This window comes from Apium graveolens, chromosome 6 (assembly GCF_009905375.1).
Source record: "Apium graveolens cultivar Ventura chromosome 6, ASM990537v1, whole genome shotgun sequence".
NCBI lineage: Eukaryota > Viridiplantae > Streptophyta > Magnoliopsida > Apiales > Apiaceae > Apium > Apium graveolens.
Genome location: NC_133652.1, coordinates 268,077,567 through 268,221,745, shown reverse-complemented (window position 1 = coordinate 268,221,745; position 144,179 = coordinate 268,077,567). Strand labels below are relative to the sequence as shown.

Sequence of the window (144,179 nt, the reverse complement as noted above, 5' to 3'; positions counted from 1 at the left end):
TTTATCATTCGGGGAAAGCCAATGTGGTGGCTGATGCCCTTAGTAAAAAGGAGAGACTCAAGATGATAATGTCTTTGGGAGAGTTTATAAGAGATTTTGAGAAAATGGAAATAGAAGTGAAGGTATCCGGAGCCGGTACCGAAAAGCTGTTTGAGATTGCAATACAGCCCGAATTATTGGAAAAGAACATATTGTGCCAGAAAAAGAGATGAATGAAGGCAGAGAGCCAACAAATAGATAAGAGATTAATACCGAGAAAGATGATAAGGGAATAATGAGGTATTCCTACAGAATTTGGGTTCCAAATGTTCAAGAGCTTAAAGATGAGATCTTAGATGAAAGCTAGTTTGAGGAATAAGATTTAGAGCAAATCCTGAACGTGATAGTCAAGGAGGTCGCCATCAAGATAGAAGGAACTCATAACATAATTAAGTGGAAAATGAGGATTTAAAATATGTAGGATGACCCCGATTATGGGGAGGAGGAAGGAATGTTCAGACTAAGGAAACAAAAGTCAAGTAAGGAAAGGAGACCTGAGACGGTACTCCTATATGATAATTTATGGACCTTTCTAGACAGAACTTAGACTATTATCCCCAACCACCACCTTGAGGAAACAATGCGGTGAGAAAATTCTTTCAGGACCTTTAAGTCGCTAAGCTCTCAGAGTTCCAAGGAACAAGCTGACCCAGTCGAGGCAAGAGCCTGGCTAAAGGAAATATAGGAATCATTTGAGATTCTAAATGATTGACGAATCACAAAAGACTGTTTTTGTCACTTACCCTCCCAAGAGAGAAGCCACCCGCTGGTGAAAGGCCAAGGAAGGCACAGAGCAAGAGATTATAATAAACTGATTTAAGTTCAGTCAACTGTTTTCAGGAAAGTACTTCCCAAGGTTATGGAGATAGTGTAAAAGCTTTAGAGCCAGAATAAAGGCAGACGAGTATGATGAATTATGAATCTAAGTTGTAAAAGTTGTCAAGATTCGTTCTGAGGACACGAATCCAGAATGACGGGATGTTTGAAATCAATGTTTATGTTATGTTGGTTCATTAAATAATGATAAGAGAAAGGAAAATAAAAAGAAACTAAAGTGGAAAGGAATATAAAGGCAATAGAGTTTGAAAAATGATAAGGGAGTTGGGCATGAGGAAACCCTAAAGACTCGTAGCAATAGAAATAGAAAAGTATGTAATCGTCAGGATGAGGGTGATTCACCATGAGTTAAAATTGATGGTTGAAGGCATAAGAGATACATATATTGTACCCCCTTTAAGTTGGGAGAATTCGAGGAAACCTTGAGATAGTTCGAAGGATAAACAATGAGACGCGGATAGACTGAGGAGACAAGAAAGTAAGAAATTAGGAAAATTAGATGAAGTAAGTGACCTTCAAGAATGTGAAGTGTAAGACAGGGGGCATGATACCCAGAAAGGGAGACACCGGGTATGAAAGACATCCCAACATTGAGATGACTGTTGAGATAAACAACAAAAGTAAATAAGGATTTATTAAGAAGAAGTTCACGTTGAACACGACCAATATCTTCCAGGACATCCCTGTTGTCATTACCAAACTAGGAAAGAAAAGCGGGTAACCATTGTTATCTTTTGAAGGCCATATGTGTTGACCTCAGTTTGAATAAGGATGCTATTGTGAAATTGGTATAGACTATCTGGGTGGGAATGATTGAATAAGATAATCTATCAAGGATATATGACTTGATTTATCCATGGAAGGATGCAAGTACCTTTTTAAAGATGGAATTAAGGATATAACTTTGATAACTTGAGATGAACACTAGGGGAATGCATAAAGGTTGGCATTTCACCCTTAATAGGGACAGTATGAGTTTTGATAGTATGGAATGAAGGATTAAGGCAACAACAATCTTTAAAGATCAGTGGAGAAAGTTTTCAGAACTCTATAGACAATGATTCTAGTATTAGTAATGGTATCTTGATATGCCCTATACCTAGGGTGTACATGATGAAGGATTTAAGGATAAGCTTAGAGGTTTTACAAGGAGAAAGGTAATATTCAAAGTTCTCAAGAATAGAAATTTTGAGAAAAAAAAATATGACGCAATAATAATAATGTCAGGTGGGCACGTGTTAAACCATAAGAAGTATAGATTGAACCAATGAAGGTTAGAATTATTAAAGCAAGAAGGGCCCAAGATAAAAGACGTCCTAAGTACGATCGAGAGTCAGCTATGATAATGTTTATATTTAAAGACTAAGGCAGTGACTTATGGAAAAATGGTGATTTTTTTTTACCACAAGGACTTAAGAAAAGCATTTTCACATAAGCAGTAATTTGAAATGAGGTAGAAAATTTAGTGAAGGTGGTTAAAATGACATTGATTGTAAGGAAATATTACTATCAGGAAAGGCCAAAGAGGTGGCCGACACTTTAAGTGTAAGAAGACAATTATCGGCGCTCGTGCCAGAGGAATACAGTGATAATGGTTAAAGCCGTGAAGATTGTATTATGGTTTGAAAGATTGACATTCCTTCTGATGATTGTGCGATACTCAACCATGATAGTAGTTTAGTAAAGATTTAATTTATGAAATCGCCGTGAGCGGGCTATCTATCTTATAAGGTCATATCTTGAGATAAGCCAGGACCATGTTACGAAAGGACTAAATGAACCTTTGAGCTTCATGTCTCCTAATAAAGACATATGGTTAATAATGGTATTAACCTGCTATCGTTGCTTTTATTGAAACTCTTCTGCAATTTTATCTACTTCATGTCATATGTACGCCAAGTTCAGGAGTATTCTTCATGAATCATGGAATGGTGATTATGTTGCCTCCTTAGAAGAATTCGATACGACATGTATGGACTCCGTATGGTTAGCTATTAAGATTTCATAGAAAATGAATGACTACAGTAGGTCAGTGGTGGACCATAGTATTGCAACAATGATTCTGCGAGTAATGAGCCGATTACAGCCGTGAGAGTTGTATTGGAATGGATGTTGAGATTGAGTACCCCTAATGGGGTCGTGTTGATATATAAGTTATTATTGATATACTACCTAGTGGAGTATTTACATATTATATTTTTATTCCCTCTTATGAATAGAGAGTCGTATTACTATAGGAGGAAGGTTGTAGTGCAAGCATAGAATTCTAGTAACAATGATGTCTAAAATGAAATCCTTTATTCGAGTTTCGATGTCGAGGAAGTTTCAAAAGTGAGTGTTTATGAGCTCGAGCAAGAGCATGGATCCCTGGAATGATGGATGGAATAGTAAATATTCTGGCACGTGAAATGCGATGCTATAATACTTGATGTTGATATATATATACACATATGTTTTGTTCTCCTATGACAAACCTCTATAGTTCAGAGGTAGATTCCAAGCCAGATATTTGTTGCAGTATTTTTTCATATACAATTCTCTTCAATTCATTCTTTTCTCTCCTTTTCATTTTGTATAAGCTGAGAAGAACAACCCTTCCAGAAGGGGAGGTATTGCCGAATGTCAATCTATCTGTGTGATAGAAGCCTAGTAGGATACCACATGTTGTTTAATTGCTTGTCAAGTACTAAAGGTTGGCCACCTTCTGTACTAACTATGCAATAGAACAAGTGTTCATGATCATAGTGATCTCTCAATAAAATCTTTTACTTCTATACGATAGATCAAGCTTTCGAAGATGGAAGCAGCTAAAGGAAGTAGTATCAGTGCAGTGGTATTCCGAATCTAACGCGTTCATGATACTATGGTTGACGCGGTTATTAAAAGGTTATAGAATACTAACGAGCAAAAGTGTAACCAGTATAGTATTATGTACGGAAGATAGTAATGACTACGAACAAGAAAAGAAGGAGTATTGAGAAGCAAAAGCTATAGTGCTAGAAGCTATTATGAGAGTCTGTGTAATAGACTTGAAAGAATTTGGAATGATCATTTATCGCGGATTGAGTTTTCTTACGATAATAGATCATATGTCATTATCGAGATGTCACCTTATGAGATCCTTGAGGGAAGACAATGTCGATCTCCCTTATGTTAGGATGAAGTTGTAGAGCGCAAGATGCTTGGACCCGCAGTAGTCCAAAGGACCAAGGATATAATAGATCTAATCAGAGGACGGCTGGTAGTAGCCCAAGATGGACATAAGAAGTATGTTGATTTGACATGAAAGGACAAAGAATAGGAAGTAGGGGACCTTTTGCTATTATAGGTATTCCCTTGGAAAGGATGGATGAGGTTCGGAAAGAAAGGAAAGCTAAGCCCACGAATTGTTGGACCCTTGGATATATTAAGACGTATTGGGAAGTTAGCATATGAGCTATCCCTACCCCCGAACATGTAGCAAGTTCATAACGTGTTCCACGTATCAATGTTAAGGAAGAATAATTCGGATGTTAGACAAATAGGGGCATATGAGCACATAGGCATGTAACCAGACGTAACTTATATGGAGCAACCAGAAAGGGTTATAGATCGAAAAGGAACAAGTGCTTAGGAGAAGGGTTATCAAACTAGACAGAGTTTGGTGGTAGAACCACAATGTGGGAAAATTTACTTGAGACTTAGAAAGTGCAATGCTAAGAGAGCATCCCTATTCATTTTCTATCTGATTCCGGGACGGAATCCTTTTAAGGAGGGGAGACTGTAATATCCCCAATTTTTGGAAAAAAAATTTTGAACACGGATGAATAGTAACTTTTGCTGATGATGTTGATTAAGGGAAATTATCAAAACACGCTATATAGGAGTACTGTTATGGAAATTCTAAGATCGTATTAGTACTCCATAAAGTAAATAAGTGTATGTAAAGATCGTCAGAATCCAAATTCGAACACTTTGATTTTTTGCAAAAATCCACCAGATACTGAAATAATTGGGTATAAGGTAACATGATTAAAAGGATTTAAATTCAAGGATTATAAGAGAGGATAATAAAAGGAATATAAATTATTAAGAAGGGTTAAGGGGAACCAAACTAATAAGATCCCGGGTATGATCTCTCAAACGATAAACGAGAACGAAAGTTAAGCGAACCGTAAAACAAATAAGCGACCAAGAGACAAGCTTGTACAAGAAGCCAAGGATTGTTACATCATCAAACCACGAGGAAGAGACATGTGGCAAATGGATGACATAGACATGGTGATATAAGCATGACAAATAGAGGGATTGTTGGTTGATTACAAGCCACACAAATTTTACCATGGTTAAAAGGTAATTAAACAAAACAAAAGGAAACAACCAAGCAAAACAAATCAAAAACACAAAACACAAATTAGAAGTTGACTTTTGCTTTCCAAGAACAAAAGCTCTCGGCCAAAACCAGAGCAGCAAATTCAAACTACCATATCGCCTTCAATACTCACTCAAATAGTATGTTCTATAGCTCTTTGGAAAGGTATTGAGATGGCCTACAACTCTTGTTCACAAGTCTGGTCCAAATAAGCATGGTAAGACCCTCATTTTGACAGTTCTTTCAATCTGACTTTTAGAAACTTCAAAACCTAACTTTGTGTTCTTGATTTCTTTGGAAAGATCAAGCTTGTAGGAGGCTCCCTAAGACTTCCTAGCTACTCTAATCACTCCAAGGAAGGTATAACACCTCCAAACCCTAGCTTTACTTTGAGTATTACGATGGTTTTGATGGTTATAGTAAATGAGAAGCATGATGCTTGTGTGTTTAGAGTTTGGATTGGATTTGTAGTGATTTGTATGTTGAAATCTTGTTTATAGTTAATGAAACTTAAGTATAGCTAGTAGTTCATGTGTGGGGTTGTATAAATTGGAAAATCTTGAGGTTTGGGGACTGATATAGTAAGGTTTGGATGAGGGTCGGTTGTATTGTTGGTTGTGAGTTGAATGGTGGTTGTTTGGAGTAGTTTAAAACTTGGTAATCGCGTAAACATAGTCGCGTAATGTCCAATTTCATACAACTGCTTGTTCTTAGTGTTCGGGACAGAGAGCTAACTATTGAATCTGTGACTTTGCCATGTTTAGTTAGATTATGTCGTAAGCTTCATTTTGATATGTGGTTCGCTTAAATCCGATGTACGGTTTAGGAGAAACGACCGTTTTAAGTAACGGCGTTTCGCGAACGAACCATTACCCCTCGTCTTACTTTGAAACCTTGGTTAAGGCCCTTAAATGACTAATTGGAGTATGAAACAATTATGTAAAGTGGACTGGGCAGTTGGTAGGGTATTCGCGAAAGCGTCGCCTTAAAATTCGTAACGGTTAATTTATTAAAAATGGTGGAGCCGAGGGTACTCGAACGAATTATGTGATTTGTTAAACGTAGAAATGACCATAAGCAAACATTAGGGTTCAATTGGTTAAAGTCTAGTTTCTTAAGCGACCGTGGTTTAATTCCGGCTTATGTTGTTGTTCATAGGTTACCGGACCCACTCTAAGCTTAAGTCTACCCCCGGAGCACTCAGGCAAGTTTTCTACCCGTTATACTGTTGTTGTGATGTAAATATATGTATATGCATTATCTTGTAATAAGTGCATGATTATTATTATCAAATTTTCCGATACATTGGAGCATGATGATATGGTATATATGCATGTCTGTTTCATAATCTTGATATCTAATTGTTGATTCAAATGCTTATAAGTTGCATAATACCTATGCTAGAGATAAGCAGTAGTTGCGTATACCCTTAGTATAGGGGACCCAAAGGTGAACATTTTCTAAACCGGGAGTCGATGTTCCCGAGTATAATATATATATATATATATATATTTATATATATATATAGATATAGTTTTCAAAACTATTAATCGAATAAGGTTTATTCGATAACTTTATTTTATTTAATGAATATTATTTTGAATATTCATTCGAGGACTTATGACTCTGCTTATTTTATTAAATGAATATTATTTTGAATATTCATTCGAGGACTTATGACTCCGCTTCTTTTATTAAATAATATTCTTTATTTTATTAAAGAATAATGTTTCGATAATCAAACTTATTTTCGATTATTCAAATAAAGATCGTACTTTCGTATAAGTATATCTTTGGTTATTTATTATTCATTTCAAGTATAAGTTTTAAAAATTCTACTTCAATTATTTTTATAAGGATTATCCTTGTGGGAATATTATTTAAATAATAATATTCAGATATTTTCTAATATATCGGGACTGATTTATTTTATTAAATCAGCATTACTCCAAACATTCTTAAAAATATTTTCGAGTCTTCAAAATGATTTTAAAAGTTAGAGCGGATCCCAAAACTCGTTTTCAATTTTAAGATCTTCCTTTCGAAGGGGATTTAAATACTCGCTCAAAAATCTGAGGGATCCGGCTCCGTGATGTATTCTTATATTCGCAAAAAGGTTGCTGTTTTGGTAAAAGAGTTTTAGATTACTTACCCAACACTCGGGAAGTAAAATTCTTGGAATAAGTTAATCCATTAACAGGCATCGCATGGGAAATATCGGTGAGTTTTTCTTTCTAACTAGATGCGACTTCTTGGTGGAGTCGTATCAACAAGTTCCTACTTAGGGAAAGGGGAGACGAGCAGTACGTTTCAGAGTCATGGATTTCATCTGAACTAGGAGTGGCGTAAGTGGTTGAGTGGCGCCGGCCCAGCCTTATTATATTGGCCCAAATGGCCTGGAAGTTCCGCTAAGACGGTCCATTCCTTAGGAGTCCATTGTTCGGTTAACAAGTAAATCCGACAGGTTCTCCTCTACATGTAGAAAATGGTGGGGTTGTACTACTGCGACTGATCATCATAAGTGGTCTTCCTAGTGCGGCAAACTCCCGTAATGAGTTCATCATCCAGTTTGGATATTTCTGCAACACTACCCGGAGCATTCGATCGAAAGGCTACGGATGGGTGATTGCTGAGGCATTGACAAGGTTAAACGGTTATAATGATGTTTCCCTCAAATGAAGTATCTCGTAACTTCATTTCTTTTAAACAACATTTCAAGGATTGAATCTATTCAAGTCTTATCTTGTAGTCTCATCTATGTGATGAACTTTCAAAACTGTTTATACCTTGAACAGTGGTGGTTCAAGTAGTATTCGGAAAAGATATAAGTATATTGGAGTATCTTGTAACTTCATCTTTTCAACTTATATCCAGTTAATGATTATCTTATGAATGACAAAGATTTTAAGAAAAACGTTGAGACAAGGTTAGATATATGAGATCACCTTGCAACGATATTTTTATACAATTATAAACTGGAACTCTGTGTATATTATACATGTCAGAGGATTTCAAAGATTGTGAAAAGTATATATGTATATATATACTGAATATTTTGCGACTTGGTCGCGTTAAGATATCAACTTGGTTTATTTCTTCTTGACCAAGACTTTCATGAGTACTATGAGAATGCTCATATATTGTTAATTATTATACATATTATTTCGGTGGGCTTGTTGCTCACCCTTGCTTTCTTCTTTTATCACACAACAATAGATAGAAAAGATGAACAGGACCAAGCTTCCAATTCGCAAGCGGTTAGGAAACGTTCCGCAGTTTTCTGGAAGCGTTGATGCCGCCGTAGCTGAGGTAGGAACTACCAATAGGCTAGGCTTTCAACTATTGATGAACCAGACTTATGTATATTATGAATTGTAATAATGGCAAAGAATATGTAAATTATTCAGAAACCCTTTTGAGGTGAAATGGTTTATAATTGTGGAATAAAATGACTTGTGTTATTTTTGGGTATTCATTTCTGAGACTATAACTTGTGGTGTGTGTGTATATTGTGGGGTCACAGTACGCAGTAGTTGGTTGATTATTAAGATTAAGTATTATTAAGGGAAATGGAACTCGTGACAACCCGGATCCCTGACCCCGGACTTGGGGGTGTTACAATCCTTTGTCCATTTTCTTTGTTGAGGTAGATTAGCTCTGGATGAAGAGGCCTCATTGTTGTCTTGATGTGTGATTGAGTTTTGATTGTTTGAAACTATTCTAACTTTCAGCCCTTTGTGATAACCCGACGGATGGTGAATTTTGAGTACCGACGGATGAGGCTGGTTGTCTCTCGATGGATGATGCGGATTGTCTACCGACGGATGTTGCATGTTAACAGCTTTATTGAAGGTAGATATTCTTACACAATCCTTAATAGTAGTTTCTTGATCACTGTCATCATCACTGTCATCACTGACCATCTCCACATTGTCAAACTTGAGGTTATCATGGTAATCTCCATCTTGTAGTTCTTCAATCTTTTTATCATCAAACACAACATGTATTGATTCCACAATAATGTTGGTTCTCAGATTGTAGATTCTGTATGCTTTACCAACAGCATATCCAACAAAAATTCCTACATCTGCTTTAGCATCAAACTTCCCATTCTGATCAGTTTGGTCTCTTAAGATATAACATTTGCAGCCAAAGATATGAAGAAAATTTAGAGTTGGCTTCTTGTTCTTGAACAATTGATAGGGAGTCATGCATTTTGCTTGATTAATCAGAGAAATATTCTGAGTGTGGCATGCAGTATTTACAGCTTCAGCCCAGAAATATGTTGGTAACTTAAATTCTTCAAGCATTGTCCTTGCAGCTTCACTAAGTGATCTGTTCTTCCTTTCTACTACTCCATTTTTTTTTGGAGTTCTTGCTGCTGAAAACTCATGCATAATCCCATTTTCTTCACAGAATGCTCTCATAGTAAAATTCTTGAACTCAGTTCCATTGTCACTCCTGATTCTTCTAACTTTGAAATCAGGATGATTATTGACTTGCCTTATGTGATTGATAATGATTTCACAAGCCTCATCTTTAGACTTTAGGAAATATGTCCAAGAGAACTTTGAGAAATCATCAACAATAACTAGGCAAAATCTTTTCCTTAAAATTAACAATACATTGACTGGTCCAAACAAATCCATGTGTAGCAGTTGCAAAGGTTCTTCAATTAATGAATCAAGCTTCTTCCTGAATAATGTTTTGATCTGCTTTCCTTTTTGACATGCATCACACAATCCATCCTTAAAACTCCTCTTGAGGAATGCCTCTAACCAGTTCTTTCTTTACTAGTTCATTCATGGTCTTGAAGTTTAAATGGGATAGTTTCTTGTGCCATAACCAACTTTCATCCTAACTTACTTTGCTGAGAAGACAAGTAACAGATTCTGCATTTGATGAGTTGAAGTCAGCTAGGTGCACATTTCTTTTTCTCATACCAGTGAGAACCTCTTTGTTGCTCCTCTTGTTAGTCACAACACAGGCTTTTGAATTGAAGGTTACTGAATTGCCTTTATCACAAAGCTGGCTGATACTCAACAAATTATGCTTGAGACCATCCACTAAGGCAACCTCCTCAATGATGACATTGTCTTTTGAAATTAAGCCATATCCCACAGTATAACCCTTGTTGTCATCTGCAAAAGTAATTCTTGGGCCAGCTCTCTCCTTGAACTCTGTGAGCAGGGTAGAATCACCAGTCATGTGTCTTGAACAACCACTATCCAAGTACCAACGATTCTTTTTGTTTCCCTGCACACATCAAAATCAAATCAAGTTGATTTTGGTACCCAAGTTTCCTTGGGTCCTGTCTTGTTAGCTTTCTTTTTTTGTTTCTTAGGTTTGATCTCATTTGACTTGGGGATATCAGATTCATCCTTAGTCATTTGAGTTGAACCTTTGAAACCATTCATTACAGCAGAATTATTATGCATATTTTGATTAACAGGGAATGGCATGCTATTAGTGAACATGTTATTCCAGTAAGGCATGCTAAATGGAATTTGTGGCATACTAAATACAACATAATAAGGATTAGGTGCAAATGGCATATTAGAAAACTGTGCATTCATATTCTGTGTAGACATAGCATTCATAGGCATAGAAGGCATGGCATTCATGTTGGGAAAGTGAGGTGGCACAGATATGGAAGTAGGCATGGCATATTTGCAATTAACAGACAAATGATTTACACTACCACACTTGACACAGATTTTTCTAGAAGCGTATTAATCAGGTGTGTAGTTATTGTGTTTGTTAATCCTTACTTTACCATTTCTATTATTTTTCCTTTTAGCCTCTATTTTAACCTCAATATTTTCAAGTTTGTCACTCAATTGCTTGACAGTCATATGACCAACATTAGCCTTCTTCTTCACTTGACTAGATTCTCCTGGAACAAAATTCTTGGAAACTGATCCATATTTCTCATTTAACTTGACAAGCTTGGCTTTACTTACAGGCTTGCTCACAATCGACGGATGAGGATTTATGTCACTCGACGGATAACCCTTTTTGTTATCCGACGGATGACCCTCATCATCCGTTGAGTGTACATCTGTTAGCAATCCTTCAACTAAATTGGATTCCAGCTTCTCCTTATCCTTCTTCCAGGCTGCATCACAAAAGGACTCAATACCTTGAACTTTGGTGATTTGAGCATGACCATCTCTAGATATTTTCCATGCCTTAATCACTTCTTGTTCTCGTTCAAGCTGCTTCTCCAAAATCTCTTATTTCTTCAAGGACTCGGTTAATTTCTCCTTAGCAATCATACACTCAATTCTTAATTTTTCAAAATCAATGAATTGAGACTCTAGCACATTATTCCTCTCACTTAAAAACAGATTATTTTCATTAATTTTAGCATTTTCCTTAGTAAGAGACTTAAGTGTAACACGCAAATGATATAATTCTGTAGACATGTCATTTATTACATCATTACACTCAGCTTTAGATAAGTGTGCAAGGTTAATGGTGATTACCTGATTGCTTGAAGAACTTGTCTCTGTTTCATCAGACTTGGCCATTAGGGCTAGATTGACATAGCTGACATCCTCATCCTCATCCAGACCATCAGTTGCCCAGTCATTCTCTTGTGTAATGAAAGCCCTTTCCTTTTGTTTGAGCAACTCAAAGTATTTATGTTTATAATCAACAGGCTCAAACTTCTTTTTGTTGGAATCTGACTTTCTACACTCACTGGCAAAGTGCCCTGCTAAGCCATATTTGAAACATTTAAATTTTGATTTATCCACCATGTTTCTATTTGGCTTAGCTGCTCCAAAGTTCTTCTTGAACTTGAGCTTGGCAAATCTTCTGGAAAGAAATGCTAGATGTTCATCAATATCTTCCATGTCATCTTGGCTCAAAGAATCTTCATTTTCTGCTACCAGCCCCTTCCCCTTATTTTCATAGACCTTTAAAGTTGATTCAACAGCTTTCATCTTCATCTCCTTCTCTTTCTCTAACTCAGTAACTAGTGCAATGGATCCTCCTTTCTTCTTTCCTCTCTCCATCCTCTCATCTTGCTCTATTTCAAGCTCATAAGTTTTCAGGATGTCATACAATCTCTCCAAAGTAAACTCCTTGTAATCTTGAGAGTTTCTCAATGAGACTGTCATAGGTTTCCATTCCTTTGGAAGAGATCTAAGGAATTTAAGATTGGAGTCTTTTGTTTGATAGACCCCTCCATGCAACTTCAGAGCATTTAGTAGTTTTTGAAACCTACTAAAAATGTAACACCCCCAGATCCGGGGTCGGGGATCCGGGTCGTCACGGTCTTTCTTTCCACAATATCACTTCACTTAATTAATAATAAATAACCTTATGCTGTGACCCCACACTAACACACACCATAACCCGTTATAGTCTCAGAGATGAAATTGAAATAATTACAAGTCTTTGAATCCACAATTTAAAAGTTATTACAACCCAAAATGATTACTTGATAATTTACAGTTAATTGCCATTATCTGCCACAAGTTATAATTATACATAATTTGATTCTCAAAAGTAGAGTGCCTGGTCTACCAATAGATCTACCTTTGCAGCTATAGCAGCTACAACATCATCGGGAAGACGCGGGACGCTTCCCACGCGCTTGCGCTGGGTCTGCTGGAGTCTGGCCATCTTTCCTAACTGTTGTTGTGTGATGAAGAAATAAAGCAAGAGTGAGCCTTACAGCTCGCAAGATAATATATAGTGATAACAATAATATAAGTATCTAAATGGATACTTACTAGAATCTTTTATCATGTGTAAGATAATTACTTACTAGATATAAGTAAAAACAAGGGATGAAGTTACCAGATACTTCACTACACCTATATCATTTATAAAGCTACTTGAACTACCACTGTTCAAAGTATAATGAGCTTTCAACAATTCATCACATAGATGAGACTACAAGACAAGATTTGAATAGATTAAATCTTTGAAATATTATTAAAGGAAATGAAGTTATGATATACTTCATTAAGTTCTGATATATATATATATATATATCCACATATACATCTTCTTTATACATTTCCTGAAAACCTCTGTCATGTAAAGTATGAACAGAGTTTGAAACATCCAATGAATTTTAGAAAGGAAAAGAATTTTGGCATAAACCAGGTATCTTGCTGATCAGGCAAAGATACCAATAAGTAACCTTTTCTACTAGTAGATGGACGAATTCCCCACTGGTCATCACCCTGGTCGCAATAGGACCTTATGCTGGACTACCACTCAGCCACTTATGCATTTGATTGACTCCCACTGAGCCACTTACACTATCATGGACGCCCACTGAGCCCATGTTGCTTATGCCGACTCAATAGATGGACTTACTTCCCGAATGTTGGGTAAGTAATCAATTCATTTACCAAAACTGCAACCTTGTTGCGAATATAAAATACACCATAGAGCCGGATCCCTCAGGTTTTGAGCGAGTATTTAAATCCCCTTTTTAAAAGAAAGATCTTAAATATAAAAATGAGTTTTGGGATCCGCTCTAACTTTTAAAAATCATTTTGAAGACTCGAAAACACTTTAAAGAGTGTTTGGAGTAATGCTGATTTAATGAAGTAAATCAGTCCCAATATATTTAGAAAATGTCTGAATATTATTATTTAAATAATATTCTCATAAAGATAATCCTTATAAAAATAATCGAAGTAGAAGTATTAAAACTTATACTTGAAATGGATATTAAATAACCAAAGATATACTTATATAAAAGTACTATCTTTATTTGAATAATCGAAAATAAGTTTGATTATTGACACCTTATTCTTTAATGAAATAAAGAATATACTTCAGTAATAAGCGGAGTCATAATACCTCGAATGAATATTATACATAATATTCATAAAATAAAGGAGTCATACATCCTCGAATGAATATCCAAGTAATATTCAATAATAATATAAAGTTATCGAATAACCCTTATTCGATTAATAGTTTTGAAAACTATAACCATATATATATATATAAATATATATATATATACATATATACAAAATCTACTCGGGATCCTCGACTCCCGGTTTTAGAAAATATTTTCACCTTTTGGGTCCCTATAATAAGGGTATATGCAAATTACCGCTATCCTCTAGCATAGGTATTATCAACTGAACCAATCAGATATATATGGCAAGAATACGAAACAGGCATGCATATGCACCATATAACATGCTACAATATATCGCAAGAATTTGCTATAACAAATATGCATTTAACGCAAGATCATGCATATACACAAATACATCACAACAACAGTTATAACGGGTAGAAAACTTGCCTGAGCGATTGGGGGTTACAAATGGCTCGGGACGAGTCTGGTAACCTATAAGCAACAAGTAAGTTGGAATTAAACCAAAGTCACTTGTAAATCTATACTTTAACTAACTTAGACTCTAACGCTTGTTTTGCGCTTACTGATTCTCTTAAGTCACTCGGGTACCGTTGGCTCCACCATTTTTAATAATTTAACCTTTACGAGTTTTAAGGCGATTCCTTCGCGAGTTTCTTACCAACTGCCTAACACACTTACCATAAATGTTTCATACATTAATTTACCCTTTTTGGTCTTTAACCTATGTTTCAAAATAAGGCGAGGGGAAAAGTTTCGTTCGCGAAACGCCGTTAGTTGAAACGGTCGTTTCTCCTAAACCGTGCATCGGAATCGAACGAACTACATATAAAAACGAAGCTCGTAACACGAGCTATCTAGACATGGCAATGGTCATAATCTAGCAGGGGGTTCTCGGGTCCTAATGTTATGCACAAGAACAGTCTAAAGAAAATCGGACGTTACGACGGCTATGTTTACGCGATTTCCCAAATTTAAACCAATTCAAGCAACCACAATTTCAACCACAAATCATTCATACAACCAAAATCCATCCATACCATACTACAACAGCCCCAACAATTCAATATTTCCAATTCATACTTATTTCTCAATTATGAACTAAGAGTTTACTTAAGTTCATTAACTAATAACCAAGATTTCCAACTCCAAAAATATCACAAAATCAACCAATCTCTAAATAGACAATAATCATGCCTCTCACCAACTAAATTACTCATAACAAGCTCTAAACATGATTACACACCCATTACACTAACCCATCATCTAAACATTAGGAAATCTAAACAACAAAACTTAAAACTAAGACCATGAAGAGTTATACCTTCCTTGAAGCTTTTAATCCATGAAAGGTCCTTGGAATGCCCATGGAAGCCTTAATCTAACCTCCTACAAGCTTGTTCTTTCAAAGAAATCAAGAACACAAAAATTAATTTCAAGAAAGTACTATTCACCATCTTCTTGAATGATTTATAGGAAATGCTAGGAAAGGATTTTGAAGCTAAGATTTCTAGGAAGTATGTAACTTAACTAGGAGAAGCTAGGATAATTACCTTGTAAAATAGCAAGTGGAGGAGCTTGGACTTCCCAATTCTTAAGAAAGAAGCCGAGAGCTTCATGAAGAAATTGAGGGTTTGGTGTTTTGTGATTTGTTTTGCTTGGTTGCTAGGTTTTTTGTTTTGTTTTAGGTCAATTACCCATTTACCCTTGATTTTGTGTGGTTAATATTCCACCACATTTCCTTCCCTCTTATGTCATGCTTGCATCACTTTGTGATGTCATCACCCCTCCTTTGTCCTCTTTCTATTGGTTGGATGACACCATCCTCTCTAATCCCTTTGATTAACTTCCTAATTGTTTGCCTAATGACCGCTGATCTGTTATACGGTTCGCTTAACTTTCGTTTTCATTTATCGTTTGAGGGATCATACCCGGGATCTTATTACTTAGGTTCCCTTAACCTTTCTCAATATATTGTATTCCTTTTATGATCCTCTCTTATAATCCTTTAATTTAAATCCTTTTTATCCTGTTACCTTATACTCAATTCTTTCCGTATCTAGTGGATTTCCGGGAAAATCAAAGTGTTCGGAAATTGGATTCTGACGATCTTTACATACACTTATATACCACATAGAGTACTAATAATATCCCAGAAGATCAATAACAGAACCCCTACATAGTGTAGCATGAAAAGTTTTCTCATTCAGCATAATCTGCAAAATCACTATTCATAAGGTTTTCAAAGATTTTCCAAAAATTGGGGTTATTACAGTCTCCTCTCCTTAAAAGGATTCCGTCCCGGAATCAGATAGAAAATGAATAGGGATACTTTCTTAACATTGCACTTTCTAACTCTCGAGTAAATTTTCCCACATTGTGGTTCTTCCATCAACTCTGACTAGTTTGATAACCCTTCCCCTAAGCACTTGTTCCTTTTCACTCTATAACCCTTCCTGGTTGATCCATATAGGTTACGTCGGGTTACATGTCTATGCGCTCATATGCCCCTATTTGTCTGGCATCCGAATTACATTTCCTTAACATTGATACGTGAAACACGTTATGACTTGCTACATGTTCGGGGGTAAGGCTAGCTCATATGCTAACCTCCCAATACTTCTTAATATATCCAAGGGTCCGACACATTGTGGACTTAGCTTTCCTTTCTTTCCGAATCTCATCAATCCTTTCCGAGGGAATACCTATAACAGCACTAGGTCCCCTACTTCCTATTCCTTGTCCTTTCGTGTCAAATCAATATATGTATCATGTCCATCTTGGGTTACTACCAGCCGTCCTCTGATTAGATTTATCATATCCTTGGTCCTTTGGACTACTGCGGGTCCGAGCATCTTGCGCTCTACAACTTCATCCTAACATAGGAGAGATCGACATTGTCTTCCCTCAAGGATCTCATAAGGCGATATCTCAATACTGACATATGATCTATTGTCGTAAGAAAACTCAATCCGCGTTAAGTGATCATTCCAAATTCTTTCAAGTCTATTGCACAGATTCTCATCGTAGCTTCTAGAATTATAGCTTTTGCTTCTTAATACCCACTCTTTTCCAGTTCGTAATCGCTATCACCTTCCGTTCCTAATATTATACTGGTTATACTTTTGCTCGTTAGCGTTCTATAACCTTTTAATAACCTCGTCAACCTTAGTATCACGAATGTGTTTCCATTCTGAATACCACCATAACTTTACTACTCCTTTCTCAGCTGTTTCCATTTTCCAAGGTTTGATCAATCATATAGAAGTAAATGAATTTGTTGAGAGATCACTATGATCATTAACACTTGTTACATTGCATAGTTAGTACAAAAGGTGGTCAGCCTTTAGTACTTGACAAGCAATTAAACAATAGCTGGTATCCTACTCGGCTTCTATCACACAGATAGATAGTCATTCGGCAATACCTCCCCTTCTGGAAGGGTTGTTCTTCTCAGTTATATGAAATGAAAAGAAGAGAAAAGAACGAACTGAAGAGAATTGTATATAGGAAAAAAAATATTGCCATAAAGTATCTGGCTTGGAACCTACCTCTGAATTATAGAGGTTTGTCATAGGAGAACAAAACATATATGTATTTATATCAACATCAAGTATTATAGCATCGTATTTCACATGCCTAAATATTTATTATTCCACCCATCATTCTACGGACCCATGCTCTTCCTCGAGCTTATATTCAATCACCTATGAAACTCCCTCGACATCGAAAATCGAATCTGGAATCTCATTTTAAACATCATCGTCACTAGAATTCTATGCTTGCACCGCAACCTTCCTCGTATAATAATACGACTCTCTATTGATAAGAAAAAAAATAAATATTCAATAGGTAGATACTCTACTTAATTAGTCTTATCAATGATAACTTATACACTACCACGACCCGATTAGTGGTACTCAATCTCAACACCCATTCCAATACAACTCTCACGGTTGTAATCAGCTCATTACTCGCAGAATCATTGCTGCCTTACTATGGTCCACCACTGACCCACTATAGTCATTCATTTTCCATGAAGTCTTAATAGCTAACCATACAGAGTCCATACATCTCGTATCAAATCCTTCTAAGGAGGTAACATAATCACCATTCATGATTCATGAATAACACTCCTGATCCTGACATACATACATGACATGAAGCAGATAAAATTGCAGAAGAGTTTCAATCAAAGCAACGATAGCAGGTTAATACCATTCTTAATCATATGCCTTCAATAGAAGTCTTAACTCCAAGGTTCGTTTAGTCCTTTTTGAAATATGGTCCTGGATTATTCTCAAGATAGGACCTTCTAAGATAGATAGCCCGTTCATGGCGATTACACGAATTAAACCTTTACCAACTACTATTACGGTTGCGTATTGCACAGTCATCAGAAGGAATGTCAATCTTCCGAACCATAATACAACCTTCATAGCTTTAACCATCATCACTGTATTCCTTTGGCACAAGCGCCTATAATTATCCTCTTACCTTTAAAGTGTCGGCCACCTCTTTGGCATTTCCTGATAGTAAAATTTCCTTACAGTCAATGTCATTTTAACCACCTCCAAATAAATTTTCTACCTCATTTCAATCACAGCTTATGTGAAGATGTTTTCCTTAAAATCTGATGAGTAAATAAAAAAAATCACCATTTTTCCATAAGTTATTGCCTCAATCCTTAGAGGTTAATCACTGTCACGACTGACTCTCAATCATACTTAGAACATCTTTTCTCTTAGGTCCTAATTGCCCTGAACAATTTCAACCTTTACTGGTTCGATCCATACTTTCTCGTGGTTTAACACGTGCCTCACTTGGCATCAATATAATTACGTCATATTTCCTTTATCAACATTGCTATTCTTGAGAATTTTGAATATTACCTTTCTCCTTGTAAAACCTCTAGGGTTATCCTTGAATCGTTCCTCCTGTATTCCTTAGATACAGGGCATATCAAAATACCATTTACTAATACCAGAATCATTGTCTATATACTTCTGAAAAATTTCTCCACTGATCCTTAAAGGTTATTATTACCCTAATCCTTTCCAAATCATACTGTCTAAACTCATACTGTCCCTATTAAGGGTGAAATGCCAACCTTTATGCATTCCCCTAGGATTCATTTTAAGTTACCGATGTTCTATCCTTAATTCCACCTTTAAAAGGTACCTGCATCCTTCCATGGATAAATCAAGTCATATATCCCTGATAAGGGTGTCTTATTCAATCATTCCCACCTCGATAGTATATGCCTAATTTCACAATAACATTTCTATTCAAAATGAGGTTAATCAATATAGCCTCCAAAAGATAACAACGGTTATCCGCTTGTCTTGCCTAATTTGGTAACGATAACAAGGATGTTCTGGAAGATATTGGTCGTGTTTAACGTGAACTTCTTCTTAATAATTCCTTATTTACTTTTGTTGTTTATCTCAACAGTCACCTCAATGTTGGGATATCTCTCATACCTGGCGTCTCCCTTTCTGGGTATTGAGCCACCGGTCTTACATTTCACATTCTTGAAGGTCACTTCCTTCATCCAATTTTCCTACTTTCTTACTTTCTTGTCTCCTCAGTCTATCCGCGTCTCATTATTTATCCTTCGAACTATCTCAAGGTTTCCTCGAATCCTCCCAACTTACAGGGGATAAAATATATGTATCTCTTATTCCTTCAATCATCAACTTTAACTCATGGTGAATCACCCTCATCCTGACGATTACATACTTTTCTATTTCTATTGCTACGAGTCTTTAGGGTTTCCTCATACCCAACTCCCTTATCATTCCTCAAACTCTATTGCCTTTATATTCCTTTCCACTTCAGTTTCTTCTTATTCTCCTTTCTCTTATCATTATTTCATTAACCCACTAATCATTGACTTCAAACATCACATCGTTCTGGGATTATTGTCATCAGAATGAATCATGACAACTTTTACAACTTAGGTTCATATTTCATCATACTCGTCCGCCTTTATTCTGGCTCTAAAGCTTTTACACTCTCTCCATAACCTTGGAAATTACTTTCCCCAAAACAATTGACTGAACTTTAATCAGTTTATTATAATCTCTTGCTCCGTGCCTTCCTTGGCCTTTCACCAGCGGTTGGCCTCTCTCTTAGGAAGGTAAGTGACAAAAACAGTCTTTTGCACTTCGCCAATCATTTAGAATCTCAAATGATTCCTATATTTCCTTTAGCCAGGCTCTTGCCTCGATGGGGTCAACTTGTTCCTTGGAACTGTGAGAGCTTAGCCACTTAAAGGTCCTGAAATAATTTCCCACCGCATTGTTTCCTCAGGGTGGTGGTTGGGGATAATAGTCTAAGTTCTGTCTAAACAGGTCCATAAATTATCGTATAGGAGTACCATCTCGAGTCTCCTTTCCTTACTCGACTTTCTGTTTCCTTAGTATGAAATGTTTCAACCTTCTCCCATAATCGGGGTTATCTTATACATTAAAAACCTTGTTTTCCACTTTATTATGTTATGGGTTCCTTCTATCTTGATGGCGTCCTCCCTAACTATCACATTCAGGGTTTTCCCTAAATCTTATTCCTTGAACTATGACTTTCATCTAAGATCTCATCTTTAAGCTCTTGAACATTTGGAACCCAAATTCTATAGGAATACCTCATTATTCCCTTATCATCTTTCTCGGTATTAATCTCATATCTATTTGTTGGCTCTCTGCCTTCATTCATCACTTCTTTTTCTGGCACAATATGTTCTTTTCCAATAATTCGGTCTGTATTGCAATCTCAAACAGCTTTTCGGTACCGGCTCCGGTTACCTTCATATCTATTTCCATTTTCTCAAAATCTCTTATAAACTCTCCCAAAGACATTATCATCTTGAGTCTCTCCTTTTTACTAAGGGTATCAGCCACCGCATTGGCTTTCCCCGAATGATAAAGAATCTCCCACTCATCATTCTTGATTAGCTCTAACCGCCTCCTGCGGCGTATGTTGAGCTCTTTCTGCGTGAAATGTACTAGAGCTCCTATGGTTTGTGAATCTCGCACTTCTCTCCATACAAGTAGTGCCTCAAATCTTTAGGGCAAAACTATTGCCATGAGCCCAAGCTCATGGGTGGGGATATCGAATTTTATATTCCCTTAATTGTCTTGACGCGTACGCGATTACCTTGCTGTGCTGTATAAAAGCACCCTAATTCCTTATGCGAAGCGTCACTACAAATCACAAAATCTCCTTTTTCCATTCGGCCACGCCAACATAGGGGCCGTCACCAACCTTTACTTCAGTTCTTAAAAGCTGTTCTCGCATTTCTCTGTCTATTCGAACTTCTCAGTCTTATGAGTAAGCCGCGTTAAAGGGGCTACTATCTTTACAAACTTGAACGAACCTCCGATAGTGACCGACCAATCCTACCTCTGGTAGTCGACCTAACCATGGTAATCAATTCATCAGTGGTCCTTTATTCATTCTTATCAGGATCCTCCATGGGATCCTCCTCAACAACTATCCCTTCAAGGACAACATCCTCAACCGCTACATCCTCAATATCAACATCATTCGGTCCTGCATTAGGACACGCTATCGGATCCATAATCCGATCTCCAATTAGTAATAAAACATCATCGCGCTGTTGCTCCTCAACCTCAGGGTTCGGAGTCCCGCTACCATCTACAATAACGAACTACGCTTCTATCAAGATAATTATAAGGGTTCCCATAAGGGTTTTAACTGTCAGTACTACGTTAGGTAGTCCGACTATGAACTTGGCAAGAGTTCTTATTATCTTAGTGAACTTATTATCTTAACGTCACATCATCTCTGAGGTTTATAACGCTTAGCTCTGATACCATTTCTGTAACACCCCCAGATCCGGGGTTGGGGATCCGGGTCGTCACGGTCTTTCTTTCCACAATATCACTTCACTTAATTAATAATAAATAACCTTATGTTGTGACCCCACACTAACACACACCACAACCCATTATAGTCTCAGAGATGAAATTGAAATAATTACAAGTCTTTGAATCCACAATTTAAAAGTTATTACAACCCAAAATGATTACTTGATAATTTACAGTTAATTGCCATTATCTGCCACAAGTTATAATTATACATAATTTGATTCTCAAAAGTAGAGTGTCTGGTCTACCAATAGATCTACCTCTGCAGCTATAGCAGCTACAACATCATCGGGAAGACGCGGGACGCTTCCCACGTGCTTGCGCTGGGTCTGCTGGAGTCTGGCCATCTTTCCTAACTGTTGTTGTGTGATGAAGAAATAAAGCAAGAGTGAGCCTTACAGCTCGCAAGATAATATATAGTGATAACAATAATATAAGTATCTAAATGGATACTTACTAGAATCTTTTATCATGTGTAAGATAATTACTTACTAGATATAAGTAAAAATAAGGGATGAAGTTACCAGATACTTCACTACACCTATATCATTTATAAAGCTACTTGAACTACCACTGTTCAAAGTATAATGAGCTTTCAACAGTTCATCACATAGATGAGACTACAAGACAAGATTTGAATAGATTAAATCTTTGAAATATTATTAAAGGAAATGAAGTTATGATATACTTCATTAAGTTCTGATATATATATATATCCAAATATACATCTTCTTTATACATTTCCTGAAAACCCCTGTCATGTAAAGTATGAACAGAGTTTGAAACATTCAATGAATTTTAGAAAGGAAAAGAATTTTGGCATAAACCAGGTATCTTGCTGATCAGGCAAAGATACCAATAAGTAACCTTTTCTACTAGTAGATGGACGAATTCCCCACTGGTCATCACCCTGGTCGCAATAGGACCTTATGCTGGACTGCCACTCAGCCACTTATGCATTTGATGGACTTCCACTGAGCCACTTACACTATCATGGACGCCCACTGAGCCCATGTTGCTTATGCCGACTCAATAGATGGACTTACTTCCCGAACGTTGGGTAAGTAATCAATTCATTTACCAAAACTGCAACCTTGTTGCGAATATAAAATACACCATAGAGCCGGATCCCTCAGGTTTTGAGCGAGTATTTAAATCCCCTTTTTAAAAGGAAGATTTTAAATATAAAAATGAGTTTTGGGATCCGCTCTAACTTTTAAAAATCATTTTGAAGACTCGAAAACACTTTAAAGAGTGTTTGGAGTAATGCTAATTTAATGAAGTAAATCAGTCCCAATATATTTAGAAAATGTCTGAATATTATTATTTAAATAATATTCTCATAAAGATAATCCTTATAAAAATAATCGAAGTAGAAGTATTAAAACTTATACTTGAAATGGATATTAAATAACCAAAGATATACTTATATAAAAGTACTATCTTTATTTGAATAATCGAAAATAAGTTTGATTATTGACACCTTATTCTTTAATGAAATAAAGAATATACTTCAGTAATAAGCGGAGTCATAATACCTCGAATGAATATTATACATAATATTCATAAAATAAAGGAGTCATACATCCTCGAATGAATATCCAAGTAATATTCAATAATAATATAAAGTTATCGAATAACCCTTATTCGATTAATAGTTTTGAAAACTATAACCATATATATATATAAATATATATATATATATGTATACATATATACAAAATCTACTCGGGATCCTCGACTCCCGGTTTTAGAAAATATTTTCACCTTTTGGGTCCCTATAATAAGGGTATATGCAAATTACCGCTATCCTCTAGCATAGGTATTATCAACTGAACCAATCAGATATATATGGCAAGAATATGAAACAGGCATGCATATGCACCATATAACATGCTACAATATATCGCAAGAATTTGCTATAACAAATATGCATTTAACGCAAGATCATGCATATACACAAATACATCACAACAACAGTTATAACGGGTAGAAAACTTGCCTGAGCGACTGGGGGTTACAAATGGCTCGGGACGAGTCTGGTAACCTATAAGCAACAAGTAAGTTGGAATTAAACCAAAGTCACTTATAAATCTATACTTTAACTAACTTAGACTCTAACGCTTGTTTTGCGCTTACTGATTCTCTTAAGTCACTCGGGTACCCTCGGCTCCACCATTTTTAATAATTTAACCTTTACGAGTTTTAAGGCGATTCCTTCGCGAGTGTCTTACCAACTTCCTTACACACTTACCATAAATGTTTCATACATTAATTAACCGTTTTTGGTCTTTAACCTATGTTTCAAAATAAGGCGAGGGGAAAAGTTTCGTTCGCGAAACGCCGTTACTTGAAACGGTCGTTTCTCCTAAACCGTGCATCGGAATCAAACGAACTACATATAAAAACGAAGCTCGTAACACGAGCTATCTAGAAATGGCAATGGTCATAATCTAGCAGGGGGTTCTCGGGTCCTAATGTTATGCACAAAAACAGTCTAAAGAAAATCGGACGTTACGACGGCTATGTTTACGCGATTTCCCAAATTTAAACCAATTCAAGCAACCACAATTTCAACTACAAATCATTCATACAACCAACATCCATCCATACCATACTACAACAGCCCCAACAATTCAATATTTCCAATTCATACTTATTTCTCAATTATGAACTAAGAGTTTACTTAAGTTCATTAACTAATAACCAAGATTTCCAACTCCAAAAATATCACAAAATCAACCAATCTTTAAACACACAATAATCATGCCTCTCACCAACTAAATTACTCATAACAAGCTCTAAACATGATTACACACCCATTACACTAACCCATCATCTAAACATTAGGAAATCTAAACAACAAAACTTAAAACTAAGACCATGATGAGTTATACCTTCCTTGAAGCTTTTAATCCATAAAAGGTCCTTGGAATGCCCATGGAAGCCTTAATCTAACCTCCTACAAGCTTGTTCTTTCAAAGAAATCAAGAACACAAAAATTAATTTCAAGAAAGTACTATTCACCATCTTCTTGAATGATTTATAGGAAATGCTAGGAAAGGATTTTGAAGCTAAGATTTCTAGGAAGTATGTAACTTAACTAGGAGAAGCTAGGATAATTACCTTGTAAAATAGCAAGTGGAGGAGCTTGGACTTCCCAATTCTTAAGAAAGAAGCCGAGAGCTTCATGAAGAAATGGAGGGTTTGGTGTTTTGTGATTTGTTTTGCTTGGTTGCTAGGTTTTTTGTTTTGTTTTAGGTCAATTACCCATTTACCCTTGATTTTGTGTGGTTAATATTCCACCACATTTCCTTCCCTCTTATGTCATGCTTGCATCACTTTGTGATGTCATCACCCCTCCTTTGTCCTCTTTCTATTGGTTGGATGACACCATCCTCTCTAATCCCTTTGATTAACTTCCTAATTGTTTGTCTAATGACCGCTGATCTGTTATACGGTTCGTTTAACTTTCGTTTTCGTTTATCGTTTGAGGGATCATACCCGGGATCTTATTACTTAGGTTCCCTTAACCTTTCTCAATATATTGTATTCCTTTTATGAACCTCTCTTATAATCCTTTAATTTAAATCCTTTTTATCCTGTTACCTAATACTCAATTCTTTCCGTATCTAGTGGATTTCCGGGAAAATCAAAGTGTTCGGAAATTGGATTCTGACGATCTTTACATACACTTATATACCACATAGAGTACTAATAATATCCCAGAAGATCAATAACAGAACCCCTACATAGTGTGGCATGAAAAGTTTTATCATTCAGCATAATCTGCAAAATCACTATTCATAAGGGTTTCAAAGATTTTCCAAAAATTGGGGTTATTACAGTCTCCTCTCCTTAAAAGGATTCCGCCCCGGAAACAGATAGAAAATGAATAGGGATACTTTCTTAACATTGCACTTTCTAACTCTCGAGTAAATTTTCCCACATTGTGGTTCTTCCATCAACTCTGACTTGTTTGATAACCCTTCCCCTAAGCACTTGTTCCTTTTCACTCTATAACCCTTCCTGGTTGCTCCATATAGGTTACGTCGGGTTGCATGTCTATGCGCTCATATGCCCCTATTTGTCTGGCATCCGAATTATATTTCCTTAACATTGATACGTGAAACACGTTATGACTTGCTACATGTTCGGGGGTAAGGCTAGCTCATATGCTAACCTCCCAATACTTCTTAATATATCCAAGGGTCCGACACATTGTGGACTTAGCTTTCCTTTCTTTTCGAATCTCATCAATCCTTTCCGAGGGAATACCTATAACAGCACTAGGTCCCCTACTTCCTATTCCTTGTCCTTTCGTGTCAAATCAACATATGTATCATGTCCATCTTGGGCTACTACCAGCCGTCCTCTGATTAGATTTATCATATCCTTGGTCCTTTGGACTACTGCGGGTCCGAGCATCTTGCGCTCTACAACTTCATCATAACATAAGAGAGATCGACATTATCTTCCCTCAAGGATCTCATAAGGCGATATCTCAATACTGACATATGATCTATTGTCGTAAGAAAACTCAATCCGCGTTAAGTGATCATTCCAAATTCTTTCAAGTCTATTGCATAAATTCTCATCGTAGCTTCTAGAATTATAGCTTTTGCTTCTTAATACCCACTCTTTTCCAGTTCGTAATCGCTATCACCTTCCGTTCCTAATATTATACTGGTTATACTTTTGCTCGTTAGCGTTCTATAACCTTTTAATAACCTCGTCAACCTTAGTATCATGAATGTGTTTCCATTCCGAATACCACCATAACTTTACTACTCCTTTCTCAGCTGTTTCCATTTTCCAAGGTTTGATCAATCATATAGAAGTAAATGAATTTGTTGAGAGATCACTATGATCATGAACACTTGTTACATTGCATAGTTAGTACAGAAGGTGGCCAGCCTTTAGTACTTGACAAGCAATTAAACAATAGCCGGTATCCTACTCGGCTTCTATCACACAGATAGATAGTCATTCGGCAATACCTCCCCTCCAGGAAGGGTTGTTCTTCTCAGTTATATGAAATGAAAAGAAGAGAAAAGAACGAACTGAAGAGAATTGTATATATAAAAAAAAATATTGCCATAAAGTATCTGGCTTGGAACCTACCTCTGAATTATAGAGGTTTGTCATAGGATAACAAAACATATATGTATTTATATCAACATCAAGTATTATAGCATCGTATTTCACATGCCTAAATATTTATTATTCCACCCATCATTCTACGGACCCATGCTCTTCCTCGAGCTTATATTCAATCACCTATGAAACTCCCTCGACATCGAAAATCGAATCTGGAATCTCATTTTAAACATCATCGTCACTAGAATTCTATGCTTGCACCGCAACCTTCCTCGTATAATAATACGACTCTCTATTGATAAGAAAAAAAAATATTCAATAGGTAGATACTCTACTTAATTAGTCTTATCAATGATAACTTATACACTACCACGACCCGATTAGTGATACTAAATCTCAACACCCATTCCAATACAACTCTCACGGTTGTAATCAGCTCATTACTCGCAGAATCATTGTTGCCTTACTATGGTCCACCACTGACCCACTGTAGTCATTCATTTTCCATGAAGTCTTAATAGCTAACCATACAGAGTCCATACATCTCGTATCAAATCCTTCTAAGGAGGTAACATAATCACCATTCTTGATTCATGAAGAACACTCCTGATCCTGACATACATACATGACATGAAGCAGATAAAATTGCAGAAGAGTTTCAATCAAAGCAACGATAGCAGGTTAATACCATTCTTAATCATATGCCTTCAATAGAAGTCTTAACTCCAAGGTTCGTTTAGTCCTTTTTGAAATATGGTCCTGGATTATTCTCAAGATAGGACCTTCTAAGATAGATAGCCCGTTCATGGCGATTACATGAATTAAACCTTTACCAACTACTATTACGGTTGGGTATTGCACAGTCATCAGAAGGAATGTCAATCTTCCGAACCATAATACAATCTTCATAGCTTTAACCATCATCACTGTATTCCTTTGGCACAAGCACCTATAATTATCCTCTTACCTTTAAAGTGTCGGCCACCTCTTTGGCCTTTCCTGATAGTAAAATTTCCTTACAATCAATGTCATTTTAACCACCTCCAAATAAATTTTCTACCTCATTTCAATCACAGCTTATGTGAAGATGTTTTCCTTAAAATCTGATGAGTATATAAAAAAAAATCACCATTTTTCCATAAGTTATTGCCTCAATCCTTAGAGGTTAATCACTGTCACGACTGACTCTCAACCATACTTAGAACATCTTTTCTCTTAGGTCCTAATTGCCCTGAACAATTTCGACCTTTACTGGTTCGATCCATACTTTCTCGTGGTTTAACACGTGCCTCACTTGGCATCAATATAATTACGTCATATTTCCTTTATCAACATTTCTATTCTTGAGAATTTTGAATATTACCTTTCTCCTTGTAAAACCTCTAGGGTTATCCTTGAATCGTTCCTCCTGTATTCCTTAGATACAGGGCATATCAAAATACCATTTACTAATACCAGAATCATTGTCTATATACTTCTGAAAAATTTCTCCACTGATCCTTAAAGGTTATTATTACCCTAATCCTTTCCAAATTATACTGTCTAAACTCATACTGTCCCTATTAAGGGTGAAATGCCAACCTTTATGCATTCCCCTAGGATTCATTTTAAGTTACCGATGTTCTATCCTTAATTCCACCTTTAAAAGGTACCTGCATCCTTCCATGGATAAATCAAGTCATATATCCCTGATAAGGGTGTCTTATTCAATCATTCCCACCTCGATAGTATATGCCTAATTTCACAATAACATTTGTATTCAAAATGAGGTCAATCAATATAGCCTCCAAAAGATAACAACGGTTATCCGCTTGTCTTGCCTAATTTGGTAACGATAACAAGGATGTTCTGGAAGATATTGGTCGTGTTCAACGTGGACTTCTTCTTAATAATTCCTTATTTACTTTTGTTGTTTATCTCAACAGTCACCTCAATATTGGGATATCTCTCATACCTGGCGTCTCCCTTTCTGGGTATTGAGCCACCGGTCTTACATTTCACATTCTTGAAGGTCAATTCCTTCATCCAATTTTCCTACTTTCTTACTTTCTTGTCTCCTCAGTCTATCCGCGTCTCATTATTTATCCTTCGAACTATCTCAAGGTTTCCTCGAATCCTCCCAACTTATAGGGGATAAAATATATGTATCTCTTATTCCTTCAATCATCAACTTTAACTCATGGTGAATCACCCTCATCCTGACGATTACATACTTTTCTATTTCTATTGCTACGAGTCTTTAGGGTTTCCTCATACCCAACTCCCTTATCATTCCTCAAACTCTATTGCCTTTATATTCCTTTCCACTTCAGTTTCTTCTTATTTTCCTTTCTCTTATCATTATTTCATTAACCCACTAATCATTGACTTCAAACATCACATCGTTCTGGGATTATTGTCATCAGAACGAATCTTGACAACTTTTACAACTTAGCTTCATATTTCATCATACTCGTCCGCCTTTATTCTGGCTCTAAAGCTTTTACACTCTCTCCATAACCTTGGAAATTACTTTCCCCAAAACAATTGACTGAACTTTAATCAGTTTATTATAATCTCTTGCTCCGTGCCTTCCTTGGCCTTTCACCAGCGGTTGGCCTCTCTCTTAGGAAGGTAAGTGACAAAAACAGTCTTTTGCACTTCGTCAATCATTTAGAATCTCAAATGATTCCTATATTTCCTTTAGCCAGGCTCTTGCCTCGATGGGGTCAACTTGTTCCTTGGAACTGTGAGAGCTTAGCGACTTAAAGGTGCTGAAATAATTTCCCACCGCATTGTTTCCTCAGGGTGGTGGTTGGGGATAATAGTCTAAGTTCTGTCTAGACAGGTCCATAAATTGTCGTATAGGAGTACCATCTCGAGTCTCCTTTCCTTACTCGACTTTCTGTTTCCTTAGTATGAAATGTTTCAACCTTCTCCCATAATCGGGGTTATCTTATACATTAAAAACCTTGTTTTCCACTTTATTATGTTATGGGTTCCTTCTATCTTGATGGCGTCCTCCCTGACTATCACATTCAGGGTTTGCCCTAAATCTTATTCCTTGAACTATGACTTTCATCTAAGATCTCATCTTTACGCTCTTGAACATTTGGAACCCAAATTCTATAGGAATACCTCATTATTCCCTTATCATCTTTCTCGGTATTAATCTCATATCTATTTGTTGGCTCCCTGCCTTCATTCATCACTTCTTTTTCTGGCACAATATGTTCTTTTCCAATAATTCGGTCTGTATTGCAATCTCAAACAGCTTTTCGGTACCGGCTCCGATTACCTTCATATCTATTTCCATTTTCTCAAAATCTCTTATAAACTCTCCCAAAGACATTATCATCTTGAGTCTCTCCTTTTTACTAAGGGTATCAGCCACCGCATTGGCTTTCCCCGAATGATAAAGAATCTCCCACTCATCATTCTTGATTAGCTCTAACCGCCTCCTGCGGCGTATGTTGAGCTCTTTCTGCGTGAAATGTACTAGAGCTCCTATGGTTTGTGAATCTCGCACTTCTCTCCATACAAGTAGTGCCTCAAATCTTTAGGGCAAAACTATTGCCATGAGCCCAAGCTCATGGGTGGGGATATCGAATTTTATATTCCCTTAATTGTCTTGACGCGTACGCGATTACCTTGATGTGCTGTATAAGAAGCACCCTAATTCCTTATGCGAAGCGTCACTACAAATCACAAAATCTCCTTTTTCCATTCGGCCACGCCAACATAGGGGCCGTCACCAACCTTTGCTTCAGTTCTTAAAAGCTGTTCTCGCATTTCTCTGTCTATTCGAACTTCTCAGTCTTATGAGTAAGCTGCGTTAAAGGGGCTACTATCTTTACAAACTTGAACAAACCTCCGGTAGTGACCGACCAATCCTACCTCTGGTAGTCGACCTAACCATGGTCATCAATTCATCAGTGGTCCTTTATTCATTCTTATCAGGATCCTCCATGGGATCCTCCTCAACAACTATCCCTTCTAGGACAACATCCTCAACCGCTACATCCTCAATATCAACATCATCCGGTCCTGCATTAGGACACGCTATCGGATCCATAATCCGATCTCCAATTAGTAATAAAACATCATCGCGCTGTTGCTCCTCAACCTCAGGGTTCGGAGTCCCGCTACCATCTAGGATAACGAACTACGCTTCTATCAAGATAATTATAAGGGTTCCCATAAGGGTTTTAACTGTCAGTACTACGTTAGGTAGTCCGACTATGAACTTGGCAAGAGTTCTTATTATCTTAGTGAACTTATTATCTTAACGTCACATCATCTCTGAGGTTTATAATGCTTAGCTCTGATACCATTTCTGTAACACCCCCAGATCCGGGGTCGGGGATCCGGGTCGTCACGGTCTTTCTTTCCACAATATCACTTCACTTAATTAATAATAAATAACCTTATGCTGTGACCCCACACTAACACACACCACAACCCGTTATAGTCTCAGAGATGAAATTGAAATAATTACAAGTCTTTGAATCCACAATTTAAAAGTTATTACAACCCAAAATGATTACTTGATAATTTACAGTTAATTGCCATTATCTGCCACAAGTTATAATTATACATAATTTGATTCTCAAAAGTAGAGTGCCTGGTCTACCAATAGATCTACCTCTGCAGCTATAGCAGTTACAACATCATCGGGAAGACGCGGGACGCTTCCCACGCACTTGCGCTGGGTCTGCTGGAGTCTGACCATCTTTCCTAACTGTTGTTGTGTGATGAAGAAATAAAGCAAGAGTGAGCCTTACAGCTCGCAAGATAATATATAGTGATAACAATAATATAAGTATCTAAATGGATACTTACTAGAATCTTTTATCATGTGTAAGATAATTACTTACTAGATATAAGTAAAAACAAGGGATGAAGTTATCAGATACTTCACTACACCTATATCATTTATAAAGCTACTTGAACTACCACTGTTCAAAGTATAATGAGCTTTCAACAGTTCATCACATAGATGAGACTACAAGACAAGATTTGAATAGATTAAATCTTTGAAATATTATTAAAGAAAATGAAGTTATGATATACTTCATTAAGTTCTGATATATATATATATATATATCCACATATACAACTTCTTTATACATTTCCTGAAAACCTCTGTCATGTAAAGTATGAACAGAGTTTGAAACATCCAATGAATTTTAGAAAGGAAAAGAATTTTGGCATAAACCAGGTATCTTGCTGATCATGCAAAGATACCAATAAGTAACCTTTTCTACTAGTAGATGGACTAATTCCCCACTGGTCATCACCCTGGTCGCAATAGGACCTTATGCTGGACTGCCACTCAGCCACTTATGCATTTGATGGACTCCCACTGAGCCACTTACACTATCATGGACGCCCACTGAGCCCATGTTGCTTATGCCGACTCAATAGATGGACTTACTTCCCGAACGTTGGGTAAGTAATCAATTCATTTACCAAAACTGCAACCTTGTTGCGAATATAAAATACACCATAGAGCCGGATCCCTCAGGTTTTGAGCGAGTATTTAAATCCCCTTTTTAAAAGGAAGATCTTAAATATAAAAATGAGTTTTGGGATCCGCTCTGACTTTTAAAAATCATTTTGAAGACTCGAAAACACTTTAAAGAGTGTTTGGAGTAATGCTGATTTAATGAAGTAAATCAGTCCCAATATATTTAGAAAATGTCTGAATATTATTATTTAAATAATATTCTCATAAAGATAATCCTTATAAAAATAATCGAAGTAGAAGTATTAAAACTTATACTTGAAATGGATATTAAATAACCAAAGATATACTTATATAAAAGTACTATCTTTATTTGAATAATCGAAAATAAGTTTGATTATTGACACCTTATTCTTTAATGAAATAAAGAATATACTTCAGTAATAAGCGGAGTCATAATACCTCGAATGAATATTATACATAATATTCATAAAATAAAGGAGTCATACATCCTCGAATGAATATCCAAGTAATATTCAATAATAATATAAAGTTATCGAATAACCCTTATTCGATTAATAGTTTTGAAAACTATAACCATATATATATATAAATATATATATATACATATATACAAAATCTACTCGGGATCCTCGACTCCCGGTTTTAGAAAATATTTTCACCTTTTGGGTCCCTATAATAAGGGTATATGCAAATTACCGCTATCCTCTAGCATAGGTATTATCAACTGAACCAATCAGATATATATGGCAAGAATACGAAACAGGCATGCATATGCACCATATAACATTCTACAATATATCGCAAGAATTTGCTATAACAAATATGCATTTAACGCAAGATCATGCATATACACAAATACATCACAACAACAGTTATAACGGGTAGAAAACTTGCCTGAGCGACTGGGGGTTACAAATGGCTCGGGACGAGTCTGGTAACCTATAAGCAACAAGTAAGTTGGAATTAAACCAAAGTCACTTGTAAATCTATACTTTAACTAACTTAGACTCTAACGCTTGTTTTGCGCTTACTTATTCTCTTAAGTCACTCGGGTACCCTCGGCTCCACCATTTTTAATAATTTAACCTTTACGAGTTTTAAGGCGATTCCTTCGCGAGTGTCTTAACAACTGCCTAACACACTTACCATAAATGTTTCATACATTAATTAACCCTTTTTGGTCTTTAACCTATGTTTCAAAATAAGGCGAGGGGAAAAGTTTCGTTCGCAAAACGCCGTTACTTTAAACGGTCGTTTCTCCTAAACCGTGCATCGGAATCGAATGAACTACATATCAAAACGAAGCTCGTAACACGAGCTATCTAGACATGGCAATGGTCATAATCTAGCAGGGGGTTCTTGGGTCCTAATGTTATGCACAAAAACAGTCTAAAGAAAATCGGACGTTACGACGACTATGTTTACGCGATTTCCCAAATTTAAACCAATTCAAACAACCACAATTTCAACCACAAATCATTCATACAACCAACATCCATCCATACCATACTAAAACAGCCCCAACAATTCAATATTTCCAATTCATACTTATTTCTCAATTATGAACTAAGAGTTTACTTAAGTTCATTAACTAATAACCAAGATTCCAACTCCAAAAATATCACAAAATCAACCAATCTCTAAACACACAATAATCATGCCTCTCACCAACTAAATTACTCATAACAAGCTCTAAACATGATTACACACCCATTACACTAACCCATCATCTAAACATTAGAAAATCTAAACAACAAAACTTAAAACTAAGACCATGAAGAGTTATACCTTCCTTGAAGCTTTTAATCCATGAAAGGTCCTTGGAATGCCCATGGAAGCCTTAATCTAACCTCCTACAAGCTTGTTCTATCAAAGAAATCAAGAACACAAAAATTAATTTCAAGAAAGTACTATTCACCATCTTCTTGAATGATTTATAGGAAATGCTAGGAAAGGATTTTGAAGCTAAGATTTCTAGGAAGTATGCAACTTAACTAGGAGAAGATAGGATAATTACCTTGTAAAATAGCAAGTGGAGGAGCTTGGACTTCCCAATTCTTAAGAAAGAAGCCGAGAGCTTCATGAAGAAATGGAGGGTTTGGTGTTTTGTGATTTGTTTTGCTTGGTTGCTAGGTTTTTTGTTTTGTTTTAGGTCAATTACCCATTTACCCTTAATTTTGTGTGGTTAATATTCCACCACATTTCCTTCCCTCTTATGTCATGCTTGCATCACCTTGTGATGTCATCACCCCCTCCTTTGTCCTCTTTCTATTGGTTGGATGACACCATCCTCTCTAATCCCTTTGATTAACTTCCTAATTGTTTGCCTAATGACCGCTGATCTGTTATACGGTTCGCTTAACTATCGTTTTCGTTTATCGTTTGAGGGATCATACCCGGGATCTTATTACTTAGGTTCCCTTAACCTTTCTCAATATATTGTATTCCTTTTATGATCCTCTCTTATAATCCTTTAATTTAAATCCTTTTTATCCTGTTACCTTATACTCAATTCTTTCCGTATCTAGTGGATTTCCGGGAAAATCAAAGTGTTCGGAAATTGGATTCTGACGATCTTTACATACACTTATATACCACATAGAGTACTAATAATATCCCAGAAGATCAATAACAGAACCCTTACATAGTGTGGCATGAAAAGTTTTCTCATTCAGCATAATCTGTAAAATCACTATTCATAAGGGTATCAAAGATTTTCCAAAATTTGGGGTTATTACAAAAAATGTCAGTGAGAGACTCACTTTCTTCACTATGAAAATGCTCATATTGCTTAATAAGTAGCTGCATCTTGTTTTCCCTTACTTGCTCAGTGCCATCACAGATAATCTGTATAGTATCCCAAACTTTCTTGGCAGTTTTGCAATTGATGATGTTGTCAAACATGTCACCATCAACTCCATTGAACAGAATATTCATGGCCTTCTTATCGTTCCTGACTTGTTCAATATCAGGATCAGACCATTCATGCCTTGGCTTGGGGACAGATGGCTCATTTCCAGTTGCTGGTCTCATTGGTACATGAGGGCCTCATTCTATGCAATCTACATAGGCCTCATCTTGAGAAAGTAAATGAAGATGCATTTTTACCTTTCAGTGATGGTAATTATCTTTATCCAGAAAAGGAATCTTGACTCCAACATCCTTCTTGTTCATCTTGTTGTTTTGTTGTGATCTTTAAACTCTTTGTTTATCAAGAGCTTGCTCTGATACCAATTGTTAGTCCCTAACAATACAACAAGAATTACAGAAGGGGGGTCGAATGGAATTCTTGAAACTTTTTCACAAATAAAGGTGTTCTAACTTAAATATATATATATCAGTGTGAACTGATTTGCAGAGTGCGGAATAATAACTTGAAATGAATCAAAACACAAGTAATTAAACACATAAGTCTTTAAAAACTTTCTAGTGGATTTGAATGTATCCACCATTGATATATAATATATCAAGAGAACTCTGTGTATCAGTTAGCTCACAGCTGCTTACAAATTTTAACAACTAAGATTGCAGAGAAATGCTAAGAATACAGCTTACAAATAAATGTTTATCTATTTATTGCTTAGTTTCTTTTTTATTTGCTACTTCTTGGTTTATATAACACCAAGATTACAAAGTAATAAGATAAGATAGTAAGACAAAAACTATCTAGTCTAATACTATGCTGCTTCATTACTCTTTTGCAGCATCTTCGAATATCTTTATAATAGCATGGAAATGGCAATGCTTCTTTGTTCTCTAAAACCCAGTTGAATAGGCTTCCACATTCCATTTGCATACATTCGACGCATGTGATTGTGTTATCACTGTAATATCTGGGATATACTGTGTAATTATTTTTTCTAATTAAATAATTATTATGTGTGTTCAGTATCTATTCTGTGAATTAACTGTTAAGTGTTATTTGTATTTGAATATTCAAAAATAGTATTAATTGAGTATTTCAATTTTTATATGTCCAAAATAAAATATAGATAATTGTCATATCTTCCTCACTATTTTTATGTTGATTTATGAATTTATATGAATCATATGAAATTTATAAAATCTTTTTCCGAGTATTTAAAATCTATTTTATAAAAACGGGAACCAACCGACGTCAACCGTTGTTACGTTTTTGGAACCCGAAACTCTTCCGAGAACTCCTTCCTAACCTAATTGTAATATTCTGAGCATTTTCCATGTTTCGACTTTTTCGATCCGGCGTACGGTTTGTCCTGCGCGGGTCCCGGCGCAATATTTTCGATACAGTATTCATTTCGGTAAATCAATAAAAATACGTATTTTCGATAAACGGGAGCTTTTTATTAAACTATCACAATTATCACTTCGTAATACGTGTAACCAGGCGCTGAGACCAAGACCGCAGTACAAATTGTACTGATTTGGATAATTATCCCGAAAACCGATATCGTTTGGATCAGTTTTTACAAATAAACGTACCGTTTTATATCCGGAATGATCCAACGGGATACTAATTTTCCGTAAATATAAATAGCCTTTTACCGTATTTTATTTCGTATCAAAATCATTTGCAGACAGATAAATTTATAATTTTACAGAGAAAAATCCTATATTCATAAACTGTTTCAAGAATCAAACCAAATTTTGAAGGTGTTATTGATCTTTGTTTGAAAAGCTCGAGTACTGGATTTGAAGTTCTTGAGAAGCTCTATCAGAATCTGTAATCCATACACCTGCAGAATCAAAGGTTTAATTTCTAAAAATTTATTTATTTTCGAATTATTTTTATGAAAAATATGAATTTTTGTTCGGATGATTGTTTGTATGATTTGATGATTGCATGTTGTAGAGCTTGTTTTCCTGATGATTTTGGTATATTATACGTCTGATTTGGAGTTCAATAACATGTTCAAATTTGAGTTTGATTTTCGAATTTTAAAATTAGGGTTTATAACCCGTATGAATGTTTTCAATTAAAATTTGGGGGTTTTTGATTCAGGGGTTATTAGCTGTTGATTTATAGTGGGTTGTGTTCTTTATGAAAATTTGCAATCGATTGATATATAGCTCGTTAACAGAGGATGCTTGAATCGAAGGGAGTTGTGTTTTAAAGATTTACGATGTTCGCCGGAAACCGGCGATGTTCTTGGCCAATTTCCGGCCAGAACAAGGATGATTAGAATGTTTTGATTGCATGAACAAGTTCCTGGTGTTGCGTAGTGTTGATCTGGAGGTGTTGGTGGGGTGAGGACGCCGGGATCGTCTTCTCCGATCACCCCCGATTTTCCGGCGACTGGAACTGCAAAATTGCAGTTTAGTCCCTGTAGTTTTGAAGATGGTGAAGATTAGTCCCTGTAGTTTGCAAAGTTTTCAGAAATAGGATTCCTGTTTATAAAATGTTTAAAAATCATATTTCCTATTTATTTTTATTATAAAAATTCATTTTTAATTTCTGAAAATTCTAAAAAATTAGTATTTTAATTCCAAAAATTATTTTTAATTCAAAAATTAATCTGAATTAATTAGTTAATTAATTTCAGTTAATTTTTAATTGATTAATTGGTCAATTAATTCGAAAATTAATTGATTAATTGATTTAATTAATTATTAATTGAATTTAATTAATTATTTAATTAGATTTAATTATTTAAAAATGATTTAAAAATTCCGAAAAATAGTTTCGAGCTATAAAATATTATTCTAAATTATTTCCAAGGCTCGATAATTATTATAAAATTGTTTCGGAGCCAGAATTGGCCAGCTGAACCCTGTTTATTAACCTGAAATTGATCCAACGACCCGTTTTAATTCCGAAAAATGTTTTAAAAATCATTTTAAATACCCAAAAGCCTATTTATAACCCGAGACTTCTTTATAAATGATTTGTCATTGATTATGTGATGTATTATGTGTTATATGTGACTTGTTGATTGACTATCGGTCTATACATTCGGTGTTTACTTGATTATTGCATAACTTTCAATCCGTTAATCGGATTTGGGTAAAATGAAGGGTAGATAGAATTATGTGTTGAATAGAATCCTATGAGTTGATGATTGATAGATGCTTATAATATGTGAGCAGAAGAGGCAAGACATAGGAAAGGGAAACAGGTAGTTGAGGAGTAAAACGATTGTGATTGGAAGCGAGTGCCGGATAGTAAGCTAATACCAGGCAAGTGTTCTGAACTCTCTCGAGATATTGTAGTACTTGATAGTCTTGTTGACATTGCAAGTGCTTTGAAGCACAGAAACCTAAACCCTGATTTCAGTTATTGTTCTTGAGCCATGAACCATATTCTTTCTAAGCCATTGATTATTTTATACCCAAACCCGAACCACAAATCTACGATACTACTCCACAAATACATACAAACTAAATACCAAACACTGAACTGAATTATTATATACTCAACTCATGGTATCTTACGCTTTGAAAGACCAAATTCTTGAAACCCTGAAACATTGATTCCTTTGTTATCCAATTCTTTCATTACCCAACATCCAAGCCTTGAAAGTACCTTGTTGATCTACACAAGGGTTGAAACCCTTTCATTGTTAAACACTCACTGTTGTTAATGATTCTGAGTATTGTTTATTATTGTTTAATTTTGTTATTATGTTAGAATTGGATTGTTTTTATAAAATTGTGGACCAGATTCGTGGTCAGACCAGGCCAATGTGTGCCTTGGATCCAGTAGTTAGAGCAATGCTGTGTGCTTTGCTCGGGGTTAGTACGTGATTGATCAGCAGCCTAACCTTGGTTTTAAAATAAAAATATAGTATCCAATTCTAAATCATAATTCATCATTCACTTGATATCATAACCTGTTAGGTCACACACACTGTAGAGGGGGTGAATACAGTGTAAAATACAATCAAATCGAACTTTATATCTTAAGTAACAGAAAACAAACTTTATTGAAACAATAAACTCTGTTACAGTATGGAACTGTTACCTCTCAATGATGAACAAATATCACGAGAGCTGTTAAGGTTACAATGAATAATCTTCTCGAATATGATAACACTTATAGTGTAAACCCTATGTCTGTGTTTTTATATTACACAGTTACAAGATAATCGCTAATTGATATGGAATATAATTCTACTTCCTAAAATATATCAATCAGATATCTTTTCTTCCAAGTATTCCATTCTTCACGGAACTCCTTCTTCATGCATATCTCTTATTATGTTTATCTCGATCTTCTTTCCTTTAATCAGTTACTATCCTTATCTGATTATCCTTCAGCACTTAAATTCTGATATCCAACTTCTGATGATTATCTCCTGATAATATAAGTACTGATATCCTTAAGTCCTGACTTCCAGTATAAGTACTGATTCCCAGTTAAGTACTGATTTGTCCTGTTAAGTAAGATTTGAAAACTAAACATAAAGCATATTAGCCATGACATTATCAAATATATCTAACAATCTCCCCCAACTTGTAAATTAGCATAATATACAAGTTTAACAGATATTTGATGATGTCAAAAACATTAAGTACAAATGCATGAGAATTAGACTAGATAACTACAACTTACAGTCCTTAAAGCTTTACCAATATTTAACTTATGATAACAACTTCAGTCTGTACAAATATCAGAATTTAAGCAGTTGTAGATCTTCGACTTGGCTTCATCTTCTGATCTCTCTGATGTCAGGAGTTGTTCTGAGATAGTTCTTCAACAAACATCTCTCAGCATATCTAAGTTCATCAATTATTCTCCTTTTGGCATCTTTAAGCTCTGCAGTATCTTCACCAATTTGAAAGATTGCAGCCCTGAGATCATTAATCTTTGCTTTTCTTATATCCTGATCCAGTCTGATCAAATATGCTTTAACAGACTCAAGATTGAATTCCACATCCCTGTAACCTAGAAAGGTAGTTATAATTTTAGCAGTGTTGGGCTTTATTTCAACTATATCATCCTTGTGATCTCTGTACTTTGGAACATATGTGCTGTCAGACTTAATAGAATAAAGCCTTTTCTGTCTCTGAATCTGATCCTTCAAATAGTTTGCAGCAGTTCCTGTCAATCTGTCATCCACTTGAAGTAAGAATAGTACATGTTCCAGTTCTTCAAAATACTTCAATGGAATGGCATTTTGTCTTATATGATAAACCCTACCATCTATCATGAAGTACAACAAGATGTATTCTTTCAAGTAGGTATGGTAAACCATTTGTACAGATTCCAGTTGATTCAATCTCTCAGGAGTTGCTCTAATACCTGGTTCACTCAAGGAAGTTGGATCATTGGTAGTGTTATGTATTCTTCTTTCATCAGCACTTCCCAATCCAGTTTTATCTCTTGCTTCCTTTCCAGTAACTACTCTAGCTTCAAAACCACTTGCAGTAGTCTTCAAAGGTTGAGTCTGTTTTGCTTTAGTGAATCCTGGTAAGAGTGTCTTTGGTCTAACTTCTGATATCAAGTTAACTTGAGCTGTGTCAGAGGTTACTTGCTTCTTTGAAATATCAGAACTTACTTTATCTTGACTCTGAACAACTTGAGCCATATCAGAGGTTGTTTTAAGAACTTTTCTTGAAGTCAGAGCAAGATCATCCTTTTCATCAGTAATTTCTTCATCCTCCAGAGGCACATAAACCTTGATAGGTTCACCAACCTTTTCTTTACCCTTGGATCTTGGATCTATCTGCGGTTGTGATTTAGCCAATGTTGCTTCAGCATTTATCCTTTCTTTTATCACAATGCCTTTGAGTTTTGGAAGTGGCTTTTTACCAGAAGCTTCAGATTTAGATGTGACTTTCTCTGATTTAAGTCTGGCTTCTTCCTCCATTAAACTCTCCAAGTCCATTCCTGGATTTTCCTGAAGAAATAACTGTCTTGAAATTTCCTCATCAAGATCTAAAAGTTCATCAGAACTTATCCTTTTACCAGTAGCAGAACTTATTATTTTCCCAGTATCAGAACTTGTCATGTGACTTGTGATTTCAGCTTTTCTTGATGTGAATCCTCTACCTTGACTATGACCTCTACCCATTCCAGAGCGTCCTTGATCATCCTTTTCATTATCCTTCCCTTTCAGTGTCTTGTCAGTCTTGCATTTGGACTTAATTACTTTCTCCCCCTTTTTGGCATCAGCAGGTAATAGGAGAGAGACAAGCAATTCCACTGAGGATTAGATTTGAGTAAGTTGAGATTGTTGAGAAGCTTGATTTGTCAAAATATCATTAATCTGAGCTTGTTGTTTTTCTTGAGTCTTCTCAATATCAGCAATCCTGTCAAAGGTAGGTTGGAAGAACCTTTTCTTGTCAAGTTTCCAAACTTCTCCTTGCTTAATAAATTCTTCCTGAATCTTGTGTAGCTCTGCATGAGTAGTTGAATGAAGACCTTGTAGATGTTTAGTACTCAATGCAGTGACTCGAAGCTGGGTTTTGAAATCATCAGAATTTAACATTTCATCAGCTTTAGTCAAGTGCTCAGCAAGATGCATTGTATTTGGAACACAGGAAATTGAGTTCCATTCCTTAGTCCACTCCTGTCCTGCAGGAGTTTCACTCCAAGGCACTGGTGCTTCTCTGGTAACAAACTTCTTAACCAGTTCAGACTTAAGAATAGTCTGTTGAGGAGCATGTCCTGAAGGACATGCTTCATCAGCATCTGCAGTTGGAGCAGCATCACCAGTATCTCCAGCATTTGCAGCATCAGAACTTACAGAATCAGTATCCTCTAATAAAACAACAGTGTGAGTAGAAATGGAGGCTTCAGCATCCTCTAATTGCTGATCTGGTTCTAAGTTCTGATCAACAGCCATATCCTGATGCTCACCTAAAGTCTGATCATCAGCATCTTGATGCAGAGAAGGTGTTGTAGATAACTCTGGAGTTTGAACAGCATCAGTAATAGGTGTTGTTGAAGGATTAGTTGTTGTTGGAGCTTCTAAGAGAATTACTTCAGGCACAACCAAGTTTTGAACATCAATATCAGCACTTGTGTCTGGATCAACAGGAGATACAGAGGATGTGTTGACCTTTTCAGAAACAGCTTCCTTAGATGGAGTTGATGGAGAAGAAGTGACTTTTGCAAATTCCTTTTCTTATGAGATCAGAGATTCCTGATCCCCTTCCTTAGCTGTTTCCTCTTCATCATCTGAAACTGGCCTATTTGCCCTCTGTTTCTTGTATCTCTTTGTAGATTTGGATTCCTTGGGAGTTTCAGGAACTGTCATTCTTCTAAGCCTCTTGAGAAGCCTAGATCCCCCAATTCCAGAATCCTTCTGAGAAGTCTCTTTCTCAGCTTCACTTACAACAGGTTCTGAAGAAGGAACCTGTTCCTCAGTATCAGATTCATCTCTCAAAGCAATCCTTCTTCTCTTTTGAGGTGTTTGAGGAACAGTCTTTGTCCTCTTAGGTTTGGAGGATGAAGGCTTCATAGTAGGTGCTGATGATGAGGGTTGAGCAGTCTGTGAAGTGGAGAGATATGATTTGATATATTTCCTGAGGGTTGGTTGAGTAGAATGAGTGGTAGGTGCTGATTGTTGTGGTGTTTGGGTGGTTGTTATTGGTTGAACATCAGAATAAACAGATCTATAAGTATTAGGATCAGCATTGACTAAGATCAGTTTTACAGACTGAGGAATCTGTAAAGGTCTAACCACTGATTTATTAGTGTCAGCATTTACCAGGTCATTAAAGTAGCGTTTTGCAACCTTAAAAGGTGGAGTTGAGGAACTGACTAATTGAGGTTCATCAGTACAAAAAGTATATATAAGTTGACAGAATCTAGCAAAGTACACAACATTCCTATCCTCTGTCATCCTATCTCCTATAAAACCAATTATACCAGTTGCAAAATCAAAATGAGTTTGGTTTATAATAGCATACCCGATGTGCTGACTCAAAATTGGGATATCATCAAAATTCGAACATTTGTTCCCAAAAGCTTTAGTGATGCAGTCAAAGAAGAAGCTCCATTCTCTTCTGATATGAGCCCGTTTCAACTGCCCAAGTTTTGCCAAACTCTTTTCATACCCCAAATTGGCCATCAACTCCTGAAGAGCAGATTCCTCTGGAATTGAAAAAGTACATCCTTCTGGGAGATGTAGAGCCTTGCGTATTGTAGCAGGAGTGACTGTATATGAAGAATCACCCACTTCGAAAACAATACTAGGAGTGCCATGAGTACCACCATTATCAAAGTGCCCAGTCCGCCAAAATGTCAGAACTTGTTGACTCGAAAAGACTGAAGGTTGGGTCAATGCATACCCAATTTCACTATGTGCAAGAAGATCTTGCACAAAATGCAATTCAGATGGAGCTTCAGCATGATCAAGAATTGCAGCATAGTTGTTTGGAACAAACTTAGCTCCATCAATGATTAAATCCTTAGGTGCCATGTGAAAAGTTGAGATTGAAGAGTGCCTGTTAGGTGTTTGATAAAATGTCTGTATGAAAAACCAACGTGAGAAGAAGAGAGAGAGAGAGAGAGTAAAAGCAAGTAGAGAGAAAAAGTATGAAAGGAAATAAAAGATTAAAAAATCCACTCTCTGTCGTACTTATACTCTGAAAAAAAATGTTACTGTTGGACACCTCTCAGACATGCAGTAATAACGGATAGTTACTGGGCGCGAGAAAACAGTAATCATTACCTGCCCACTGGCCTTTTTTCAAGGAAAAAACCGTTCCACTTACCCAGATATTCCATTAATCAAGGTGAAACAGTTTTAATTCAAAATTGAAACCGTTCCCACTGATTTAATTATTTTTCACTGCATCATTAATATTCTGAAAATAAATCAAGTGAAAATGACCAAGATAAATCAGATGAGTAAGTACTGATAAAGGAAAATCAGAACTTAAATTAAAACAAAATTTATATGGTCATCAGAATATGAATCTTTATCAGGATTTATCAATGCATTAAAAAATAACTTAGAGACAAAATCTTGAAACAAAAAAAAATTCATTAATATATCAAGTGAATACATTCATGAAATTGAAATTACATCAGTACTTGTACAAGATTTCCCTAAGCTGCTAAACCTAACATCAACAGCCTTTGTCCTAGCTCAAGAAGCAGGGCAAGGCTGATGATGACGAAAAACAGGAAGAAGAAAATAAATCATTTCTTCTTCCTACTCTCGACAAACAGAATGGCGAGTCGAATGATTCGCTCTTGCTGGCGGAGAGCTTCCAGCCTTTCCTCCTCCAATCGCTCCAGATGGCGATGGTAGTCCATATAAAAGAACAGGAGGTGGGTGAGTACCTCCTGTGGGACAGAGTCCCATATCTCATCAGGAATGGCAGTGACGTGCCATTCCTGCTGCTAATCGGCACAGCTTAGCTCCATATTGAAAGTTTCGTAGTTCAAAACAATGTTGTATCTGACCATGGTGTTTTTGAAAGAAAAAGTATGAAGGTAAGGTGATGTTGAGAGAAAAGATTTGATGGGAAGGCTGATGTGAAGTGGTTACTTATATAGGCAAGAGAATGCCAGGAGACGCAAAGGAATTTAATGTTGACAGGTAGAATGAATTCTACCTCGTCTCCCCAGACTTAGAAAAAGAAAAACATTCATTGGAAAGAGAAAACATGTTTTAATGCGCATAAGAAGCAAGTAAAAGTTGACTGTTCAAGTACGAATACCATTAACCCTAACCATAGTGACTATTAATCTTCCACTTCAACATATTCTAGTTTGAACCGAGACTGTTATCAAATTTTATCCATAGATAAGTCAAGTAAAGAATTAGACTTTAATATCAGAACTTAGACTTATATCAGAACTTAACAGTCATCAGAACATAATTTCTTAACTCGAAAAAGGAATGCCTATCTGAGTAAGTCCTCATACAAGTTTTGAGTTATATTCTTCAGAACTTAATCAGCAGAACATGCAATCAGAACTTATCCTCAGAGTTTGTGCAAAGTGACACAATGACTGTTTATCTAAAACAACATAGACCACCACAGTAATTTTCATCATTCATATGGAGTGAGTAGTGTGTGCATTAAGCTAAATGTCAGACAAAGAGTAAAGTCTAATTCACTTCAGTATATCTTAGAAATAAGGCATAACTAAAACTTTGCTAAAGAGCTGTCATTATTCTGTAACCTACTGTTGAATGAGTTAATGCTTGAGTCTACCTCAACTATTGTGTGCTAATTTTATGCATCTTTTTGAATTCCATTTTACAGTGGCTTCTCAGTGTAAGTGAGTCACGACTGCTGATCAGAATTTATGCTATTATCAGAGTATTTCTCCAGTAATCATAGAGTGTGAAAAGTCACCAAGAAAATATTTTGCTTTTCTAATGCATATTTACTTAATACCAGCAATGCACTTGGGTCGTCCCTTCCACATTTTTACTCTAGATCTCAAAGGATTACCTGATTTTATTCTTTGATCCTTTTGCTTCTTTTTTTAGATAGGAGAGGTTTATCAGCACTTAGTGCATTCAGCAGATTTACTAGTATCAGAACTTAACAGATGAGTAGCATTATTCTAATTTGTGACTTAGTAATAAGATAAACAAAGTAAACTCAACTTAGCTCTATTATCAGAATTTGCTTGTGTCAATAGATTTCCACAGAAATAATTACTTCTTACATGGGATCATTTGATTATTGAAGACTACTAGGTCAGCATCTAGCACAGTTATCCTCATAGGATTGAATAGTTACTTTAACAGACATATCACTTATAAGAGTTTAGAAACATATATCAGACAACAGTCAGTACTTAAACACATTTATCAATTAGTCACAGAATACACAAAGAGATTAAATTCTGTAGATACTGATCATAAAGTCTGATAAAATAGAACAAGACTAGGCAGATTTAGAGAAAGAACATGAAACCATTCCAAGTTCATTTACCAATCTTGTAAAAGTGGCTTCACACAATGGATTTGTGAAGATATCTGCTAGTTGTTGATCTGTTGGAACAAAGTGCAATTCCATTGTACATTCATCCACATGTTCCCTTATGAAGTGGTACCTGATGCTGATGTGCTTTGTCATAGAGTGTTGAACTGGATTACCTATCATAGCAATAGCACTTTGATTATCACAGTAAATAGGGATTTTGAAATATGTAAACCCATAATCCAGTAACTGATTCTTCATCCAAAGAATCTGTGCACAACAGCTTCCTGCAGCAATGTACTCTGCTTCTGCAGTTGATGTGGAAATTGACTTTTGTTTCTTGCTGAACCAAGAAACCAATCTGCCTCCAAGAAATTGGCAGCTTCCACTTGTGCTTTTCCTGTCAATTTTGCAACCTGCAAAATCTGCATCTGAGTAACCTATTAGTTTAAAATCTGATTCTCTAGGATACCACAATCCCAGATCAGCTGTTCCTTTAAGATACTTGAAAATTCTTTTCACAGCTGTTAAGTGAGGTTCTCTTGGATCTGCTTGAAATCTTGCACAAACACAGGTAGCATACATGATATTAGGTCTACTAGCAGTTAGATAGAGTAGAGAGCCAATCATACCTCTGTAATCAGTAATATCTACTGATTTACCAGTATCCTTATCCAGTTTTGTTGGAGTGGCCATGGGAGTGGATGCACTTGAACAGTCTTGCATTCCAAATTTCTTCAGCAAGTTTTTGGTGTACTTAGTTTGACAAATAAAAGTGCCTTCTTCATTCTGCTTGACTTGAAGGCCCAGAAAATAGCTAAGTTCCCCCATCATACTCATCTGATACCTTGATTGCATCAGTTTGGCAAACTTCTTACAAAGTTTGTCATTTGTAGACCCAAAAATGATATCATCAATATAAATCTGGACCAGAAATAAGTCCTTTCCATGGTTGAGGTAGAACAGTGTTTTGTCTATTGTTCCTCTGTTGAATCCACTTTCCAGAAGAAACTGAGCTAAAGTCTCATACCATGCTCTAGGAGCTTGCTTAAGTCCATAAAGTGCTTTATCAAGCCTGTAGACATAATCTGGATGTTTGGAGTCTACAAAGCCTGGAGGTTGTTCAACATATACTTCCTCCTTCAATTCTCCATTGAGAAAAGCACTTTTTACATCCATTTGAAAGACAGTAAACTTTTTGTGAGCAGCATAAGCCAAAAATATCCTTATGGCTTATAACCTAGCAACTGGTGCAAATGTTTCATCATAATCAATTCCCTCCTGTTGAGAATATCCTTTTGCAATCAGCCTTGCCTTATTCCTTGTAATTATGCCATCACTGTCAGTTTTGTTTCTGAATACCCACTTTGTACCAACAACAGATCTATTCTTTGGTCTTAGCACTAGGGTCCAGACTTTGTTTCTTTCAAATTCATTTAACTCTTCCTGCATTGCTTGCACCCAATCAGCATCTTGAAGAGCTTCTTCCACTTTTTTTGGCTCATTCTGAGAGAGAAAAGAATTGTAAAGACATTCGTTTGAAGTACCTGTTCTAGTTCTGACACCTGCATCAGGATTTCCAATTATCAAATCAGGTGTATGTGATTTTGTCCACTTCCTTGCAGATGGAAGGTTTTCTCTAGAACTAGATGCTCCCCCATGTTCCATGTTGTCTTCATTTTCATTTTCTGATGCTCCCCCTGAAACTATGCTCTCTGAGTTGGATTCTTCAGAATTTAGATTTTCAGCACTATCAGAACTTGGCTTATCAGAACTTGACGAATCAGAACTTGAAGAGCCAGATGTATGTTCTGATGTTTCTTGAGATGTGGTAAGATCTTGAGTATGCTCCCCCTGCATAGGTGCATCTTCCTTTGGCGTAGTCACCACAGTTTCAATAACATCATACTTTAATCCATCAGAGCTTACAGTATCAGGACTTAGACTGTCAGGATTTTCAGTATCAGAATTTCAGTCTTCATTTTCAAATCTCAGCTGATCATGATCAATAAAATCTTCAAGACCCGTAATCTTCTTGTCATCAAAGGAGACATTGATAGATTCAATGACCACTTTTGTTCTCAAATTATAGACTCTGAAGGCTTTTGTGGAAAGTGGATATCCAACAAAGATTCCTTCATCAGCTTTTAGATCAAACTTGGATAGCTGTTCAGGATGAGTCTTGAGAACAAAACACTTGCATCCAAATACATGAAAGTACTTCAGATTTGGCTTCTTTTTCTTCACCATCTCATATGGTGTTTTTCCATGCTTGTTAATGAGTGTTGCATTTTGAGTAAAACAAGCAGTCTGCACAGCTTCAGCCCAGAAATAGGTTGGAAGCTTTGCTTCTTCAAGCATTATACGTGCAGCTTCAATGAGAGTTCTATTCTTCCTTTCAACAACTCCATTTTGCTGTGGAGTTCCAGGGGCAGAAAATTCCTGCTTAATTCCATGGTTTTTGCAGAACTCTTCCATTATTAAATTCTTGAACTCAGTGCCATTATCACTCCTTAAGGTTTTCACAGAATCTTTGACCAATTTATCCAGATGTTTAACATGATCAATCAAGATAGATACAGTTTCACTTTTTGTGTGCAAGAAATACACCCATGTATATCTGGTGAACTCATCCACTATGACCAATGCATATTTCTTCTTTGCAATTGACATGACATTTACTGGACCAAATAGATCAACATGTAGTAGATGATAAGGCTCAAGAATTGATGATTCAGTTTTGCTCTTGAATGAAGATTTTCTTTGTTTGGCCTTCTGACAAGAATCACAAAGACCATCAGGAGCAAATACTGACTTTGGCAGTCCTCTCACAAGATCTTTCTTGACCAGTTCATTTATATTGTTGAAATTTAAATGAGAGAGTTTCTTCAATTCCAGCTTTCTTCAATTGATGCTCTACTCATCAGACAGATTGCAGAACCATCAGTACTTGTTGAAAGCTTAGCTTCATAAATGTTGCCACGCCTGTATCCTTTCAGAACAACTTTGCCTTTAGATTTACTCACAATTTCACAGTGTTCTTCAAAGAAATCAACATGATAACCTCTGTCACAGATTTGACTTATACTCAGCAGATTGTGTTTAAGTCCTGAGACCAGAGCTACTTCTTTAATGATGACATTCCCAAGATTGATATTACCATATCCCAATGTTTTTCCAATGTTGCCATCTCCATAAGAAACACTTGGGTCGGCTTTCTCCACAAAGTCTGATAGCAGGGCCTTATTTCCAGTCATATGTCCTGAACATCCACTGTCCAGAACTAGGATATTTTTCCTGTTGCCCTGCAATCACAAAGACCACTAATGATTAGTTTTAAGGACCCAGACTTGCTTGAATCCCTTGGCCTTATTAAGTTTGTTAATATTTGCAGCGGATTTAGCATCAGAGTTTATGTTAACATTTTTCTTATCAGAACTTATACTGTCAGACTTTGAATCAGAATTTACACTAGAAGGAACAATGGAAACTTTCTTCAAAGAAGGTTTTAATTGATAATAATCATAGTACAAACTATGATATTCCTTACAAGTATAAATGGAATGCCATAAACTACCACAATGAAAACAAGGATTTTGTGGTTTATATCTAACAGACTGACTCTTAACTCCTGATTTTGAAGGTAAGGAGTTAATGTTCTTATTCTTCCTGCAAAAAGAAGCCAGATGGTTAGAACTTCCACAGTTATGACATGTTTTCCGAGGAGCATCAGGAACAGGTTTATAATCATTGCTTTTATTCACACCTTCCTTTCCATTCCTATTTTTCCTAGGTGATTTTACCTTGTTTACATTCTTAACATCTTTCAGCTTATGCTTAAGCTGCTTCTTAGTCATTAAGCCTATGTTTACTTCAGCTGTCTTTTCCTGTTTTAGTTTGTCAGAAGTTAATCCCTCTCTAACTTCTAATTTATCATTATCAGACTTTACAGTTACAAACTTAACAGGTTTTAACTTTGGCTTTTGCTTAACAACAGGCTTAATTTCTACAGTTCCTTTATCATTCTTATCCTCTCCATAACCTAAGCCCTCTTTCCAATTTTCACTACTTAGCAAATTTTGAGTTGTTCTGCCAAAGTTAGTCCAAGTCCTGATAATCTCTCTTTCCTTTTCTAACTCAGTTTTTAGAGATTCATTCATTTTTAGCACTTCATCCCTAACATAAAAAGCATCATCTCTATCCTTCTGAGTTTGATGGAACATAACTAACTCTTTTTCTAAGAAATCATTTCTTTTCTTAAAAGCAAGATTTTCAGAAGTTAATCTTTCACATGTTAAAGTTTGATCTCTATAACTAACAAACATGGTTTTAAGATATCTTCTCAACTCATTAATATCATCAGTATGAAAAGCATAAGTAGTCTGAGGTACCTTTGTTTCAGCAGCTTCAAAACTTCTCTCAGCACTTTCTTTATCAGCATTTGCCATCAAAGCATAGTTCTCCTCACTTTCAGAGTCTGAGGTGTCTGTCCAGCTTTTCTTCTTTGTGACCAGAGCCCTGCCTTTGTCACCCTTCACTTTCTTGCAATCAAGAGATATGTGGCCTTTCTCACCACAGTTATAGCATTTGACATTGGTATAATCTCCTCTATCGGACTTTCCACCTCTGCCCTCAGATCTTCTAAAATTCTTTTTATCTGAACTTGTGCCTTTCTTGGAAAACTTCTTTCCCTTCCTGAACTTCCTGTATGCAATCTTTGTGATCCCTTTCACCATAAGAGCACACAGCTTCATCATCTCCTCATCAGTATCAGTCTCAGGCAAGCTTTCAGAATCTGAGTCATCATCACTTTCAGAACTTGATGACTCAGTATTAGACTTTGTGAAAAGAGCTTTACCCTTGTCTTTCCTTGAGGTAGCTACCTTGGGGGATTCTTCTTCAGCCTTAAGAGCAACTGTCCTTGACTTTCCTCCTTTCCTCTTGCTTCTTTGTTCCATCTCAAGTTCATGAGTCTTGAGCATTCCATAAATTTCATCAAGAGTTGTTTCATCAAGATTGTAGTTGTCTTTTATTGTTGTTGCCTTCAAAACCCAGCATTCAGGAAGAGCTAACAGGAATTTAAGGTTTGAATCTTCAAGATCATACTCCTTATCAACCAATGACAAATCATTCAAGAGTTTGACAAATCTATCATATAAATCAGTCAATGACTCATTAGCCTTTGAGTCAAAGTGTTCATACTCTTGAGTGAGTATTGTCTTCTTGTTCTTCTTAATTGTATCGGTTCCCTGACACCTTGTTTCCAGAGCATCCCATATCTCCTTAGCAGTCTTGCAGTTAATTACCCTGTTTGACATTATATTATCAATGGCACTATGCAGTAAGTGTCGTACCTTAGCATCCTTAGCAATTGATGCGATATCTTCAGCAGTATAATCACTCTTTTCCTTTGGTACAGTCTTTGCTGCCTCACCTGCAACTGCAACTGCGAGCTTGGTTGGTTTGTGAGGCCCTTCCTTGATTCTATCAAGATATTCTGGATCTGTAGCTTCCAGAAACATGGTCATTCTCACCTTCCATATGGCATATTCAGATGGTCTCAGTATGGGAACTCTGATGGTTTCATACTGACTTTGGATTTGTGTCTTTGGAGGTTCTTCATATTTGGTAGGCTTAGTTGGAGTTTCTGTGTCAGACATGATTGTGTTTGGATCTTTAACTGTATGTGTGTTAACAGATATGCTCTGATACCACTTGTTAGGTCACACACACTGTAGAGGGGGTGAATACAGTGTAAAATACAATCAAATCGAACTTTATATCTTAAGTAACAGAAAACAAACTTTATTGAAACAATAAACTCTGTTACAGTATGGAACTGTTACCTCTCAGTGATGAACAAATATCATGAGAGCTGCTAAGGTTACAATGAATAATCTTCTCGAATATGATAACACTTATAGTGTAAACCCTATGTCTGTGTTTATATATTACACAGTTACAAGATAATCGCTAATTGATATGGAATATAATTCTGCTTCCTAAAATATATCAATCAGATATCTTTTCTTCCAAGTATTCCATTCTTCACGAAACTCCTTCTTCATGCATATCTCTTCTTATGTTTATCTCGATCTTCTTTCCTTTAATCAGCTACTATCCTTATCTGATTGTCCTTCAGCACTTAAGTTCTGATATCCAACTTCTGATGATTATCTCCTGATAATATAAGTACTAATATCCTTAAGTCCTGACTTCCAGTATAAGTACTGATTCCCAGTTAAGTACTGATTTGTCCTGTTAAGTAAGATCTGAAAATTAAACATAAATCATATTAGCCATGAAATTATCAAATATATCTAACATAACCATATTCACTTGATGATCATTATTCTCAGTTTTGTCATTGTGACTTGCTGAGCTAGTTAGCTCATTTGTGCGATGTTGTTTATACTCTTTCCAGTTAAAAAGGAACCAGTTGGTAGCAAGGATCCCCAGTCCAGTGCGAGAGCTAGGGATTAAGGCTGTTGACGCTGAGCTAGTAGGCTTCTTTTGGAATAATGTAAATTTGTAAAAGTTTGTAATATGTTTAATACTCAGTTTGAGTTTGAATGGTTGGGATTTAATCGGTATGTACTATATTAGTGTGTTTGGCTTGTGTGCATACTTTAACCTGTTGCGATCCGTGGTAGTTGGTAAGTAGGGTCACTGCATATTATTATTATTATCTTTATTATTGTTATAAGCAGGTTGTAAATAGTATGTGTGGACCCCAAACTTCTGACCCGGGTTTGGAGGGCGCCACAGTCACTATCAACAGATATTTGAATTCTTTATCCGTCGGGTTCATGATCATCCGTCGGGTTGCCTAGTTGATCATCCGTCGAGTGGCAATGTTGTTTATCCGCCGGGTAGCTATCTGGCACTTGACTTTATTTCATTTATGCAGAATTACAAGACATCATCTATGTACAATTAATCAACCTATTCTGCATATCTAGTTACAGTTAACATGACTTGAGTACTACTTACAGAATCTAAACAATGTGTATGCAGAAATGTGCTACACACTTATTGTTACACAAGCTACTCACTCGATGGATAGTAAATTATCATCCGTCGGGACTATATAGAGTCATCCGTCGGGACTACAATCCTTATCCGTTGAGTGCTACATTTTTCACTTAGTAAAATCTACTAAGGTATTTTGTTAATGAAATCATCAAGTTCACAATATATTCACAACAGATTTGAATAGGAAAAACAACCTTAGTGAGGTTCCTCTAGTCTACTTACCAATCATGGAGGGGCCTCAGGTAAGTGAGGTAAATACTTCTGTCCCTATTACTTCTCTACCACCAGTTTCTTTGCAGATAACTATGGCTATGGCATCTGTGACAGTGACCAAACAGGTGTCTACCCAAGCCATAAAATCAAGAATTTCCAAATCCAAGTCTCAAAGACCCCACTCTAGTTCCTCTCAAAAGGGTCTAGTTTCAAAAACTACCAAAACCAAATAGGGGAGTGTGAAGGGAAGTGAGCCTGGTTAGGGACAGGGTGAACATAAAAGAAACCCTAAGAATAAGGATGGAGAGGTGTGTGTAACTCAATCTAGCCACACTACAATTTCCCAACAAACTATGGTGCTTGATAAGGATTTAAGCTCATTACTAATTTCATCCTCCCAAAAGGATGTCACTATTGAAACAAGCTCTCAACCAAGAGCACAGACCAAGAGGATTATGGACACAGACTCACCCCAAACTTACACAAGAAAGAAAAATCTAAAACACTTGGGGGTACACATGGTGCACACACTGTGCAAACTGCAGTCAAAGACTCAGTTACAGTACCTTCTTAAAGTCAGGTTGATGTGGCTCCTGTAAATGTGGAGTCACAGCCAAAATCTTTAATAATAGAAGCACCTCACACACAAAACTCACCCACAAACTCTTTGGATGTGGATATGATTCACACATCAATTCCTGATTCTTCATCTTTAACTCTCATGGAGAAGCCAAAATCTACAACAAGTGAGCATCATCGTTTAGATGATTTGTTGGCTCACTTTCCATTTTTTTCTGATTCTACTGAGAAATCTGTGCAAAATCTCAAATCAATTACCACAGATTCTACAGTAGCTTCCACTCCAAACTCTGTCATTTCTACTATCTCGACGGATGTTGTTCATCCGTTGACTAGTGATTGTATCTCGACGAATGTGCTTAACAGCAGTCATCCGTTGAAACTCTGAACTACTACTTCGACGGATGTTTCTCATCCGTTGACTATCACTGCACCACTTGAAATCTCAACTAGTGTTACAAGTGCATATGATTTAGTAGTTGTATAATCACTCCAAGGATTGAGGGAAGGGAGTGAACAGAGTGAGAGGCTGAGTTGCTCTCAGGAAAAAGGAGAGGAAAAGAGTGAAACTATGCAAGCTATTTCTTCCATCTTGGCAAAAGTGAGTGAGTAGAGTCCCACCTTAGAAGGTGAAGGTGAGGGTGTGGGGTGGGAAGCCAAGGGGAGCCCTTGATGCAAGAAAATAGAGAAAATGAGAAAAAAGCAGGTTCTGAAGAATGGGAAGAGCCCATTGTAAATGAGTTATGGGATGTCAATGAGGCTGAAAAGAAATAGTTATTTCAGCAAGAATATTAAGCTATCTTTGAATCTGTTTCTTATAAAATTGAGGCATTTACTCACCCTGTTCCATCTTATCAAGTTTTGGATGAACAGGATAATGTGGTTGCTGAGAGAATTCTCAATTTGGTGCATACAATTGCTTCCATGCAAAGAGCCAAGGATACAATCACTGTCATGCCCTCCACAGCTGGTGATGATTTTTAATATCCAACTGGTGTTTCTGAAGATAGTTTTGGGGATTATAGTGAAGATGATGAAGGAAATTTCATGAACATAGGAGGAGAAGCAGGCCCTAGCTCCAGTACAAATACTTCATCATGGATGTTTAGCAAATAATGCAGTGAGCACCACTTCAAATCAATTATCTTCAAACTAATTCATCAGACTCAGACAGCCCTTCAAGCTACCACGGATGCCAACACCAAGAGTCTTCTTCAAGCACACCTTGAGTCTCTTCAAATGCACAAAATCCAATCTCTCAAATAAATTCAAGATGTGTCTGAGATCAAGACAGAGATTGGACAAGTCAAAAAGGACATCACTGAAAGATTGGTGTTTATGCTTCCTGCCACTACAATGTTGGATATCTCAAGGCAACTCAGGAAAAACTCTAATCTCAGCAGCAAGGTGGATTCTTTGGACACCAGGCTCAAGACTCTAGAAACCTCTATTACTCAAATCCAACTCCATCAAGCTCAACAGACTCTGCTTCTTCAAAATTTGGTGGCTGCACAAACCTCAAACTCTGATCAACTTGATGCTAACAAAAAGGGGGATAAAGACTCTATCATTCAAGTTAGCCACGAAGAGTCAGCTAGTGAGGGGGAGAAAGTGCTCAACATAAATGTCAGTAAGGTAATAGTTCCAGCAATCGCCTTCACAAAGCCACCAATGCTTGACAGCATTGATTTAATCAATATAGTAGCAGTTGAATTGGAGTTGAATGAAAAATGGAAGAGTCTTGATGAGAACATCAAGAAGAAATTTGGTCCAATTGAGAATCAAGACAAAGTCTTTTCTCATTTCTCATAATTAAGACCAATTTCAGCCAACGACATGAGCTTAGGGAACATGGAAAGAGGTCAACCCTCAACAATCAAATATCCAAAGGCCAATATGATTTTTCAACCAAAGAGAAATTATCCAAAAGACTCAGACAAAAATCAATTAGACATGGCCTATGAAACTCCCAAGCCTAATGAGAAGAAGCTGCTTGGAAGGTCTATTGCTTTCTTCAAAGATCCCAGAGACTTAGTACTAAAGAAAAGAATTTCTAAGATCTACATGAATGGAAAACTAATCTGTGTGGTGGCTGGACATCCACAGTTTGCAGAGGCTAAGAAAGAAGAAAAAGTGAGGCTCAAAAAACAACAAAAGCAAGTGTTATTCCCTAACAATACAACAAGAATTACAGAAGGGGGGTTGAATGTAATTCTGGCAATTTTTTGAAGATTTTAAAATGGTTCTTACTCGATAATATATAAGTGTTTGATTTGCAGAGTGCGAAATGAATGATTTATATGAATCAAAACACAAAGTAATAAAAACACGGGCTTTTAAAACTTTCTGGTGGATTTCAATGTATCCACCAGAAATATATATATATATATATATATATATATATATATATATATCGAATGAGAACCCTATGAAGCTTGAATAGCTCACAGCTTCTTACAAGTAGAGCAACTAAACTTATAGAGAAATGCTGCATAATACAGCTTGAAATTGTTTCTCTGAAAATGTGTGTGCTTAGTTAGTTGCTTGTTGCTCTACTAGCTACACTTGGTTTATATATCACCAAGTTTACATGACAATAAGACAAGATAATAAAATGAAACATATCTAGTCTAACTTCATGCTGCTTCACTACTCTATTTCTGCATCTTTGAATATCTTCATAATAGCATGAAAATGGTAATGCTTCTTTATTCTCAAATCTCTCCTTAATAGGCTGCCACATTCCTTTCTGCAAACACCCAACGCATGTGAATTTGTTGTCACTGTCAACATATATTTGAATTTGACCATCCGTCGAGTACATGCTTGTCATCCGTCGGGTAGCTTTATTGATCATCCGTCGGGTAGCTTTGTTGATCATCCGTCGGGTAGCTATTTGTCACTTGACTCCATTTCACTTATGCAGAATTATAAGACATCTCATATTTACAATTAATCAACTTATTATGCATATCTACTAGTAGTCAATATGAATCATATGCTTCTACAGAATCTACACAAAGTTGTTTGCAGAAATATGCTACAAATCTTATTTGTTACATAAGCTACTCACCCGGTGGATGTCAAATTGTTATCCGTCGGGACTATATTTAATCATCCATCGGGACTATATTTGATCATCCATCATGTGCTACAAAATACACTAAGTTAAATCTACTAAGGTGTTTTGTTTAACTTATCATCAAGTTCACAACATGTTCCTAACAATCTCCCCCAATTTATGTCTACCGGAATTATAGCCATAAATTAAGAGAAACTTGATGTAAAAAAATATCCAAAAGATACAGAATAAAAATAGTAGATAAAACTGATAGCTGCTACAAAATTTAATGAAAATTGAACAAATCAAATTATGCAAAGAAGTTGCTCACTTTCATTATCAAGGTGCTCCTCTAGTCTGAGCGGATAAGTCTATTTCCTTGATTGTCTGGATTTCCTCCCAAGCCTCCTGTTGTTCTCTTCTATCTAATTTTGGAGTTGTCTGTGGAACTCAAGTTTATCAACTTCTGAGAGATGTAGCATTTCTTTCATTTCCAATAGAGTCTCATTGTTAGAGATACTCAACTGGTCCTCCAATCTGAAGAATCTTCTTACTCCCTTTTCATCCCTGAATTCCATCAGCGAATAGGGCCTCAGATGCACTCTTTTTCCTGTGAAGGGAATTGACAAAGTTTTTGGTAGTGCATCTTTGGCTCTATTACTCTTCTGCTCCTCAATCTTCTTTAGAACTAATCTCCTTGCAGTCACATGGTATCCAAAGTTCTTCTTGAAGGATGAGTAGATCTTTATTAGAACTGATTGGCTTTCTAGAAGAATCATGTAAGGTGGCCATATTATCTCTTTTCCTCACTTATATTTAAACACCAGCCTTTCGGGAAGATGTCTGTGAGCATCAATTCCTCTTACTTCTTCCAATTCATCTAAGTAGAGGTTTATGTCAGAGAACTCCTTGATGTCAAAAATATATAACAAATCTCCCTTGTTGATTGTAGATTGAGTTCTGGTTAGGGTCTTGGATCTGAGAGTTACAGGCTTCACTTTCTTGCTTGCTCTAGTCTTTGTCTTCTTTGGCTTATTGAAGATAGGAAAATTTAGCTCAGGAATTGGCAAACTATCCCAGTCTACTGTACATCCTTAGGAATAATGGGCTCACCATGAATGTTCCTAGTTGGATCCACCACCTTGAATTCTTCAAATACCACTGAGGGTTTTGATGTCTGAGTTGAAGTTGTATACTTTTTAGGAATATAGTCTTCCATTTCCTCATCACTGAAGTTCAATTTTCTTTTGGAGTGGAGCTTGTATCTGAACCTTCTTTTTTGTTGTGGTTCATCTTGCACTTTTTGATCTTGAGGTTCAGCAATTATAGATGGTTGTGCAGAAATCTCAGTTGTGGTCTTTACAGCTTGAAGTTTGGACAAGATAGCAGCTTGTTCCTTCTTTTGCCTGAGTTTCTTAGCATCCAGAGCAGCTTGCTTCATTTCTTGCCTGATTCTTTCCTTCTCTTCCGTTTTAGCTTCCACAAACATAGGGTGTCCAGCCACCACACAAATTTCCTTACCATTTTTATAAATCTTGGCTAATCTTCTTTTGAGGGCTGAATATGCTGGATCTTTGTAAAATGCAATTGACCTAGCCAACAGCTTCTTCTCATCTGGCCTAGGTGTCTCATACACAATATCCATTAGATTTTTGTCTGAAAACCTTGAGTAGTTTCTTTTAGGCTTCATGATGAGATCTTCTTTTAGAGATTTGATGCAAGAAGTTTAGCCTTTTTCCAGATAACTCATACTCATTTCATTCATAGAAATATTCTTGACTTGAGAGTGATGAATGAATGTTTTGTCTGGCTTTTGAATTGGCCCAAATTTTTGTTGAATTTCTGCATCAATTTTTCTCCATTTAGCATCTAGTTCCTTCTCCACAGCTGCAACATCAAGTATCTTAGGAATTGACTTTGACTTAAGCTTAGCAGCTGCTATGTGGATCAGATCAATGTTGTCCAATACTTGTGGTTTTGGCAAAGTAATTTCTGGAACAATTACTTGGTTGATTTGTACATTTATCACTTTCTCCCCCTCACTAGATGGATCTGCTTGACTAACTTGAGATAATGATTTCTCCCCCTTTTTGTTATCATCAAGTAGATTGGAGGAAGAAGATTGTGTAGCCACCAGTTGTTGCAGCAGTTGACTTTGTTGTGCTTGATGTAGATGTATAACTGTATGAGAAACTTCCATTGCAGTCATCCTTTTGTCCAAGGATTCCACCTTTGTGGCAAGATTAGAGTTCTTCCTTAGCTGTCTCTTAATATCAATCATTGTTGCTTCTGGAAGTTTAGCATCCAATCTTTCAGAAATGTCCTTCTTCATTTGATCAACCTCATTTTTGATAGAAGTGACATTCTGACTATGTTGAAAGCCTTGGATTTGTTGTAACTGAAGAGAAGCAAGGTGTGCTTGTAGGAGCTGCTTGGTGCTGGCATTTGATGTTTATTGAAGAGCAGATTGTGTTTTACTGATGAGTTGAATGAGGGTGGTCTTGAAATAATGTTCATCATATTGCTTTGAAAATGCTTAAGCTGGTATACCAGATCTGGAACTAGGGCCTACTTCTCCCCCTATGTCCAATAATCCCTCTTCACTATCATCACCATAGAATTCTTCTGACCCACCAGCCTCATAATCTATGTCATCACCATCTTTAGAAGGCATAGTTGTGATGGCATCCTTTGCTCTTTGCATGGATTGAGTGGTGTGCACCAAATTCAGCATCATTTCTGCATTTTCATTGCCCTGTCCAGCCAAAAGCTGATATGCTGGAACAAGATGAGTAAATGTCTCAGTATCCAAAGAGGTGGAATCTATAACAGCTTGACTATGATGAGATAGTTCCTCTCTGTCTGCTTCATTGACATTCATTGACTCACTAACAATGATGTCCACCCTTATTTCTCTAGTAACTGCATTTCTCTCATGGTCTCTCTATTCTTGCATCAAGGGCTCCCCTTGGCTTCCCAACCTCACACCCTCACCTTCACCACCTAAGGTGGGACTCCTCTCACTCACTTTTGCCAGTCCGGAAGAAATGGACTGCATTTGTTCACTCATATTCTCTCATTTTGCCCGGGAGCAACCCAGCCTCTCACTCAGTTCACTCCCTTCCCTCAGTCCTAAGAGTGATTGCACTACCACTAAGTCTTCTGCACTTGTGAGAATTGAAGAAATTTGAAGTTGTGCAGAGACACCCGACGGATGATGAATATCCATTGGGATAGTAGTATGGCTATCCGATGGATGACTGCTGTTAGGCTTATCCGTCGGGATACAATCACTACTCGACGGATGATGAATATCCATCAGGATAGAAGAAATGATTGAGTTTGGAGTGGAGACTATTGTAGATTTTGTGCAGATTGATGAAAATTTAGGCGCAGATGTCTCAACAGACTCAGAAAGAAATGGCAAGTGAGCCAACAAATCATCTAAAAGATGATGCTCACTTGTTTGGATTTTTGGCTTCTCCAAAAGAGTTAAAGATGGAGAATTTGGAAGTGATGTATTGATCATGTCAACATCCCGTGAGTGTGTGGGTGAGTTTGGTGTTTGAGGTGCTTCTATCACTAGAGATTTTGGTTGTGACTCCATATTTAATGGAGCCACATCAAACGGACTTTGATAGGGTGCAGTGACTGAGTCTATTGCTTTAGTTTGCACTGTGTGCACACCCTGTGTATCCCCAGTTGGTTTAGATTTCTTCTTTCTGGCATAAGTTTGGGGTGAGCTACTGTCCCTTACCCTCTTGGCCTGTGCTCTTGGCTGAGAGCTTTGTTCAATAGTCACATCCTTTTGGGAGGATGCAGCTAGTAATAAGCTTAAGTCCTTTTGAAGCACTGTAGTTTGTTGAGAAGTCGCAGTGTGGCTAGGCTGGGAAACACTCACCTCTCCAACCTTATTCTTAGGGCTTCTTTGATTTTCACCCTGTCCTTCACCTTGCTTACCCTCCTTCACACTCCCATCTTTGGTTTTAGTGGATTTTGCAACTGGTTTCTTTTGAAAGAAACCAGAGGGGGCTTTCTTAGACTTAGATTTTAAAATTTGTGGTTTAGTAGCTTGGGTAGGCATCTGTTGGGTCATTGACATAGATGCCATAGCTACACTAGAAGGCAAAGAAATGTGTGAGGTTGGGAGAGTGGAGACAGTAGAAATTACATCACTTACCTGAAGTCCCTCCATTACTAGAAAAAAGAATAAGGGCACTTCTTTGTGGTGATTTGCTCTATTAAGATCTGCAATAATTTTTCTTTCTTGAACCCAACAATTCAGCTTGTTGGTTGGGTTCTCAATTACAATGTTCTCAATGAGATGGTTAGCAAGCATCATAAAGAATCTAGCATAATAGACATTTTTACCTCTCTTATTGAGTTCTCCTAACTTAAAACCTAACTCAAACAAGACCAAGTCACTGAAATTAAAGTATTTATCAGTAACTAGCATGTTAAGCATGGAAATGTTAACAGAGTCAAATTCACTAATCTTGCCAGAGAATACCTTAGTTATCGCATCACACAAAAAGCTCCATTCCTTTCTAAGACCTGACCTCCTAATTTCACTTAACTTAGAGGTAGTAAGTGCATAGCCCATGGAATTTAGCATGTTAACTATATCTGTGTCTGTGTGTGGAATAATAGCAGTATTATCAGGAATTTTAAAGCATGCCTTGACAATATCACTATTAATGCAAAACTGCTTACCTTTGAGAGTGAAAATGATGGTCTTGTCAGTAGAGTTATACACTGCAGTTGTCCATATCTCCTCCATAACTTCACAATAGATTGTGGGAGATTCCAGCATAGCATAGTTGAGTTTATAACCTCTCACAAAATCCATCATTTTGTGATAATCTCCAAACTGTTGAATCTCCTTGTTCACTAGAGCTGTGAAGTTGTTCTTTTCATAGATATATCCAGTTTGAGACATGATTTTTACTACATGGGCCATTGTTAATGATTTGAAGTATGCAGAGAGAGAATTTACTTTTGAGGAAGAAAGAAGTTAGAGCAATTGATTCTTGAGAATGATAAAAGAGTAAAATAAAAAATGAATTATGCTTTTATACTATCTCAGAAATAAACTGTCAAAAATAATAAAGTAAAATAAAGTGACCAATCTAAATAGCCCAAAATAGCCGTTTTAAAATAGACTGTAAAAATTCTGTCACTTATCGGCCGTGTCATGCTTACAGACTGTAAGTATACTCGATGGATAATGTTCAGAGTTTTAACGGCTAAGATTGAGACTATTCGACGGATGAGGACAAATCAGTTATCCGTCGGGTTATAAAATAATCTAGAAAAATAATTAATTTTTATTAACAAATAATATTCCGACGGATGATCAAACTCAATGGATAATGTACATCCATCGGGATGTAAATTTTGACTTAGCCAAAATTTCATCCAAAGCTGAAAAATCAATTAGTTTTCTGGCTGCATTAAAACTTGCAAAAATATCTGAAATAATTCAAGAAAACTTAAGCATACCTAACTCACTTACCAACCTTGAAAAGGTGGATTTATAAAGTGGCTTGGTAATTATATCTACAAGCTGCTTTTCACTTGGAACAAAATGAAGTTCCACAATAACATTCATCACATGTTCCCTTATGAAGTGGTACTTGATGTCTATGTGCTTTGTTCTTGAATGTTGCACTGGATTTTCAGTGATGGCAATTGCACTTGTGTTATCACAGAAAATGGGAATTCTATCCACTTGTAGTCCATAGTCCAACAATTGATTTTTCATCCACAAGATCTGTGCACAACAACTACCAGCATCAATATATTCAGCTTCAGTTGTAGAAGTAGAAACTGAATTTTGCTTTTTACTGAACTAGTACACAAGCTTGTTCCCTAGAAATTGACAGGTTCCTGTTGTGCTTATTCTGTCTATTTTACAACCTGTATAATCTGCATATGAATAACCAGTTAGATCAAAACCAGAATCTCTATGGTACCAAATGCCAAGTTTTGGTGTTCCCTTGAGATATCTGAAAATTCTCTTAATAGCTACTAAATAAGATTCTTTAGGATCAACCTGAAATCTAGCACAAAGACAGGTAGCAAACATTATATCTGGCCTACTAGCTGTTAAGTACAGAAGTGACCCAACCATGCCCCTATAACTAGCTTGAAATATCCACAGACTTTTCAGTAGTGTTTAATTCAAGCTTGGTTGTAGTGGCCATGGGAGTTTTTGCAGATGTGCAATCCATTAGATCGAACTTCTTTAAAAGATCATGAATGTATTTAGTTTGACTAATGAATATTTCATCACTAACTTGCTTAACTTGTAAACCAAGAAAGTAAGTTAGTTCACCCATCATGCTCATTTCATACTTACTTTGCATCAATTTGGCAAACTTTTTACAAAGTTTTTCATCTATAGAGCCAAATATAATATCATCTACATAAATTTGAACAAGTATACTAGAGCCATTAACATTTCCAAAGAATAAACTTTTATCTATAGTACCTCTTGTGAAGTGATTTTCCAAAAGAAACTTTGATAAAGTGTCATACCAGGCTCTAGGTGCTTGTTTCAGTCCATAAAGTGCCTTCAAAAGATAGTAGACATATTCTGGAAAATTTGGGTCTTCAAAACCAGGAGGCTGACTAACATAGACTTCCTCCTCCAAATCTCCATTCAGAAAAGCACTTTTGACATCGATTTGATAGACCTTGAAATTGGCATGGGCTACATGGGCTAAGAAGATTCTAATGGCTTCAAGTCTTGCAACAGGAGCAAAGGTTTCATCAAAATCTATTCCTTCTTGTTGACAGTAGCCCTTAGCAACCAATCTAGCTTTGTTCCTGATCACTATGCCATTATCATCCATCTTATTTCTGAATACCCACTTGGTGTCAATTGGATTCTTTCCTTTAGGTTTGGGTACCAGCTTCCATACCTTGTTCCTTTTAAATTGATTTAGCTCCTCCTGCATAGCTAAAATCCAATCAGGATCCAACAAAGCTTCTTCTACCTTCTTTGGTTCTTCCTTAGATAGGAAGCTGTTATACAGACATTCTTTTTGAGTTGCTCTTCTTGTTTGAACTCTGGAAGATTCATCACCAATGATGAGCTCAAAAGGGTGATCTTTAGTCCATTTTCTTTGTTGAGGTAGATTAGCTCTAGATGAAGAGGCCTCATTGTTGTCTTGATGTGTGATTGAGTTTGATTATTAGAAACTCCCCCTGAGTTTGTGAATCTTTGATTTGAGAAAGGGGAACTTTTGGTAAGTGATCTATTCTGACTTTCACCTTCTCTTAATGTTCCAACGGATGATGCACTTTGTGTCCCAACGGATGAAGCTGATTGTCTCCCGATGGATAAGGCAGATTGTCTCCCGATGGATGAAGCATTTTGCAACTCGACAGATGTTGAATTATTTGCTTCATTAGTTGTAGATTTTTCTGCATTATCCTTATTTACTGTTTCTTGATCACTTTCATCATCACTGTCGTCACTAACCATCTCCACATTATCAAACTTGAGGCTTTCATGGAAATCTCCATCTTGCAGTCCTTCAATCTTTTTATCATCAAACACAACATGTATTGAATCCATAACAATGTTGGTTCTTCGGTTGTAGACCCTATATGGCTTTTACACAGCATATCCAACAAAAATTCCTTCATCTGCTTTAGCATCAAACTTCCCATGTTGATCAGTTTGATTCCTCAAGATATAACATTTGCAGCCAACGACATGAAGAAAATTTAGAGTTGGTTTCCTATTCTTGAACAATTGGTAGGTTTTCATACACTTTGCTTGATTAACCAAAGAAATATTCTGAGTGTAGCAAGCAGTATTCACAGCTTCAGCCCAAAAATATATTGGTAACTTTGATTCTTCAAGCATTGTTCTTGCAGCTTCAATAAGAGATCAGTTCTTTCTTTCCACTACTCCATTTTTTGTGGCGTTCTTGCTGCAGAAAACTCATGCATAATCCCATTATCTTCACAAAATGATCTCATCACAGAATTCTTGAACTCAGTTCCATTGTCACTCCTGATTCTTCTTACTTTAAAATCAGGATGATTGTTGACTTGCCTTATGTGATTGATGATGATTTCACTAGCTTCATCTTTAGACTTTAGGAAATATGTCTAGGAGAACTTTGAGAAATCATCCACAATTACTAGGCAAAAATTTTTTCTTGAGATGGATAACACATTGACTGGTCCAAATAAATCCATGTGTAACAATTATAAAGGTCCTTCAATTGTTGAATCAAGCTTCTTTCTGAATGATGCTTTGATCTGCTTTCCTTTCTGGCAGGCATCATACAATCCATCCTTAGTAATTTCCACTTGAGGAATAACCCTAACTAGTTCTTTCTTGACAAGCTCATTCATGGTCTTGAAGTTTATATGGGACAGCTTCTTGTGCCATAGCCAACTTTCATTTTGACTTGCTTTACTGAGAAGACAAGTGATAGATACTGCATTAGATGAGTTAAAGTCAGCTAGATACACATTTCCTTTTCTCACTCCATTGAGAACCACTTTGTTGCTCCTTTTGTTTATCACAACACAGGCTTCTGAATTGAAGGTTACTGAATTGCCCTTATCACAAAGCTGGCTGATACTCAACAAATTGTGCTTGAGACCATCCACTAGGGAAACCTCTTCAATGATGACATTGTCTTTTGAAATCAATCCATATCCTATAGTATAACCCTTGCTGTTATCTCCAAAAGTAATACTTGGGTCAGCTCTTTCCTTGAACTTTGTGAGCAGGGAAGAATCTCCAGTCATGTGCCTTGAACAACCACTATCCAGATACCAAAGATTCTTTCTATTTCCCTGCATACATCAAAACTAAATCAAGTTGATTTTGGTACTCAAGTTTTCTTGGGTCCTGCCTTGTTAGCTTTCTTATTTGGTTTCTTAGGTTTAATTTCATTTGACTTGGGAATTTTTGATTCATCCTTAGTCATTTGAGTTGGACCTTTGAAACCAGTCATTAAAACAGAATTATCATGCACATTTTGATTAACAGGAAAAGGCATGTTGTTTGCAAACATGTTATTCCAGTAAGGCATGCTAAATGGCATTTATGGCATACTAAATGCAGCATAATATGGATTAGGTACAAATGGCATATTAGCAAATTGTGCATTCATATTTTGAGTAGACATAGCATTCAAAGGTATGGTAGGCATAGCAGTCATGTTAGGAAAAGAGGGGGGTACAGACATAGGAGTAGGCATAGCAAGTTTGCAATTAACACTACCATACTTAACACAGATTTTTCTTGGTGCATATTTATCAGGTGTGAAGTTGTTATGCTTGTTAATTCCTACTTTCCCATTTCTATTGGTTTTCTTTTTAGTTTCTGTTTTAACCTCAATCTTTTCCAATCTGTCATTCAATTGCTTGATGGACAGATGACCAACATTAACTTTCTTCTCCTTTTTCACTTGACTTAATTCTCCTGGAATAAAGTTCTTGGAAACTGATCCATATTTCTCATTCAACTTGGCAAGCTAAGCTTTTCTCACAAGTTTACTCACAGCCGACGGATGTGGCTCTTTGTCACTCGACGGATAATCCTTTTGATTATCCGACATCATCCGTCGAGTCCACATCTGTCATCAATCCTTCAACCAAGTTGGATTTCAGCTTCTTCTTACTCTTTTACCAGGCTGTATCACAAAAGGACTCAATACCTTGAACTTTAGTGATTTGAGCATGGACATCTCTGGATGATTTCCATGCTTTAATCACTTCCTGTTCTCGTTCAAGCTGCTTCTTTAAAATCTCTTCTTTCTTCAAGGACTCAGTTAGTTCATCCTTAGCAATCTTACATTCAATTCTCAATTTTCAAATTCAATAAATTAAGACTCTAGCACATTATTCCTCTCACTTAAAAATAAATTGTTTTATTTAATTTTAGCATTGTCCTTAGTGAGGGACTTAAGTGTAACACGCAAGTGATAAAATTCTGTGGACATGTCATTTATGGCATCATTACACTCAGCCTTAGATAAATGTGCTAGGTTAGTGGTGATTACCTAATTACTTGAAGAACTTGTTTCTGTTTCATCAGACTTGGCCATTAGGGCTAGATTGATATAGTTTGTTTCTTCATCTTCATCCAAACCATCTGCAGCCCAGTCATTCTCCTGTGTGATGAAAGCCCTTTGCTTTTGCTTGAGCAACTCAAAGTATTTCTATTTATAATCCACAGGCTCAAACTTCTTCTTGCTAGAATCAGACTTTCTACATTCACTTGCAAAATGCCCTACCAAGCCACATTTGAAACATTTGAATTTGGATTTATCCACCATGTTTCTACTTGGCTTAGCTACTCCAAAATTCTTTTTGAATTTGAGCTTGGAAAATCTTCTGGATAGGAATGCTAGATGTTTATCAATATCATCCATGTCATCTTGGCTCAAATGATCTTCATTTTCAGCTACCAGCCCTTTACCCTTGCTTTCACAAACCTTTGATGTAGACTCAACAACTTCTACCTTCGTCTCTTTCTCCTTCTCTAACTCAGCAACTAGTGCTATGGACCCTCCTTTCTTCCTTCATTCTTCATCCTCTCATCTTGCTCTATTTCAAGCTCATAAGTCTTTAGGATGCCATACAGTCTTTCCAAAGTGAACTCTTTGTAATCCTGATAATTTCTCAATGAAACTGTCATTGGCTTCCACTCTTTTGGAAGAGATCTAAGGAACTTGAGGTTAGAGTCTTTTGTTTGATAGACTCTTCCATGAAACTTCAGAGCATTTAGTAGTTTCTGAAATCTACTAAAAATATCAGTGAGAGACTCACTTTCTTTATAGTGGAAATGCTCATATTGCTGAATTAGCAGCTGCATCTTATTCTCCCTTACTTGCTCAGTACCATCACAAATAATCTGGATTGTGTCCCAAACCTCTTTGTCTGTTTTGCAGTTAATGATGTTATCAAACATATCACCATCAACTCCATTGAACAATATATTTATGGCCTTCTTGTCTTTCCTGACTTGCTCAATATCAGGATCTGACCATTCATGCCTAGGCTTGGGAACAGATAGCTCATTGCCTGTTGCAGCTCTCATAGGTATATGAGGACATCTCTCTATGCAATCAACATAGGCCTTATCTTGGGAAAGAAGATGTAGGTGCATTTTCACCTTCCAGTGGTGATAATTATCTTTGTCCATAAATGGAATTTTGCCTCCAACATCCTTCTTGTTCATCTTGATGTTTGTTGTGATCTTTACACTCTTTGTACTTCAAGAGCTTGCTCTGATACCAATTGTTATTCCCTATCAATACAACAAGAATTATAGAAGGAGGGTTAAATGTAAATGGTAATGCTTATTTATTCTCAAATCCCTGCTTAATAGGCTGCCACATTCCTTTTTGCAAACACCCAACGCATGCGACTGTGTTGTCACTGTCAACAGATATTTAAATTTGACCATCCTTCGGGTACATGCTTGTCATCAGTCGGGTAGCTTTGTTGATCATCCGTCGGGTAGCTATTTGTCACTTGACTCCATTTCACTTATGCAGAATTACAAGACATCTCATATTTACAATTAATCAACATATTCTGCATATCTACTAGTAGTCAACATGACTCATATGCTCCTAAAGAATCTATACAAAGTTGTTTGCAAAAATGTGCTACAAATCTTATTTGTTACATAAGCTACTCACCCGGTGGATGTCAAATTGTTATCCGTCGGGACTATATTAAATCATCCGTCGGGACTATATTTGATCATCCGTCGAGTGCTACAAAATACACTAAGTTAAATCTGTTTAACTTATCATCAAGTTCACAACATGTTCCTAACAGCAAGATGCTTTAGAAGTCAAGAACCAAGCTAAGAAGCCTGCAACAAAAGATTCTGCAATGCCTACTATGATAGTTGAGAATCTGATTGGAGGAAAGCAAGAAGAACCAAAGCAGACTAAGAAACCAAGATACAAGTTCAAGCCAAAGAGGAAGTTGGATTTCAATGAAGACAAAGAAGAATACAGGCCAACCCAATCTACCACTTCTAGCCAACCAACCTTACCTACATTAAAGGAAGCTAAATTCAAGGTTAATCCTGACATGAATTTCCATGGTGAGCCCATAATTCCTAAGGATGAACCTATAGATTGGGAAAGTCTACCACTTACTGATCTAAATATTCCAATCCAAGCCAAACCAAGGAAAACAAAGAAGAGAGCAATCAAAAAGGTCAAACATATAAAACTTCAATCCAAAGCCTTATCCAAACCCCAACCAACTGTCAACAAAGGAGATCAACTCTATATTTGTGACATCAAAGAATTTTCAAACATAAATCTTATCTGGATGAGCTAGAAGAAGTTAGAGCCATTGATGCCTACAAGCATCTTCCAGAGAAATTAGTATTTAGGTACAAGGGTAGAAAAGAGCTAACTTGGCCCCTTCACAGAATTCTCAATAAAGGTTTTTCTATTTTGGTGAAGATTTTATCCTCGATCAAGAAGAACTTTGGGTTCAACATTGTTGCCAAGAAAATAGTACTGAATAAAATTGAGGAGATAAGGAATAGCTGGAGAGGACCAAATGCAATCCCAAGAGTCTTAACAATTCCATACACAGGAAGTAGAGTGCATTTGAGACCTTACTAGTTGATGGAGTTCAAAGATGAGAAATGCACCAGAAGATTCTTCAAATTGGAAGATCAGCTAAAAATTTTAAGCAATGAAACTCTCATGGAGATGCAAGGAATGTTGGATCAAACAAATGAGAATGAGTCTGAATTCTACAGGCAACTTCAACACCAGATTGAAGAAAATAATAAGAAGTTGGGAAAGAAGTTCAGACAGTCAAGGAAATAATCTAAATCTGCTCAGCCAAGAGGAGCTACTTGAAAATGGCTTGTGAGATTCTCTGTAAACCTTCCTCTACATTATGTTCAATAAATTGCAGCACTTGTTAATTTATCTACTATATTTTAGTCTTTATTCATAGGGTGTTTTATTATCATCAAGTTTCCAGTAGACATAAATTGGGGGAGATTGTTAGGAATATGTTGTGTACTTGATGATATGTTAAACAAAATACTTAGTAGATTTAATTTAGTGATTTTTTAGCTTTCAACGGATGATCACTTTAACATCCGTTGAAAGGGTAGCTTATGTATTAATAAGTTTAGTAGCACATTTCTGCATATTGTAATACCTTAGTGAACTAGATGTTGTAGATTTTAAGTCATGTTGACTACTAGATTGATATGCAAGATAAGTTGGCTAACTGTAAATATTAGATGCCTTGTAATCTTGTATAAGTGAAATAGAGTTAACTGTTATGAAGATAGTCTTAACGGATGTTCCACAAGGCTTCAACGGATGATCAACTAAAGCTTCAACGGATGTTCCACAAGGCTTCAATGGATGATCAACCAGAGTTTCAATGGATGATCATAGTCTCAACGGATGATCCAATGAAGTTTTAATGGATGAACAAATTCAAAAGAGCAGTTGATAGTGACTTGACAGTCACATGCGTTGATTGTATGTAAATGGAATGTGGCAGCCTATTTACAGGTTTTAGAGAACAAAGAAGCATTTCCATTTTCATGCTAAACTGAAGATATTCAAAGATGCTGGATAGAGAAATGAAGAAGCATGAAATTAGATTAGAAACATTTTGTCTTATTTGTTTGTCTTTTTATCATGTAACTTGGTGATATATAAACCAAGGGTAGCAAATAGAACTTTAAAAAATTCAAGTTAGTAAGCAATTACCAGAGAAATAGATAAAGCTACATATATAAAGAATTTCTATGTTCTTTGTAAGTTCAACTTGTAAAGCAGTTGTGTGCAAATATTGCATCACATAGTTCTCATATTTATATATATCTCTGGTGAAAAAGTTCAATCCACCAGAAAATTTTTAAATACTTGTATTTGATCACTTTGTGTTTTGATTTCTTCAATACTTTCATTCCGCACCATTGCTAAATCAAACACAGTTATATATTCAAGGTAGAACAGTTCTTAAAATTTCAAAAGAAGCCAGAATTATATTCAACCCCCCTTCTCTAATTCATTGTTAGATTGTTTGGGAATAACAATTAGATAAAAATAGTGGAAGATATATTGTAATATATAAGAATTTCAGATAATTAATAATAATAATAATAATTATTATTATTATTATTATTATAATAAGTTTAGAATTATAATTAAAATTATATTTTAGAATCCTATTTGTATTATTATTGGTTAGTCTGCGATATTATATAAACAACACATATACATGGCTAATCATCACATAACCCTAATACAATGTTTGGGAGCCGCGCTAAAAGACGAGAGCAGAAAAGAGAGAGTAGTGGAGCTTGCGTCTTATTCTTTATTCCTCTATTTGTGGTCTGGTACGTATAAATCGGATAGTCATGTTATTATTTAATTCGTTAGATTCCTATTGTCATGAATTAGTTTACACTATCCACATAATTCACCCACCAGTAGCAATAGTTAGTTCTGGCCATGAGTTTTACACAAGGTGGACATGATTGCATATCTTTTAAAAATTGACTATGTGTTACATCATTATTTAATGTACTACATGATTTTTATGTGAATTTAAGAATGTGTATGATGAAATCTTAGTCTAGTTTGTAAATCAGTTTTATAATTTGGTATTATAGCTTATTATTTAGACTATGGTCTTTATATTTATTTAGTATTTTGTTTTAAGTGCATCAGTTAGTGTTATAAATATTGTATAGGTATGTTATGAGTATGTTATGACCAGTAACATAGTCATGAAATCGAAGTCTTCTTGTAATGTTACTATTTTGAATTATTAGTATTTATATTATGATAACTTTTATTATTATATTCAATTTCCTCGTAATATAGTTTAAGTCTGGCTACTGTATTCTTTTACTATATAATTTGTAAAGGTGAATTTAGTTAATAATTAAATATTGATAATATGTGTTGTTTCCTGTAGGTATCATTATTTAATTATGCACAATGATTGATTTGGTTAATAACCTTATTAACATGATCTCTTTCCCGGCATGACAATAAGCTACTACAGTACAAGTGAAATTGGTCAACGGGGTTAGTTAGCTTTAGCTTGGTCATGTAAATACATTAGTATTAAAAGTAAAAGGACCTAGGATCTTAAATCTTATTATATTGATTGTTAGTACATGTTAATAGGTTTGACATGTTACATTAATATTTAATTAAAAAGTGTGCGTTATGTACGTGTGTTTATGCAGAATCCAAAACATTTGATATATTAAAGTGAATGTTTCTGCTTTGATTAATTGTTAGCCATAATTAATAATAATAGTTCAATATTATAATATTATAAAAGGAAATTCAAGAGATATATGGAATTCGTATATGTGATTGTAACATGGTTAGCTAATTTATGCACCGAAGTCGTTGAGATAATTAGTATATTAGTAACAGGATTAGAATTTAAATATTAACTGTTAAATAATGTATGTTAATTATAAATTATAATTTTTGTAATTAGGTCGGGAGCCTAGAGTTTAGAGGATCATTTGTGGATTCCTTTAGTGTTAGAGTTTGTGATATTCGAGGTACGGATTCTGTTACCTTTTTATTCAACCCTCCTCTTCTTAGAAATTTAATATCTCTGCTTTGTTGAATTTTATATTTTATTCGCTCCGTTAAAATTGTTTGGATATTTCGACTTCCGAAAATTGTTTTAAAATTTGATTTGAAAAATTATAAACATCTGTTTATGTGATTTTCAAAATTATTTATGACAACCTCTGCTTTGGAAATCTAAATTATTTGTCTCGGGTGATTTTTAAATTCTGGGAGAAATATTATTTTTCATTTGAACCCTTAGTGTGATTTAGGGTATACCGAGTTAACCAGCTGTAGGGGTACTACAGCCATGTCATTGCGGCACCATGGACATGACACTTCCGTGACAGTGTGATTGGTCACGGCGTATCCTTCTGTTAGCTCTTGGGAGGAGCTTTTGCGCATTTGATATTTGTTCTGGATACGTGGGTGCACCCAGAGTTTGATTTATGATTTGATTTATGGTGACGTTGTATATGTCGTACACGTTAACCATTCTGTTGCACGCATTAGGTACCCTATGATGTGTGTATTTGTATCCGTTCTGATCTCGGTACGAACTATCCTAACCCCTCGTTGTTTCAGCATGCTTGTTTTAAAATTATTGTTTTTATTATAAGCTGTGAAATATTAATTTCTGATTTTCTGTTTTATAAATTGTATTCCAAATCCGTACTGGGTGTTTGGCTCATGCCGTATTCTTTTTCTGGCAGGTGCTTAGAGGGATCTGGGACTTTGTGATGGAGAGCTACCCCATTTATTGATTAGGATTTCGGACTCTGTCATTATCTAGATTAAATTATTTAATTAGAGATTTCTACATTTATATTATTGGTTTAGACAGTTTGGAGATTTAATATTATTTTGGAGATTTTAAACTATTTAATTATTGTTTAGAAATATATTAGTGCTCTGTTTGCAGGCTTATGGATTTTAAGTAATATCTCCTTTTATTATTGAAAAGGGGGTGTTACAGCGATGGCATCAGAGCTTAGGTTTTTTCTTGTAGAAAACCTACTTAGGTTGACCTGTGAGTTTGGGTAGACGATAGGATGGGTGTTCTATTTAATTTCGTTTAATTCTGCTCTTTATAATTTCATTCTGCTTCATCATTTTGAAATCTGTTTGTAACTGCTTCATCATATTTGTTCTCGTAATCTTCATTCGTTCGTTATCTTATATTGTAGATTCCTCATAGACGTGATCCTTTTCATATTGACCTCACTCAGCTTACTGAGATGATAGGGCAAACAGTGGCTCAGGCTGTACAGCAGGCCTTGGCAAACCTAGGAAATCAGAATGGCGAGGGAAATCATAATGGATAGGGAAACCAGAATGGCTAGGGAAATCAAAATGGGCAAGGAAATCAGAATGGCAATGGGAATCACAATCAGAATGGTCAGGGCCATCAGTTGGAGCCGTTTGTATGGTTGGAGAGGTTTGTGAAGCAAAAACCAGAATCTTTTAGTTCAGCACCGACTCCTATTGATGCTGTAAATTGGATTGTTCATCTCGAGAAGATTTTTGATGCACTGGGTTGTGATGAGATTCAGAAGGTCAGGTTAGCTGTGTATAAGTTTGAGGGGGATGCTCAAAGGTGGTGGAGAGTAGTAAAAGCTACTAAAGGGGAGCAGTATGCAGAGGCTTTGGAATGGCAGGGTTTCAAGGAGGTATTCTATGAGCAGTACTTCTCTAATGCTGATAGGAAGGCTTATTTGAGGGAGTTTCATTCTATTGTGCAGCACCATGATGAGAGCATTACTGATTATATGGAGAGATTTATAAGGCTGGCTGGATTTGCTGTGACAGTTGCAAGGACTGCTGCATAATAGGCTGATAAATTTAAATGGGGGTTGAAGTCTTATCTGAGGGGTTTCATAATTTCTTTTAAATTTGATAATATGGTAGAAGTGGCTGATGCAACAAAGGACATTGAGAAGAAGCATATAGATTTCAGGACTTCTAGGTCTAGTAGTGGTAATAAGAGGGCTAGGGATGATCAGGGTTTTGTACAGGGTAGACAGTGGTATGGAGGTCGGAGTGGTCAAAAGGGACAGTGGCGTGGATAGAATCAGAATAGGGGTGGTCAGTCATTCCATGGTCGGAACCAGTATGTTGGTCAGAATCAGAATCAGCAGTTTCAGCGACAGAAGCAGCCTAGGCAGTGGCGGAATCGTCAACAGGGGCAGAGCCGTTACTCAGTATATGGGGGAAACCCCAATATGATTCCAGTCGCTCCTTGTGCTACATGTGGTGGACATCATCTAGTTAGAGCTTGTTACAGAAAAACTGAGGCTTGTTTTTTATGTGGTAGCATGTCCCATAGGGCAAAGGATTGTATAGTTTCACGCAACACTGGTGGAGGAGGAACTGGCGGTGGTAGTGGCAGTCAGCAGATTCCTACAGCCAGAGTATTTGTATTAACCGCAAATCAGGCATCAGCTAATTCAGGTACCGTTTCAGGAACACTTCTTATTGGTAGACGTGATGCTTATGTATTATTTGATACTGGTTCGACCCATTCTGTTGTGTCTTTATCATTTGTTCATCATCTTGGCGTTGCACCTTCATTATTATATCCTCATATGTCTATTGCTACCCCGATGGGGAATTCTGTAATTATATCTGATATATATCCAAAGTGTCCGATAGTTGTTGAAGATAGAAATTATAAGGTTAACTTGCTTCCGATGGAGATGCATGACTTTGACATTATCTTGGGCATGGATTGGTTGAGTGAACATCGTGCCACAATTGATTGTCAAGGAAAGAAGGTAATCTTTGGGGATGCAGATAAACCAGAATTTGTATACCAAGGGTCTCAGCCGAAAGGAGAAGTTAAATTAATTTCTGCTCTAAAGGCGAGTAAATTATTATCTAAGGGTTGTGATGGCTACCTTGCTTTCGTGAAGGATACATCGAAGGATGAACCTCGCATTGAGGATTATCCTGTTGTGAGGGAGTATGAAGATGTGTTCCCTGATGAGCTACCAGGTTTGCCACCACATAGAGAGGTAGAGTTTACTATTGAACTTGTTCCAGGTGCCGAGCCTATTTCTAAGGTGCCTTATCAAATGGCACCACTTGAGTTGCAAGAATTGAAGGAGCAGTTGCAAGAGTTGTTGGATAGAGGATTTATCAGGCCAAGTGTATCTCCGTTGGGCGCTCTCGTGCTGTTTGTGAAGAAGAAGGATGGTTCCATGAGGTTGTGCATTGACTACAGGGAGTTAAATAAGGTGACTATCAGGAACAGGTATCCTTTGCCACGCATTGATGACTTGTTTGATCAGTTACAAGGAGCGAAGTACTTCTAGAAGATAGATTTGAGATCTGGTTACCATCAATTACGAGTTAGGGAGGAAGATATTCTGAAGACTGTATTTCACACTCGTTATGGTCATTATGAGTTTCTCGTGATGTCATTTGGGTTGACGAATTCACCAGCGGTATTTATAGATTTGATGAATCGGGTCTTTCATGATTATCTGGATAAATTTGTGGTGGTTTTCATAGATGATATCTTGATCTACTGTAGGAGCAGAGAGGAGCATGAGGAGCATTTGCGTACTGTACTTGAAATTTTGAGGGAGAAGAAGATGTTTGTGAAATTTTCAAAGTGTGAATTCTGGTTGGAGGAAGTAGCATTTTTGGGGCATATTGTATCTGGTAGAGGCATTGAGTTGGATCCTGCGAAAGTCGAGGCTATTACTAATTGGCCGAGACCAAGCAATGTTACGGAGGTAAGGAGTTCTTGGGTTTGGCAGGTTATTACAGGCGTTTTGTGGAAGGTTTCTCTTTCATAGCTTTGCCATTGACTCAGCTAATGAGGAAGGGAATTAAATTCGAGTGGAATGATGATCGTGAGAAGAGCTTTCAAGAGTTGAAGAAGAGGTTGGTGTCAGCTCCAATACTTGTGTTTCCATTAAGGAGTGGAGGTTTTCAAGTTTATAGTGATGCTTCTAAGAGAGGATTGGGGTGTGTTCTTATGCAACATAGGAAAGTGATTTCTTACGCCTCTAGGCAACTTAAACCTTATGAGGTGAACTATCCTACCCATGACTTGGAGTTAGCGGCTGTGGTATTTGCTTTGAAGATCTGGAGACACTATCTTATGGAGAGACTTGTGACATCTTTACTAATCAAAAGAATCTCAAATACATCTTTACTCAGAAGGAGCTTAACATGAGGCAGCGGAGGTGGCTTGAACTTCTTAAGGATTATGATGCAAATATTCAGTACCATCCGGGGAAGGCGAATGTAGTGGTAGATGCTTTAGTAGGAAGGACTTGGGGAGTGTTGCATCTCTCATTACTCAGCCGCACCTTATTTCAGATTTGGAGCGCTTGGGTGTTGAGTTGTATGTTAGAGGATCAAATGCTAGCATTGCAACTTTGAAAGTGGAACCGAATCTTGTTTCAAAGGTTAAGGAAGCCCAGAAGAATAATATAAGTTTGGAAGCTATTAGATCCGAGGTGGCAAGTGGAAAGCAAACACATTTTCGTGTTGATAATGAGGGTGTGATATGGTTGGGTGGAAAATTGTTTGTTCCTGCAGATCCGATAATTCGCGAGGAAATTTTAAAGGAGGCTCATAGTTCTTCATTCTCTATCCATCCAGGTTCTACCAAGATGTATAGGTATTTGAAGAAGCACTTTTGGTGGAGTAGAATGAAGGGAGATATAGCAAAATTTGTGGGAAAATGTCTTACATGTCAACAAGTGAAGATAGACCATCAGAGGCCTAGTAGACTATTGCAGCAGCTAGATATTCCAGTTTGGAAGTGGGAAAATATTACTATGGATTTTGTGACTCATTTGCTGAGGACTTTCAAGAAGAACGATGTCATATGGGTAGTGGTTGATAGACTTACTAAGTCCGCTCACTTCTTGTCTATTACAGAAACTACTCCTATTCATGAGTTGGCTGAAATTTTTCAGCGAGATATTGTTAGACTTCATGGGGTTCCCATGTCAATAGTTTCTAACAGGGATACGAGATTTACATCGTGTTTTTAGAAGGGATTCCAGCAAGCTTGGGGTACGAGGCTTAATTTTAGTACAGATTATCATCCGCAGACCGATGGACAGTCAAAAAGGACGATCCAGATGTTAGAGGATATGTTGAGGGCTTGTGTTTTGGAGTGGACAGGTGATTGGGATAAATATTTGTATCTAGTAGAGTTTGCGTATAATAATAGTTGGCACGCGAGTATTGGTATGCCACCATTTGAAGCTTTGTATAGTAGGAGGTGTAGGGCACCATCTTGTTGGGATGAGGTTGGTGAGGGAGTCATTGAAGGGCCGGAGTTGGTTAGAATCACTATTGAGAAGGTAGAGAAAGTTAAAGAAATTTTGAAGGAAGCCCGATCACGTCAAAAGAGTTTTGCCGATCAACATAGAAAGTTTAGTGGATTTGAGCCAGGTGATCATGTGTTCCTAAAAGTGTCACCTTGTAAGGGTGTGAAGCGTTTTGGTATAAAGGGGAAGCTTAGTCCGAGATATATTGGAACTTTTGATGTTATGGAGAAAGTAGGGAAAGTATCTTTTAGAGTTGCATTGCCACCACAACTATCTCATGTGCATAATGTGTTTCATGTGTCCATTTTGAGGGGCTATAAATATCATCCATTACACGTAGTTCAGTATCCATTGCATAAGATTAGAGAGGATCTTTCTTGTGAAGAGGAAGCTATAAATATCATCCATTCTGTTTGTGAAAGTTTTGTGGAAAAATCATTCGGAGAGAGAGGCTACTTGGGAGTTAGAAGAATAATTTTGTGGGAAATATCTGCATTTATTCGATTCAGGTAACAATTTTTTAGTTTCCTTAGATTCCGGGGACGGAATCCTTTTTAAGGGGGTATATATATAATATATAAGTATTTCAGATAATTAATAATAATAATAATAATAATAATAATAATAAGTTTAGAATTATAATTAGAATTATATTTTAGAATCCTACTTGTATTATTATTGGTTAGTCTGCGATATTATATAAACAACACATATACATGGCTAATCATCACATAACCCTAATTCAATATTTGGGAGCCGCGCTAAAAAACGAGAGCAGAAAAGAGAGAGTAGTGGAGCGTGCGTCTTATTCTTTATTCCTCTATTTGTGGTCTGGTACGTATAAATCGGATAGTCATGTTATTATTTAATTCGTTAGATTCCTATTGTCATGAATTAGTTTACACTATCCACATAATTCACTCACCAGTAGCAATAGTTAGTTCTGGCCATGAGTTTTACACAAGGTGGACATGATTGCATATCTTTTAAAAATTGACTATGTGTTACATCATTATTTAATGTACTACATGATTTTTATGTGAATTTAAGAATGTGTATGATGAAATCTTAGTCTAGTTTGTAAATCAGTTTTGTAAATTAAATTATTGGAGCATTATTTGTGTTTTGGATCCATTCGTATGTTTCTTATTCATATTTAATAATTAATATTTGATTATTTGTTTTAATAATGTTACCAAGACACTACACTTGAACTTGATTTTATAATTTGGTATTATAGCTTATTATTTAGACTATGGTCTTTATATTTATTTAGTATTTTGTTTTAAGTGCATCAGTTAGTGTGATAAATATTGTATAGGTATGTTATGAGTATGTTATGACCAGTAACATAGTCATGAAACCGAAGTCTTCTTGTAATGTTACTATCTTGAATTATTAGTATTTATATTATGGTAACTTTTATTATTATATTCAATTTCCTCATACTATAGTTTAAGTCTGGCTACTGTATTCTTTTACTATATAATTTGGAAAGGTGAATTTAGTTAATAATTAAATATTGATAATATGTATTGTTGCCTGTAGGTATCATTATTTAATTATGCGCAATGATTGATTTGGTTAATAACCTTATTAACATGATCTCTTTCCCGGCATGACAATAAGCTACTACAGTACACGTGAAATTGGTCAATGGGATTAGTTAGCTTTAGCTTGGTCATGTAAATACTAATGTATTAAAAGTAAAAGGACCTAGGATCTTAAATCTTATTATATTGATTGTTAGTACATATTAATAGGTTTGACATGTTACATTAATATTTAATTAAAAAGAGTGCATCATGTACGTGTGTTTATGCAGAGTCCAAAACATTTGATATATTAAAGTGAATATTTATGCTTTGATTAATTGTTAGCCATAATTAATAATAATAGTTCAATATTATAATATTATAAAAGGAAATTCAAGAGCTATATGGAATTCGTATATGTGATTGTAACATGGTTAGCTAATTTATGTACCGAAGTCGTTGAAATAATTAGTATATTAGTAACATGATTAGAATTTAAATATTAACTGTTAAATAATGTATGTTAATTATAAATTATAATTTTTGTAATTAGGTCGGGAGCCTAGAGTTTAGAGGATCGTTTGTGGATTCCTTTAGTGTTAGAGTTTGCGATATTCGAGGTATGGATTCTGTCCCCTTTTTATTCAGCGCTCCTCTTCTTAGAAATTTAATATCTCTGCTTTGTTGATTTCATATTTTATTCGCTCCGTTAAAATTGTTTGGATATTTTGACTTCCGAAAATTGTTTTAAAATTTGATTTGAAAAATTATAAATATCTGTTATGCGATTTTCAAAATTATTTATGACACCCTCTGCTTTGGAAATCTTAATTATTTGTCTCAGGTGATTTTTAAATTCTGCGAGAAATATTATTTTTCATTTGAACCCTTAGTGTGATTTAGGGTATACCGAGTTAACCAGCTGTAGGGGTACTACAGCCGTGTCATTGCGGCACCAGTGACATGACATTTTCGTAATAGTGTGATTAGTCACGGCGTATCCTTCTGTTAGCTCTTGGGAGGAGCTTTTACGCATTTGATATTTGTTCAGGATACGTGGGTGCACCCAGAGTTTGATTTGTGATTTGATTTATGGTAACGTTGTATATGTCGTACACGTTAACTATTCTGTTGCACGCATTAGGTACCCTATGATGTATGTATTTGTATATGTTCTGATCTCGGTATGAACTATCCTAACCCCTCGTTGTTTCAGCCATGTTTGTTTTAAAATTATTGTTTTTATTATAAGTTGTGAAATATTAATTTCTGATTTTCTGTTTTATAAATTGTATTCCAAATTCGTACTGGGCGTTTGGCTCATGCCTTATTCTTTTTCTGGCAGGAGCTTAGGGGGATATGGGACTGTGTGATGGAGGGCTACCCTATTTATTGATTAGGATTTCGGACTCTGTCATTATCTAGACTAAATTATTTAATTAGAGATTTCTACATTTATATTATTGGTTTAGACAGTTTGGAGATTTAATATTATTTTGGAGATTTTAAACTGTTTAATTATTGTTTAGAAATATATTAGTGCTCTGTTTGCAGGCCTATGGATTTTAAGTAATATGTCCTTTTATTATTGAAAAGGGGGTGTTACATATATATTGTGAATATATATAAATAATCACTTGAACATATTTTAATGATCATCTATAGACTAATTCAATTTATGCACTTTAATATTGTAGATATCAAATGATAAATAACAAAAATAACTTCTCTATGTAATAGTCCTTGAGAAGGACAAACTGATATGAAATAATTTCCTCGACTGACATGGGAACTTGAGGATTGTTCTGAGTTACAAGGATGTCACTCAAACCCCTCCCTTATTTTTTATAGCTAAGAATGATACTTGTGCTGAACAAAATGCTTACATTAAGCAAATTAATTATGCAACTGATGTTTCATGTCTCATGCTTGCAATTATAAGTGCTGAGCTTTAGTAGCAACAAGAGCATTTTGATGCTTATAAAGTTTTATTGAGCACCTTCAAAGGATGTTTGAAGGATAGACTCATCAAGAAATATTTGACAATAATAAGGCACTATAAATTTGCATAAATAGGAGAATGAGATCCGGTTGGACCAAATGGTCTAAAGAAGATAGGTATACGTACCTTGATATTTTGAGTTTCAAGATTGGTCTACAGACATAGCTTGATTTGATCAAACAATCTTTGAACAACTTCTATTCTCAGTTTATTATGGACAAAATGAATGAGATAGATAAAACACCCATTGAATTGTAAGGCATGTTCAGAACTGCTAAAACAACACGATAAAGGCATGAACTTCGTCCATATTGATGGTGTACACATGGAATGAAAATGGGAAATAAAAGTGGACAAGCAAGGTTAAGATTTGATTTTATTCAGTGTCAAACCAGAGTCCAATCCCAAGGGGATTTTAAAGCCTATTAGTGATGTTGCTAAAGAAGACGATTAACACTTATGTGGAAATAACCGGATGATTGGAAGTTAAACTCTCGAGCTTATTTAGAAGATCTAAAAAAGAAGACCAACAATGGTCAAACTTCAGGTATCGAGTTAGAATTTGAGAAAACATTGTTGCTCTAGTTGGATGAACTCGGTACCTAATTTCTCCCATAAGGCGAAGTTGGGAACTTGGTAAATTGTTAATACGTGTTGTTTTTAGCGGATGCATATATCAATTTCTTGTCAGGACAAGAAATTATTTTATTTTAATTAAATAAATAACAGTTGTTTATTCTATTTCAATGATAAGACTTGTAATATTGTAAAATTAGTTAACAATTTATATGCTCTAAGATGACTATGCATGATGGTCATACTAGTTCCATGAGTATTAGATACATGGGTGATTGGCTCTAGTGCAAGTGGGAGATTGTTAGTGTTTGTGCCCTAGAGACAACACTATAATGTTTTAGTTAAAATATTTGGATTATTAATGTTTATGTTCTATCAATTATTCCCTTTATAATTTATTATGTCTTAATTTACCGTGATAAAAATATTAGATTAATAAATATCCTTGGAATATGATATAAATTCTATATCTCTAAGTAAGTGACTTAGAAATGAGATTATGAGAATAGTATCAATATTCCTAAATATCCCTAGTCGAGTATTATTATTAAGGGACAATAATAATGTATTAAGACTAGTATATTTGTTGATTGATGATCACATCTCATTGATCATAGGATAGTGATACTAAAGTAAAAAACACAGGCAGATGTGAAGGTACATGGTGTTGGATAGACCCAATGTGAGATTCTACATGTCTGTTGTGTCATAAGTAATTCTCACTGTGATAATGATGTAATGGTCCTTAGACTTGAAATTATTATATTTTTATGCGAGAATTAATGTACTTTAATTACATTAAAAATTACCTTTGGCCGGTTAATGATAAAAGTGTATTTCGGGTATATTATGAATCGTATGAGAAATATGAATGATTTAGAAAGGATTTAACTTTCCTAATTTTAGGAGTGATATTATTGGTCTCTTGTGTGAGCTAGACTATGAAATGCGTGGTCGCGCTCAAATGTTGATTTGATGTGATAGTCTACTCATTGATCAAGAAAACTTGGATTAAACTATAATGATGATGACACATTACATGCCTCTAGTTTAATATATAATATGTGGTTAAAGGGATTATATTACATTGTACATTATTCACGAAAGGTTTAATCGATCACCGATTAATTTATTATAATTACTTGGGTAGAAATGATGTATTACTAGATGCTGGTAATTGTTTACGATTTTAAATCAAATTTAAAATTCGTTGCCAACGTAATAATAACCTATAGGGTCACACACAAAAAATGCTTGAAGTATTATTTAATTTAAATTGGATTTAATTTAAATTAAAGTAATTCAAATTAATTAAAATATTAATTAAGTTTGACTTAATTAATTAGATAAATAAAGATATTTGAATTTACTAATATTAATTATAAAATTTATTTGTTAAATTATTAATTGAGACTTAATTATAATAAATATAGGAATTTCAAATTAATAATAACTTCTAATTAGTTAAGATTTATAAATTCTTTTTTCTACCCTTTATATAATATCTCTTGTGTGGCTGATTTTGGATGTAAGACTTTTACTAAAACCCTAGCCACCAAGAGAGAGGATAGAGAGAGAGTAAGAAGAGACTATTTTGTGCTTATACATATCCAATCCTTGAGTTCAAATATCTGTGTGGATACCGATAGAGCATAGATCGCGAGAGTGGGATGCATGATGATTGAACAGGTTTTGGATCTTCATTAGACAATAAATTTGTGAAGCTTCTTAAGGTAAACAATCTGATCTAAGAATTAAATATATGTTTTTCGCATGGATCCTGCAGTGGGTTTTGACAAAATCTGATTTTTCACATTTTTAAATTACAGTTTTCGTTACAAAATATAGTGTTACAAGGACTCTATGATGTGCCCTCATGGGATCATGTAGTCATAAGTTGTTGTAATTATATCTTCTGTCCGGCTTACCTGTGAGTTTGTACTTCTACTGGTCCCTTAAAGTCTCTTCGAAATATAAAAAGATTACTACTTACTTGCTAATATGGGTGCGGGACTGATCTCCTGATAATATGGGGACTTCCTGCCCTCGAGGTTATATGGTGGTAGACCACCCCTACTAGTAATATAAGGTCAAGCGTGACACGAGGAGATGACACCCTTCTTAGTAGTATGTGGACAAGGTTCCCCTCTTGTTGAGAGGTGGAAATGACTCATGTCTCGTTGAGAGGTGGACAAGACTTCATTTCTGATGGAGAGGTGGACATGACTTCGGTCTTGTTAAGAGGTGGACAGGGCTTCCTTCCTGTTAAGAGATGGACAAGACTCTATTTCTCAATATATTTACATGTGTCAGCTAGTGAGACCTTGGTCAGCATAGCAGTACACGATTCTGGTCAACTATCTATTTTCACGTGTCAGCTAGTGAGGCATTGGTCAACATATCTTTAAAATTGTATGGAGCCATAAAAATTACAAAAAAATAAAATAAAATAGAGAAAATTAAAAAACCAGAATAAATCGGTGAAGTTGCAAGGCCACTGACCTATGGATGATGTCAAAGTTATCACATTTTTTTAAAATTGGTCACCTAAATACTAAATTTGAGTGTGCCAAAAAAATTATTTACATACGTTTTCCCAAACTGAATATCTGAAATACGTTATCTCAGACTGGATTTTTAACATATTTTTATTTTTATTTTAAACTGAAATACGATTGAAGCTGAAATACGCTTTCTTACATAAGGTATATTTACATAAGAAAATCATGAAATAATTTTTTTGAGGTAACCAGTCTGTGGTAAAAATGATCAATATATAGAAAATAGATATTTTCCTCGCTTAGTTTAAAAAAGTGTTATTTTTATTTATTTTTTTCTATTTTGTTTTCATTGTACTTGTGTCTCCTGTTGCTTAGGTTTTGTATGTTTAGGTTTATGACAGGCTCTCAAACGGATAATTCGGATACAGATCTGTTTTTATCCCTATTCAAAATTGTCGGATTCAGATACGAATAATATCCGTTTTATTTTGAATACGAATAATATCTATTTTTTGTGAATACGAATGTGAATATTTCAAATGGATATCAGATATTTTAGATTTTTTGATAGCACTAACATATTGACAATGATTTTGGAACATTTTTTTACAATTAAACTCAAATATATATATATATATATATGTGTGTGTGTATGTGTGTGTCTGTGTATGTGTGTGTGTGTGTAAAGTATTTTTACAATTATATAAAATTTGTGTAAATGTATTATTTAAGCTAATAAAATAAATTTTAAATTACATATAATTATATATATATATTTAATATTCAAATATTTCGAATAACATTTCATGGGTCCCCTTCCACAACCAAGGTTGACTAGGATTCACTCCTGAGCCAACCAATCAAGACCGTGCATTTCGAATATTAAACGGCTGGGATTAGTTCCTTCCGCAATGATTCATTGCGGAAGTAAACAAAATGACCCTTGTACCCTTTCTTCCGCATTGATTCATTGCGTAAGGTGTTAAATTACCGTTTTATCCTTAGCACTTCCGCAATGATTCATTACGGAAGTCGTGAACAGATAAACCCCTGCTAACCAAATGTTAGCAGTTTTATCGATTAAAAACTGTTCTTGAGCATTTTTTGGGCGATTACGTGCGATCCTAGGGCGATTTCGAGCTTTTCTAAGGCAATTGCAACTGATTCTTTTGTGTTCTTCTTCCTTGATTCAAAGGTTCGTTATTCTTCTTCCATTTTTTTCTCTTGTATACGCACAAACACACACGAGATGTATGTATATATACACACATACGCAGTACACAAACAAGATGTTCTTGATTATACACACATGATAATCTTGATTATTTGTGTTGATTTTTTTCTTTTTAGTCGAATTGTATGATGATTTTGTTCTTTTTTAGTTCGAATTGTAGCATGATTTGATACTTTTTAGATCGAATTATATGTTTTTGATTCTTTCTGATTAATTAGTTCGAATTAGGGTTAGTATTAATTACGAATTTTTAATTTTTATTTCGAATTAATTAATTTTTATATTGAATTATATGTTAAAATTTGGCATAATTAACAATTAGGGTTAGGATTAATTAGGTCATTTTAATTTTTTAATTTGAAATAAATTAGTTAAGGAATGAATTTAGGTTTAATTTTGAGTTGTGAATTTCATTCGAATAATTAGGTTAATTATATACATATTAATTCGAATTATTAGATTAAATTTAGGATTAATGATAGATGATTTGGGATAATTATGGGTGATTAGGCATACTTTTAGTATTTAAATATATGAGTTAGGCATACTTGTTTAATTGGGGCTAATTAGAATGACTAAATATGATTAGAATAATTAATTTGAATTTAAAGTAATAATTTGAAATAAGGATTAGGTCATTTTAATTTTTTAATTTGAAATAAATTAGTTAAGAAATGAATTTAGGTTTAATTTCGAGTTGTGAATTTCATTCGAATAATTAGGTTAATATTTAAAATTAATTATAAATGGTTTGGAATAGTTATGAATAATTATTAGGTTAATTTGAATTAATATTATCAATTAAATATATTTCTTAGTATTTAAATATATATTTGTTTAAATACTTGTTTAATTGGGGCTAATGAAAATGACTAAATATGATTAGAATAATTAATTTGAATTTAAAATAAGGATATATTTAAAGATATCCTTGTTTACACTTATTTAATTGCAAATTACTTGTTTAATTGTTAATTAATTGTTCATAATCTATCCTTGTTTAATTACTTGTTTATTTGCAGTTATTTTTTTAGTTGTTTGTTATTCTGCCCTTATTTGTGCATTATAATATCAAACTGAAATAATTCTTGTTTTGAAAATTGCAGATAAAATTAATATGGAATTTGGGCCTATGGATCGATCATTGTTGACCATGCAGGATGATCACATTAGTACTCTTATATGGCATGGGGGTGAGAGGGAGACGCTCGATGTTAGACAGTTGACTGCTAACATGGGTAACTGGGTATTGGATGAGGAGCAGATACATTTGCTTACAGGCTGGGGTTTCGAGGTGTTTGTTAACCCCTTGGTTGTTCCGCAGAATGATATTCACTTGATCACTGCACTGGTGGAGAGGTGGAGGCCAGAGACTAACTCATTTCACTTCACATTCGGTGAGATGACCATTACACTGGAGGATGTTTACATGATCCTGGGGCTGCCTATTACTGGTCGTGTTGTTACCCATACGGAGCTTGATAATCCGAAACCGTATTGGGAGACCAACTGGGAGGATTTGAGGATGACTAAGAAGGAGCGGGCTGATATGTATGGTCGAGGCGGGGTGACTCTTCACAAGTTACGCACGAGATATGGTTCTAGGCCAGAGGGGGAGCAACGTCCAGAGTTTCTTTAGCAGGATCCTATAGTTTACACACGGGCATATCTTCTGTTTCTGATTGGAGGTATATTATTTTTTACCTCATCTCGGGATGTGGTGCACCCCCGATATCTACAGCTTATACAGGACACTGATCATATTATCGATTATACTTGGGGGGCTTCTCTTCTGAGCTACTTGTATAGATGTTTGTCGAAGGTTGTGCATAAGTCTTCAGGCAGTCTGAACGGGTGTGCTATGTTGCTGATGTTGTGGGCTTGGGAGAGGGTATTTCCTGGCCGTCCGGATATTGCACCGCGTACAAGGTTTGTGTTGCCGAGGGCTACAGCGTGGGCTAGACCGGTAGCTAACAGGAGGAGTAACCCTTACCATCACACAGGAGGTTATCGGGGAGATTTTGATAGCTTTCAGATGAGTTGGTTGACATGGCAGCCATATCGGAGGTTTTATAGGAGGATTGATTATAGTGCCGATGATTATGATACTGACATGATGGATATGTTGCATACGGCACTCGGTCGCATATCGATGATTCATTTTGAGATGGTGGAGTATGTCATGTCGGACAGGGTTCTGAGACAGTTCGGTATGTTGCAGCATATTCATGAGGAGCCGATGGATCACGGTTTTCTACGTGTGGAGAGGTTATCCCGTATGCAACGGGATAACCATACTGTTTTGTTGAGACAGTTTATATTGGAGTGGGATTCTTTTGTTGACACGGGTATGCCTATTGTTACAGAGGGGGCTTATGTACCGATGACAGAGTACATGTACTGGTATAGGAGGGTGAGTAAATTGGAGATAGCACCATTTGTAGCTGAGCATGCCACTAAGATACAGCCTCGTGATTGGTATAACCAGCAGAATATGGTTGATGCGGTATATTTTATAAGTCTTCCTTAATTCTTGCAATTTTACCCCTTAAATTGATTAAATCTTGCATTTTTAGGAATAAAATGCCAAATTATTTCATATTTAGGACTTAAAAAAAAAGAATTAATGCATTTAACCCCTTAAATTGATTAAATCTTGCATTTTTAGGAATAAAATGCCTAATTATTTCATATTTAGGACTTCAAAAAAGAATTAATGCATTTTACCCCTTAAATTGATTAAATCTTGCATTTTTAGGAATAAAATGCCTAATTATTTCATATTTAGGACTTAAAAAAGAATTAATGCATTTTACCCCTTATATTGATTAAATCTTGCATTTTTCGGAATAAAATGCCTAATTATTTCATATTTAGGACTTAAAAAAGAATTAATGTATTTTACCCCTTAAATTGATTAAATCTTGCATTTTTAGGAATAAAATGCCTAATTATTTCATATTTAGAACTTAAAAAAAAAAAGAATTAATACATTTTACCCCTTAAATTGATTAAATCTTGCATTTTTAGAAAAAAATGCCTAATTATTTCATATTTAGGACTTGAAAAAAGAATTAATGCATTTTACTCCTTCAATTGATTGAATCTTGCATTTTTAGGAATAAAATGCCTAATTATTTCATATTTAGGACTTAAAAAAAGAATTAATGCATTTTACCTCTTAAATTGATTAAATCTTGCATTTTTAGGAATAAAATACCTAATTATTTATCATTTTTTTATATTTTAGTTGGAGAGTGCTATGAGGTTGGCTCAGGTGGTACACAGTCATGATGTTGGAGACTGGTTTTATGAGGCGGTTCCTAATTTTTTGACTCGATATGATCGAGTAATGACCGAGTGGAGGGGTCATTTGGTTGATAGACCCTCCTTTAAAAGACCTGATCATGGCACTGTATCTCTTAACGTGCACGCGAGGTAGTATTATTTATTTGTCAGAAATTTCACGATAAACTTGTTTACAATTATTAATGTATTGAAATGTTGTAAATGTTACCGCAGGCTGAGACTAGTGATGCACAGTCTTCCGAGGACCCACTTCATGTCTCCCAGAAACGCTTACGCCAGGTACTCTTTGATAAACTTCTTAAATAATGCATTGATATGGTACTCTCTTCTTAAATAATGCATTGATATGTATTAACATGTTATTGTAGGGTGAGACTGTTGATGTTCATACTACCCATCATGTCGGTAGTACAGCACCTCCTCCCTCCCAGCAGACCCCTCATACATCGGCTCCCCCCACATCTGTTCCACCTCCTACATCCGTTACCCCTCCTACATCCGCTACCCCTCCTACATCTGTTTCACCTCCTACATCCTCTCCCATTTCTACCTCTGTTCCAGTCGGTGTTGAGGTAGTGTATTAATTTGGTTCTTTAAAACTGCATTTGTGCATTGTGTGTATTGTGTGTGATTATTATTTTTTATTATTTTAGGAGGTTGAGACTGGTACTCCTCCGACACAGCTGACCACTCCTGTCACTCATCCTCCCGGCGTTCAGGTACTAATCAGTATATTTAATCACAACCACCAGTAGTTAGTATTTCTTATGTGGGACTAAATTATTTTGCTAATTCATATTTATTGCAGATTGATAGTGCTACACCTGCTTCTGCTACACCATCTCTCCCGATTGCTTTTCATCTTGTTGATATGGAGGTATCATTTATTTCTCGGTGTTGAGTTAAAATTCATCATGTATAACTACTCTTGAATAGTTGCATGATGTTTGTTGATTTAATTGCAGCTTGCTAGTGCTACTCCTGTTACACGAGGATTTGTTGATTTTCGTGGTAATGTTACCAGTGTTCCTGTTCAGTTAGCCTCCATATTCGAGGTACAATTTTAACATATTTAGTTACTCCCATTACATGTGTTCATTCTTTTGACATGTATTTGCAGATAGACAGAAGTGAAGACTTTTATAAAGATAAGGAGAGGCGTGGTGGTGAGGACAGACGGGGTGATTTGACTAGGCCTATGAAGAACTGAAAGATCGACTGGATTTTTACACATTGGTGGGCTGGTGATCTACCATATGTTTTTGAAAGGCACACAGATATTACCATGTTCCTTAGTAAGAAGCAAGTGCACACCCTGGCACCCGGGAATGAATTGGAGGATGATGTTGTCAATGCTTGTATAGAGTTGGTAAGGCTTCGAGAGAGGTATATGTGGTAAAACGGGGATCTATATTCGCCGGCAAAGAGGTTTTTCATTGCTCCTAGTTTCCTCATGTACCAGCCTCGGAGATTAAGCACAAATATGAATGTACTAACATCTAATACCTACCTCTCTTTAATTACAAATGTCTCTTATTTCTTGAATTGTGTTGTTACTGACGTCTATTTTACAGATGGATCCATACAAGATGACAGGAGCGGAGCTTGCTGATCAGATTGACTTCTTTAAGACCTACCATAGGCAATTTCAAGGGGCAGATATCCAGTTATGTGATTATGCTTTATTTCCTACATGCACTGGAGGTCATTGGATCTTGTTTATTGTGGACCTGAACAAGATGAAAGTTCTATTAGTTGATCCACTTCGTGAGGATGGGCCCCTCAGTAATTTCAAGATGCTTTACTCCGTCCAGTATTACTTCATGGTAACCTCTAATCTTTGTATATTTAGACTTATAAAAAGAGTTTATGCTTAATAAAGAGTTATGCAAATAATTCATGTCTTTTAGCCCTTAATTTGATTTATTATTTGCATATTTAGGATAAAATGCTTAATAAAGACTTATAGAAAAGAATTCATGTCTTTTAGCCCTGAATTTGATTTATTATTTGCATATTTAGGATATAATGCATAATAAAGACTTATAAAAAAAATTCATGTCTTTTAGCCCTTAACTTGATTTATTATTTGCATATTTAGGATAAAATGCTTAATAAAGACTTATAGAAAAGAATTCATGTCTTTTAGCCCTGAATTTGATTTATTATTTGCATATTTAGGATATAATGCATTATAAAGACTTATAAAAAGAATTCATGCTTAATTATTTCATATTTGTTACTAATTATTTGAAATTGTAGAAGAAAATCCTCCCGTGCTGGCTAAATTACTTGGACCCCCAGAGATTTACAAAGAAATTCATGAAGATGGCTATAGTTACTGCGGCCGAAGCAAGATACTGGAGTTGACTGCGGCGTCTATGTATGCAGGTATGTGGATGCCATTCTTAATGGGATTAGATTAGAGCACGCTGTCTGGCATCCATATGATGATGTAGAGACATTTCGTTATCGCATTACTTGGGAACTGCGTAGGGGGCGTGCTCGTCATCTTTCAGCATGGGGATTGACCCAAAGAAATTTGGGTTTATGATTTATTTCTTGAATTTATATTAGAAGATTTATTGGACTTGTATTTGTATACTTATGTTGGTTCTTGTGGTAGTTTTTCGATTGTTCATGTTGGTATGAACTTACTTAGAATGGTTAAATTGTTCGTATGGATTTGGTTTGCATTTTTGATTTGGATATGGTTTGGATTTTTTATTTGGTTAGCTTTTGAATGTTAGAATAAATGGTTAGAATGTTTATCATTTTCGATGAGGATTGGTGTTTGATTTGTTGGATTGGTTAATTTGGATTGGTGTTTGATTTGTTGGAATGGTTATGTCTTTTTATTGTTGAGTTTGTAGCATAGAAACAGGGACAGGAAAACTAGAAATTGCAGGAAACTACAGGCTGCAGAAACAGCAAAACCTGCAGTCTGCAGGTTTCAGTACCCTTCCGCAATGAATCATTGTGGAAGCAAGTCCCATCCACAATGAATCATTGTCGGAGCTTGAAACTTCTGCAAAAATTACACTTTGGTCACCCTGTTTCATTTTTTATAATTTGGTCACTGCATATGAATAAATTCGAATTAAATAATAAAAACTCTTACAATTATTGTAAAAAATGCCTGGAACACTAAAAATTTTAAAAAATAATTTCTGTATTTTTTTTACCATTTCTCATTTTTTCCATTTTATTTTGATTTTTTCCTTGAATAATATGTAATAATTCGAATTAAAAATAAAAAAAATAAAAAAAGGACTTTTCTTAAAAATTAATTAAAAATTAGAGGAGAGCCTGAAATTATGAAAAAATAGTGTCACTAATTTTTTTTCACCATTTCCCATTTTTCCCATTTTATTTTGATTTTTCTCCTTCAATAATGTCTAATAATTCGAATTAAAAATAAAGAAAAAATAAAAATAATGGACATTTCCTAAAAATTAATTAAAAATTAGAGGAGAGACTAAAATTATGAAAAAATAGTGTCACTAATTTGTTTTCACCATTTCCCATTTATTTCCATTTTATTTTGTATTTTTTCCTTTAATAATATGTATTAATTCGAATTAAAAATAAAGAAAAAATAAAAATAATGAAAATTTCTTAAAAATTAATTAAAAATTAGAGGAGAAACTGAAATTATCAAAAAATAGTGTCACTAATTTTTTTCACCATTTCTGACTTTTTTCTTTTTTTTTATTTTTTTCCTTTAATATTATGTATTAATTCGAATTAAAAATAAAGAAAAATTAAAAAAAATGGACTTTTTTTAAAAATTAATCAAAAATTAAGGGAGACACTGAAATTATCAAAAAATAGTGTCACTAATTATTTTTCACCATTTCTGACTTTTTTCCATTTAATATTGAATTTTTAAAAAATTTAAAATTGAGTTAATTTCTCAAAAATTCGAAGCTAAGCGAAAACAGGGAAAAACAGGGGAGAAACATGGGACCTTCCGCAATGAATCATTGCGGAAGTAAAACACTTCCGCAATGAATCATTGCTGAAGTGGGCCCTTGGACCAGGTTTTAGCAGTTTACTTTCTGCTGCTCCCCTGTTTTTTTCAGTTTCGAATTTTTTAAAATTTGTACTTACAAAAAAGTAAATAATAGCTCAAATACATACCAAATAATATTTAATTCAAATATTAAATTCTAAATTAAAATTTCTACATTATTTATAAATTGCGAATTAAATCATTTAAAATTTCTATTTGGGTTTTTTATACAACGCCACCTATCATTTCCGCCCATACCACAAAAGCCGCAATAATGGATTTTTTCAGTTGACGTCTCAATACCACTTTTAGACCTTCCTGAATTCTACTTTGTTGTTGACGTCTCAATGCCACTTTTATACCTTGCCGAATCCTTCTTTCGTCCCTTTGTTTGTGACATTGGAGGATTGAATATTGGATCATGTTCATCGTAACTTGGAACTCCTCCTCCATTCTTGAATTATTTTCTTCTTCACGAAACTTTTCAATCACGTAACACTTTCCTTTCTCAATCCAATCCATCAGGTAATTGAAGGAATTTACGGATGAGCGGAAGCGAGATATAACATTTATTCCATAAAAACCGTATACCGCACATATAGAAAAACGTATAAAAAGGAAAAACTGAGGAATCGTAACCATACCTTGTGAATCGAAGCTTTATAAAAATGGAGTGCTAGCAGTTGCTCCTCAGTGTATGAAGCACTCTACCGGTATCAACCAAGAACGATCCTCTTCGATGAACCTTTTTATAAAACCGAGCTTTTATAAAATGCAGTTTTTGGGAGAGAGAGAGAGAGAGGAAGAAGATGGAGGCTAGGGTTTTCACAAAACCAAAATTGTGTAAATAGAATGAGCCATCTCATTCTATTTATAGGGCTCTCCTAGGGTTATAAAATATATCTTTATATATATATATTAACCCCCACATTTTATCTTTATAAATTGCTTTAATAATAATTAAAACTATTTTAATCATTATTTCTTTTTCTAAACTATTTAGAAAATAATTCTCTCTCTCATTATTTCATCAAAGAAAATATTTTTTTATGGTGTGACCCTGTAGGTTCAATATTATTCCGGTAGTAGAAATAAATAATAATAAACTTTTATTAATTATTTATATGAATACTAAAATTCATTAAATATAATTAACTGATTAATTATATTTATTCTACATCGTGAGTGATACTTCTCAACATATCACGACTATCCGGATAATATGAATTCACTGCTTAGAATACCAAGAACCTGTCAGTGACTAGTTACCATACAATGAATTCCTTCTACCCTTATAATATCCCGATTAAATACAAGGCATGGATCTTGTGTCAGGCCTATCAAATTTAATCATAATATTTCTTATTCATAATGCAAAGTTCATATTAATGCAAATTAGAAACTCACTCTGGCCAGAGATTCCAGAACTCGCATACTAAGAATAACATAGGATATTCTCTTCCAATACTGGAAGGGGTAGATCCTCTATTGATGTTAATTATCTCTGTACACAAATCCCTATGCCCAGAATAGACCTAATGGATGTCCTTGAGACAAAGGACCCAAAGCACAGTTCATTATATACAAGATAACTTTAACGATCTCAAGTCTAAGGACACTTGTACAACTATCACTCAGTGAACCACTATTGACACGTGAGTAATCTCCATTAGTTGTTCAACTTATCGAGTCATATTCAGTGAACTTATTCCCTAATAAGCACCTACATACTAGCTATAGTGTCACCACACAAATGCCTATGAGAACAGACATCCTCCTGAAGAGAGCAAGCATAGTATGTACCAATCTTTGCGGATCCACTAACATCCGATTAGTTATCCTATGATCAGGAACTGTTTAAGTCTAGAGTTGTCATCTTCTAGATCTCACTGTTATAATCTCATTATAATTCTAGAAGCTTTACTCTAAACTTTGGAGCATCTTATTTAAAACACTTTAAATAGATAAAGCCCATAATAAAAATATAACAAGTATTTTATTAATTCAAATGAAATCAAATAGGAATACAAGAAAGTTCTTCCTAACTCATCATACATGATTGGATTTAGGACAAACACTTTCAATCTCCCACTTGAACTAAAGCCAATCACCCTGGTATCTAATACCAATCTTCTCTTTATGACGATCAAAGTGAATCTGAGACAATGACTTTGTGAGTGGGTCTGCTACGATGTTATGTGTGTTAACTCTCTCAATCTTGACATCTCCTCTTTCAATGATTTCCCTAATCAAATGAAAGCGTCATAAAATATGTTTGGAATTTTTATGAGACCTAGGTTCTTTGGCTTGTGCTATTGTTGCGTTGTTATCACAATACAACACAATAGACTCCTCAATGCTAGGAACAACTCCCAACTCAGATACAAATTTCCTCATCCAAACGGCTTCTTTTACAGCCTCACTTGCAGCTATATATTCAACTTCCGTTGTGGAGTCGGCCATTGTAAACTGTTTGGAACTCTTCCAACTAATCGCACCACCATTCAGAGTAAACACGTACCCTGACATGGATTTTCTATCATCACTTTCTGATTGAAAACTAGAGTCAGTATAACCCTCTATTTTCAACTCAAATCCACCACCAAAAATAAGAAAAATATCCTTAGTCCTTCGCAAGTACTTAAGGATGTTCTTCACTGCTTTCCAGTGGTCTTCACCTGGATTGGACTGATATCTGCTCGTCACACTGATTGAATAAGCTACATCAGGGCTAGTACATAACATCGCGTACATGATAGATCCTATTGCTGAAGCATAAGGAATCTTACTCATACGCTCTCTTTCCTCAGGTGTCTTAGGAGACATCTTTTAGGAAAGGGACACTCCATGGCTCATCGATATGAGACCTCTTTTGGAGTTTTCCATGCTAAACCTTTTCAGCACTTTTTGGATGTATGTACCCTGGGTAAGACCTATCATTCTTCTAAATCTATCTCTATAGATCTTCATACCGAGAATGTAGGATGCTTCTCCAAAGTCCTTCATAGTGAAGTTCTTCGATAGCCACACTTTGACTGATTGCAGCATCGGTATATCATTTCCTATAAGAAGTATGTCATCCACATACAATACAAGAAATGTTACTGCGCTCCTACGAACCTTCTTGTAGACACATGGTTCATCTATGTTTTTGATAAAACCAAAATCTTTGATTATCTTATCAAAATGGATGTTCCATCTACGAGAAGCTTTCTTTAAACCATATATGGTTCGCAGCAGCTTACACACTAAGTGTTCATTTCTCTTGGAAAGAAAACCCTCTGGTTGTGTCATATACACTTCCTCTTCAAGTTTCCCATTGAGGAAGGCCGTTTTCACGTCCATTTTCCATATCTCATAGTCGTAGTAAGCAGCAATCGCAAGCAAAATCCGAATTGATTTTAACAGGGCTACAGGCGAAAAAGTTTCATCAAAGTCAATCCCTTGCCTTTGTCTGAATCCTTTTGCCACGAGCCTGGCCTTATAGGTCTCCACCTGGCCATCTGCTCCAATCTTTCTTTTGTATACCCATTTGCACTCAATAGGCTTCACACCCTCAGGTGTTTCAACCAAAGTCCATACTTGGTTGGTATACATAGATTCCATTTCGGATTCATGGCACTTTGCCATTTCTCTGAGTCAACACTACTCATAGCCTCATTATAGGTCATAGGGTCATCATCATCAATAATTGACAACTCATTGTCATTCTCAATGACAAGGCCATAATACCTCTCAGGTTGGTGAGACACTCTCCCTGACCTACGAATGGGCTGTTCCACATAAGGTTGTTCAGTCTGAACAGGTGTTTCCACTTGAACCGTAGTAGTTTGTGCTTCTTGAACTTCATCAAGTACAATTTTGCTCCCACTATTTCCTTCAAGGATAAACTGCTTTTCCAAGAAGCTAGCATGTCTGGAGACAAACACCCTATGATCGGTGTAAAAGTAATACCCTAAAGTCTCTTTAGGATATCCCACAAAACTACATTTTACGGATCGAGATTCGAGCTTATCTGGGTCAACTTTCTTGGCATAAGCTGGACATCCCCAAATCTTAACGTGTTTAAGACTCGGTTTCCTTTCTTTCCATATCTCATATGGAGTTTGAGGAACAGATTTGGAAGGCACCTTATTCAGTAAATATGCTGAGGTTTCCAATGCATAACCCCACAGGAATACTGGAAGATTCGCATAGCTCATCATGGACTAAACCATGTCTAACAAAGTTCGATTTCTCCTTTCAGATACCCCATTCAATTGTGGAGTATATGGAGGAGTACACTGGGAGATTATACCATTTTCTTTGAGATAATCTAAAAACTCTCCATTCAACTATTCACCACCTCGATCTGATCGAAGAGTTATAATACTATGTTTGGTTTGTTTCTCCACTTCATGCTTATTTTCTTTGAACTTTTCAAAGGCTTCAGACTTGTGTTTCATCAAATACACATATCCGAATCTAGATCGATCATCTATGAAAGTAATGAAGTATGAAAATCCACCCATGGCTTGCGTATACATTGGTCCACATATATCTGTGTGTACCAATCCTAGCAAATCTGCAGCCCTCTCTCCATGTCCACTAAATGGAGATTTGGTCATTTTACCCAATAGACAAGACTGGCATGTAGGATATGATTCAAAATCAAAGGGGTCAAGTAATCCTTCCTTATGCAATGTCCGCAGTCTATTTTCACTAATATGACCAAGTCTGCAGTGCCACAAAAAGGTGAGATTTTTATCATCCCTTTTTTTATTAGTATGTTCAATTTGTAGTAAATCATGCTCTACGTCACATACATACAGACCATTATATAAAATACCACTTCCATAAAGAACGTTATCTCTAAGAATTGAACATTTATTATTCTGAATAACAAACGAAAATCCAGCCAAGTCTAACATGGGAATAGAAATAATATTCCTCACAATCGAGGTAACAAAATAAAAATTATTTAAAACAATAGTCTTTCCCGTAGGCATATGTAAATAAAATGATCCAACAGCTTCAGCAACAACTCTTGCTCCATTTCCCATCCGTAGAATCACCTCCTCTTCCTCAAGAGTTCTACTTCTCCTTAGTCCCTGCAACGAATTGCAAATGTGAGAACCACAGGCGGTATCTAATACCCAAGTGGAAATTTGATTTAATGACATATTCACTTCAATCATGAACATACCTGAAACAGAAGCGGTAGTCTCATTACCCTTCTTCTTCAATTCTGCAAGGTAAGCCTTGCAGTTCCTCTTCCAGTGCCCCACCTTGTTACAGTGAAAGCAAACAGCTTTGCTCTTGGGGTCTTCATCTTTCGGTGGAACCGGCTTTTTCTCACCTACTTTCTTCTTCTTGGAAGGGTTCTTCTTCCTTTTCTTAGGATTGGAATCTTCACCAATTAGAAGAACAAAGCTCTTCTTAGGGGGAAAATTCGATTCCGCAGTCTTCAACATGTTGTGGAGTTCAGCCAGGCTGACATCCAGCTTATTCATGTGAAAGTTCACAACAAACTGCGAAAACAAACCCAGAAGTGATTGCAAGACCAAGTCTTGGCTCAGCTCCCCATCCATGGCAAAACCAAGTTGTCCAAGACGTTCAATCAAATTGATCATCTTAAGTACATGGTCATTCACAGATGATCCCTCAGACATCCTACAACTGAACAGCTCCTTCGATATCTCATATCGAGCTGTCCTCCCTGCCACATCATACAACTCTTGTAGATGCATAAGGATAGTGTGAGCATCCAAATGCTCATGCTGCTTCTGTAGCTCAATGTTCATGGAAGCTAGCATGATGCATTGAGCAACATTTGCATCATCTATCCACTTACAATAACAACATGTTCATCAATATGTGCATCGTTAGCAGGTTCAGTAGGCTTAGGTGAGTCAAGCACATATTCCAGCTTCTCCACCCTGAGAACAATTCTCAAGTTTCGAAGCCAGTCAGCAAAATTAGGACCAGTCAACTTGTGAGCATCTAGTATACTCTGGAGTGATAGTGTAGAAGACATAACGTATATAGTAAATCTGTAAATGATGAACACATAACAACACTTAGCAAATATTCAATTTAATTTCAAAACACTATATGAATCGGATCTTTATTCATAAGTGGCTCCCACTAGTTAATCTAATTTATACAACCCCCTTAAGTGAAAAATTAAGCATTCATAATGCTAGTGGGAATAGGGATCCTACATTTCATCACACAACCTCGGCTGTAGCACAAAACGTCATGAGATGTTCAATAGGCAGACAACTCTTGTCAATTACATCTTATGTTATTCCCTAATAAAACTTTAGCCTCTTGAATAATTGAGTCACGGCTGTAGCACGACAGACTCAATATTCTAAGTCAAGTTTAACCCAACATTTCGTACAATTGAATCAGTTTCCAACGACCCACGGCTGCAGCACGTAACGACCTTTAAATTCTAATTCAATGTACACATCTCTATGTAATAGACAAGTATTTCTTATTTCAAAATCAAAGCCCTCGGCTGTAGCACGAAACGACAATGATTTAAAAATAAGAACTATTTTCTACCATGTTGGAAGGCTATGACCGACACAAGCTCGGTGTGTCATTGGCCAATTACTACTTGATATTATTTAATTTTAGAGGAATTATATTATGTTACAATCATAATCATATTATAAAGAGATTCTTCCTTTTAAATTAAATATTTCAAATCAATAATCGATAATCAGATGATTCCCAGATCAGGGGGAACATTGTCAAGAGGCGTCACTTAATACCCCTTTCTTACAAATCGAAATCTGTTTTTGACATAATCATCCTTTCTCTCAAAATTGAAAATTCATATTTAATTACATCTTTCATAAACACAAGAATCTCATGATTGTATTCATAATATTATTGTCAAGGCAATAAATGATTCATATTCTAGATTTTCCAGAGCACGCCGTATTTTGATTTAAGTTCACCTAAATCTATTATCGCATGGTAAACATAGGCATATATCTCATATATAAAAATAAACAAACAAGTAAGCATGCAAGCAATATCATGTCACACATTGATATAATGATGTATGGATTTATTATAGCATTTAAAAGCAATTAAAACAATTAAAACATGCTTTAAAACACTTTCGGGAATATAAACAGTTCAAAACTTTTATATAAAAAATATTTGACCACTCCATTAGATCCGTCTCGGAAAAACGAATCCAACAATATACTGCACGCCCAAAACGGAGTTACGAAACTCCCAAAAAATAAATTTAAAATAGACAGATGGGTTGTAACGCATTACAGGAATGCGTTACAAGCCCTGTAACGCATTCCGGTAATGCGTTACAACCCTTTTAAGCCATTAAAGGGTGTAACGCATCTCGAAAATGCGCAACAGGGTGTAACGCATCTCGGAAATGCGCAACAGGGTGTAACGCATTCCGGGAATGCACGACACCCCCCCCCCCCCCCCCGCGTCCGCCTCACGCGCCCAGGCCGGCCGATTACGCGGCTGTTCAGTTTTTTTTTGTTTCTTTCCAGCCGTTGCCTTTTGTTGCTTACAAAAAAGGAGTAACCCCCTTCTTTACGCCCTCATTCAATAACCTTTATTAATATATTATTATTATAATTTTATTATTAATAAATTAATTAACATTTAATTAATAAATTAATAAAAATCAAAATAATATAATTACTTAAATCAGGGAGTAGCAGAAAATTATTAAATCAGCCATGGGTCCTTGTGCAAATTTTAATCATAATTATTCACATGCATAATTATTCCATGAATTTTAATTTAAAACAATTTTAAAAATTCATAACAAATAATCTACACATCACAAAATTATGAAAAAAATACCTAGACGATCTACAACACTTGTAGAACCCAGATCAGTAGTCAAAATCTTATGCAAAAATTATTTCGAATTAATTCATAATTAAATCTAAATAAATTGGCAAAAATCATAACAAATCCATATATGCATTAAAAAATCTGAAATTGTTTATATGAATCTCTATATGCAAAACCTAGCTCTGATGCCATTGAAGGAATTTACGGATGAGCTGAAGCGAGATATAACATTTATTCCGTAAAAACCATATACCGAACATATAGAAAAACGTATAAAAAGGAAAAACTGAGGAATCGTAACCATACCTTGTGAATCGAAGCTTTATAAAAATGGAGTGCTAGCAGTTGCTCCTCAGTGGTGAAGCACTCTACCGGTATCCACCAAAACGATCTTCTTCGATGAACCTTTTTATAAAACCGAGCTTTTATAAAATGGAGTTTTTGGGAGAGAGAGAGAGAGAGGAAGAAGATGGAGGCTAGGGTTTTCACAAAACCAAAATTGTGTAAATAGAATGAGCCATCTCATTCGATTTATAGGGCTCTCCTAGGGTTATAAAATATATCTTTATATATATATATATATATATTAACCCCCATATTTTATCTTTATAAAATGCTTTAATAATAATTAAAACTATTTTAATCATTATTTCTTTTTCTAAACTATTTAGAAAATAATTATCTCTCTCATTATTTCATCAAAGAAAATATTCCTTTATGGTCTGACCCTGTAGGTTCAATATTATTCCGGTAGTAGAAAATAAATAATAATAAACTTTTATTTATTATTTATATGAATACTAAAATTCACTAAATATAATTAACTGATTAATTATATTTATTCTATATCGTGAGTGATGCTTCTCAACATATCGCGACTATCCGGATAATATGAATTCACTGCTTAGAATACCAAGAACCTGTCAGTGACTAGTTACCGTACAATGAGTTCCTTCTACCCTTATAATATCCCGATTAAATACAAGGCATGGATCTTCTGTCAAGCCTATCAAATTTAATCATAAGATTTCTTATTCATAATGCAAAGTTCATATTAATGCAAATTAGAAACTCCTTTCTAATTTCATACACTCTGGCCAGAGATTCCAGAATTCGCATACTAAGAATAACATAGGATATTCTCTTCCTATACTGGAAGGGGTAGATCCTCTATTGACATTAATTATCTCTGTACACAAATCCCTATGCCCAGAATAGACCTAATGGATGTCCTTGAGACAAAGGACCCAAAGCACGGTTCATTATATACAAGATAACTTTAACGATCTCAAGTCTAAGGACACTTGTACAACTATCACTCAGTGAACCACTATTGACACGTGAGTAATCTCCATTAGTTGTTCAACTTATCGAGTCATGTTCAGTGAACTTATTCCCTAATAAGCACCTACATACTAGCTATAGTGTCACCAAACAAATGTCTATGAGAACAGACATCCTCCTGAAGGGAGCAAGCATAGTATGTACCAATCTTTGTGGATCCACTAACATCCGATTAGTTATCCTATGATCAGGAACTGTTTAAGTCTAGAGTTGTCATCTTCTAGATCTCACTATTATAATCTCATTATAATTCTAGAAGCTTTACTCTAAACTATGGAGCATCTTATTTAAAACACTTTAAATATATAAAGCCCATAATAAAAACATAACAAGTCTTTTATAAATTCAAATGAAATCAAATCGGAATACAAGAAAGTTCTTCCTAACTCATCATACATGATTGGATTTAGGACAAACACTTTCAGTAATTGTATCGTGGTTTTGAACAACTTCCAAGAGCACACAAACCTTGGAAAGATTTACACAAAGCACTATATCTTGCCGTTGTTGAATCACCAACATCAACAAGAACGGGAGGATTATAAGGCGAAAAACCATCAATTTTATTTGCGCTCGCCGTCCATCTTGATTTGATAAAAATTGTTGGTATCATAATTTTTTGTTTCTTGTCAAGATAGCGTAGGATATGTTTGCAAAGCATCCCCGAATGTTCAAATTTCTTACATTCACAATCAATATTTCCTTCCAAAGAAACCATTACCCGATACCTTCTTCTAAGATTCTCCGGCACATTATACTTCTCAACTAAATACAACTTCCACATGTAATTGGAACCATCTTTGCAACTATTCACCACATAAGATGTGCTTTTTCTAAGCTCATTTTGAAATTGCCTAAACATTTCTTTTGTGTAAATAGAAGAAGCATGATTTTCCAAGGCGGAATTAAATATCAATCTCCTGAATTAAATATCAATCTCCTTTCCCTATACTCGGTCTCGTAGTCGGCTTTAACCTCATTAAGAATTTTTGTTTCCAAAGCCTTTTGTGAATTCTCAATGAATTCTTTCAACCCGGTTGAAACTTTCACATACTCGTCAAAAAATGAATTCATGGACTCGCTTCTTGAGGTGGTGGTCATACCGGCGGAGAAATGTTGTTTTGTGTAAGCAAGAATCCATTTATCTTTTATGGCATACATATCGTTTAGCCAAACATGATCATCGAGTCCATACTTATCAACCAAAACCTCCCACTTACCAACAAATTCTGTGGGTGACAACGACTTGTACAAACAATCATTAAAATCTCCTTTAAATTCCGGATATTGTGTGTACAAAGTCGACAATTTTTCGGAAAATTTATTACTTATGTGCCACGAACATAATATGTGCTTGGTATCCGGCAAAATCTCGGCAATAGCATTTCCCAATGCTATATCTTGATCCGTAATAATAGTGAGGGGAGGTTTGTTTCTGACGGCTTCCAACCATGTCTTCAAAACCCATTTATATGAAATCTCCGTCTCATCCCGCATGAGTGCAAACCCGAACAAGATATTTTGATAATGGTGATTGACCCCGGTTATTGGTATAAACGGCATACAATACCTATTGGTCCTATATGTGGAGTCATATGAAACAACATCTCCAAAATTCGTGTATGCGTTCAATGATCGATGATCAACCCAAACCAAATCTCTAACTCTATTTTCTTCATCCAAATCAACTCGATAGAAAAAGTTTCCAAAACTTTTTTCTTTCAATTGTCGTAGCAATGCCATCCCACTCTCCGCATCACCGGAATCGCACACCCGTCGTCGAATATCACGAATTACGTTACGAACATCTTGATTAGAAAATCCAAGTTTTTCCACACCACCCCATGTTTCACCAAGAAATCTCATCGCTTTAGCGGTTTCAATGCCCGATTTATCAAATAACTCAAGCAATGCTCGGGTAACCGGATCTATATTTTTGGACCTTTGCATGAATTGTACTTTATCCGAGGTTACCATATCATGATCATGCTCTAATTTAACCAAAGTTACTTCCCATTTATCATTTTTAACTCTATGAGTGACACACATTCGAGCACTACAATTTGTTCTCGGAATTACATCTCTAATCCTTCTTTTTTCCTTTCTTTCATCATCAACATCCAATTTCGTACTAGAACCAAGTCTTCCACCCTTACGACAAATATACAAACGAGAGGAGATACCATTACCCCGTGAATGTCTATGAGTACTCCTAATAATAATCTCAAATCCAACACTTCTACCATAATCTCTATAAAAAAATTTGGCTTCATCCAAAGTGTTAAAAAACATACCAACGCAAGGCACAACACTATTCATATTTGATTTTGAAAACCCGTAAAACCGTAACTTTTTTTATCAAAACTCATATCATCATCTCCATCATCATCATAAACATCATCATCACTTATATTCATTTTCTCTTCTCTACAAAAATCATCATCATTCATTTTTCCTTTTCCCTTACAATCTCCCTCTTCTTTTTTATTAATTTTCTCTTTTTCCATATACTCATTATCATCAACATCCATATTCTTTTTTTCCAAATACTCAATATCATCATCATCCATATCCAATTTTTTCTTACATTTATAATTATCAACATCTATCAATTCATTAACATCATCTACAATAAGCTTACGATAAACCGGATTTTTCCCAACAGGTGTAAAATAATCAAAATCGTCATGCTCACTAGATGAACTTGAATAATTAAATTAATGAGATGCCATTAAAAATAGTAAAGAAAAACTAACCTCTTTTTGGCTCCAAATTGAAAAATGATAGAGAAAAATGGTGAAATTGGGTTTACAAAGCAAAACAATGAAGCTGGTAAGGCAAAATAAATGCACACTTCCGCAATGAATTATTGCGGAAGGTGTATTTAATGCTTCAACCAACCCACGCGCTAAAACGCGCAGAAACTGTCAAAACTTTAATTCCTTCCGCAATGAATCATTGCGAAAGGAACAGCTTACGCTATAGTTTATTGCGGAATCAGTTTGGATAATTGTTTATTTTTTGATATTTTTTTTTGTGAAGACAAAATTAGTAAAAAAAATTAAAATTCATAATAACATTCATGTTACTTGTCAATATTACATAAATTTTTTATATCAAAATTTTAATTTTTTTTAATTATTATTGTATATTTTGCCTTTTTTGATGAAAAAAAATACATTAAATATTTTAAAAAAATTGTCTAAACATATAATACCTAATTTTAATTTATTTTTTATAATATATAGGTATGTGAAAAAATAATTAAATATTATTTTGTTGAGAAAATATATTAAGCACTTGATAAGTATGAATGGAGTATAATATCTATAAGTAAGTTATATCATTTCATTTGAAATTTCTAATATTGAATGTTTAATGTTATCTTCAACACTTAAATCTTCATTAATAAAATTTAAAAAAGAGATTTATATTGAATTAAACATTAAATAAAATTTAAAATAAAAAAAAGAACCACTTCCCGTACTTACCATCATATTAGTTCGAGGGACGTATTGTTTTAAATTATAAATATATTTAAATCAGAAACACATTTAAAGCACATATTATTTAAATAAAAAATTAAAAAAGAAAAAATAAAATGCTTCCGCATTGTATCAATGCGGATGTCTTCCGCAATGTATCATAACGGATGTCTTCCGCATTGATACATAGCGTATGTCTTCCGCATTGTTTTATTGCTGACGCCTTTAACGACTGTGATTTGTTGGCTCCACGCCGTGGCTGTGGAATTTTTCCCACATTTCATATTCAAATATTTGGAATTCAGAACTTTTTCAAAAGAATACAGATAATATCAATTTCTTGCGAATACGGACTTTTTGACAGACCTAGTTTATAGTGTTGGACCTGCTAAATTTATGACAAGTGTATTTGGTTAAATGTAGCCTGTTTATTCGAGGGTAAGCGTGTCTATTTAATTAGTCTGTTCAAGCAGTACTACTATTAAATTGATTGAGGATTAAGCCGCTGATTGAACTGATTAATCACCGATTTTAAAAGAGGTACCGACTACAGTGCGTACATACGAGCCCCTGAAACAAAGATTGAGGAATTTGATGCAAAGACCTTTAATTCAATCATTGGCACTTGGCCATACTGTTTTACTCTTGATTCAAAGTAGAAGTGCAATTGTAAGAAATCAGGACCCTGATTACATGAAACTTGGTGCGAGTACAATAGAAAACTTTTTGCTTTCACAATAATGCAACCAGATAAATTTTCAAATCACAGATGGGTTAAAAGAAAAAAAAAACGTAAAAGTAAAAACAATAATGAACATGACTTGACATTTTCGAGTAATCACTTAGCAAAAAAAACATTCTTGCCTAATCTTCAACTTCGTAACATAAAAAGAGGCAACACCAATCCAAAGTCACATAGTAAATGTGTGCTAAAGGTTAAACTACAAAATAGTTGGAAAAAGCTATAATCACATTATCACCTGGCTATTTCCTGCTCAAGCAAGACCAAGATATAATCTACTTCTTTAAGGCACTTGTTCAGCAACCCTGCCAAATTACTGCCTGAAAAAAGGACCAGGATGATATCCATTATGGTCTGGGTATTGTCTGGGTGCCCGATGATCATACATACCACCCGTTGGCAAAGTTACATCTGGCCCTAAACGGTTCACTCTAGGCTGGTTTAACTCATCCAGCCGAGGGGCATACCGCTGCGTTGCTGATGTTGTGCTGTTTCTATTATATGATAGATTGGCTGCAGAGCCAAAATTTTCATATGGGGTGGTAATTCTAGGATCATGGCTACCGAAATAGCCGCTTCTTTGAAATACTGGATCCTCAATTTGTGGCATATAACCTTGATAATCTGTGCTCTCCCTCTGATATCCTGGGAACTGCCCTTCCAAAAACCTATTTTCATACAATGAACTTTGATAAGGATCCTCGTGGGGAGCTTCATACCTATAGGCCATGGGATCCCTTATCCCATCATATCTTGCTCCAAACTGCTGTATTCCAGATACCCTAACATCAAAGTGCTGATAATTTTCGGTCTGAATTCCTGCAAGTGAGGTGGTCTCCATGGGCTGATATTGGCGATGCAAAATGCTGTTCGGCTTTTCAATTGGTGATATCTCGCGTGACCCTATTATTTTCTGTCGGACCTCCGGGGAAATCTCATATGATTCTCTTCTTCTTTTTTCTTTAGGTGATATCTCATGTGACCCTCTTCTATCATGTCTGACCTCCACCTCGCTTGCTCCTCTTCTTTTATTTTTTCCATCTGGTGATATGTCCTGTGAGCCTTTTCTTTTTTTGTCAATAGATGTCTCGCCTGTTCCACTCTTTTTCACTTCGTCTGCTGACCTTTTACCTGATCCTCCAATCTTCTTTTGTTCTTGTGAGACTATCTCAACTGATCCCTTTTGTTTTAGTTTTTCTTCCCATGACAGTTCACCTAATCCTCCTATTTTCTTCTTGTCCTCCTGCAACATCTCACCTGATACCTTTATTTTCTGTTTGCCTTCCACTGCTACATCAGATCCTCGCTTTTTCTGTTTGTCTTCTAATGACATATCACCCAATCCTGTTTTCCATTTTTGCTCCTGTAATAACTCACCTGATCCTATTATCTGGTTTACTTCACCACGTTTCTTAACTGAATTTTCATTAAATTGATTCTTGCGCCTGTCATGAACCTCAGATCCTAAACCACCCAAATCACAAGGGAGCCCTTCATTCTGACTCTCTGTCACATCGGATGCTGTTCCATTTAGTTCAGCCTTTTCAGCTGTATACGACTGCAGGGGAATTTCCTTACAAAGCCTCTTATCCTCTGATGGATACTCATGGACGTACATCTCTTTACAATTATCATCCATCTGCAATATTTCCTGCCTCTTGAACAAGTCACCATGATGTTTAGCAATCGCTTGGTGTTTAACAGTCCAGTCCCTCCGACTCCAAAAGGAGAGTAGTGGAGGTCTCGCATTCCACTGGTCCATTTGTTTGTCATTTACATCCACAGATCCTGGCAGATAAAAGGACTGAAAAGGAAGAACCACAAAAGTACGCTAAGAAATATAAGCATCATCATAATAAATAGACTCGAAACTCTAGCAATAAAGAAACTAAATAGACATTTTCTCACCTTGCCAGAAAGTAATTCACTATCCTCAAAAACCAAGTCATACGGAGGATCCTTTTCATCTAACCTGGTGCAGAAGAACACGTGATACAGACATACACAGCACAGAGACAGAGCAAATAATAGCCCTACGCATATTTAAAAAGATACCTTTGAGTCTCCGGTGGAACAATAAGAGCGATTAGTTTTGGCTTAAATTTGAGGGCCTTGTCGATGAATTTGTTTGCTAGAGCAGACTTGACACCAAAAGGTGGATTAAGCCCCATAATCTAAGACAAGACAAAAAAATGCAGATGTAAGATAGTAATATAAGTTAGTGCTAGAGCTACAAAATTAATGGTCTTTACGAATCAATATAGAGAAATTCAAATATTGAAACAGACCATATATATGATCAATGTAAAAATTAGGCAAGGCATGTCATACAGAAGCCGACTGTCAATGGGCAAACTATCTAATTTGGCAAGGCATGTCATACAGAAGCCGACTGTCAATGGGCAAACTATCTCAAATAGTTTCTCCCACCATTAACTGCCGCTAATTTTATGTTAAATGAGCTTCTTTCCTCTCTAGTCAACCGACACCAGAACTTGTGAAATCTGAAGATATTCTTCAAGTGTCAACTCTTCTATACTAATTACTTCTACTGTTTGGAGTTCAATTCTGAAGTCAGAATAAAACTGTGGAGAAATCTCAATCAAGAGTAATGATGTATCTTAATGTAAGAATAATGAAATACAAGGATAGATGAAAAGTACCTTAAATAAGCGTCTAAAATCAATGTGTGTGTAATTTGCAGAATACAGTGAGAAAGTATATATGGTCCAAATAAATAGCCGCTAAAAAACCTCAAGATTGCCAAAGCTGCCTCTCATATTTGGGGCCATATTTATATTTTAATTTTCTTTTACAACAGATACCATATGAAATCAAAAAAATTGACCAAGAAGAAAAGATAATGACAGAAGACTTTTACTGGATGACAAATAGATAATCAGTGATAGGATTCTTAAGCTACGTTTACAGGTACCGACTGCAGAAGGCAGCTATTAATATATTTTCAAAATGTCTACATTTCAGTTACGTACTGAGACAATGGCTATCTACTATCACTTTAGACTACATGCAAGTGAAACGACAACATTCTTTTTCTGAAAATTTACATATATCCATGAAAATCCATCGTTAAATTCTGAAAAAGTCTATTGGCATGAGGGTAAGTTTATTAACAAAGAATTTTGGTCTACTGAATTATAAATTGCTTCTCACCAATTGTGACCCCGAGGGCAGTTCATTTGGATCTACGGTCATCCAGTCCCTCTTCTCAAATTTAAAATCATTCTGCAATTACAAGGCAGAAGCAAATATCAGAAACTGATCCTAAATAAAATAGAATCACTTTCCAAGTAGATAAATTCAGTACAACTCTAGACAGTGTTGTGAAAGATGCTTTGTAAAGTGCAATAGCATAAGTTTAATTAATTATACTCGCATATATGAATTTGTTACTGGTTCAAATAGTTAATAATATGATAGTCTGTGGCATAGTCACTGAACAAGATAGATCTATAGCTCCCATGAGATGGATCAAGTTCAACAATTTTGATGCTTCAAAAACGTTCAGTTGGATGTCTGAGCCCTCAAATCGCTGCCTTCCTATGGAATCAACTTATCCAAAAGAATCAAGGAAAACGGATATATTAACAGGCAGTAGTAAAACTGGCTTGTTTTTCTACATAAAATATATGATTTTCGGCGAGTTAGTTTTCCGAGGGCTTTCACTATTAAACACGTTCTGAATTTTCAAATTAAAACTTGCACAAATCGCAACATTTTGAATAGCGATTCACAAATATTTTCCCTACATGGGATTCGTGTTTGATAAAAGTAAGAACACTTGTCAGAAAGAATATGTAAAATACTAAACCACTTATATGTTCTTTTATCCCATAACAAAATTTGCAGATTAGACCCCCAACCACTATGGAACAAACATTTTGAAGAAAACTTATGATTCATATTCTAAATGGAGGAGATAAAATTATCATCCAGAATACCTCAAGTCTTTAAAACAATACTTGATCATCCGGTTATGTGCAACATGAATTGATAGTGCTCACCTTTGGTTGCATGACATCATAGTTTTTATAGTAACATTTCTTCCCGGTCTCATCAAGCCTTTTTTTCATGAGACAACTGAAGTCATTTGCACCACAACAGAAATCAACAATCTGTAGAAACAACCAGAACAAGTAAGCAGATAAATGAAATACACAACAGACTCGCCTAAAAAAATTACTAGTAATTATACCTTCATGCATATCTATCATTGCCATAAATGTACTATATAGCAATAAATCATAAATGTGGGGAATGAGGCAGAGTCTTAATAAAAGTAGCACGATTATTCTATTCACAACTATATACATGCTCAAAATGATACTGGAAGTCACCTTGTAATAATAATTTACAAGTCAAGAGATACTAGATTCACGTTAGACCATTGCAGTTTAGATGTCTTGGCTTAATCCACAATCATAAACCATCATATAGCTTCCCACTGTTTGATATCACTAACAGTTTAATATGCAAATGGATTAAATTCATTAGAATTGACCTAAACAGTCCTGCTCACCCCCCAATAATTCATATATATATATATATATATATATATCAGCAATAAGTACCTGGTACATTTATATTGCAGCGTGTGTGTGTGTGTGTGTGTGAGAGAGAGAGAGAGAGAGAGAGAGAGCCTCACCATGTCACCGTCTTCAGCAAACCAATGAAGCTTATCCACAACCTGCAAATATGTTATTATATTCATAATCTAAAAAAAATAAATAGATATGTCATCTTGCATCTCAATATCTATACGAGTCAAGGGTAACGTGTCACCTTGTGAATTTTGGGTTATTTATGGGCATCTCCTAGGTGTCCAATTGGTCCAATTCACAAATCAGAAGTTCAAACATTACTTTTCTAAAATTTGATTTGACTTCTCTTATTGTTGTTTGAATGTATCTTTGAGTAGTCTTATATATAAACATGCCGCATTACAGTTAAACCCTTAGAAGCTAATGTTTTAAAGGTAGGACTCGCGCTCTGCACTTGTATTTATACTCCCAGGAACTCTACTCAATAAAATTAATATCATCTTTAAATAATTTTATGTGTGTGTGTATTATTTTTTATTATATTTAGCTGGATGCCTAGACCAACGCCTTTCCGCTGCGTAGGCGGCCTCCACATGTGTGTTTGAGCGTCAAAGGAAAAGATCAAGTAGATAAAACTAGGAAATGAATCTCAGTTCAAATCACGGAATGACGGTTTGATCCTGTCCTTGGCCTTGGAATTTGAATCAATCAAATAGTAGGGATCTCCTTGGTCATAAAATAATAAATCCACAAAAAAATATTGAGGAATTCCAAACTAGAGAAACGCATGTCAATATGAGAGGTGGCTTTTTACATTACGCTTTCTTTTAAGTTTACTGAGATGAATTCTATTTACCGTGAGGACCACAATCCTGTTATATTCGCAATTCTAGTTTTCATTCTCTTCTAATGTCAAAATTCTCCCAATTAGATTAAAACTATAAGTAATCTTCAAAGTTACGAATAAATCAGAGTGCAGAAACTATAAGCTGCAATAAAACTGCAATAAAAGTCGTAGAACTAGAAAACATGATCAGCCACAAGGAATATCGATACTTGAATACTTCAAGCATCACAATCATGTCTATATAAATAGAGACTCCCACCAACCTTTTCAAGCTTGTCTATCTTTGTGAAATGCCGACCAAATGATGTGTAGCGATTGCCATGCAGAAATGGTGCAAGATATACACGGAGCTTGTTCTACAAGAAAAGAAAAGAATTTCACAAAAAATAAAATAATGTAAGAAGGAAAACCTCCATCACTGTTCACTGCTCTACAGAAATTCTATATTAACAAGTCTTTTACGGAGTAGTAATTAACACCACTCTAAAAAAAAGATGACACAAATATCATTTAATTATATATATGCATATCGAATTCATAAAAATTAGTTAATTGTTCAATCCTAGGATTATCAAATCAGTAAAAAAAATATAAGTTACTCTTATCTTTTCCAACCCAAGAAACTAACCCAACAAGTATTGTAACTATTTCACCACACCATCCGAATCATAGAACCATTGTACCAGGTCACATTTCATCAACATAAGCTTTACAGTATATATCAGGAATTTAGGGCCATATAATTTCATCTATAAGCTTTTTAGATTAATGAGAAGTGGGATGATGTCATAAATAAAAATAAAAAGGTTACTGAGCAGAGAGCACAGTGAGAAGCCACTGAGATTCTTGATCAAAAAGAAGACTATTGTCTGCAGAGAGTATAACTAGAACTTTGAACACGAGGAAGAACGTTAAAATGAGTTTGAGCACAAGGAAGAACATTTCTATAACTTTCATACAAGAGAGACCGAAAGTGGAGTTTCTATTTTTATTAAAGCCGTAAAATATGACGTATTCTCTCTACAGAAATTGCAAAAATATATCTGTCATAGCTCATAAAAAATATGGTTGAGATACCAGAACTCGTCTTTCTTTCTGCATTGCATGACGGTTCATTTCCATCATCAGTTTATACACTCTTGTCTAATTATTTCAATAATTCATTACACTTCTTCATTTTATACTAATGATATGTAAGGGTCTAGCTTCGTCAGGGGTAAGCTAGGGATCGTTTTACCAGGATAATGAATATAGAACTAAAGAATCCAACATAGTATGCCTAAGTTCTTGGAAATTAAAGATACTATAAATTCTGATTCAGATGACTTGTGCCTGCTAGGGGAATTCATTTGATAGGTCACTGAACACTAGTTATAAAGAAACTAAAGCATATTTAACACAAGCTACTGATTCCAGTTTGCCAAGTTGAAAAAAATCTGAACTGCAAGTGTAAAATAACGGTCTTCCCATCAAGAGTTTGTGAACTTCACCAAATTGGCAAATCCAAAAGACCTTGGGAGTTTTAAGAGGGTATGAAACTAAAATAATAGCTCATCAAAGATGCAAGTAGGGTACAAGTAGTTAGAAATCTAGAAATACTGATTTACTTCTGGTTACAAGCTAGTACCTTCCACTTCATCATTTCATTTAAAAGGCCAGGCCCACAAACGGCCTTTGCATCTTCAATAGTTCCCCCTTCTTCTAGCTTCTTCACAGCTTCGCGGAGAGCCTATTAATACAAAGATGCGTGAATTGCAAAGCTTCACACGACATTTATATATAGTAGAAAACTATCAAAGACTAGATAGTAATTAGATACCTCAACAGAACCCTCAACCTTCCCCATGGTAATAGTTCTGTCAACAGCATGTTTTGAGGAGTATGCATGTGTGGTTGGCACTTTGTGCTTTTCATGGATCTCAGACAGAGTTATAGAAGAAGTTGCATCTTTCATTAAGGCCAATATTCTGCATTCAGAATAACAGATGTAGATACATTATACATATTAGCAGCTACTTTTTGCAAAATCACTATACTCTACTCAAAATACTCTTCTTTAAAAACATAACCAAGAAACAAGCTTATTTTAATTTGGAATAGAATCCTTAAAGGATTTGGGCCTAGCAAGCACGAGTGCGGGTGCGCGATACGGGGATACGGGAATTCGGCAAATTTCAAAATATGGAGATTCGGGTGCAGGAGGATACGGCTAACATTAAAATATTTTTAAATATATTTTATATTTTTTAATATATATCTTAAATTATAAATAATATAATTATTACATTTTGATTAAATAATTAAAGATATTATTACTTAATTCAAGAAAAGAAGGGAAATTCATATAATTTGCCCAACACACCTGCCCATAACTTGAATAACAGATCTCTTTTATTAGAATAATAATATCCAATTTATACTTAAATAAAAAAAAATTAAAGTAAATAGGTGAGAACAAGGAGGCTCCACGTGACTTAACAGAAACAGCAAACACAAGTCTCAATAAAAAAAGATACGACTGCCACACCCTACATATATACACACATATATACGCACATATCATATACTCGATAAATCAACCACACAAATCGGAAGTCAGAACGATTGAACGCTGGAAAAACAAGAATAGCCGGAGACGGCCAACTGTGACGACAACAACCCTCTTTCCTCTAAATCTTATCCTCTAATTACGATTTCTTCTATTCCTGCACCCCCCCCCCCTGATTTGTAGTAAAGTACGGTGACACACCACCTGGCGAATCCCGTGCGTATCGAGCCGCACCCCCGCGCACCCGATATGTGGCCCCGAATGTATCGGGTGCGCAGTACGCTGGGTAGGTGCCGCACCCCTGCTTTCCAGATTTGGGCCAAAGTAATAAAAGAGAAAGTAGTGTCACCTCCTCTCTGAATCATCATCTAGAGGTGGCAAACTGCATGCTTTACTCGCAACAGACTTAACAGTACGGGTTTGATCATGTTCACCATCAGCTGCAGCATTATCTTCGGATGGATAGATCAAGTTATATAAGCCTATTCCCAGGGGAGGCTTTCTTTTTTCTTGGGAAGACTTGACCACTGAGGATGTCCTGCTCAAAGTCTTCCGAGAGAGATCCACAACTTTTGATTTTTTTGAACAATTTACCCCAGTAAATTTTCCATTACCTTTTCGTAAAGGAACACCCTGTTTTGCTGCACCAGAAACTCTATCTACGTCAACTGTTTGTTTCATGTATGTTTTCTTATTTGAAGCATCTCCGACTTCTAGATTTCTTTTCCTAATCAAAACTTTCTCTTTGCTTGACAGCAATTCTGAAGGTTGCTTTTTCTTTGCTAGATTTGGAAATTTTATGTGATCTCTCAAAGGAGTGGCAAGTTCCTCGTCAATTTCATGTTTTCTGGTAAAGATACAAAATGCGTTAGCAGAACACTTAAGCAAAATAATCAGTAATCTTTTGCAAGAGTTCATCAGAATTTGCTAAATATAGGATATCAAACCATAAATTGCAACTGCAGAGCACTTACAAGCAATATATTAATATACGCTTCTTTGGCATAAGATTTTCCCATGCTCTTGGTTGGACGTCATCATCCGCATCATCCGACCCGTCAAAAACAATTTCTCTGTACAGAGCACCAAACAATTAACTACAGAAACAAACATTGATTAATAATATCTAATAGTGATGTTAAGAAAAGAGTAAAAAAAGTAGAACTTCAGTGAGAACCTCGGTAAACATTTCTTGTGGTAGGACTTTGGACAACGTCTACACATTGCAAACCGCAAGTCTGGATCGCCCTCAGTTTCTGTCTGTTTACATACACAGCATTTATGAAATGGACACGTAAATGATGCCCCGGTGGTAATCTTGCCCTCAAGTTCTTTAGCTTCAGATTCTCTCGCAGGGCATAATAACTTTGAAACACAATGAGGATGATAAAAACGGCCACACTCTCCAGATACACAGCGAAAAACCTGGAAACAATAAATACTTAATGAGAGGAGCAATCCAAACAGTTACAAAAATGATACTGGCGATGGGGTACAGAACATCAGAACCCAACTGAATTAATGTAATTTTTTTAATTTTGTAGCTATTATAGTTTTGGGCACGTCAGCAGTAAATTATACTTCTAGAAAATACTTATAAATGGCACACTAGCAGCACAAAAAGCCCATGCAAAGCACCGACCTGTTTACTTTAGGTGCCTCTTCTATTTACCCCTCGATAGTCTTTAATAAATATCCAATTTCACCGCTTAGTCTTCAACTTATCTCTAATATATGTTGTCGACATATTTTTAAATTTGGCTAATCACTGCATATTTTTCTTAAACAACAATTAAACTAAGATAATGATAATAATCGATTCCACTTTAGTTACACAAATCACACCTACAATCAATTTTTAAAGTAACAATTAAAAAACAACTTTCACTACAAAATTATGAAATTTATATATTTGATTTGTTTGATATTATATTGTAGAAATATTGAAATATTAATCGTATCTGTACATTCCTTCGTACCAGTGCGTTCCACCGTACCCGAGTGTTCCACCATACGGGTTCACCCAAGACAACATTCCGCGTATCCGTTTTCGTACCTCGTATCGAATCGAATCACGTTCCTTGTAACATTGGTTTTGATTGTGCATTGGAGACCAAACTGTTTGACAAAAGTACCAAAAGAAAAATAGAAGATGAAATTGAAGATGAATTGAATAATTTTATTACCCTTGTAGAGGAGGAAAGCAAAGAAAATAGTTACATGAAGTTATGGTCCTCTAGAGTTGGAGTTGTATCTGGACATTGTTATATGCCCACGATTGTTCGTAGTACAAAGTTGAAGAGAAACAAGATGGGGGAGATTGTAGCTTACCTTGGCAGAATGACTATCAAAGATTTTACAACAGCTGACAATTCCTATAGCTCAAGTAAGAAGTCTAGCAAAACTGGTGAGAAAAATGTGCTTACCTTTGATCCTGGTGGCTTTGTGCAAAATGACCGGTCAGAGTATGCCGATAATGAGTTAAACAAGGCTGTTGTGATAATTCGGTTAATGGTGAACTCGGGCATTTAAAGGATAATCATTTGAAGTTTCTGGAAATAGATAAGGAGCATTCACAGTTGAGGAAAAAAGTGTGTGTGGTTCTGATTGTAAATTCAGATGGCACACAAGGCCGGGATGTTTAAAAAGTTGGTGGAGAGACTGATAGAAATATCAGTGAGATATATCAACAAGATGCTGATTCGGTAATAGTTGGGATAAATGTGATACTCTACAGGTACAACTACATTTTGGTCAGCCAATGTAGTCGTGAAATAAGCGAGATTATGAGGCTCAAATACCACAAGGTCTCGAGGGAAGGTTTTTTGGATTTTTGATCCAAGAGGTTTTTTACGTTTCTTCTATGGAGTTCGATATGCTGGTGGAGTGGTGGTTCTGCAGGAATTCTAAATATAAGTTTTCAATAAAAAAGAGTTGTACCTGGAAGGAAAAGCAAGCATAACAGTGAAAGCTTTACCAGAGATCTACTTAACCAAGGTGGAAGGAAGTTGTGAAGTACATGATTCACCATGAGGATATGGTAAAATTCAAGGAGGGTGGAATGTCTGGAATCAGCTTAAGTAGCAGTCTATAGTAATGAGTAGGGTAGTAGTAGTAGTAAGGCTAATTGTGTCTTTTCATTACAAGTTAGTAGAATGTCAGGAACTAGGGTTTCTGACTTTGTGTTTTTGTGAGATTTTGAATGTTTTTGGATTTTCTGAGTTTATAGAACTGAAATGATAACTAGAACAGAGAATTAAGCTAGAGAACAAAAGAGAATCAACAGATCAGATGAAGAAGAAACACAGAAATGATAGAGCGATGCATATCTTGTAGAAGAAGTAGGAATTCAGTTGGAGAGAGAGAGAGAGAGAGAGTTTAGAGAGAAAGAGAGAGTTGGTGGAAATAGCTTTCCTTTTCAACAACTGATAGTTCCAGTAGTTACTAAAGTACTAAACTACCCTTACTAATAGTACCAGCATAGTACTACATATTAATACTACTATATGATTACTAAAGAGCTGTTGCTCAGGTTTGCTCAGGTTCCTGACAACCCTTCCCCCTTCAAATGCACCATGTCCTCATGGTCTTCTGTTTTGACACCGCCAGCGCTGTCAGTGGACTCTGATTGATCATGAAGTCTGGACAGAGCATCAGCTACAATATTCTCCTTACCCTTCCTATAGAGTATAGTGTAATTATACCCTAATAGCTTGCTGACCCATTTCTGTTGTAACAGATTACTTATTTTCTGTTCAGTCAGAAACTTCAGTGCCCAGTGGTCTGTTTTTATATAAAAATGCTTATCCATTAAGTATGGAGACCACTTTTTAACTGCTGAAACCACAGCCATCAACTCTTTTTCATAAGTTGACATGGTTTGTCCCTTAACTCCTAGTGCCTTACTGAAATATGCTAGAGGTCTGCCCTCTTGAGTTAGCACTGCCCCAATACCAGTATTAGAAGCATCTGACTCCCCAGTAAAAGGCTTAGTAAAATCTGGTAACTTCAATACAGGGGTACTTGCCATGGCTTCCTTCAAAAGAGAAAAAGCCTGAGTAGCTGCCTTATCCCAGTGGAAGTTGTCCTTCAGAAGCAGCATGGTCAGAGATTTGGCAATTGTGCCATAATCTCTAACAAACTTTCTATAGTAGCCACTTAGCCCCAAGAACCCTCTCAAGGCCTTCAAACTTCTTGGCTCTGGCCAATCCAACATATCCTTCACTTTGTTCGCATCTACTGCCACACCATCTTTAGAAATTACATGTCCCAAATATGCCACTTGAGATTGCAGAAATTCACAATTGGACATCTTAGCAAACAGTTTCTGCTGTCTCATTACCTTAAATACTTTCTCCAGTTGCTCCAAGTGTTCTTTTTCATCCTTTGAATACACTAAAATGTCATCAAAGAAGACTAATGTGAATTTTCTGAGGAAATACTTGATTCATTAGGCTCTGAAAAGTGGCAGGGGCATTAGTAAGACTAAATGGCATCACTGTGAACTCATAATGTCCCAAATGAGTTCTAAAGGTTGTTTTCTCTATATCCTTGTCCTTCATTCTAACTTGATGTCCAACCCTGAGGTCCAGTTTGGAAAACACTTTGGCCCCACTTAACTCATCTAACAACTCTCCAATTAAGGGAATAGGAAACTTGTTCTTGATGGTCAAGGAATTCAGCTTCCTATAGTCTAAATACAAAATCTCCACGTGCCATCCTTTTTCTTTACCAACAGAATAGGAGAAGCAAAAGGTAAACTACTTGGCCTGATCACTCCAGAATCCAGCATTTCCACTATGAGTTTTTCCACCTCATTCTTTTGATCAAAAGAAATTCCGTAGGGTCTGATGGAAAAAGGTTGTGACCCTTCCTTCAACTCAATAGAATGTTCAATATTTCTTTGTGGAGGCAATCCTTCAGGAGCTTGAAAAATGTCTTCATGTTGCTGCAACAACTGCTGCAATTCTTGTGAGATCTCATTTGCTCCCTTATTTGATTGATTACCCTCTGCTGAAGGTTTTGCATTTATTAAATATACAAGAGCCCATGCTCTTTGACAGCTTCTTACAAACTCTTTAGCAGTCATTTGCTGAAGCCTAGGTTTCTCAAGTCAATTATTACCTTTCAATGTAACCTTTTTGCCATCTTTCTCAAATTGAAGCAGTAGATTCTTAAAATCAAAAGTCACTGGCCCTAAAGAGCCCAACCAATCCACACCTAGAACTAAGTCATAGGTTCCCAATGGTAGAGTCCTGATGGAAGTCTGCAACTCCTGTTCACCCACCTTCCAAGTAAAATCAGAACACTCATGTTTGCTAACCAAGTGATTCCCATTAGCCACTAAAACTTGCATTGGCAAAGTTTCAATCACTTCACACTTAAGTTTTAAGGCAGTCTTCTCATCAAGGAAACTATGAGTACTGCCTCCATATACCAATATAGATAAATCTCTGTTGCCTTTCTTTCCAGTAAGAGTGATAGTTGGGTTGTTATAAGCCCCTTCTATAGCATGAACTGAAACTTTGGACATTGAAGGATCTGGTATCTCCTCCTCCTTTTCCTCTACTGGTTTTCTTGCATTATTTTCAGATTGTTGTTGTATGCTCTCATTGATTTCTTCTTTACTCACTTGTTTCTGCATAGAGTGATGTTCCTTGAAATTTTTATCTGACATCTTGTCAATACTCTCTATCTTCACAGCCTTGAGTATAAGTTCAGAATCAACCATTTGCATCTGAGACATTTCCCCCTTGATGACAAGGCTTAAATTCAGGTTTCCTGTCTGCTTCCAGCTAACCTTCCTACACCCCAGTTTTCCTCCAACAACACAGTATTTAGCTCTTTTGAAGGCCCCTTCCACACTACTGGGATTCAACAACTTCATAACCTGTTTAACCTCCTCCTGAAGACCACTTATGAAGCACTAAATATAATATTCTTCAGTCAGTTGTGGCATCTTAACCTTCATTCTTCCCATATATTCTGCAAATTGCTTGCAATATAAGTCTACAGACTCTTCCTGTTTCAAAATTTTAAACCTTTCAAGCAATAACTCCCCTTCCTTTACACCAAACCTAGCTGTGAACTGGCTGCAAAACTCTTGCCAATTCAAATCTGTTTTTCCCAGATGTACCAGCTCTTAGTTAGGCCTTCCAAGTGCATTCCCGCCACTACTACCTTCTTATTGTCCTGAATTCCAAATATCTTAAAGTAGAGCTCACAATCTTCAATCCAATCACATACTCCTTTTCCTTCTGTATACCTAGGAAAGTTCAACTTCAGATGCCGCAGAATTTCTTGTGTTTCACCTCTATTTGATCCACCTGTTCCAACTGTTGACCTTCCAAAAGGATTGACAAACTTTTCCTTCTCTTTGGATTGAACCTGAACTTTTTGCACTGCTAATTGAACTAACTCCTCTATCATTTGCAGTTTAGCATTAGTTCTCTCCTTATAACTTCGGATCTGATATTGCATTTTTTGCATCATTTCTCCATATTGCATTTCCTCCTCAGCACCTCTACAAGGTGATTGCATCCTTATATGAAAACTCATTCTCTTAGGCAATTACTCAAACACTTAGCAAGCAGTTATCACAAAGCTTCACAGGCTTGTTGTTACTACTTCACCACAGAGCACACGTCTTATCTCCAAAAGACAACAACTACACTCCAATAATCAACTAAAACTCACACTTCAGCCACAGATCACACACAAGAACAGCAAGTACAACTAGCAGACTATCACACCTCACTTCACTGCACTAATACTACTATTTTTTGTGATTTTCTTCAATAACAACAGCTAATAACAACTACTGGAATGAAAACGAGTTCACACATCTTAAACATCCTCAGTTCTAGCTTGTAACAACAGATTTTCAACAGATCTAAAGAGATAAGCTAGAAATAGAACACCTGATCACTTTCTGAGAAATTTCTGAACTTGCAGCTGAGATTACCGCATCACCTAGCTTGATCTGCTCGGAATAGAGTGTTGAACACAGCAAAAGCAGTATAAGATCAAATCTGATGCTCTGATACCAATCTGTCAGGAACCAGGGTTTCTGACTTTGTGTTTTTGTGAGATTTTGAATGTTTTTGGATTTTCTGAGTTTATAGAACTGAAAAGATAACTAGAACAGAGAATTAAGCTAGAGAACAAGAGAGAATCAACAGATCAGATGAAGAAGAAACACAGAAATGATAGAGAGATGCATAACTTGTAAAAGAAGTAGGAATTCAGTTAGAGAGAGAGAGAGAGAGAGTTTAGAGAGAGAGAGAGTTGATGGAAATAGCTTTCCTTTTCATAATATGCATATCTGAATTACAACTGATAGTTCTCTATTTATAGACTTCCAGTAGTTACTAAAGTACTAAACTACCCTTACTAATAGTACCACCATAGTACTACATATTAATACTACTATATGATTACTAAGGAGCTGTTGCTTAGGTTTGCTCAGGTTCCTGACATAGAACAAGTTAATAGAGTCTATAAATTGATCTACTCAGTTGTATTTTTTGTTAAGCATGATCCATGATGAATATTGAAAATGGAACTCATTCCACAATTCTCTTTCTCTTCTCTCTAGGTTTTCTCTCCCTAAAACCTATCTTCTTCTTCAAGTTTCTCTTTTCATCTAACTCTGATCTATCTAAACTCTGTTTCTTATCTCCATTTCAGTCTATTTCTTCTCTAATTCTCTGTTATCTAGGTAGTATATTGCTTATCTAAACAGAAAATACCAAAAATAGTCTTAAAACTGTCCAGGAACTCACCAATTCCAGACAGGAACTATTGAAGTTACATAAGAAACAAAATTCACTAAATGGAAAGCAGAAATTACTAAGAAGAAAGTAAGAAACTAATGAAGTTACATAAGTTGTTAACCACAAATAATGTAGAATGCAAAAATTATTTCTCCAAGTGGCCACTGCCATAAGTTTACCATCTGGTTGATAAGCAAAAAAGCTAGCATGGTTACTTTTTCTCCTACAAAGAGCCTCAACAATTTACATGTAAACCGAATTAGAGTATAAAAGGATTGAGATAAAATTCCATCTAGTATTTGAGCTACTCAATGCATAGGAAATGGTTGTCCAATGTTAAATCATTTTACTCAACTAGTAGAGGCGGCAAGGGAGGTGAGGGATTCGATTAGGACCACAATTTCATTGGATACCTATAGACCACATATGTTCTGCAAGTAAAATTTTGCATAATAACATAGCAAAAAGAATAATTTTGTGAATAATGTTTTTCAAATATCATAATTTTTTAAAGAATCTTGAAAATTATATTCTACAAGTAGAACATTGCAAAACGTAGATACCAGTTCTTGTCGATCCAAGTTTAAGCAGAGATTACACTAAGAGAGAATATCTCTCTTATTAACATCAAAGATTTAACTCTAATCATACCTCGCAAGCAGAAGATTTGTCGTCCGACGACCCCAGCTTGCCGCAGGCAAAGCACTGATGACGTTTAAATTGGCAATTCTTGCAATAGAAGTTCTGTATTGCCTGTAATGTTTAACTATCACACATTAAACCAAGATATGTGAAATTAAGACGTTGCAATCTAGATTCTAGATTCTAGACCATAAGAATATATGAATAAAAGACTCACCTCCACTTGTTCATCAGAAAAACCAAGTGAAACACAATCTGAATCTGAACCCGCTTCTACAGTTGCATGAAACGACCTCAGGCACTTGCCTTCACAACTTCACAAGATCAAAAATTCCACATATTACATACTACTCTACTTTGCATGAAACGACCTTAGGCACTTGCCTTCAGAACTTCATAAAATTATAAGTAACAGAACTTTCAAAAAGAATCCCCAAATTACCATATTGATTACTCAAACATTGCAAGGAATTATTAATTGCAAAAAAGATCTTGATACCCGTAGGTGCACAGGTAAGTACAAGACAAGAGAATGTTTTTGTGCAATTCACCAAAAAAATTCAACAATACCTATCATTCTGGTGGGGTCTTGATTCTATGCAACTTGATATTCAGCCTCAAAATCCAATTATGCGGATAGTCTCTATCATTGCCTCAATAAATGACTTGATGATAAATACTTGACCTTTGTTTTAAATATCTAGTTTAGAGAGAACATGGTTGTCATGTCACTCAACTAGTCGCGACTAGTTGACAGAGCTGTAAAGGGAGGTCGACTCAAACTTTTAACTAGGCTGGTCGACTAATCGTCAACTAGTCGTCAATTAGTGACTCCGTGGTTTAAATCAAGTCAAATTTGGGTAATAAAAAAACATTCAAATAACTCTAAAGACTACTAGAGTCAACACACCAATACTTTACTCCTTCAGTAGCAATATACAAAGTAAATAACCCTCGCCTAATAAATAACTTGCTACTTCGTACCTCCCTATTTTTCTTCCTTTCTTCGTCTAAGACCATATTATTTTCTATCCTTGTTCACGCGATTATAAGTATACATAATAATATACAGTATAAACAGAAATAATAAGCTAATTTATGGCTTTCATTTGTTATAAGTGTACAGTACATATAATAGGAATGAAGTAATAATAAAGGGAGGGAACAGTAATTAATAAAAGAGCACAAGGAAAACCTTTTTGTAAGTGGACTTTCTAAGCCTATGAGTGTATAAATCATAAAAAGATGTCTCTAAAACTAGATAATTTAAAATTGAATTTCATACCACAAAATGTCACCGCCATTATCACAAATTGCACAAACTTTATCCCCCTGCTCCTCATCATCGGATTCAGCTTCTTCATTTTCATCAATAATATCATCATCAACTATAAATGCAGACGTTGTAGTTCTCGGTTCTGCATCCTGTGACTGGAGTACATGTGATTATGTCATTATAGAAGATGATAAACCATTGCATAGAGACAAGAGAAGATTATTATTAAGAGTTAATTACCTTGTCAAAAAAATTCCACATCTTGGGATCCTTGTCCAGGAAAGTAGTTAAAATCTGCTCAATAAAATTACCTAGCTATAAGTTAAACATGCTTCCAAAAAGTAAGTGAATCGAACTGTTATAGTTACCCCTGTGGAAATCATTCTAAGTACCCATAGAATAGATTCTTTGAAGTACTTTCAAGAAAAAAATAAAATAAAAAAGTATCTGGGAAATCATACAAAGTACCCATTGAATAGATATTACTGAAAGGACGTGTTTTCCTAAAAAAGAACTAAAAATGGTTCAAGTAATCTCAAATTATCTAAACATATGTAATATATCCACTATCCAAATAAACATGAAAGACTAAACAAAATTCAAGCCAACATTGCATATTTATTTCTCAATAATGTGTAAAAAAAAATATAGCTTTCTAAAATCTAGATTAATGACAAAAAAGAAAACAAACCTTGGCATTTGGTAGTACTTCATCCCGCTTAACAGCTTCAGATATTATAATGGCGTGATCCACCAGATCATTTTCAGAAGGACCAGGCTCGAACCTAGTAATTGCAAATTTCATCATATTGTAGAGATGTTGCATTAATCAAAATACAAATTTTAAGTAAGATGATAGTTGTAAAACAAGTAAAAACACCTGAAAACTTTACATAGGTGCTCACACAAAGCTCTCCCAGATGCCTCTGGATTTCTTCTCAAAAAATGCAAGGATTGTACAGTGACCAAAATTGTTCTAAATAAAGTTTCGTGACTCTTTCTTGGCTTTCCAAGCTTCATCCAAATGTTTTCCTTCGATGGAAGAACTGATATTTCAGGTTTTACATTGGAAAGTTCGAACTTCAATGCTTCAACCTGTTTGTATATTTTCTGAAGCCCGTTATCAATAGACCCGTGCATAAATATCTGTTTTTGCTTGCCCCCTGTTCTCTCACCATCCTTCCACTGAACAGGTAACTCCGAAAATGAAACAGGATCATCACTGCCATCCACGAAGTAGTAGTCTGAGACAGAATGAACAACAACCTGTTCACCCTCGTCATCTGAAGAGGCCATCTTCTACTCTAGCTACACAATGACCACAATTCACAACAATAAACGTTAAGCCAAAAATATAACACTATCATTATGAAGTACATTAGAAAAAGTGATGAGCAGTATTCATCAACCAACAAATGGTAACATAAAAACAGAAAACAAAGAACCCAAAGAAACGTAGAACTAATAGCACAAAAAATTCACCACTGCTACTTTACCTTACTATAAAAATTTAACTTACATTTTCGCAACTTCACATAATCACATATCTCACAGCCTCCTCACCATTCATAATATCCGAACAACTAAAACACACTATTAACGCAACTCACTTACGCTCCTTTCTAACATCAATTTCAAATTCAACCTATATCAAATTCAACTAATATTAATTTCAAATTCATCCTACAGCAATTCAACTCTAAATATCATAATTCCGTAATCGACTACAAACTAACGCGAACCTCGTCTTCTCCACCGAATCACAAACAACAAAACCTCCTATTCAAATCAATCAATTGCCCCAATTTCAACACCACCACTCAAATCAACAAATATACAATCATCATACATCTCAAAACAAGCAATCAATGTAAAACTTGAATCAATAGATACAGACGACGTGTATGTATAATTACCTGAATCGATCGATTGATAGAATAATTTCAGAGATGAGATGATATTGTGTATATATGCTTGAGGGTTTATGTGATGTGTGTCGTCAGGTATTTATAGAGTTCTTATTTTATTTCCCCTTTTGCTTGAGAGCATGATGATGTACCAACTCCGCGGTGTTTGCCTCTTAAAACTTTTACGACTCGAAAGAAACACGTTATTCTAGCCGTATTTGTAAAATAAATATTCAATTATAAGTTTATAAGTTTGATTATTAAAAAAAATTATAATTTTTTGAAAATAATAAATTTTGCTTTGTAATCATTGTTTAAGTTTTATGTATATATTAATCATATTAATTTGCTTTTGTATGAAATTTGGTACAAATAACTTATATAGATTATGATCGTATATTTATGAGATTACTATAGTATTAATACATTTGAGCAAGTATAATAGTGTTTTAGTAAATGTTTTATAAATATTATAAAATATTATGTCCTATTGATTTAAGATAATTTTGTTATCCATTAACTCAAACAACATATCTTATATTTGTGCATTATTATTAAAATAAATAATATATTTGAATTATAACGAGGGGAAGTAAATGATGAGAATAGAGAGATATGTAAAAACGGAGAGAAATGACTTTTTTATTGAATTAAACAAGATAGGGAATGCTTATTGATGCAGGTCCAACAATGTCCTAGACTTATAAATATAATAAAATATGTCTTATACTTGTGCATTATCACTAAAATAATAATATAATTAAATTATAATGAGTAGGGAAAGTAAATGATGAGAGGAGAGATGTGTAAAAAGGGAGGGAAATAATTTTTTAATTGAAATAAATGATATATGGCATGATTAGTGGTGCCTTGAGAATGAGGCACGCACCAATATGACATTGTTGGAGCACTCTTTTGTCCAACATGCCTCAAATTTTTAAATTAGGACAAGTTTTAAGGCACTTGCTTAAGTTACCACTAGGACATTATTGGATCATTCATTTATCCTCCAACATGACTCATATTTTAACTCGGAACAATTTTTTAGAACACTCTTGGACTTGCTCTTATACATTAGTGATCAGTGATACTAACAATTGTTTTGAACTAATAATATAAAATTAAATTTGAATTTGTTGTTGAAGTAAGTCAAATCTTGAGGTTTTAGTAGAGCAGTTTAAAAATAGAATTTCTTTGTATTTCTTTGTATAGGCGCATCCTTGTTCAGATCCATAAGTCATGTTCTAAATGCTAGTAACAAGCTTTTTAGGTTATATCTGGGAACTTGAGTACATTTATGACCATAGGCCTGGTAAAATTATGGTTTTGATGTAGGTGTCAAAGAAATTGAACCTTGGACTACAAGACTGCTTCCATCAAGACAGGTTCTTAATTCTTTTGCAATTTCTGCTTATTTATATTTTTCACTATCGGAGGTGTTAGAACAGTTATATACTACAAAACATGTTTATTTGTTCTTAATCACCAGAGTAAAGGAGCTTGTAAGTTTATAATGTAATAGCAGCAACTTCTCATGTCTCATGTCTTGTTACAAGTCTTTTCTTTTAATCTCTTGTCTTCCATGAATATTTGGTGAGTCCAAATTGATCATATGCATGAAAAAACTCTAAATTATACATTTTACATATCCTAATAGCATGTGCATCCTTGTGTTCAGTTTCTGAAGGCCCTTTCATGTATTTTCTGAAACTGTATGATTTTCACTTATCAGGTTCCCATTCAAGACTGGACAAACTATTATATGAAGCTCATTATTGTTGGTGCAAGTGTTTATTCTTTTATGAGAGAGGTACAAATTTTGGCTGCTTGTTTATAAATTTATAAATATGATGAATTTTCTTTCATCTTCTATGTATATTTGGATCTTGTTGCTATTCTCATTTTCCTTCTGAATACTTGTTTCTCGTATGTATTGGAAAATTGCAGATATTGTTGATATTGTGACGATGACAGCCCATAAAAGTATGTGTTACAAATACCTTTATGGTCATTATTTTTTTTCGGTCATTGGTTTTCTTAGTGTAGATGGTATTTATGGCCAACTTTATGCGTACTTTTTGTCTTAATGTTCCGCTGATTTTATTAAGTTGCCTAGTCATGTGGTTGGATTTCCGATTTTATGTATGTCCAGGCTAACAAATATTTCCTGTCAGTCTTTGAGAGGCCCTAAAGGTTACCAAAGAAAAATAAACATTACTGAATTTGCTTTCACAGGGTGGTCCATACAACCACACTATCGTAGGACTTGCATTCTGCCTGAAGTATGCACAAACTCCAGAGTTCAAGGCTTACTAAAGGTAGGTATCACTTGTATATGTTTCTTATGATATACATATGTAGTTTTATATGATTCCAGAAGTGAGAGAATAGACTATAATAACTCTATCAATAGGTTTATGCTGGAGCTGTAACTAAATAATAGTTTATAGAACGGAACTTGGAAGAAGTTCATCACACAGTCTCATAATAATTTGGAAGAAGTTCATCACACAGTCTCATAATAATTTATAAAACATAACTAAATAACAGTTTATATGGTATTTAGATGTTTAATTGTTAGATATTTAGTACAATAAAATATAACACGGAGGGGGTGAATGTGTTTCTTTGGATTTTAATTAACTTTGAAAGTATTTGGCTTAAATTGAACAAAGCAGATATGAACTTGTTGAGATAAATTGTTTGATAGTAAACAAACAAAACAAGATATCAAAAACTCACTTGATTGTATTAATCAAATTTGTTTTGCTACAAATCTAAGTTCTTAGAAATAAGAACTCAACTACAAATTTTGAGAGAGAATACAAGATTTTTCTAGATCTGTTTGATTATTTCTAAACTATGGACCCGTGCATGCTTTATAGACCGATAGCACGGGTTTACAAAACTTGCACTAAAATGTATTAACACATTTTCTAAAGCTATCCTGTCTATTTCCATTTCTGGTGTTAGCAAATCTGTGCAGAATCTTGTAGGTCTGTGACCATCCATTGTCCAGTGAATCTTGGCCCTTCATCTTGTATTCTTCAAGTTGCTTTTGTAGTCTTTCCAATTCAGTGAATGAATTATTTGTTGACTGATAATCTTGAATCTTGAACTTGTCTGTATTCTGAATTTTGAGATAGTTTGTCGAGATCTCTTTTGTTATATAGAGATGTCACATATCGATAAGTATAATGACTAATCGATATCTTGAGTTCTCGACATATGTGTTTGACTTGTCGAGGTCTTCGATTCTCTATATGTAGAAACACTTGTCGACTTCTCCAGTTCTCTTCATGGGCTTTTGACTTGTCGACATCTTGAGTACTCTGCATGAAGATTTTTGACTTGTCGATATCTCTAGATCTCTAGATGAAGAAATGACTTGATGATATCTCAAGTTCTCTACATATACATTTTGACTTGTCGATATCTGATATTTCTACATGCAGGTTGACTTGTTGATATCTCCTAGTACTTTTCTACAAGTCATTTTGGACTTCTCGACAGAATTCTCGATATCTCTTGATATGTGACTTATCGATATCTGATTTAGAACATTTTTCTTAGAATAACATTATTTAAATCCAAGCTGCTTCACGTTTCTCTGAAGCATCAGGATTTGATCTTCTTCCAGAGTTTATTCATTAGCTTGAAGGTTGTTCACTGAAAAATCCTCCAGTCTAATCTACTTAACATTTTATAGACTTAAGGAATACAATTACAAAATAAAAATATAGATTATCATACAACTTATCCTTAGGGCTGTCAGAATGACTTAGTCTTGTTATGTACAGGCATGTCTTACACAACAATCTCCCCCAATTTGTGAAGATTATTTGTCACAAATTCATGCTGATAACAAGACTAATCCCAAGCTAAAATTAATTGCAATAAGACTGACAAATTGACAAAGTACTATTTTTTATACATCTTGCAGTTACATCAATAATGAGTTACAAAACTTATCTAAATTTCTCATAACCGGGTTCTTTTCTAATAAGGTCCTTGAGTTTGACTAATATTCCCAGTTCTTCAATAATCCCAGTCCCTCTTTGAACTTCCACTAGTTTGAGTCATTCATCTAATGAGTAACTTTCAATCAGGTTGATCTTGTACCTTGATAATCTGTGAGTCTTAATATTCAGAATTTCACCATTTGCAGACACCCTACTAAACCCCCTGCCTTCAATTCATTTGACCTTTGCCCAAAAATTTTAATCTCCTTAGCATATTTTCTTTTAGTTTCCTCCCTTTCAGCCTTTTCCCTTGCATGCCTAATATTCATCTCTCTCAACCTTTCAGCCAACACGGCCTTCCTCATTCTTGTGCATGAAACCCTTGCATTCATCAAACTTATCACTCTCTCCAATTTTGCAGTTAAAAATGTTCAATACCTTTCATATTTTGCAAAATGAAGGTGCTTTGTAGTAGATCTTGACTTCTCCTAAAGTAACAACACAGACTTTGAATATCTCTTCAGCTAGCTGTTTGTGATAATCATTATCTGATATGCTTTTAGAAATTGGCAGAAAGTCATCTTAATCGAAATAATTCTAAAGTTCACCATCTTCAGCTTGAATTTTTCTTGATTTTCATCCTGCAATCTTGAAGTGAGTTTTAGTTGGAGGTTTGAATGAAGGTGGCTTATATATTCTCTTTAGTGAGGTTTGGCTAGCTGTGATAGGGATCTTGAGTAGAGAATTAGCAGTTGGCTTGTATAGGTACTTAGGCTTTTGGGTTTGGATTGATTGATTTTTTGTTTCGCTAGTCTTATGTGTTTCAGTTGGTAGAGTTTTTGATGTTTGAATATCTGAATCTTCTTCTTGTCTTATTCACTATCTCTCTTATTCTTTTTTTCAACATCATTCCCCTTCTTTTCCCTCCTTTTATCCTCCCTTTTATCATCCACCTTGCTGCCACTAGTTTTGCTAGAGTGACTTAGATTTGAGCCAGAAGATTTATGCTAATCTTTCTTCTGCTCATCATCATCCAAATCATCTTTTGTGTTGATATGTGTTCTAGGTAGCATACTACCTGCATTCTTTAGGTACTTAGACAGTATCTTGATCATCTCCTCATCTTCAAATGTCTTGATTTTTTTTATTTTTCAAGTTTGTCTCAAGTTTCATGATCAGCCTCAAGTTCCCCATGATATAGTGCTTCGGAATTTGAAAATATTTGCATCTCTTGGTATATGGACAAATGTAGGCCACCCCCTTACTTTGTTGTAGGTAAGGATCTGGAAATGCATCTATTTGACCCTTTTTGAGCTCTTTAAGCAAGAGAGTGTCCTCTGGAATCACCCTGTTCACCTTGTTGATAAAGATATCCACCTCAAATGCTTTTCTTGATTGTAGATAAGAAAGAGACACTTGCATACATATGTCCACACCCGAATCATTCACATTTGTAATTATCATCTTCTCCTTGAAATTTTGCCTAATCACCATCACCATCCCCAGGAAATTGATGTTTCTATCCATAGCCTTCTTGTATATAAAGTGGTTGTAGTTTAGAGAGACTCTCAGGGCTTCTAGGAGTTTATCAAATTCCTTGTCAAAAAAAAGTTCCTCAGCTGCCATCATGAGTCTGTCCAAACCAATATTATCTTTATTTTGATTTGTAGCTTGGCTGGATTTTAGTTGAGACTCCATCTCCCCCTTAGTATTGATAGCAGGCACAATAGGTGGAGGTATAGGGATTTGGGTCCTTACAGCTTGAGGTGTTTCCTGTAGGGGCACATTCAAGGCTCACATAATAGCTCCCAGAGACACTAAGGTTTGCATTTGTAGATATTTGTGGGAGTCTATTAAGGATTTGATGTCCTGTTGCTGACTTTGGACAAGGGAGGTTCATTGGGAGACTTGAGTTAATAGGGAAGCATTTGAAGTTTGTAGGTCTGAAACCTGAGCTTGAAGATTTTGGATTTGAAGGTTTGTTGAGGTAGAGGGTATGGACTGTGAACTGGATGCAGAGATGGTACCATGTGAATTATGGAAAACATTGTTAATCTTCTCCATTACCAAAGCTGATGGTTCATATCTAGCCTTGTACAACTGATCCAGCTTGACCTTGGTGTCGTTATTCTGAGTAATTTGTTTCTAGATCACCTTATGCAAGGCTATAAAAGATTCCTTCAATTGTGTAAGATTTTCTTCAATTAGTGCGAGAGAGAGAGAGAGAGAGAGCTTGAAACTTGTTAGAGAATTTGTTGAATTTAGACTTTATCTCTATGAAGGTTGGCATCAGTTCATCAATCATTTGATTAATCTTTTTCTTTACTGCAGTTTGATGTCCATCTAGAGTGGTTTTCATTGCTCTTCCAATGTGATGAAAGACTTTCAATTGAGCTTTGTACACCTCAGTAATGGCATCATAAACTCCTTGAAGAGTGAGGACCTTGCCATTGCTTCCCAAGATAATAATGTATTCTTCCCTAAACTTGGACAAGGCCTCCTCCATGTTCATTGTGAAATCCTTGGACAACCATGCATCAACATTCCCATCTGCTTCATCTGCAATCTTTACTTGATATTCTTCTAAATCTTCCTTATATAATAGCAAAATATCCTGATAGTCTTGATTAGACATATCAGTGGTAAGAAGTTGTTGGGTAATATTAGTTAGGCCTGCAAGTTGATCAGATCATTTACTGAAGTAGGTTGAGCTTGAACATCTTGCATCCATTGAGAGATTAGGTTTGAAGGTTGTGTTAAATTTGAGGGTTGGTTTGAAGTGTTTGAGGTTGATGTAATTGAGGTAGGAATTATTCCTGTGATACGTGTCACAACTTGACTCACAGTATGACTGTGGTTGTGATAGTGTGCAGTTCACTAGTAGAGTGAACCTCCATTGGAATTGAAGGAGATATGACCAGGTTACTATCATGTACAATGGCCTCAAACCCTTGTTCCTCTTGCAAGGAACTGGCACTTAAATGTGCTAGATAACTTGCCTCCCTAGTAGCTGGATCATTGGCAATTGTACTCCCAACTTCGATTGACAAAGCAATTTCAGCTAGGGTTGTGAGGGGAGTTGTTCCTGCTTGAGAAACCTCAATTGAAGAGGATTTAAGTAGCTCCCCCTCAAGAGTACTACCCTCAAACCTTGACGTCTATGAAGACTATTGTGTACATGAAGGTGCAATTGGAACCTACACAGGGTCTTCAATAAAAATTGATGAAACCCCTGTGTTTTTATAGTGTCATCAAGGTATACCTCAGCATGTAGCTTCTCACCATCTAAAGATTGTATCTGAGTGGTGAGAACAGTTTTTTGAACTATGTCACATAATGTTGGAAAGGCTTGAGAAGAAGATTCAAGCCTCTCATTGTAAGATAAAGAAATTTGAGGAATGAGATGAGTGAGTTCAGGAATGATTTTTGGCAGCCCCCCTAAATGGATGAGGGAGTTTCAAGTGATGTGCTCCCACTGTATGTGCCATCCTAATTACTTTTTTCACCCTCTTGAGAGTGCTCAAGAGGGGGTGCAGACTTTTGACAGGATGCATTGGGGAGAATACTTATTTCAATAGTGACACCTTGTTGAGAAGGTGCCACTAGAGTCTGTTGTTGCCCCCTTTATTACAACTGCATCTTTTTGAGAAGATGTGGAGGTGGCCATTTGAGTGGTCAACTCAACCTTTCTTTGCTTCTTTGGCTTCCTGACCAAGGGTGACTCAATATGTGCTTGGTCCTCACCACTCTCACTAACAACTATTTGAGGTGTTTGTTTCCTTTTTTTTTACTAACTCCATTATTTTGAAAGGATGAAGCAGTTGGTTTCCTAGCATCTACTGGTTATGAAGGTAAGGTCACAGCTGTGAAAGGCCCCTGTGTGCTATCCTGTTTGTGTACTTCCATAGGTGCAGGGGCCATAGTTGTACTAGATATGGCACTTAATCTCATATCAGGCATAAAGTAAGGGTAAGTTCTAAATTTTTTTAACATGAAGTTAGTGACATTTAGAGTTACCTTTACCTGATTCTTTGTAATAAGTGAACCAAATAAGATTTTGGACACCTGTTTACAATTGTGTATTTGATTTCTTATATTCCTTCAAACATATGAATGTAAGCTACTTTATAATTTAAAGTGGACATTATAAATCTAGGGAAGAAAATTTCTTTACCTCTACTTACCAATGGCATGACAGCTTTGTGCTGAGTTCTTCCAAGATCTACATGCCAACATTGAGGTGCCTGTTGTATGCTATGGAATGCACCAGCTTCTGCACCACACTAGAGATGTTATCATAGCCAGTCTTCCTGCATGTTAATACTCCAAAAATAGAATCAAAGATGAAGGACCATTATATCCACAGATTCTATTTGTTCAGCCTGGCCATATCAATGTTCTCACTGTAGTTTATGGAATCCGTAAACTCAGCCAACTCATATGTTGTTAAAGCCTCCACAATAGTGTTTATAAAGATGCCCAAGGCTCTATTGACATCATCAGTATTAAACTCCCCATAAACACCTTGAATTGTGCAGTTAACCACCAAAAAGACTTCTTGATTCTCATGAACAATTGTGTTTTACTACAGCTGAGTTTCAAAACTTGTTAACCATATCCAGATATAACACATGATTTACAGTTAAAGCTCCTGCAAGATAGAAATTAGAAAGAAATTTGATAAAGCACTTGAAAGTATCAGGTGCTTGGTTTGCATCCACAGTGGCCAAGTAGTTGGTTCCATCTTTGGGGATAACAACTCTAACATTGTTGGCAGCCATTAAAAGTGTTTGAGTTTGAGTGGGTAAGTGTCTAGAGAAAGAAAGAGCTTGAAACGAGTAAGAACGGTGAAGATTTGCAAAAACTAGGTCAACTGAGATCTCCAAAACGTAAAGAGGGGTTATGTCGAGATGTTTGGGTATTTATAGGCTAGAGATGTGACTTGTCGAGAAGTAAGGAATAAACGATTGATATTTTCTTATCGAGAAGTCATGTGAATTAAAAGACTCATGTCGAGATGTCACATCCTGAATCTAATCGAGAACTAGTTAGTGACTTATCGAAATGTATAACAAATACCCAGTTTGTCCTAATTGGACTGAATTATTCCAATTTTTATTGAGTAAATCAATATAAAATTAGAAATAATTTTATATCAAAAGTATTTTACTGAAATAATTTATTAAATTAAATTATTCCAGTTATGAGTTATCGAGAAGTCTAAAATTTGAACTTGTAGAGAACTGCATATAGTTAAGTATATCGAGATCTCTACAATACTTATCAAGAAGTCATAAAGAGACTTATCGAGAAGTCCATCGAGAAGTCATGGAAAAAACTTATTGAGAACTCTGTCGAGAAATCTTAAAAAACTTGTCGAGAAGTCATTTAGACTAATCGAGAACTCAGTTCTCTACATAATTTTGTTCTTAACTAATATATCTTTTATATTAATTTCACATATTAAAAATGTGAATTAACAATTAGACAGCTTTTCTTAGAATTAAAAAAAATCCAAGTTAAATTTGAATTTTCAAAAAAAAAATATACAGAGAATCCTGAAATATTTATAGATCATATTCCCGTTAATTTCTAATTAAATCAAATTTATTTTGATTTATTAGAAATTAATCTGCTGTAACACTAGGCCATAGTCCATTAATTAATTTATAATCTAAAGCACTTGAGCACATCAACTTCCGGCAGCTATGTATTCAGCCTCAGATGTGGAAGTTGACACAGATTGTTGTTGTTATTCCCAGTGGACTAACAATGAGATTTACAGAAGGGGGGTTGAATGTAAATCTCAAAACTTTTTCAAGTTTTGAGCAGTTTCTAAGGCTAAGTGTTTTTGTGAGCAAATGTGTGTGAATTGCTTGAAGCTAATGCAGACAGATTTATATTCAAACACAAATGTAAAGAATACAGAGAACTTAAAAACTTTTCTGGTGGATTTGTTGTTCCACCAGAGATGTGTTATTTCAGAAAATCTGTGATTCAAAGAATTAAATCACAGCTGCTTCCTAGTACAAACTAGATGATTTTCTCTCTGGATTTTTTTAAACAGCTCTGGAAAAATTCACATCTAATTACTAGCTGCTACTTGGTTTATATATCACCAAGTTTATAAGTGAAGACAAAACTGTAAAATACAATTAAAAAGGCTCTTCACGTGTTTCTTCTTCATTTCTCTATCCAATGCAATTTAAGCTTAGCTGTTAATCTTTGAATACTTCCTTGTTTGCACCAGAATGGAAATGCTGCATTTTCTTGATTCCTCCTAGAGGCTTCCACATTCCAGTTTGTCTCTGTCAACCCATGTGCCTCTGTCAGCTTATGAATTGTCACTATCAACTACTAATGAACTAAGCATCCGTTGAACCTTTCATCCGTTGATGCCTTATCCGTTGAGGCTTTATCCGTTGAAGCTTTATCCGTTGATGCATTAGCAGTTGAAGTCTTTATCCGTTGAAGCACTTATCCGTTGATGGATATTATCCGTTGAAGCTTTAGAGACATCCATTGAAGCTTTGTTTCTTATCCGTTGAAGGTCTTCAATATCAGTTGATACTTCTTCACTTATACAAAATTACAAGGCATGAAATATTTACAATTAGCCCTCCTATTTGCATATCCACTAGTAGTCAACATGACTGATAATTTCCTACAACATCTAAGAATTACAACTTGAATCCAGAGAATGAAATGTGCTACAATACTAAACTTATTGCTAAGTAAAGCTACTCCTTCAACAGATAGCCAAGATGGTCTTATCCGTTGAGGCTACAAACACTAGATTTCTACTTAAGTGTTTTGTTTAACTTATCATCAAACTAATACACATATTCCTAACAATCTCCCCCTATTTATGTCTACTAGAACTGTAGGCATAAATTTGGGTTTAGCTTGATGATAACAAAACACTTGACAAATATATTAACTGTAATAAAGCAGAAATTCAAAAGTGCTGCAAAAATATGTATGCTGAGATGGAATTGAAGAATTACATTGTTTCCAAGGGTGCTCCTTTAGCCTGAGCAGATTAATTTTTTTTCCTTTGATCCCTTGTTTTCTTTCCTAGCCTCCTGTCATTCTCCTTTATTTGAAGTTGAAGTTGTCTGTAGAACTCAGCTTCATCTTCTTCATTGATGTCCAACTTAGATTGCATATCCTTGAGAGTTTCATTACTGGCAATCTTGAGCTGATCTTCAAGTCTGAAAAATCTTCTGACTCCTTTGTTGTCTCTGAACTCCATCAACCAATGAGGTGATTTATGAACTGTAATTCCTCTTTCTTGAATGAGTAATGTTCTAGGCAAGGCATTGGGCTCCCACCAAGTCTTCCTTATGTTGGCAATCTTGTTGAGAATCTCAGTCTTGGCAGTCCTGGTAAAGCCAGAATCCCTTTGTATGGCTGAGTAGACTCTAACCAAGGTAGAGTAGCCTTCATTCAGAATCCTGTAGAGAGGCCAAGTTCTTTCCCCACTTCCTTTGTATTTGAACACTAGTCTTTCTGGTAGCTGTCTGTAGGCAGCTATTCCCCTTACTTCCTCCAGCTCATCCAGATAGAGTTCAATGTCTGAAAATTCTTTTATGTCACAAATGTGAACATAATCATCCTTAGAGGCTTGTGGCTTAGGCTTAGGCTTCTGAGTGAATTTGATTGAGGTTTTAGGAGGTGTTGATTTGATTCTTCTTTTCTGCTTCTTTGATGGTGGAGAAGAGGTTAAGAAGGTGGGCAATTTGATGGTGTCCCAATCAATTGGTTCCTCCTTAGGAGTGATTGTTTCACCATGGATATTTATGAAGGGGTTAGGCACAATGGGTTCAGGAATAGAAGGTAGTGGTTTGGATTTTGATTGGGTTTCTTCAGTCTCATCTACCATCTTTCTTTTTGCATTGGCCTTCTTTCTATTCCCTTTCTGCCACTCCTCTATTTCCTTACTTCTCACTCCCTCATCATCACTAAGCATGTCCCCCATACCTACATATTCACTCTTGTCTTCAATTTCTTTCTTTTCTTCAGCTTGACTTGACTTTAGCTGTTTTTCAAGCTTTGCTTGTGCTCTTTTGTCAGCCTTTAGCTTTTTGGCTTCTTCCTTCAACCTTCTGGCTTCTTCCCTCCTGGCTATTGGGAATTTGGGATGTCCTTGCATCACACAAATGCTCTTTCCCTCTCTAAAGATAATAGTCATGTTCCTCCTTTCAACCACATCCATGGTCTCTTTGTGCTTTATGATACTTCCATTCAAAACCTTGTCTTCGTCAGGCTTTGGAAGAGTAAAATCCACTTCTTTCATCTGAGAAAGGCTTAGAGGATTCTTTGTAGAGTCCTTATTGGATATGTTGTTGGGCTTGAGAACCATAGGTTTTATATTCTTGGCAGAAGTCTCTCCAACCTTATTCCTCCTTACTGGCTTGAGCTCCATAATAATTGATTCCACCTTTGTGCTATGCTTCACAGATTGTGATTTAGAAGCTGTGGAACCAAAAATTTATTAAACCTTTTCATCAATTTTCCTCCTTTGCTTTTTGACTTGTAATTCAGCTACTGCTATCTGGATTAGATCAATTCCATCAAGCTTTCCTTTGATTTGAATAGGTGGAGAAGTGGTGATGGCAGGAACTAGCACTTGAGATATTTGAACTGTTGTTGATGGCTCTCCTTCCCCTTCCCTTTTATTCTCCCCCTTTTTGTTATCATCAAGGGTAGGGGTCAAGCCTTGTGCTTTTGCCAGCTGCATTAGTAGATTTGTCTGAGTTTGTTGATTCTGAAGAATGGTGACCATAGAGTCTTCAATGATCTGAACTCTGTCTTCCAACCTGGCCAGCCTCCTGTCAGCATCAGTTGATTTCCTCAGTCTCCCCAACAAATCTTGCATAGTACCATAAGGCATGACTGAATCCATCTTCTCAGCATTGTAGGATTTCAGATCAGCAATGTCCTGCTTGAGTTCATCCACACTTATATTCTGTTTGAAATGCTGCAACTGCAAGAGATGCAGAGAGTCCAGATGAGCTTGAAGAATTGCCTTGGTACCAGCATCTGTAGTCTCCTGAAGGGCCTTCTGAATAGTCATTACTTGCCTGACCAAAGTTACACCAAACTCTCCTGGTGTAGATGTCTTTGCCCATGCCCAATCAGGTAGATCTGGAACAGAACTTGGGCCTGCTTCTCCCCCTAAGTTCATGCTCTCATCCAAAGAATTAGAGTCATCATCATTAGAATTTACTCCAAATTCTTCAGATGGCTCACCAGCTTGAGAAGACAGCCTGTTAACAGCAGCTTTGTCTCTGAGAAGAGATTCTGAAGTGTGTACAATGTTTAAAGTCTGTTCTGCCTCCACATTGCCCTGAGCAGCCAACAATTGATAGGCTGGAACAGGGTGAGTAAAAGTGTCAGCATCCAAGGAAATGTTATCAATTACAGCTTTGTAATGTTGCTGAAATTGTCTTTCATTTTCTACATCATCCACTATCATTGACTCACTAGCAATGGCTGGATCCACCCTTATAGCTTTTGTACCTGCCTTTCTCTCATTTTCTCTATTTTCTTGCATCAGGGGCTCCCCCTGGCTCACACACACCCTCACCCTCACCTTCTAAGGTGGCACTCCCCTCACTCACTTTTGCCATGCTGGAAGAAATAGCATACATATGGTGACTCTCAACCTCTCCTTTTGCCTGGGAGCAACCCAGCCTCTCACTCAAATTATCACTCCATTCCCTCAAACCTAAGAGTGATTGTACAGTAACCATGTCCTCTACAGTTGGAATTGTTTATGTTATATGTTTAGAGACCATCAACGGATAGGGAGTATCCGTTGAAGTGGAAACTGATGGTATCAACGGATAACTGCTGTTAAGCTTATCCGTCAAAGAACAACCACTTGTCAACGGATGAGAGATATCCGTTGAAGAAGGAAAAGATGTAGATATTGAAAGTGACATAATTGTTGAATCTGTGCGAATTGATTTTAAGTGAGGTGACACAGATTCTTCAACTATATCCGAAAGAATTGGCTGATGATCCCACAAATCATCTAAAAGATGATGATCATCAGGTTTTGAGTGGGGCTCCTCCCTGAGTTTTAATGAGGGAGAATCAGGAATTGATGTGAATATCATATCCACATCCAGAGAGGGTGATGGAGAGTTTGATGATGGATGTGTTTCTATTATGAGAGAATGGGGCTGTGACTCCACATTTGCTGGAGTCACATCAAGCTGAATTTGAGAAGGCAAAGATACAGGTGGATGTATCTGTGCTGTGTGTGCCCCCTGTGTGGAAACTAGGGTCTTGTCCTTCTTCTTCCTTGAAAAGGCGTTGATTGGTGAATGTGTGGCCTCAGTGTCCCTCCCTCTTTTGTTCTGTGTCCCTGGTTGGGGACTATTTTCAATAGCTGCATCCTTTTGGGAGGATGCAACTAGGGATGTGTTTGACTCCTTTTGAACCACCACAGTCTTTTGAGAGACTGTGGCTTGGCTAGCTGGGGTACCACTCACCTCTCCCACCTTATCCTGGGGGTTTCTTGATGTTCACCCCTCCCCTCACCACTCAGACCCTGTTCACTCCCTTCAGGGTTTATGGTAGTTGTTACAGCTGTTGTCTTTTGAGAAACAACAGAGGTGGTTTTCCTTGACTTGTGTTTTGAAATTTTAGTTTTGGTGGCTTTGGTAGGAACCTGTTTGGACAAAGACACAGATTCCATTGCCACACTGGAAGGCAAAGAAACAATGGGGTTGGAAACAGTAGGAGTTATAGAAGTGTTTACCTCACTTACCTGTGGTGCATTCATGATTGGCAAATATACCAATGGCACCTGGCTGTTGAGGTTGATTCTCAAAAGGTCTGCAAGGACCCTTTTCTCTTGTGCCCAGCATTTGAGTTTATTGTTCTCATTAGATATAACCAATCCTTCAGCAATATGGTTAGCTGTAATAACCCCAATTTTTGGGAAATTTTTGAAACCCTTATGAATAGTGTTTTTGCTGAATGAGAAAACTTTTCATGCCACACTATGTAGGGGTTCTGATATGGATATTCTGAGATTTTATTAGTACTTTATATGGGATATAAGTGTATGTAAAGATCGTCAGAATCCAAATCCGAACACTTTGATTTTTCCCGGAAATACACTAGATACGGAAAGATTTGAGAAAAAGGTAACAGGATAAAATGGATTTAAATTAAAGGATTATAGGAGAGGATCATAAAAGGAATATAATATATTGAGAAAGGTTAAGGGAACCTAAGTAATAAGATCCCGGGTATGATCCTTCAAACGATAAACGAAAACGAAAGTTAAGCGAACCGTATAACAGATCAGCGGTCATTAGGCAAACAATTAGAAAGTTAATCAAAGGGATTAGAGAGGATGATGTCACCCAACCAATGAGAAGAGGACAAGGAGGGGAGGATGACATCATGAGGATGACACAAGCATGACATGGGAAGGAAGGAGATGTGGTGGCTTTTTAACCACACAAAATCAAGGGCAACTAGGTAATTTACTAAAACAAACACAAAAATCAAACCAACCAAGCCAAGCAAATCATTTTTCATCAAAATCAAAAAGAAACCAAGGCATTGTTCTTCATGCTCTCGGCCAAAACAGAACCAGAACACTAAAACTGCTGTATCTCCTTCATTTCTCACTCAAATATTGTGTTCTATAGCTCATTGGAAAGGTATTGAGATGGCCTACAACTCTTGTGCACAAGTCTCGTCCAAATAATCATGGTAAGACCCTCATTTTTACAGTTCTTTAAATCGGACTTTTAGAAACTTCAAAGCCTAACTTTGTGTTCTTGATTTCTTTGGAAAGATCAAGCTTGTAGGAGGCTCCCTAAGGCTTCCTAGCAACTTAACACCTCCCAAGGAAGGTATAAACTTCAAACCCTAGCCTTTACTTTATTTGTTAGTAAGTTTAATGGTTGGTGTTGTGAAATGAGAAGCATGGATTGTGATTATTAGTAGTTTGGTTTGATTTGGAAGTGTTTTTGGTAATTGAAGCTTGATTATAGTTCATAGGTCTTGATTGTGGTTGTTTGAGTTGAAAACCTTGGAGATTATGGACTGATGTGGTATGGTTTAGGTGAAGTTTTGTTGTATTGATGGTTATGAGTTGGTTGGTGGTTAATTGGAGTAGTTTAAACATTGGTAATCGCGTAAACATAGCCGTCGTAACGTCCGATTTTCTTTGGACTGTTTTTGTGCATAACATTAGGACCCGAGAACCCCCTGCTAGATTATGACCACTGCCATGTTTAGATAGCTCATGTTACGAGCTTCGTTTTGATATGTAGTTCGTTCGATTCCAATGCACGGTTTAGGAGAAACGACCGTTTCAAGTAACGGCGTTTCGCGAACGAAACTTTTCCCCTCGCCTTACTTTGAAACATAGGTTAAAGACCAAAAAGGGTTAATTAATGCATGAAACATTTATGGTAAGTGTGTTAGGCAGTTGGTAAGACACTCGCGAAGGAATCGCCTTAAAACTCGTAAAGGTTAAATTATTAAAAATGGTGGAGCCGAGGGTACTCGAGTGACTTAAGAGAATCAATAAGCGCAAAACGAGCGTTAGAGTCTGAGTTGGTTAGAGTATAGATTTACAAGTGACTTTGGTTTAATTCCAACTTACTTATTGTTTATAGGTTACCAGACTCGTCCCGAGCCATTCGTAACCCCCAGTCGCTCAGGCAAGTTTTCTACCCGATATACTGTTGTTGTGATGTAAATATATGTATATGCATTATCTTGTGATAGTGCATGATTGTTATTAGCAAATTTTGCGATATATTGGAGCATGCTGATATGGTATATATGCATGTCTGTTTCGTAATCTGGTTATCTATCTGTTGATTTCAATGCTTATAGTTGCATAATACCTATGCTAGAAATAAGCAAGTAGTTGCGTATACCCTTAGTATAGGGGATAAAAGGTGAACATATTTCTAAACCGGGAGTCGATGTTCCCGAGTATATTATATATATATATATTTATATTTATATATATATGGATATAGTTTTTAAAACTATGGATCGAATAAGGTTTATTCGATACCTTTATTTTACTTAATTGAATATTAATTTGAGTATTCATTCGAGGGCTTATGACTCAGTTTATTTTATTATTTGAATATTATTTGAATATTCATTCGAGGGCTTATGACTCAGTTTATATTATTATTGAATATTACTTGGATATTCATTTGAGGATGTGTGACTCCTTTATTTTATGAATATTATTTATAGTATTCATTCGAGGTATTATGACTCCGCTTATTACTTAATAATATCCTTTATTGTATTAAAGAATAAGGTGTCGATAATCAAACTTACTTTTGATTATTCAAATAAAGATATTACTTTCGTATAAGTATATCTTTGATTATTTGCTATTCATTTCAAGTATAAGTTTTAATACTTCTAATTCAATTATTTTATAAAGATTATTCTTTATGGGAAGTATATCTTTGATTATTTGCTATTCATTTCAAGTATAAGTTTTAATACTTCTACTTCAATTATTTTATAAAGATTATTCTTTATGGGAATATTATTTAAATAATAATATTCAGACATTTTCTAAATATTCTGGGGACTGATTTACTTCATTAAATCAGCTTCACTCCAAACATTCTTAAAAATGTTTTGCGAGTCTTCAAAATGATTTTTTTAAAAGTTAGAGCGGATCCCAAAACTCATTTTTTTTAAGATCCTCCTTTCGAAGGGGATTTAAATACTCGCTCAAAACCTGAGGGATCCGGCTCTGTGGTGTGTTTTATATTCGCAACAAGGTTGCTGTTTTGATAAATGAATTGATTACTTACCCAACACTCGGGAAGTAAAATTCTTGGAACAAGTTAATCCATTAACAGGCATCGCCTGGGAAATATCGGTGAGTTCTCCTTTCCAAATAGATACGACTTCT

General features: G+C 35.7%; 4 protein-coding genes across 5 annotated transcripts; 1 reads left to right on the top strand and 3 right to left on the bottom strand.

Annotated features, from left to right (window-relative positions):
- Positions 1–74,749: 74,749 nt before the first annotated feature.
- On the top strand, positions 74,750–87,632 carry LOC141666014 (uncharacterized). Its single transcript, XM_074472001.1, has 9 exons — positions 74,750–74,857; positions 74,972–76,023; positions 76,384–76,588; positions 76,669–76,739; positions 77,215–77,465; positions 77,748–77,809; positions 77,864–78,556; positions 80,234–80,300; positions 87,100–87,632. Exons 1-9 carry the CDS (start codon positions 74,750–74,752, stop codon positions 87,630–87,632), a joined length of 3,042 nt encoding a protein of 1,013 aa, XP_074328102.1.
- Positions 87,633–102,918: 15,286 nt separating this feature from the next.
- On the bottom strand, positions 102,919–103,359 carry LOC141666013 (protein FAR1-RELATED SEQUENCE 5-like). The gene has a single exon (XM_074472000.1). The coding sequence runs from the start codon at positions 103,357–103,359 to the stop codon at positions 102,919–102,921; it is 441 nt and encodes a 146-aa protein (XP_074328101.1).
- Positions 103,360–103,409: 50 nt separating this feature from the next.
- Positions 103,410–104,816, bottom strand: LOC141666012 (protein FAR1-RELATED SEQUENCE 5-like). Its single transcript, XM_074471999.1, has one exon. It carries the CDS (start codon positions 104,814–104,816, stop codon positions 103,410–103,412), a length of 1,407 nt encoding a protein of 468 aa, XP_074328100.1.
- Positions 104,817–106,824: 2,008 nt separating this feature from the next.
- On the bottom strand, positions 106,825–126,462 carry LOC141667430 (protein ENHANCED DOWNY MILDEW 2-like). Of its 2 annotated transcripts, none has more exons than XM_074473924.1 (19): positions 126,291–126,462; positions 125,255–125,682; positions 125,066–125,159; positions 124,615–124,668; positions 124,384–124,523; positions 123,316–123,412; positions 123,108–123,209; positions 115,859–116,106; positions 115,656–115,754; positions 115,031–115,528; positions 113,953–114,100; positions 113,761–113,862; positions 112,397–112,489; positions 111,391–111,432; positions 110,750–110,860; positions 109,899–109,970; positions 108,780–108,898; positions 108,633–108,696; positions 106,825–108,528 (listed from the first exon to the last, which is right to left on the bottom strand). In XM_074473924.1, exons 2-19 carry the CDS (start codon positions 125,668–125,670, stop codon positions 107,038–107,040), a joined length of 3,990 nt encoding a protein of 1,329 aa, XP_074330025.1. In that variant the 5' UTR covers positions 125,671–125,682; positions 126,291–126,462; the 3' UTR covers positions 106,825–107,037. The 2 variants fall into 2 exon arrangements, with proteins under 2 accessions (XP_074330025.1, XP_074330024.1); XM_074473923.1 differs by having other exon boundaries at positions 124,384–124,529; positions 126,291–126,461.
- Positions 126,463–144,179: the final 17,717 nt, after the last annotated feature.

Coding starts and splice junctions, on each gene's coding strand:
- LOC141666014 (XM_074472001.1), top strand. CDS start 74,750: ATGGTAGAAGTGGCTGATGCAACAAAGGACATTGAGAAGAAGCATATA. Junction 76,024..76,383: donor CCGTTGGGCGCTCTCGTGCT/GTTTGTGAAGAA, acceptor GATCTACTGTAG/GAGCAGAGAGGAGCATGAGG. Junction 77,466..77,747: donor TTCATTCTCTATCCATCCAG/GTTCTACCAAGA, acceptor TGTCTATTACAG/AAACTACTCCTATTCATGAG.
- LOC141666013 (XM_074472000.1), bottom strand. CDS start 103,359: ATGTTTAGGCAATTTCAAAATGAGCTTAGAAAAAGCACATCTTATGTG.
- LOC141666012 (XM_074471999.1), bottom strand. CDS start 104,816: ATGAATAGTGTTGTGCCTTGCGTTGGTATGTTTTTTAACACTTTGGAT.
- LOC141667430 (XM_074473923.1), bottom strand. CDS start 125,670: ATGGCCTCTTCAGATGACGAGGGTGAACAGGTTGTTGTTCATTCTGTC. Junction 113,863..113,952: donor AGGTTGAGGGTTCTGTTGAG/GTATCTAATTAC, acceptor TTGTATTAATAG/GCTCTCCGCGAAGCTGTGAA. Junction 108,697..108,779: donor GTTCCACCGGAGACTCAAAG/GTATCTTTTTAA, acceptor CTTCTGCACCAG/GTTAGATGAAAAGGATCCTC.